Here is a 117,396-nt window from a genome sequence, read left to right as displayed (position 1 = left end):
GAAAATGTAATGCTAAATTTACAAATGAAATGATGTCATAGTCAAATAATAAAATTTTTAATAATAGAAAATACAAAGATTCACAAAAAGAAGAAAAAAAGATAGAGAAAATTTTGGGCACATGTCTAATGTTATATATTTATAAAAAATAAAATATTGGGCACATCTCTAATATTGTGCATTCATTATATTGAACAAAAATAAGTTTTATACATAAGAAATAATTTTATCAATGATGGAAATGTAATACAAAATTTAATGTCAACCTAAAAATCAAACAATTTTTATTTTTGGATGGTGGGTTAGTGGTTTGAGTTAAAAGATATCATAAACAAACAAAAATTAAGTGTGATAAGTAAAAAATATTTTATATAATGTAAATGAAATATATAATTTAAAGGGAAAATTATAATCAAATTCAGTTATACATTTAAAATTAGGTTGTAGGTTGGTCCAAAAACTAACAAAACTCTAACAACCGGCTCTATATTTCAAATTATAAAAACCCCTGCCATGTCATCAGAGGTTTACGTGATTGTTTCCAATGTGGGACTCTTAGTCCATATTAGACAGAACAAAAAAACTATATCGAAAATAGGTTTTAAGTTTCTCTCCTACTCCCTCTATCTCTCGATCTCCCTCCCTTCTCTCTTACTTTCACAATCATCTCTTGATCTCCCTCTCCCTTTATTTCTTCCACTCTCTTAGCTTCGGTCTATAGCCAAATCAAAATCTCTCTCTCTCTCTCTCTCTCTCTCTATATATATATATATATATTGTTCCCCCTCAATCTTTATCATTCTTCTCCCCCTCTCGGTCAATATCTCTTTCTCCCTCAATCTCTATCGGTCTCATGTTATTTTATACGATTTGATTAATATTATAAAACAAGAGAAAGAGTATGAGAGAAATTGAGGGAGAATGAGAGATCGATTAACAAAGAGAATGAGAGAGGTTGAGGGGGAACAATAGGTAAAGAGAGAGAATGAGAAAAATTGATATAAATGATGTATTTGCAAAAACCAAAAAACATTTTTATTTATTTTCAATCACATGGTCGTTGAGCCAATAAAGATGAATGTGAGTGAGAGAGTGTAAGGGATATTGAGAGATATAGAGAGAGAGACTAAAAACCTTTTTTTTTCAATCACCCAACATTAAAGGGTAATTTAAGTATAAGTTGTTTGTTGTGCCCAACATGGTTTAAGAGTCCCATGTTGGCAACAACCACATAAGCCTCTGATGACATGTCGAGGGTTTTTATAATTTGAAATGTAGAGTCGGTTGTCAGAATTTTGTTGGTTTATGGACCATCTTGTAGCCTAATTTTAAATGTATAGTCGGTTCCGACTATAATTTTCCCTAATTTAAAACTAATCCAAAAGCAAAGCTATTTTCTTATCTAGATGGTGGGTCAGTAATCCAACTTTTCAAAGAAACCCATGATGTCATAATTGAATAATAAATATTTAAGTTTATTTTTAATCATATTGTTACTTTTGTTAATTTTCAATTTCTATCTTAACTATGATATATCTAAAATTCAAGTAATTAATATAAAGAAAATTTTATCACGTACAACGCATGTGCTTAATTACTAGTACTACTACAAATGAAATTGAGTCGTAGCTTTTGACAAATGCCAAATTCATAATAAGCTTATCTTTAAACTGTTTTCTTTTTTCTGATAAAAAAAATTAGAGAAATTGAAAGTTAAGGGAATAAGAAGGATTTTAATGAAATTCCCTAAGAACTTTCCCTCAACTAAAGCTACAATCTATGTGGGCTTGGGTTGGTTTTTTTGTCATAATTTGGATGTGCCCGGCTCAAAAGCCTGAGCCCGAAACAGTGTAAAATACTAACTCAGGCCAACCCAAGTTGCAACCTTAACCTCATCTTTCTTTTTTCTCTTACTTTTTACCAAACCAAACATAGCGTTGGAGTTTGGATCATTCTCGGAGAAAGGGGGGGTTTCTTTGTCCATGAGGCAGCTGCTGCTTGTCTGGAACTTACCACATCGGAGAGGATGATGTGGCAACCACATGGAGCCCTTTCGATTCACAGGTTGTAAAATGAGTTACACCTCCGGGCTCTGGTTCCAGAATGATTGTTAGATGATGCAAACACTTAGGCTGTGTTTGATTTGAAAGAAAAGATAACACTCACATATTTCTCTCATCTTTCTTTCAGCAAAATTCATCTTGAGGACACTTTAACGATCACATCATCAATGCCTTGAGAACAATTTATGCTTTATAATGGTTAATTTCATTATTTGGATATTCACCGCATCACCCCAAAAGCCCATAGAATATCCAATAGACAATTTAGTAATTTTATCTGTATGTTTAAATATTAACCATCTTGTTTCGGCATTGTACAGAACTTTAAAATTATATATCTATCAGCAATAATAGAATGTCAAAACCTTTTTTACAATCTGATTTTTTGGCCAAGCTGCAAGCTGATCTTCTGAAAATGCCCCCTCTAACAGTGGGTTCTCATACTCTAAAGATGGATAGTTGGGAAATTGCGTTCCCAAACCCCACCTTTTCCCTTTGGTACGATGGTTTAAAGTATTGATATAATACGCGTATCTTTTGAAAAAGATATGCTCCTCGGAATCCCAACTTTTTTAATAATAAAAAACATGTTTTTAGTTTTTCAAAAAACCAAAATTTAAAAAAAAAATAGAGTTTCGGCCATTTTTAAGTATCGACACGATACTGCCGATATGCGTATCGTATCGATACTTTGAATCTGTATGTGTTTGATTCCGTGGGTGTTTATGGATAGGCCATTTATTTATACTTTTTTCATTTTAAACGTTTTCTATTTTTGTTATTTGGTTGGGCTTCACTTTAAATGTTTTTTACTCTCCACCTCAGATTAATACCCATTAAAGTGTATCACATCATCATTTAGTTTAAAAAAACGGTGGGGCATGCACAAAACAAGAATTTGAAAAGTAGTATGTCACATCAGCATTTGGTTTCCCCAAATGGCACATGCACAAAAATAATAATAATAGTAATTTATAGTTACTATTATTATAATTTATCTTTTGAAAAGTAAATTATTATAATTTAGAATTATTATTATTGTAGTAATTTATAATTTGTACTTTCCAAATTTTTTGAAAAAGTATGCTAAATTTATAATTTAGTTTCCAAAAAAAATGAAGTTGGAAAATTAATAGTAATTTATTCTAATCTAGTATTTGTGTAATTTTTGTGAAAATTAATTTAATCTAGTTTTCCAAATAATCTTCATTATTAATTGTAAAAAATAATTTTCAATTATTATTAGTATTATAGTATAATATTATTATAATAATAATATTCAATTAATATTATTATTATTGTTATTATTATGAATAAAAATCAACCTATGTATTACATGGTTCGGACGTATAAGTCCGAGTGGTTATTCAAAAACGGGTCGAGGAAACCCGTTTTCACGATCCTCTTCACCCGCACGTTAAAACGGGTCCTATGACAACCCAGTTTTTTCTATTTTTCACTTTTTTTTTTTTTTGTTTTTTTGGATTGTTGACTTCTAATGAATCGGTTTGGATGCCAAAAACAATTTTTTGTCAATTTTAGCACATAAAAACCTTATATATTGAAGAGATCGTACCTGATTTATTCCTGCTGCAACTTTAAGGCCAGAACCAAACTTTAACACCAAAATGTGCTTGAAGAAACAAACCCGCAATATTACTACTAAATCGAAAATGAGTTTGAAACTAACTCTGCAACCAACGAAGAAAACCTCTGCAAAAAAACAAACCTAGAATTGAGTTTGAAACCAACTCTGCAACCAACGAAGAAAACCTTTGGAAAAATATTGTCAAAACTAATTCTGCAAAAAAAATAATAATTGGTTTGAGAGTTGGAATATGGAGAAGAAAAACAAAACATAAATGAAGAAAGAAGATGATCTCATACATTTAGAACTATCTCTGCAACTATCTGGAACCATCTATGCAACAATCTAAGGAAAACATGAAGAACCAAAAAAAAAAGAAGATTATCTCAGACGTTTGGAATACGTAAGCCTTGAAAATTGAAAGTCGAAACCACAACCTGCAAGAGACGCTTCAGAATTCCAAACGTCTCCCGATCATGATTGGCTTTCCTACGTATCATGTCGATTTAAAAAACGAAAAATCAAAACTCTGAAAAATTAGTAAAGGAGTTTTCTGCAAGAGAGACGTGATACGTGCTGACATGGCACATTCGCTATTAGTATATATATTTCGCTTTTAGTATATATATATATATATGAAGTAATTGAGATAGACCATTTTGGGTTGGGATTGGGTTCCAAAGCATGAAAGCTATTTTCTTTGAACTGTGCTCTGTTATACATTTAATGATTTAATTACAACATTACCTCACTTACGAAAAACAGAAAAAAACAAATTCTTATCCCCTCTTTCAATTGGAACCTCTCTCTCTCTCTACTTCTTGCCTGATCTACCCCAGAGAGATTGCCAGAACACAGGCCAATTCTTCTGGGCTTCATTCCACCCCAACAGAGACCCCTCCCTCAATGGATCCCAACTGGACGACACAATCCCATAACTCACCCCCAACAGAGCCGAGCCAAAGAAGAAGAAGGACACTATAAAGGGAACCCAGGTGGGCACGTCGATCTTCAATACCACTTTGAGATAATAAAAGAAAGGGAAAAAGAGTAGTCCAATGAATAAAGGAATCCCCACTGAGAATGCCATCCTGCTCATCATCCGGTTGGTCACTACCTCCGGAATAATACCTTCGTCTGGGTCATAGTCATCATCTTCATCGTCACTGGCTGTCCCATCACCTTTCTTTGGCTTCTTCGTCTTGCTCTTCTTCGTGGAAGGTCCAAAGCCTCTCGGACTCTTCAAGGCTGCCAAGAGAGGAGCTGCTGGTGAAAAACGAGTATGTCTTTCAGAAAGCTTTGTTGGAGGGAAATGAGAGATTGATTTGGTTCGACTAGTTGAAGAAAGGGATCTGATGAGGGGTGGAGCTCGTAGTAACAGGCAGAATTCCATGGTGTTTTGTGTTTTCTGTGTGCAATTTGGCTTCCTCTGGATATTGAGATTTTAAGAGACTTATCTACTTCCAGTAAATCCCACTTGAATTTACAAAAGTAACCTCGGCGATTGGCTACACTTACATGATATAACCATTGTGGATCCTGCATAATCAAACCAGAATGGGAAAAACAAATTAAAAAAGTCTCCATATTAGGAAATAAATTCTCCAAGGAAAAAATAATGTCATGGCTGAACAATCAAGAACCAACAAGCAGAGAGAGAGAGAGAAAAGTATTGAAAATTTGCAACCATTGATGCCACTACTAAATACAAGGTTTTGCACTCTACAAGTCTACATATTTGTATTTGTACTCGTTCCAAACTGAGCTTAAAAGAAAATGAAAGGAGATTGGGAATAAAACTTTTTCTTAGTTTTTGAAACTAGGGTCGTTTTTGGTTCACTGCTCATTTTTTGCCTAAAATGAGATTCTAGAATGAACAAGGAGTACAATGGAAAAACTTTGTTGTGTACTAAACGCATTTTATGACAAGAATGAGAATGAATTTGTTCATTCCTTGCTTTTATCAACCAAAAATCATATTTTAGGCTACAAGCTTCACATATAAAATTATATTGTGAATTCTATATAAGACTTAATTTTCATATATAAAATTAAATTTTTGGATTCATATAAGAGTAAATATTACCTATTATCCAGGTAAAACTTCCCCAGATAAATGTAACTATCCGTGTTCCTTTGTCAGAAAATTTACCCAGGTAAATGAGTTGATTGTTTTTCCTCTGTTACCAGTTTTACCCCTGAACCAAAATGAGCAGTTTTGAACCTTTTGTTTTTCGGAAGACTGTTTAATGGACTAAACTCATTAGCAGCGGGCTATGAATCAATCCTATTCACAAGATAATATGCCCTCCCAGGATCCCTGAGCGTTTCAAAGTTTCAAACTTGAAATGGGAACTTGTGAAACCATAAAATCTCTAAAAGATTGGTTGGCTTCAGAAAGGCAGCTTGGATATCCAGTGCAATATGGCTTGAAGCAATCCTATTCACGAAACAATATGCCCACCCAAGATCCCTGAGCATTTCAAACTTGAAACGGATGAGAAATTTTAGAAACCTACATAATTGTCTCATCTCATAAACCTGCATAATTGGATCATCTCAAACCAAAATCTATTGAACATCATCTCATAAATCTTCATAATTGGATCATCTCAAACCAATATTTTTTGAACATCATCTCATGAACCTGCATAAAAAAGTCATGTTCATAAAAGTTTAGTCAAACCAAACAAACTACATAAACTGCAATCATATCTATTGATCCCTTTAACATGGTTAAACATCCATAGTTTCTCAACAAAAAAAAATCCATTGTAAGTTTTCTAAACACCAAATAAAAGATAAGTCACTGTGTTCTAATGAGTTATTGATCTGGGAGGAGCTGGGAGAGAATGTATGCCTGCCTAAAATCGGGCAGTAGGCTAAAAAAGTACTCAACCTCTCTCATGTCACTAGTCAACTTCTTAACCACTTTCATCCTCTCAGTAGTCGCTCAAGATTGAACAGACACTTAAGGAGAAGAAAAAAATAAGAAAAGAAGAGGGAGAAAAGAGAGAGAGAGAGAGAGAGAGAGAGAGAGATTTTGATAAAAGAGAGTTGGGTTGATGTATTTAAACAGCCGCCCCCCTCTTAAATTTATATATATATAGTATCATACTTGTAAAAGGGCTGAATTGCTTAAATGGCAAGATAAGATAAGATAACAAGATAATATAAGATAAGATAAAACTGAAAAAATACTAATCCTAATCTTATCATAAAGAACTAAACCTAATCATAACTTACTGCTGACATACGAACAGTGGGGTTCACATTAGTGTTCTCTACACTCCCCCTCAAGTAGGGAATAGATCTTTGTCATTCCCAACTTGCATAGATCTGCTTCTAACTTCTTCCTTGAAACCGCCTTGGAGAGAAGGTTTGCCAGATGCATTTCGGAGGTGATGTATGGAAGACATACTTCTTGAGATGTAACCCTTTCTCTGATAAAATATCGATCCACTTCAATATGCTTAATCATGTCGTGTTGTACCGAATTATGGGCTATATTGATGGCAGCTTGATTATCACAGTACAACATCAAGGGTTTCTCATAAACAACACCTAATTCCTCAAATAACGATCTCAACCATAGGATCAGCTACACCATTTGCCATGGACCTATATTCAGCTTCAGCACTGGAACAAGAAACAACATTTTGTTTCTTACTCCTCCAAGAGACAAGGTTACCTCCTACAAAAGCACAATATCCAGAGGTAGATCATCGATCATCAACACATAGCCCAATCAGCATCTGTGAAAACTTCTATCTTCATGTGATCATTATTCTTGAATAAAATGCCTCTGCCTAGGCACCTCTTCAAATATGCTAGTATCCTCTCAACTGCAAGGAGGTGAGTAGTCCTAGGAGAGTGCATATACTAACCACACTGACTGCATAACTGATGTCGGGTCAAGTGAGACAAAGATAGAGAAGTTTTCCAACTAACCGTTGGAACATAGCTTTATCTTCAAGGGGTTCTCCACCCTCTACACTGATCTTGTGATTTTGTTCAATGGGTGTGTCAGCAGGCTTAACACCCAACTTTCCTGTTTCTTCCAACAGGTCAAGAACATACTTTCTTTGAGAAACAAAAATCCCATGCTTGGATCTGGCTACCTCAATGCCCAAGAAATATCATAGTTCTCCCAGATCTTTTACCTCAAACTCTTGATGAAGGAGTTGCTTAAGGGACTCAATCTCAGTATTATCATTTCCTGTTACTACAATATCATCCACATATACAGCAAGCAAGGTTAAGGAAGAATCCACTCTCTTAATAAACAAGGTTTGGTCTGACTGGGCCTGTACATATCCGAACCTTTCAAGGGCTTGTCCAAATCTATCAAACCAAGCTCTGGGGGACTGTTTTAGTCCATACAAGGCTTTATTCAACCGGCAAACCTTCTTTCCTGTCTGTACCATAAAATCCAGGAGGCAACTGCATGTAAACCTCTTCTTGCAAATCTCTATTGAGGAAGGCATTTTTAACATCCATCTGATACAACGGCCAAGAGTAACTGGCTGCAAGAGATAATAAGACTCTGAGAGTGGTCATCTTTGCTACTAGTGCAAAAGTTTTCAAGTAGTCAATACCATATGTCTGAGTAAATCCTTTTGCAACTAACCGGGCTTTATACCTTTCAATAGAACCATCAGCATTATGTTTCACAGTGAATACCCATCTACATCCAACCGGTTTCTTACCTTTAGGCTGATCAACTATCTCCCAAGTATTGTTTTTGATGAGGGCATCCATTTCTACTTTTATTGCATCTTTCCATTCTGGTACTTCCAATGCTTCCTGTATTGTTCTGGGAATGGGAACATTGGCAATGAATGCGAGAAAAGACTTATAGGAGGGAGACAAATGATCGTAGGACAAGAACTGAGAAATGTTGTGAACTGTAGATGTGGTGCAACGACGCTTGCCCTTACGAAATACTATGGGAAAATCAAGATCATCTAATGAAGGTGAAGGCTCCATGGTGGGATGTCTTTCATCTGTAGTATCTATAGTACCTGGATCAGGCTCTACAGAAGGAACTGGGACTACTGTGGTACCGGGATCTTGATCTGCAAAGGAGATTGGGGCTGGCCTACACTGTTGATGTCCAAAATCAACCTATCTCCATCGTCTTGATAGACTCTCACATCCCTGCATCTCTGACAACCCCCCCCCCATTACATCCCTCTTCACTTAATGGGATAGGGTACATCTTCAAAGAAAGTGACATCCATTGAGACAAATCTTTTCCCAGAAGTAGGTTCATATCAGCAATATCCCTTAGGATCAAACTTGGAACGATGAGGGCCAAGAATCTGAACAAAGCATATACAACCAAAGGTTTTAAGGGGAATGGTAAATAACTCTTTATCAGAATATAAAAAGGTAAATGGAGATTTCATGTCAAGAACCCGTGAAGGAATCCTATTGATGAGATACACTGCTGTAAGAACAGCATCCCCCCAGAAACGTATAGGCACATTGGAGGTAAACATAATGCTTCTGGCTACCTCCAATATGTGTCTATTCTTTCTCTCAGCAACCCCATTTTGCTGTGGTGTATGAGGACAGGTACTCTGATGGATAATCCCATGTTCAAGCAAATAGGAGACTAATGGGCTTGCAAAATATTCTTTCGCATTATCAGATCTAAAAATTTTGATTTTGACCCTAAATTGGGTAAAATCATCTGATGAAATATTCGGGTTAATGCTACCTCATCTCGAGAACGCATGAGATAAATCCATGAAAAACGAGTATAATCATCAACAATAGTAGGAAATATCTGTACCCCCCCCATGGCAATGGTACGGTAAGGTCCCCAAACATCAGTATGCACAATTTCAAAGGGAATACTACTTCTATTATTACTTAATGAATAGGGTGTCCTGCAGTGTTTTGCAAGTTCACAACTCTCACATTTCAAACTAGACATCTGGATAGATTCAAATAAACTAGGAAACAAAATCTTCAAAGCCCGAAAAGATAAATGACCCATCCTATTATGCCAAAGCATAGCCTGATCAACAGACTGAGAAACACAAGACCTCTTAGTCTCACTATCTTCCCAATGAGGACTCCCTCCAAGAAGATAGACTCCATTTGCCTCACGGCCAGTCCCAATCACCTTCCTTGTCTCCAGATCCTAAAAAACACATCGATCCAAAAAAAAGGTTACTAAACAAATCTGGTTTTTTGTAATGCTACTAACTGAAAACAAGTTAGTACTAAGCTTAGGAACATGCAAAACCAAAGATAAGGAAATAGCATTAGACAACTTGATGTCTCCCTTGCCAGAAATAGGAACGAGGGAGTCATCAGCAATGGACACTTTGTCTCTGCCTGAAAATAAGTGATAGGTAGTAAATAGTGACGGCAAGCCAGTCATATGGTCAGATGCTCTAGAATCTATTATCCATGAATGTTCTGTATTACCTGTAACTGAGGCATGGTGAGCCGAGGCCCGATTACCTGAATGAGCAAAATATGAGGTAGGGGGTGCTGATGGTGTGTGAGGAGGTGGAGCTGAATTACCGACTTCATTTTCCAGCTGAACTAGAGCAGCTTGGGCAGTAGCTAAAGTATCTAGAGGATTGCCTCTTGTGCTAGATGAGGTTGTACTATCAGTGTTAACAGCCATATTTTCATTCCCCTTTTTATTTCTGAGTTTTGTTGGAACTAGATGTGGATGTAACTTCCAACAGGTCTCTTTAGTATGTTTAGGTTTCTTGCAATGCTCACATACTAGGTCCTTCTTAGCTTCCTTCTTCGCGACTCTTTCCTTATCACTCCCAGATTTGGACTTAACTGCTGCCCGAGCTGATTCAAAAGGCTATTGTTGTAGCATAACTTTTCTCCTAGTCTCTTCGCTGTGCAATAAGGAATAGGCCTGGGACAAAGTTACACCGTCTCTTGTCAACAGTTGCTGCCTCACAATACCATATTCCGAATTTAGACCAACCAGAAATTCAAACACTCTATTAGTTTCAATCTGCTTTCTATAAATCTGTGCATCCTTCTGACTTTCCCATTCAATTGATTCAAGGTGGTCAATTTCATGCCACAAGGATTTCAAGATTGAAAAATAAACAAAAACTTGTTTCTCACCTTGCTTGAGATTTTTAACCTCACATTTCAACTCATAAGCCCTAGCAACATTAAGGGGATGAGAGTAGGTATCTTTCACAACATCCCATATTTCTTTAGCTGTTTTTGCCCATAAGTAATTTCGGCTGATGTGTGGCTACATGGAATTACACAGCCATGTCATCACTAAATAATTTTCCTGAATCCACTTAGCATAAGTGGGACCCTCCTTATTTGGTTCCTTCACATCTCCCAACAAATAGTTCAATTTTCCTCTTCCCCCAATGGCCATCATGGCTAATTGGGCCCACTCTAAGTAGTTTGAACCATCAAACTTTATAGTTATAATCTGGAAGGTGTTTTCAGTTATGCCACCTGAACCAATCCCAAAAACACCCTCCCCTTGGTGCTTGAACTCCATTCTTGGTTAGGGGTTAAGCAAAAAACACCTATCTACTCTAACAATCAGTCTACTGGGTTTGAAAAAACTAACGATAGTAGGTCTAGAAGCAAAAATCAGATTCAGAGAAAGAAAAAAATTTCCAATTCATTGTATCACTGTGTCAATCAGCCTACTAAATCTGAGAACTAATAGCAGTTGGCCTGGGTACAGAACTCCAAAAACAAAGATCAAAGAACAGAAATCTGATAGCAGCCAAACTTAAAGACTTATTCAGACACAGTAACAGTCCTGGATTTCAGGGTTTTCTCTTAAAACCCTAGAAAAGAAAAAGAAAAAAAAAATCGTACCTCACAAATTAAGTTATCCTTGTTTCTGCCCTTAATAAGGAATAAGACCTTACCCAGGAATTTCTGAGAAAAAAAAAACTGATATTGATTCAAAAAATTCTTGCTGAAATTCTGATCGCCAACTTCAGTTTGCTCAAAACTGGTCTTGATTCTGATCGACCCGAGAAACTTCTGAAACAGAACTGATCTCGGAGAAAAATCTTCTTGATCGCCAACTTCAATCTTGATGAGAGAACCAAAAAATCTGATTGGCACCTCCAATCTTGACCAAAGACCTAACCTTGATCACTTAATTCTTCTCTAATTCTTCCTGATTACAAGGAGCACTTTCCAATCCTTGGACAGTTGCTGAAGACTTCTTGTAATCTCCAAGAATCATTTGAATGAAAAAACTCAGCCCTAAATAATTCTCATGTGGTCGGCTGAATTAATTCCACATGAGAAACCCTAGATCGAATGCTCTAATACCAAGTAGTCGCTCAAGATTGAACAGACACTTAAAAAGAGAAGAAAAAAAATAAGAAAAGAAGAGGGAGAAAAGAGAGAGAGAGAGAGAGAGAGAGAGATTTTGATAAAAGAGAATTGGGTTAATGTATTTAAACGGCCGCCCCCCTCTTAAATTTGTATACATAGTATCATACTTGTAAAAGGACTAAATTGCTTACATGGCAAGATAAGATGAGATAAAGCTGAAAAAAGACTAATCCTAATCTTATAAAAGACTAGTCCTAATCTTATCATAAAGAACTAATCCTAATCATAACTTATTGCTGACATACGAACAGTGGGGACCACCTTAGTGCGGTCCACATTAGTGTTCTCTACCTTCTCATTTGGGCATAAACCAGGAACCTTCAATACCTCTTCAAACACCTTCATTTTCATATTCCTACCCTCTCTATCTACATTTAATGCATTTGCCACCCGTGCAAGTCTATCCCCAACTACAGTAAAGTGTTGTTCCATCCTAGCCAACTTCTCTAAAAGCACTCTAATCAAGGGTCATCATCCCCGCTGCCCCTTAACCTCTTACTTGGTCTGTCGGGGTGAGAGGTTGACGAAGCACCTGATGGAGCTTGAGTGGTAGGGGATTGTCTGATAGACTGTGAGGCAATGGCATCCTCTTGAATAAGCTCCAATCCATCTTGTTGGGTTTCTCCTTCATTAATTGCTCCATCCTCCATGGGCCGGTGGTTAGATTGTTCCTCCCTCTCAATAGCCTCTGCAGCATCAGATAGAGCCTCTACATGCTCCCCACTACCTCTGTCTCTTCCAAATATGGTAGAAAGCTCATCAAAGAAAAGGAAGGGCTTGTTTCTTAATCCCTTGGCATACGGCTCTACATTTATTAAAACAAAAGTATGTTAACAAATTGGATGTCATGTAGGACAAATGCAAACATTTATTTAGAGAATTGAAGTACAAGAATTAACAATTACCTTAACTAACCCATTGAAGACATCTTCCTCACATGTAAAGCACTTCTTCATGTCATCCCACCCAAATTCCAAACAATTAGGGCCCAACATCTCATATATGGCTATATATAGACCTGTTCATGGGCCGGCCGGCCCCCGAACGGGCTTGAACAGGTATATGGGCCCGCGGGCTTAACCTCGGGCCAAAAAGCCCGACCCGCAAATAGCCCGACCCAGCCCAACCTATAATTAAACCTAAAAACCCTAGTCAAATACCCCTCTTTTTTTCACCTCTTTCCCTTATTTTTCCAACAGAACCCTTTTTCTCCACATCCTTTTTCCCTTCTTTATATTCTTTTTTAATGTAAATAAATTTTGAATTTATATTCTTTTTTTAATGTAAATAAATTCTAATTTATATTGATTATTGAATAGGGAAAAATTCTAATTTTTTTTATTAGATCGGGCTTCGGGCTTGGGCTCGGGCTCGGGCTCGGGCTCGGGCTCGGGCTCGGGCTCGGGCTCGGGCTCGGGCCTAACATATTTCCATTAATGAAGAGTAGAAGCCCGGCCCATGAACAGGTCTAGCTATATATTGTCTCTTCACAGGCTTTGCCTGATTTAATTCCAAGACCATATCCCTAAGGTTTAAAACCCTATTTGTTGACCTCTGCTCAAATGACTCTCTCATTCTCTTCCTCATCATCAGTACTCAATAATGACTCTCTCTCATTCTCTTTCTCATCATCACTACTCAATAATGACTCTCTCTCATTCTCTTCCTCATCATCACTACTCAATACCCTAGAGACTATCATCCTTCTCCTCCTAATTGCAATGACAGTAGTAACCAAAGTAAACAGATAAGCAAGTTGCATCAACATTGTATAATAAACAGAAATAGCAACCGCAACCAACTTTTTCTTTTTATTCATATTTAGTGGTGGTCGAGGCATGTTTCTGCAAAACATCATTGTAGTCATTCAATTATAACATTACAGAACAAATAAACTTGCAATGTGATCAAATAAAAATTTATCACATACACAGTACTTTGATTCAATTGCATAAAATATAGAAGAGAAAAGCCACACATAATTGTCATTTGTTAAAATAGAGTCCAAACGTGGTATATGTACCGCCCTCACACAAGTCAACTGCCAATAACCTAGCTCTTAGTCACTGTCAGCATAACGGCAATCTTCTTAGTCCTTGCGCCACAGTTCAAGTTCATTATCTCAATAGCAGTCCTCTTCCCTCTCCTTCTCTCCCACTCATTAATTGCTCTTTTTATGGCTTTTTTTTATCAATAACACAATTCAATTGCTCTTTTTATGGCTTCTCCAAAAGGTAACCCTTGAAAGCCTTTTGCAGACATGTAAAGGTTGTCTCCTTGCTTAGTGTCACTCGGTTTTGATGAGTAAGCTCTCCCAGTTATAGCCCAAGAAGTCTCAGCTCATTGGAGTGGTTAGTGACCTAGTGTTGTTGTCCATACCTATGAATTGTTACAAGTGAAAGTTGTTCAGTTGATTATTATTATTTTATATTATTATATACATCACCAATCTTTTATTAACCCAATGAGACTTCCAATATCACACCTTGAAATAGGAACAATAGTTCAGCCCGAACTAGTGTTCCTTTCCCAATTAGACACATATAAACTAGTAAGGTTTCAAGTTCTTGTTCTATAAATGCCTCTCCAATAACTCAACACTCAGAGTTGCCTAAGCTGCAATCATCAACAGTCAAACAGATTAATAACTAAGGCTTGATTACTATCATTAGTTAAATAGTTTTAGAAAAGGAAATGAATAGTACTTGAAACATTCAAAAGCACTTCAAAGAACTTTGAGAAAAAAATATTTTTTGTGCCAGTTTAAGATACATCTCAAACCTGAATATCCTTATAGATATCTGTCTATCTCTTCTAATATAGTTTTTTGGTTATTGGTTTAAAAAGAAAGGATACTGAGATACCTATGCATGGGTAGAGTGCTAGAGCCAACAAAATATGACAACTAGTTCGTATCATATAATAACATAAAAATAAACAACTAGACAAGATCACCCAATGATACAGAGTAATAAGTTGTTCACTCACAAGAGAGGATTATATTTTAGAAAGTTGATATAATAGTGATGGAACCTGTATCCATGTGCTATTTTGTAAGAACATAGTAGTGCCCCTTCCTGCATCCATATCTAGGAATTAAATTTAGAACGTAGTATGCTTAACTTTATTATTTAGTACCAAGCAGTACAATGTTGCCAATGTAAATCTAAAACCAAAACAAATCATACCCAAAACATGACAAACCTAAGGTGAACACACAAAAAAACAGGGGATTAGAGCACTTACCGTATAGATGATCGCTTGAGCTAGATTTGCTGGATCGGCCAAGGAAGGAGGTTCGGAGCAATGGCAACTAGTTCAAACAAGATGGGGAAGGAGAAGATGAGTTTGTGCCCTAATCTCTATTCTCGTAGGGGCATTTTAGTCTAACTAAATTTGGCCTCTTTCCCTCTCCAGTGGAAAAGTAATTTACACACTAGGAGAAGTTTAAGTCTTTCCCGAGTTAAGTGACCAAAAAAACTTATCCAAGGGGAAGTTTCCTTTATGTGGGTCCCACATGTATTTGTAAACAAACACAGGAAAGTTGGTCAACTTCCCCATTGACCACCCCCCCAATCTTACCAGCAAAAGAGCGGGCTCTTAAAGCTAATTGGAGATTTAAAACCTTTCTTGTCCTCTTGGTATTATCTTTTCCATCCCTAGATTGACTATATGACATATATTTAGCAAAACATGCTGGTAAATTCCATGTAGGTCGACCTTTTCCTCCCTTTTGAGCAAACATGCTCATAAATTTATCATCTTTATCTTCTTCTTTTTCCTATTAGCCTACATCAATTCTCCCCTGGTTCAAAAATTCATCTCTGAGTTCTCCAAGGAAGAGCCAACAAGTTCAATTGTTGAGATTCTACAACTTGATCCAAACAACTTGCACTTCTACAAGAACTTCTTTGGACTTATTCCTGCCATGCCTTTGGGCGAATAAACTTACTTCACCAGTGCAGGCTGCAATGTGGTATATCATATTTTTATATCAATTCTGGTACTAGGAAACAATAATCTATTAACAAAATAATATAGGATGGGAACGGAAAAGTTCTATAATGGTTGCATGTGATATTTAAGAATGGAAACCATCTGAGATAAGGTAAAAAAGGATGGGAAATCAATAGATTTAGAGGACTTCAAATCAGAGATATAAGGGAAAACTGGTATAATGTAATCAATTATTTACAGAAATTTTGAGATGGCAGTTAGGGAATCTAAAATTAGAGCAGGGAATAGATGTAGCCAATGTTTTAAAAGCGCAGGGGTCAATTTGCACCCGAGGTGCAAGGTGCACACCTTTTTGAAGCAAGGCGCAAAAATAAAATAAAAAGCTAAAAAATCAAAAAAATAAAAAAAATAAAAAATATTAATCATAATATTGATAAAAAAATATAAACTTTAAATTTTAAAATAAATGTTTTAAAAAACCTATTATTTAAAGTTAAAATACATAAACATAACATGTAAAGCATATTCAAATGTGAATTTAAAAATAAAATCAAACATATAAAACATTTTCAAGCATGTAAAACCCACAATCTCTTTTTTTCCTCAATCGCATTACTTAAAGTAGTTAATGTGATGTAAAACATACTAGATTCCTGATTCTACAAGCCGCCTTTGTGCCATGCTCCTCAAGGTAAGCCCAAACAAGTCCATGTTAGGGTCCTAAATTCTTAGTTCTCACATAAAAAATAATGATTTTATAATTGTAATTGCTTTTTAAGAAGATATTTTAGTAGGATGAATGAATGAACAACATTACCAAATAGGGGGTTCTCGAAGCTACGGTGAGCAAGCGAAGGCGGAAGACTACACCTTTAGGGTTTTACTCAAAACACATTTTATTTTTTATTTTTTTCGTTTTACCCAAAAAGGCTTAACTCTCTCCAGGCATGGTTTAAAGTATCAATACGATACATGTATCAGCAGTATCGTATCGGTACTTAGAAACACCTTTTTTTTTAGTTTTTTTTTCAAATTTTGGTTTTTAAGGAAGTTAAAAATATGTTTTTTAATTAAAAAAAGGTGGGGTTCCAAAACACCTATTTCGGGGCGTATCCTTTTCAAAAGGTACGATACGGTACACCCGATATGGGGCGTATCGTATCGATACTTTAAACCATGTCTCCAGGAGGACAACAAAGAAAAAATTACAAAACAGCCCAAAACATATGATCCCTTCCCACCCCTTGCTTTGCCAAGACATCAGCAAAAGCATTTGTTGTTCTCTTTAACCCACTAAAATTGGATTTCCAACCCTCTAGTTAGCCACTTAATCTCCCTCCTCTAGCAAATTCCCGAAGTCCACTCTTTTTCTATAGCCAGCTTTGAGTCCCCTTCAATGACTAACTTTTGTATATTCAGTTCCTTAATCTTCCTTATCCCCTCCAATACAGCATAGATCTCAACTTTAAGAGAGTTCCTAACCCCAATGGGACCTGAATACATTGCAAGCACCCTCCCATCCCCATCTTTGAAGACCCCTCCTACTCCTGATGGACCTGGATTTCCTTCACTACTACCATCAAAATTTAGCTTTGTAAAGCCACAGGCTGGTGGTGACCACACAGGACAAACAGAATAGCAAGCAGGAGAAGAATTTGCCACTTCCATCCAGCCATTCACCAACATGTCTGTAGAAACATAAACAAACAGGTCCAAGGATTTAAGCCAGTGCACCACCCTAGCTGTTATTACTTCAACAAGACTTTCTTTACTTCTTTCATTTTCAGAAAAAGTTTTGGCATTCCTTTCCTCCTATAGGGTCCAGCAAATAGGAGCCCTCACGGATCTCCACACAATCCTTCCCCTTTTGTTTGACCATTGAAGGAATGAAGAGCTAAACAAGCTTTGAATATTTGGCAGTGAGGTCCACCTACAACCAAATAAGGAAAGAAACAAGTCCCAAAGACCAGCACAATAAAGGGGTAAGAAATTAATAAGTGGTAGGAGCTTTCACCATTAGCCTTGCAAAGAATGCACCAATTAGGAGACAAATGCCAAAAAGGCATTTTTCTTTGGAGTAAGCCACAAGTACTACACCTTTCCAGGAAGGCTTCCAACAAAACGCTCCAATCCTTGGAGGAATCGGCTCACCCCAGACATCCTTAACTGGAAAATTTTGTGCAAAATTATTGGTCGAAGGCAAGAAGGACTTAAAGAAGGAAGAATAAGAAACCATTCCCAAACCACATTTTCTTCTTCATTTCATATCCAAATTCTCTAACTAACAAGTTAAAACTTCTATGGACCCCCACTAGACAACTAATCAACACTTCGTGAAATGTCTAGAGATCTTAAAATACCTAATTAACGAGATACATATTGACTATACACATAAGAGATAAAAATCAACCTAGATTTAAAATTTTCTAGAAATTATTAAGTTTCCCTTTGAGTGAAGATTTTGGGAGAAATTGAATATTACACCATATGTTCTCCCAAGCCCATGAGGGTAGCTGGGTCCAGGTCATTAAAATTCAGTGTTTGTATTTTTTTCCTATTTCAAATAAAATGTAGAAAGGAAAACTATTAGTTTTCTATTTTAGAAAAAAAAAAAAAAGAATTTTGAAAACTTCAACAAAATTTTGTAAACTGAATGGTATGCGTATTTTGTCTTAGTGGTAGTCAAAACCAAAATGGAATGTCAAAATTTTGAAACTTCAACAAAACTTAAAGCCCTAGCTAGGTAAGTTGACCCCACATCATTCAATTTACTGAATGAGATAGAACCCAAGAAAAGAGCTGGAACCAAGGTTTTAAAAATCAGTTATTCACTCAATCTTCAGTGAAAATGTTATCACTTAGAAATAGGCAATAAGCCAAACTTTTCACTGTGAAATGTTAGAAACAGTGTAAACTGTAAAGATTAAAAATTTGAAACATAGGTAAACACTTCTAATTTATTATACCATATAGACTGTCATATAAGGCTAAGAAAAGAAGGCATATAAACAAGGATACTTGTTATGGAGAGTTTGACATCAATTATTTGTAAATTATTTCTATAAGTAAATATTTGTAAATTATTTACTCAAGTTCTAGGACCACATTCTTATCAAAAACTTGATCTGCTACCATCCCTCCATTCTCTTTACAATCAACCACTGCATCTCCTAATAACCTTCAACAATTTTGTTTTTTGTCACCCCTAATCTTCTCATCTTCTCAACTCTCTTAACAAGAGACAATCTAGCTTTCACTCTCCCCTTGAAAGACCCCCAGACTTTTCTTCTGACTCCCTAAATGCTCTCCTTGTGCATTCCCCCCCCCCCCCCCGGCATAAAGAATAAACCCAATAGTTTACTCACCTCCACCTCTTTGTCCACCACCATCTCCAAGTGAGATCCTTCCTCACTCTCAGCTTCAACCTCTTTAGTTTCCTGCACTGCAGAGATTTCGTCCTATAACTCCTAATCCTTCTATAGGTTTTAGATTGAGAAGCCCCACCTTCTTCTTTCTCTTCACCATCCTTCCTCCCATCCTCATCAGACCCAGATTTCTTCCTACAATCTTTTCGTATTCCCTCAGCATCCTCTAAAATCTTCTGCCTTTCTTATAGTTGTTGCTGCACATCTCCTCCCTTAACAAACAACTTATTTCTGTCTCTGAACAGGAAAAACTCTTTTGAATATGAATTAGTTTCTTTCTTGATACTATGAAAATCTATTCTTTTGCATTTCTTCACCCAAATTGACTGCTGTCAAGACCTAGATCAATCAAAATCTGCAGAGAATGAAAGCATTAACATGGATAGTTGTCTCTTGACAACTATTTCAGCCATGTTGAGAGTCCATATAACCAATGAAGACCTTTCTTCAAATACTGACTCTCTGGGTTGTCCAGGAGTTAAACCTTCATTCCACATCAGCTCCATATTTGGCTTTTCATCAAATCATGTTAATAATTGAAATTTTTTATTTTAAATCTAAAGTCTGGTGGGGGGTGTCTGGACATGGACTATGAAAAAGAGAGAACACATGAAGCTCTGGCAACTATACTTCCCTGTATAAGTCCTGTGTTTTTAATGTCCTCTCTAAACAGCTTATTTAGCATCTAAAAGTTAGCACAATATTTAGTGATATGCTGTCTTAAGTCTTAACATAAAGTTTCTGCCATGCACCAAAATAAAGAAGGTATCACATAGGATGTAACAGAAGCTTAATCCAAGGAGCATCCCAAGACAAACTTAATAAGTATTGACTCAATAGTCAACCCATATCTTGAATCAACCTGAGTTAACCATGACAATCAGTTAACAAACAAATACTAATGTTGCAGAGTACTTCTTCAACACCCAAAGAACACAAGAAATGAATAGAAGAAGCTACTAAATGGAAGGACAGCCTGTCTCTGCTTGCTTGAGAAGTGATAGAAGAACAATATCGGATAGTCCATTGAAAAGCCGGAGACTGGAGAAAGTCTTATTTGCAATAAACAATTTCAACCACGCTCCAGATTAAGGAGTGAGGATGAATTACACCAAATCCCAAAGAATCATCCAAACATCACAAAATACAACAAGAGATGATCAGTGAGGCCTAGACAACTAAAGCAATAGAAGAAGTAACATCTCCATTCTTCAGAAAGCAAAACAAATCAAGAACACCAGCATGGCCTCAGATGTAGCCTGGGTACTTAGAAAAACAATTGTTTACTTCATTAAGCTTTAAAGACCAAAAAAAAAGCTTAAATACTTGGAATAAATGTAAATGGGACCTCTTTGGTTGTCATTGCTTATCAGAACGTAATGGCATCATCCCCTGTCCTTGATTTGGAGATATAGTCAATAAAAGGGTCCAAGAATGGTGAGAAGTCATCACTCTTCGTCAGACCCAGAAGACTCAAAGCTCCTCAAGATGCCTTTATGCCAATAAATTTTTAATTAAGATTCTATAGATGGAATGCAACGTTGGCGTGAAGCGAGGCATTCCACTAGCCTAAGGCGTAACCAGAAAAGCATGGATTTTAATTACTAAATAACTGAAAATAAATAAACAGAAAAAATTGTGAATATCCCAAAAATTGAGATATAGGGAGTTCACATTTTCAATTTCTAATTATAAAGCTATCACATTGCATCATAAAACTGAAGTATCATAAGCCGTATAAGTATAATCAGACATCAGTAGATCACTTGCAACTCACAATTCACAACTCACATAAATTGCATGACATTAACACATATAAGCGTCTCATCTCATATTCAGATGAACTTAAAACAATGGAAGCAACCAAAACAAGTAACCAAAAAGTTAAAACAATTACCAGCAAACATCTTTTACAATTTTACACGTACTAAATACTGACTATCAACTTTATTATTCAATACTTGCAAGTAAAGAGCTGAGGACGTAAATAACAGATTTCGCTAAAAAATAAATGCAAGAATAGGGCTGCTGATTTGCAAGGAGCAGAAGAAGGCCAAAGCCCCCAATTTCCTGTTCATACATCTTCAACAAAATAATAAGAAAAGGATGGTCGAAAGTCGAAACTCGAAACCCCCTGTTTGTCGTTAGAAGAAGAAGAAGAAGAAAATAAGGAGGAGAAAAGAGCAGCCGAAGCCGTGCAGCACAAACCGAAAAAGAAAAGGAAAAAACCATACCTGTGCCGATGCTCTACGAACTCGACTTCTCTACAAGTGTTCTTCGTCTTCTCCTCTCTTGTCTATATTAGCAAATTCTCATCAGACGGGACGGGATTTGGTGAAAGCAAAAACCGTGCAAACAGCTTCAGAGTACGGCATCCAGTGACATACGGGGAACTGCTCCTCACTAGGGCGCCTTTCACGCGCCGCACACGCACATCCTACCATGTATTCGGAGCATCTCCCGTACTTATAAGATTATTTACGGGAGATGTTCTCCATGCACGGTAAATGTCCCTGTGAGGCGCCCATATGGAGGAGCAGATGGGATAAGTACGGAAGATATTCGCGATGCATGGCTATATACAATGCTCTCACGGTATTCACACAATTTTTACTTTGAACGATCCGGGCTTTATAAGGGTAAATTGTAGGAATTCCGCTTCTATCAAGTTGGTGCTCGCACCGTTCGAGTAGTCCCTTACAATTGGAATATCTCCCATGAAATAAATCACATGGGTTCGGCTTCAATCGAAGCTTGATGGGTTCGAATACCATTTGAACATTATAAGAGAATGACATGCATCCATAAGCGAGTGTGCATTTTATATTTGTGCGGGGATGGTAAATGGGCGTTTATCATGAACGTCGTTAGCCATCATTCAAAGTGTTTTTGTGAAACCCATCCCCCTATTCTGCTATCCTCTCCAACCAGCGAAGACAAAAGGCATCACTAGTGGTGAAAGTTTCTTTCGATGACCGGTGACAGTGAGCAGGTAAATCTTTCTTCTTCTTTGCTTCTCTAAAACACAGTCTTCTTCCCATGAAAAGCCTAACCCTTACCGTTGATGGCAGTGATATTCCGCCGGCGACGAACAACTTTATCTGAAATTGATTCGTCATCAACCTACTGGCTAGAAGAAAAAGCCTACCCAATCTCTCAAAGCTCTGAGAGTCCAAAGTGCTACATGGGATCCCAAAATATTCCAAAACCATCAGATTGTTTTCATTTACAATTTTTGGATATGGGAACTCAATCTTATCATAGTCATTGAGCAGAGAGTATGTTATTTATGAATCTTGCTCAAGTGCTGGTGCAGTCAGAGATGTTTGTGGAGCAAAAATAGCCAAGACCTCCGATGAAGCGCCGCTGTAGGAGATATACAGTTGGACAAATCTTGCTGGAGAATGGAAGAGATCTGTCGAGGAGAGAGAAAACTCTTGTGCCAATTTTCTATTGCCAATAAGAATATCCGAAAGAGGCACCTATGAGAATCCAAGCAATTGGTCTTCAAGATAATTCTTGACCCTACTGAGCATCCATATCTCACATTTGAGGGAGGATTCTATAGTTCGAACATTGAGTCGAAGATTCTCGTTGAAGACTGGATTTCTTCCTCTGCCGTTAATGATCCGAGTTGAGAGGGTAGTTTTAGGATTGCTGGTCAAGCAAAGCTTGGCGTAGACATCTTGCTTATGGTGGCGGTCAGTTGCAGATGAAGCCATTCGTCGCCGGCGGAATATCACTGCCGTCAACAGTGAGGGTCAGGCTTTTCATGGGAGAAGACTATGTTTTAGATAAGCAAAGAAGAAGGAAGATTTACCTGCTCTCTGTCGCCGGTCGCCGGAAGAAGCTTTCACTGCTGGTGATGCCTTTTGTCTTCGCCAATTGGAGAGGATAGCAAAACAGGGGGATGGATTTTGCAAAAACACTTTGAATGAGGGATGGCTAACAGTGTTCGTGGTAAATGCCCGTTTACCATCCCCGCACGAATATAGAATGCACATGTGCTTATGGGCGTGTGTGTCATTCTCTCATAATGTTCCAATGGTGTTCGAACCCATCAAGCTTTGACTGAAGATGAACCCAAATCACATAACTACAGAGATATTCCCAACGCAAGACTGTAAAGACTGTTGGAACGGGCTTTGCCTAGACTACTAAAGTCGGACTCATTTTACAGCCTGAATTTTCAAATATGTCCATTTTAATACTTGATTTTTTTTAAATAAACATTTTAACCCCAACTTTCAAATGTATACATTTATAATGAGGGGTAATATTACAAAAATATCCATATTATGAGTTTCATTTTTTCACAGTCCATCATTCTAATATCTTTGGGCTTCAAGCAAACCAATGGTGGCAAAAGTTAAGCATCTGAAAGTGAAATTACCCCTAATGAACAAACGAAGGTGAACTTATTTCATTGGGTTGTGACTGAAGTTCAAAGGTAAAGAAAGATGAACAATAGAAAAAGAGAATTAGAATATGGGCATTTTTGTAATTTTACCTATTGCTATAATGTTTGTTTAGAGAGTTGGAATTAAATGTATATTTCTAGAAATTTCATAACTAAAGTGACACATTTCAATGTTCAAGCCCTAAAGTGAGATTACCCGAAAATATAGGGTACCTATATGCAATTTACCTTAATTTTGTATGATAGTGTGTAAGGAGAGCATGATAAAATGGTGTTCCACTTGTTTACATGTTGGGGAAAATATTTCCACTTGTCAACGTAGGTGGTAGGGGTGGCAATGAGCTGAGCTTTTCACGAGTTGCTTGAGCTTGGCTCGTGAAAAGCTCGATTCGGCTTTAGTTCAGCCGAGCTCGAGCCGAATTCAAGTCTTGATTATTAAACGAGCCGAGCTCGAGCCTACTAGAGCTCGACTCGTGAGGCTTGCAAGCCAGCTCAAATATATATATATATAAATTATAGAAAATAATATATATAATAAAAATATTATAATTATTAATTATTATAATTCTTAAATTTTTAAATATAAAATAAAAAAATTATATATAATTTTTATTTTTATAAAATATTTTTTTCTAAATATTTTTATAATAGAATATTTATAAAATATAAAACGAGCCAAGCCAAGCCAAGCCAAGCTCGAGCTCAAGGTTCTAGCTCGAACAAAGCTCGAGCTCAAGCTCGAGCCTTGTAAAAGTCTCAAGCCGAGCTCGAGCTCGAGCTTGGTACTATTCGGCTCGGCTCAGCTCAAATCCACCCCTAGTAGGTGGAAATAGCAAGACTCAAATCCATGTCTTTGCTAAGACTACCTGAACTCATTATATACATATATATAATGTAGTTAATTAGGCTAGAGACCTTCACTCAAACACGTACCTTCCTATTAATTCAAGAAATAGGAACTAAGAAATGGTTCTTCCCATTACCAGAAAAATGTGGAAATACAAAACTCTACTTTCTACTTTCATTCTAAAAAAAGAAGTGGTTAACTCTACTCTTTAAAAAAGGGATATGCAACGTGCCAACCAGTGGGTTGGTCATAGCGGAGACTTGGAATTGAATCCCACCTGCACCTAGGTTGGGGGATGGACTACCCCTTGTGTAGCCCTTCAAAAGAAATAAAAAAAGGGATGTATGGTTATTTATTAAATAGAAAAACTACACACTTAAGTGTTAATGAATCTCAAACAAAATTATATTTAGGTGTAATTTATACAGGAATACTGGGAAAACTAATTCATTTCCTGCTAAGGGATAAAGCACAGACCAGGATAAACAAAATTTCAAACAAATAAATAAGAATATCTTTCCATTTCTGGTAATCATATAAACCTCCCTATACTCTGACTATAACAAAAAACCTCCCCCTTAATTTTGAAGAAATTAAGAAGTCACCTCCTTTTGCAATCTTCCCAATAAAAATGGAAAGTTACGAAATTGCCCTTTTGTAATCTTCTATTCTTCAATGTTTTTATGGAATAGCCTTACCGAACTTAAAAAAACACCGTGAGCACCAGCAGGTGCGGCCCATACGGGGAGCGACAACATACCGTCGCTCTACCAACACACGTGAACACTTTGCTATTGTCCCACCCAAGGTTTTTAAAATCGATTCAGACAATAAATCGGTAAAGGGTCCAGTTTCTGGGTCGAACGGTTTAATTATTCGAATCGAACAGATGGCCCATTTTAACAAAAAAATAAAAATAAAATAAAAACCATTCAAACTGTTGAATGATTCGACTACTCGGGTAACTGATTTGCTGATTAAATATTTTAAATCAAATGAAAGTTCTTAGTTTTTTCGATTCGACCATCCAGTCCGGTCTAATTTTAAAAACCATGGTCCCATCCACCAGTTCTACCAATTTACTAATTGTGAACTTACCGAATGAGGCTACAAATCTGTAACAAAGACCGACGGAAAACTCCGATTGCCAGAATTACTTGCTGAATTCAAGTATGGTAGAAAACACTGGTTTCCATGGCCTAGGCTGTGCGTGCTCTACCGAGGGTTGAGCGTTGGGCCACATCAGCCACGGAGGTCAAGTTAAGAGGTATATTTAAAAAATAAAAATAAAAATAAATTAGTAAAATAGACAAAAATTGAAAAAAAAAGTGTATAATTAATAAAATAGGTCAGGCCATGGACGTGCCGCAGGCTGGGTCAGGCCCGTACTAACATAGCCTCCGTTATTATGCCACGTCGTACCAGCCTATGGGCCTGAAAACCTAAGCCCAGTACAGTCCATACTTCTGTATCATACCTTGGGATCTGTTTCTCACAAATGGGCGCCTCACAGACACATTGTGAATATCTCCCGTGAATAATAATTAATAAATACGGAAGATGTTCCCAATGCATGAGACATCTCATAAGGAGCAGATTCGGTCTCTCATACCCCGCACATGCAATCCGCCTGATGCCATGCTGAGCCACAAGTGGAGACGGGATCTACTCCTCACAAATGGGTGCCTTATATGCACATCCACCGTGCATTGAGAATATCTCCCATAAATAATAATTGATAAATAAGGGAGATGTTCTCAATGCATCATAAGATGTGCGTGTGAGGCACTAGGTGTTAAGAGCAGATCCGGTCTCCCACAGGTGGGACAACTTAATTATTTCTAGATGACAGGTGATCTTAAACTTCTACCATCAGTACAGATTGTTGAGATTTCAACTAATTATCCATTTAAATTGACCTAACCAGAGCCGCACTCAAGGCACACAAACAGGTCTAACAAATTTCTTTCATCTTTGTGTTTAAGTTGCGCAGAATAGCATTTGGTCCACAACTTCTCTCCTAATGACCTTTTGGGGAATGCTAATCATACAACAACCTTATGGTTGTATAGTTTATGAACACCCTTCACATAAATGCATGGTAGGTTTGCTCAAACAGTCAAACTAACCTGGTAAATCAGTTATTATTTAAAATTGAAATCTTAAAAAAATAAACAAAAAGTAAAAGCAGAAACAAATTCTAGAAAATTAATAACCAGAAAATTGGAAACCAAAAAAATCAGAATCCAAATTCCAATATTTTTCCAAATTAAAACAAAAAACTAGAAAAATTGAGCGCCCAAAATTCTTCTAGCTTTATCTCCCCAATTAGAACAAAGAGTTGATCTTAGTATTTTTGCCTTGCATATGAGAGAGAGCCTGGTTCATGAAGACACAGCAATCTGAAACATTTGAAGAAAACCCAAACCATGGTTCATGGACTGATGATCTGAAACATTTGAAGAAACTTATAATCCGTTTTTATGATGAACTCATAATATGAAGCATTTGTACTCCTTCCAAACTGAGCCCTAAAATTTGGTTCATGAAAAACTCAATCTGAAACATTTAAGAAATCTGAAATCTAGTTCATGTAACCAACTGGCCCAACCCCATATAGTTGGGACAACCTTAGTTGAGTTGAGTTGAAACCTAACTCATAAAAATTCATGAATAGATAGACTTGAAAAGCAGTTCAACTAATGTTAATATTGTTGAAAACCCAGAATTTGCCACCAAAGAAAGGTCATCCAAAGCCCCAATGTTAGTAAAACGGTCTTTATTTTTTCCTTTCTTTAGTTAGATTACTACAACAAAAAAAGATCCAAAAGTTTTATTTCTTTTTCCTTGTAAACTAATTTAAATAGGGTTCCTATTATTTTTTATCAATAACACAATTATATTCATTAAATAAGCAAAAAGGTGGGACAGTTTGTTAGCTTGTGTATTAATATGTACAAAACTGAAAAATCAAACCGAAAGTTTTGATATTAGTTTTTGGATTAAGAAATCAGTTAATTAAAAAAACCGAATTAACCAAACTTGTTATTTATAATATATACATAGATTAATTATATACTAATATATATGTTACATATCATATAGAATATCTATAATATATTATATTATACATTAGAACGTACAATATTATATATATTTTATAGTTTATATAATAACACATTAATGTATATTAATATATTAAATAAATTCAGTTTTAATCAAAATAATCAAAAACAGAACAAAAAATTTTAGTTTTTATTATTTCAAATTTTCATTAATTCGATTTAGATTTAGTTTTATATTTCAAATTTCGATTTTAAAAATTTTGATTAAAATTAAATAAACTGATTGCTCACCCCTAACTACGGAGTCCAACTAAAAATGCTCAAATTTTCAACATGGATTCCCATCTGCAACGACAGTGCTGCTGCTATTGGGAAATTGGAGGATGAACCCTCGTCCGACATTACCTGTGATTGGATGAGAAGAGCCATCGATGTAGAGTGTTGGAATAGGTATGTGTGATGGTGATTGGTGTAGTACTGGCATAATGTGTTGTGGTGGTCCCTTGGGAAAGTATGACAAGGCTTTTTGAAGCACTTCCGTGGCTTGGGATGAGAGTTTCGAAGATTTTTTGGTTTTTTTGCTTCCTAGAGGAAATAAGCTAAGTTGTGTTGCATTCTTCGTTTATTTTGATGATAACAACCAGTCTAAGAGGATGCCATGCAAATATAGGTTTTGGAGGAAATCTTTAGGTTCAGGTCTACTTGCGCTTCACACCAAATGACTCTAGCAAATGAGCATTTAATGAATAAGTGGAAGGGATCTCTTTTTCTTGTTGACAAAGGCAGCAGTAAGGTTTTTAAAACTGAACCAAACAACTAACCGGTTAGGTGTTTGGTTCCCAAGTCAAATGGTCCGATCGTTTGAATCGAACGAACGGCCCATTCTGATAAAAAAACTAAAAAAAATAAAAAACGGTTAAAATTGTTATATGATTCGAACGATTCAACCACTTGGATCAGTGGTTTGCTGACCAAATCAATATTTTTTTGACAAAATTCTGAATTTGGGGAAAAACAGAACTGGACAAACCGATTCCCAGTTTTTCAGTCTGACCGTCCAGTCCGGTCTGGCTTTAAAAACCATGATTAACGGTCCATCCCATAAAATCAGACTTGGAATCTAAATGAAAATTTGAGCTTGTAGAGTATTTTCCAATTGAAGTGGTTGCCGGAGCTAGCTAGACAATTGAAGAGTGAGGAATGAAGAATAAACAGATTTTACTGTATAAGAGCCTGAGTTAACTATTTCTTCTCCAAATGATCTTGTCATTGTTCATGTCAGATTGTGGCTCAATAGCCAAGATGTAGGAGATGATACTTTTAGAGATCTTGTCATGTTAGCAGATCTATGATCTGAGAACTATGAGTTGTTTGCAATGTAATTAAGGTATACCATCGGGTAGGGTTGGAACGCAAGGACCGAGGGCTGAAATGGAAGAACCACCTTTGGTGATCCATAATAGGTTTGGTTTTAGTGCTAGAATCAACGTGTGAGCTTGTTGCCACCTTTAGAACTCTTACATCCTTTTTTAACCTATAAAATATTGGAATGGGGGAAGTATTTTTCCTGTATTATTGTACACTATAAAGACTTTGACTATTTGTGAGAAGCCTCCGTTGTTGTCTACTAAACATTGCTTTATTCATAATGCCATTATTTTTAAAAATCAAGGTCACCTTGTGATTTAGGACAACACAGTTTTTCCCATGCTATATATATAGTATGTTTGGATGAATGATTCCCATCACTCTACCAAAATGTTTTAAAGACTTGATCCATTTGTAACAGCATGTTTGAGAGTAGTTTAGAACTCTAGGAGTTCACTCTAGAAATGGTTTGGTCTATAAATTCCTTGTAGCTAGGATGGTTGTTATTAAAGCTAATACTAGATTTCTCATAACTGATCCTTTGGCCTGAAATAGTCTCAAACATGTTTAGTATATGAACGAGGGTTATATGCAATCATCAACAAAGAGGAGATGAGTAATAGGGGTGCTTGTGCCACAGATCTTAACACCTTCAATCTCTCCATTCACTACTCCTTGTTGGAGTAACTGCGTAAGCATTTCAGTGCCAATGACAAAAGGGTAGGGATAGGGATCACCTTGTCTAAGACCTGACTTTAGCTGAAAATGTTCATGGGTTTTCCCCTCAATTTCGATAAAATAGATCGTTGGCTTGGACATGTCTAAGTTGTATGTACCGTTTGGTGGGAAAGCTTGGACATTAGTGAATTAAATTGCACCATTTGGTGGGAAAGCCCATCTTTTGTAAGACATGAAAAGGAACATATTTTGTCAAAAGCCTTGGACATGTTTAAGTTGTATGTACCGTGTGCCTTTCATTTGAATTCTCATGGTATGAGTGATTTCCCTTAGACTATATTTGGTTTGAAAGAAAAGGTAGGGAAAGGAAGAAAAAGGTAAGAAAACCTATACAAGTTTTATAAAAGTTTCCTTACCTTTCCCTACTTTTTCCTTCAAACCAAACATAGCTTTATTAGATGGAAGTTTGTCCAAAATTTTCCCTTACTCCACCTTGTAAGGGAACCCAACCTGTCATTTTAGTAAAGAGGTTTTCAAATCATTATCCCATATTATTGCCTTAAGCTGCGTTTGGAAGAGGTGTAAAAATACACTGATGACGTTTTACATTGAACCTTAAATATATATGACCATTGTATTTTGAAATCAATGTAAAAAGTGGTTTAAGTTTTATATCGACAAAATCGATGTAATTTTTATATCGATTATCATTGTAAAACTTTAAATGTGATGAGGTTTTACATCTATCATCGACGTAAAACTACACTCCATCCAAACGCACGTAAAACTGAACCAAAGTATAATTTTACGTCAATAATGATTACACTTGTTTACCAAAAGCGTACAAAAGCGAACCAATATAAATTTTATATCGGTTCTTGATTTACGTCACATCCAAATACAGCCTTAACTTCGTAAACACTTGCAACTTATAGAGGAGGGCACTCAATCTTATGGGCCGTCTGTCTCACTTCAGCCATTATCAAACCACCCGTCAATAATTCACTTTCTTATACAATTATGTTATACTTGGACTAAATTGGACCGGACGGCGGTTGAAATGGTGACCTCACGACAACATTTCCATTCATCCTATATAGTAAGAGAATGCAATGTATATTCTAGTCATTTTTAAAAATCTAATTGTATATATATATTTTTCTTTTTTAAAGGGATGTGAATAAAGATGCAAATGGATCAGGTCGGATTCGAATTCAATTTGGCATTGATATGAAGATCTGATCAGACTTGATAGGATTTAATTTGAATTCGAATCCTATCGATAAGTTGGATCTTTGGATTTGATCCGGTCTAACTTGTTTTCTAATTAATAAATTATTAAAAGAAAAGTAAAATATATTAATTTAAATAAAGTAAAAAACAAAAAATGCAAGTATTTTTTAATTATTTTCATCATATATATACATGTATTTTAAAAAATAATAATATAATAAATTTATAAATAAATAAATAAATAACACACACATATATATATATATATATATTTACATTTATAAATATATAAAATATATTGAATTGGATATGGGTGATGATGATATGATCAACCAAATAGGGTCAGATCTCATGTTGGACCATGATCCGATCCATTTACACCCCTAGATGTCACGGGTCTGAATTGACATGGATTTGCCTCAACCCTAACCTGACCCTCCAACGTCCCCACCCGTTGGAGGGTCAGGTTAAAAATTAATTTAAGTTAAAATCTGATTTAATTTAAATTAACTTAATGGATTTTAGGTTAAAATCTGATTTGGCAAAAAAAAAGTTAAAATTCTGATTTATAGATTCTAATTTTCACTCAAGAGGAAAAGTAAAATAAACATGAAACGAAAAATCTAAGTTTTAAGCATATGAATTAAAAGTCTTTTTACCAAAAAAATTACAAGAATACCCTATGTATAAATAGGGGTATCATGAGTCATGACCCATCGGAGCGGATCAACCAAACCCGAATCCGTTTGGGGCAAAAGAATAAATACGTTAACCCATGAACCTGACCCCAATCCGACCATACCGGATTTACCAATTAACCCGATCCAACGCCCAAATAAAAGGTGGAGTGTAAGACGTGAAGAAAACTTACACCGAGTACCCGACCAACCCACCCCAACCCGCCTTGGCCTCAGCTCGGCTGGATTATCCCAAAGTCTTCGGGTCTGGCTGACTTAAACTCGACCCGAGTTATAATTCCCGGAAAAGAAAAGAATCTATAGGCAATCAGCCACAAAAGCCCATAGTATGGAGATGATAACTGTCCATTGGTTTGTTTAGAGTAACTGGGCCCAACTTATCCTGGCCCGAGGCCCGTAGGAGAACAGTACAACTGTCCAAACTGCAAGTAGCTATCAGGGTGATCCATTACGTGAAGAAAAACACTAAAAAGAGCCTTTGAACACTGAACACTGAGGAAGAAGACGAAGAACGAGAAAGAAAGCAAAGAAGGAGGCCAAGGACAAGGGAGAATAGTAGAAAACCAGTTGATGTAGCGTCTTTCTGTCTGATGGTAAATGGAATACCGGTAATTGCTCTTACTTCGATCACGTGTTATTTCACAGCCCCAGCAATCTTTCCTTTGGATTCTATTTCTTAATATGCATTCTTTTTTTTTTTTTCTGTTGTTATTTTGCTTAATTATTTGATTATAGGGGTTTTCGATAATTCTCTGCAATTTTCTAGTTGTTTAGGCACAGAAATTGTGTATATTTGTTGAACTTTAGTTAAGGTTCCCTCTATTTTTTCTTTTATTTTTCTGATGCAGGTATGGTATTTTGATTTTGAGTGTGCTTTGGTTTCTTTTTTAAGTGTTTCTCCCTAGTAGCTCCATACATTCTTGCAATTAAATAGTAGAACTAGCCAAATTTCTATTAGTGTGATCCTTGTCGATTTTTATAATTGTAAAAGAAAAATCAAAACATCTTCTGATATCATGGACATATTCAAACTGTTTTAAGTTCTCTGGGTTCATGAATAATTAAGAGTTTTTTTTTTCTTCTTAAGCAAGGTTGAAAAGTAGGCAGGGCATGATGAATGTAAGTTTGTGTTTGGACAGAGATGTATTATCTAATGGATTTACTTTTCTGAAATAAATCTCCTTTCGAGGTGTTAAGAAAATGACATTACCCTTGCCCTCAAACTTGTTCCTGCTTACTTAGCTGAGCTAGTGTTGGGTTGCGTTGTAAACAATGTTTTCATATTTGTTGTTTTGAATTGTTTGGCTGGATGACTAGGTTTGTGCTTGTATTGTAAAATGCCGGATGATTTGGTTAATGAGATATCGAAAGGAAGCTGTTAGGGATTCTTTATCTTAATTAATGGTCCCCATGTATATACCGAAAGGATACTTTAGACCTTTTGACTGAGACTAGATGAGATTTTAGTTCATAAAAAGAGCACCAGTGGTGTTTGGGAGAACTTGGAATTTGGGGATGTGTTGATGATTATTAAGTATTAGGTTCTAGAGACTAGAGCAAAGAGCTAATCTTTTGTTCCAGGATGAGAACATTGAACTTGCCATGGCTTGGCATTAAAAAAAAATGCCATGGCTTCAGAATGTTTTTTTCCTACTGTACTCTCAATCGTGAGTGATATGGTGTATTTTCTTGTTGAATTCTCATGCATAATGACTTGAATTAAACAATATATATGGAATTTTTCTTGTTATTAATGAAGTCTGATCTTATGCTTATTGCAATTATGGGCTCTTAGGATATTCAACTTTGTTTTATTCAAGGATTGTGACACTGATTTTATCTGCAGCTGCAAATCCATATGATCATAAAAGCGTTATTTAGGAGGTACGGAAGATGGAATCCTGTGCACCCAATATCTGGAGCCTTTTGGGGCATGGGGATTGGCATAGGATGTGGTGTTGGATGGGGTCCCGGCTTTGGCCCTGGGGTGGTTGGCTATGTTGGAGCTGGCTGTGGGGTTGGATTTAGCATTGGCATCACATTGGCTGGTGTTGGAATTGGTCTTCCTGCAAACTTCCTTGTTGAAATTCCTTCTAATGGTACGCTTTTTCATATGATTCATATTAATACAATATTTTACAAATTCTCAAAAAAAAAAAAAAACTCACACGGTTCATGGTTTACTATTGGGCCTTTGGGACTCCTATGGAGATGTATTATTTCTAACATGCATTGAATGGATTATGCTGTTATTGGAATTTTACTTGGAGATGTATACCATTTTCCGATCTTTGTACCCATTGGAATTTTACTTGAAGATTCATAGTCAGGCATTTAATCTTCCTTTATTTTTATAAGACACACTTCTCTCCCACTATCCATCAGCCATCCAATCACCACTTTTGAGTCACCTTCAATGATTAGTTTGTTCATGTTCATATCTCTTACCTGTTGTATAACTTGGAGAACAGCGAAGAGTTCAGCTCTTGTGGAATCCAATTCCAAATGGACTTGAAAAGCTTTCTTTAGTATAGCCTTCTTTATCCCTGAAAACTCCTCCCACTCAAGACAGGACCCAGATTTCCAAAGCTCATTCCATCAAAATTGAACTTACTTAATGAAACCTGCCTTAGGTGGTTCTAGCACCTTTGAACTACTATATTTTTAGAGGACGTTGCTGCCACTTCCCTCCTTTTTATCCAGGTATTATCTACTGAGGATGAGAAAACATCCAAAGATTCGATCCAGTTTATCACCCTAATCATAATACACTCAATTAAATCCTCTCTACTCCTTTCTTGCTCCTTAAAAATTATTGTGCTCTTTTTCTCCCAAATTGCCCAAATGATTGCTGCTGTAGTGCACCTCCACATAATTCTTTCTCGTTTCTTTGGCCACGTGAAGGTTGCCAAGAAAAAAACAAGTCATGTCCACCATAAGAAGACTTTAAACCAAAATAATAAAATGGACTTGACTGTTATTTTATAACTATAGTTTATGATGCTCTTCCAAATTAACATATTTATTGTATCATATGTTAAATGGATCTGGAGGTATACAACATACTTAGTGTTTTCTTAAATATATAAAACCAACATTTTGAACACTATGTGGCACCTTCTTTAAGTGTCTGGATCAATAAACAAATAAAGAAGATAATGTTCACATATATGTAATATGTGTGTTTTATAGTTTGTACAGGTTTACTTGCACGAGACTTAAGCATTAGGTTTCATACCATAACTTCCTAGACCCTTTTAGATGTACTTTTTAAACAGCATTTAGCTTGGAATCCATACACCACACTTGTTTTTAAACAATAGTAAATTCAATCCCTCGTGGAAGTAAATCATCAGAAATTCTGGTTTAGAGCTATTTGATGGTGGACAGATAGGGTCATTTTGGATTTGGTGTTTGACTTTATATGGTGAAGTAATTTTAGTGATTAATGATGAAGAATATAGATGGGGAAAAGTAGACAGTTTTCTGTACACCAAAGAATGAGGAGGAGATTAAGAAGGGAACTCTTGCTGTTAGACCAGTTAGCAAGAAGATGGCAAGAAATAACTGATAAAAAAAAAAAAGATGGCAAGAAATAGATTTCTTAGAAGCTAAGATATTCACATTCCTGTAAGGGTGCTCTACCATGCCAAATACATCAACGTTTAGTGTAAAATTACCATCTGGCACCTTGTCCACATTTGTCATTACCATATCTGAGTAACATAGCTTACAAGAAGAAATTAGAGAGGAAAGAAAGAAATACCTGACTACAACCAGAATTCACTAAACCAAGCTTTTGTTTACCAAACCACATCTTCTAGTTTTCAATTACAACGAACTGTTTATAGACTCATAACTATTTTTTTTTTTTTTTAAGAAAAGGCAACTTGTATTCATACTTCAAAAAAGGGAAGGGCCATGTAAACAAAAAGGCAGGGGCCCAAACAATTAAAATAACAATGCATTTGCACTATATAAAATATCCCTTCCCAAACCAGATGTAGCTAAACTATCTGCCAACTGATTTAGCTCTCTTGGAATCCGTCTGAAGCTACAGTTCAAAGTGGAGGAGATGTCGTGGATTTCAAGAAGGTGAGATAGCTTCCAAGGGGTGGAGTCCCTATACTTGACCCATTTTATAGCATTCTTGGAGTCTAGGAGGGTTAGGAGGTGAATAACCAAGGTATAAATCTAGGAGGGCTAGGATGTTATTTTAGGACCATAGACAGGAATCAGTGAAGTTATAAAAGGTCTCAAGGCTTTAGTCACAAGAATTGCAGATTTGTCCTAGAATAGTGAAAAAGTCAAATTGGAGAAAATAGGATGATTGGAATTTTTCATTGAATTTTTGTATGGGTTTGTCCTAGATGGATGTAAAGGTTGACCAAGTTTGGTATGGTTTAGAGTACATTTTGCACAAAAGGACAACAAACTTTGGGAGGTGGAGAAAATTTGACAATCATGGAATCTAGGTCCCCAGGTGGAATTTTGGGATATTATTTGGAGGTATGAAAGTAACAGGGGGGGTGTGTATTTTTTAGTTTATGATGAAAATAAAAGGAAAAGTTACTTTGATGAAGAACTTGTGTCTATTAATGGCTGTAGTGAATTCTTGAAAGACTAAGAAAGAAAATAGATAGAAAAAGAAGAGAAAAAAAACCCGAAAACACTCAATGGGGTAAAATAGAATATGCTGTCAAATCTCAAATAAACTCATTCATTCATGAATCCACATTTTTTCAGTTCACACATACACATACATCGTAAGGCTGGTCGGTCCTACTAGAATTAGGAAAAACAAAAACTGCAGAGTTTCCACTATCATAAGAAAAGTAACTAACAACTACTTAACCAATGATTATGAAAATCACTCAATGGGGTACAAACAGAATATTCTGTAAAATCTCAATTAAACTCGTTCATTCATCAATCCACGTTTTTTCACTTCACACATACAAATACACTGTAAGGCTGGCTGGTCTTACTAGAATTAGGAAAAACAAAAACTACAGAGTTTCCACTATCATAAGAAAAGTAAATAACTCCTAAACTACTTAACTAATGTTTATGAAATTTTAAACACAAACAAACTATGAGTAGACAAATCAAGAAACTGGACTGGACCCTATAGTAATGCATAAAATGATCAAAATATCTGTACCATCTAAAAATACAAAAGATACATAAATTTTTCAAAGGATTCCAGTTTTATATTCTTTGCTCCTGCATCACATCAGCACATATTATATGGATGATGGACTTTTTCCTTTGTTGTGCTCCTGAACTTGACTCTCTCTCTCTCTCTCTTCCAGTTTTTGTGGCAACTAGAGCCTGTGCATTGGAGATTGCCAGATCCAACCTTCTTCTTTCCATGCGAAATGCTGTAGAGGATGGTTGGAACCATGTTGCTCCACATGTTTATGATTTGAAGAGGGGAGCCAGTGGAAAGCTGTCCGGCTTTAAGCATATAAATTCCATGGACCATGGTGCCAACTTCCCTGTAATGAACAATGAAATTTCTTGCCATGTTAGATCTATGTTGGACAATGTTGGAGCATTGAGAGATCGCTGCTTGAGCCCTCACAAAGGTATAGAAGTAAGCCCCTAATTTCTTTTTTCTTTTAGGAGATCAGTAATATCATTTATAGTGGAAAGTATTCTTTATGCCTTGGAATTTATCAAAAAAAAATCTTTATGCTTTGGATGGATCATAATTATGGATAAATCACAGAAGCCTTTTCATTTAATATCTAAACGTCTTTTTTAACTGTTCTACTTTTGAGTTGTCCAAATGAACACCAGAAGGTCCGGAACAGAAATCTTGAGGCTTAACCAAACCAGTTTCTTATCACTGCAACTCATCTATTTCAAAAATTAGTGTTTAGCAATGATCAATCTGATTTAATCACCTCAATTAAAACTTTAACTTTTAATAGTGGACATTGCACTGTATAGAGGGGGATCAATGATGGAAGGAGATTCATGTAGCTGACAGCCTAACACCATATAGTTGAGGCAAGGCTTTTTTGACTTGTTAAGTTGAATTGGAAGCTTTTTTTTTTTTTTTTTTTTGAGAGGCTAAATATCAAAATAAGTTTTGTGAAGTTTTTTATCTGATGGTTTTTATTTCATTTATTATTACTATTGTTGTCGTTGTCGTTGTTGTTGTTATTATTATTAGTAGTAGTAGTAGTAGTATTGTTATTATTATTTACTTTCTTTCTTTTCTTTGATCATTTCTAAGTTATTCATTTAGTGTTCTATATTAACTCTAAATTTATACGGATCTACTTGTAAGGCATAAGTCCTAGGAACTTGTGATGCACTTGGTTTGATTTCTGGATTAAAAATTGGGTTTATTGTAGTTTTGCCTTTAATCTCAGTATTGATAGCTAACAAACTATATGTAAGCTATAACACCCAAACGGTTATATGTGCCTATCATACTAATGTTTGATACAATATGTGCCTGATACAACAAAGGATACTGCATGGATACTTATTACAGTATGTTTTGTAGCATTAGTACTCTTAAAATATGTAAAATGATACATCTTAACAAATCATAGTACAAGTGTATAACTAATCTCTATAAATTATTAGTTTAACTAAATTTGGCAGGTGACAAATGGCACTTAACTTCAAATGATATTAGTATAATAGACAGCACACCTTTTTTTCGATAATTATAGACAGCATACCTTTTTATTTACTTTTCTTAAAAAAAAAACTTTTTACCACAAGATATAACCAAAATGTTCAGGATCTCATGTATATTAAACTAGTGTACATAATAAAAACATGTGGGAAAAACATGTATACTTTTTTCCTTTAGGTATGTTCTTTAAACTGCTTCTATATTCTCCTTTTTTTAGCGATAGAGTTCTTTTAATTGTGTTGGAAATCAAAGAAAATAAAATTAAGATTTGTGTGGTGTTGAGAGATATACTGTATTTGGTTGTATTTGTAATATTGATAAGTTATGGGGACCTATATGTATTTATGTTAGAAAAAGGGGCTTATGTGTAATTCTAATGTATTTTGGTCTTTTGCTTATTTAAGCAAGTGGTTGTGTGAGTGAGGAAGAGAGTAAGAGTGTGTGTGTGTGTGAGAGAGAGAGAGAGAGAGAGAGTTGTATCTCTTGTTCTCATAGTGGATATGTTTCCTCTCCTCCTGTGGATGTAGGATACCAAGTCGAACCACATTAAACCTTAGTGTTTCTCTATTTCTTCTTCTTGTTTCTTCCTTGAGTTGTTATTCTATTTTATGTTGGTTGACATGGTATCAGAGCTATTTTATGTTGTTTAACATGTGGGATACCATTTAGGACCAAAAAAAAAGACAGTCAAAATTTCTTGAACTTGAATGTATCTTACATTTGCCTAATTGTTGCACCTTTGAAGTTTGAACCTGGAAGAATGTAAATTTGACAGTCAGTTCTTGTTTGTTTGCAGCAGTCGGTACTTCTACTTGCTTTACTTATTGGAAATGACTGTTGAAATCTTATGCCTTTTACACTATTTCCTAAAATCAGCATCATAATCATTAAACAGCTAACCTGAGTTGGGCATTGCCCGGGTCTGTATTAGACATGTTGCATGACCGGCAGATTCAAGGAATAGCAGCTATTCCTTGGACAATCTGATGTGAAAGGAATAGCAGAATTTTCAAAGCTAAGGCAAAACCTCTAGAGGAACTCTTTAATATAGTTGTTGGCAGAGTTGGGTCCTGGGCCTCAGTCTCTAAGAACATCTCTCTGACCACCCCATTGCATTCTCTGTATCATGCTGACCTTGTACTGATGTGATGTTTGTTGTTTGTGTTGGGGGATCTTAAGTTTAGAGCTTTCTCCAGTGGTGTGTTGTATCATTACTTCTTTTCATCAATAAAATTTACTCATCTTTCTTAAAAAATAAAATAAAATCTAAGCCTTGTCCCAACTATACAGGGTCAGCTACATGAATCCCACCATTCCATCCTCTTCAGTACCATAGTCATTGCTAAATTGTGAGCCCTTAAATCATTTCTCAGTTCTCATTCCTTCAATCCATGTTGTTTTTTTCCCTGCTCCCCTAGCTCTTCTAGCCCCTTCAACATGTAATAGATTACTTCTTATTGGTGCTGTAGATGGTCTTCTTTGCACATGCCCAAACCATTTTAGTCTATTTTCTCTCATTTTATGACCTATTAGAGCTACTCCTAGGATGTAATTTGTGGTTTTTTAATAAATCTTTCTTTTATGTTACTATCAAAAAAAAAAAAAATAGAGTTACTCCTAGGTTCCTCCAAAGTTCATTTATGATCCTATCCTTTCTAGTTTTCCAGTTCATCCATCTCCACATTCATATCTCCACCACACTAATTTTATGCACACATTGTTTCTTGATTTCCCAACACTATGTACAACATTACAACACTGTATAACTGTTTTATATGGTTTTCCTTTTAGTCTGAGCGGTATTACCCTATCACATAAGACTCTGTATGCACCTCTCTATTTTGCCCATCCTGCTCTAATTTTTCACTCATCATTAATATTATCAGAGGCTTGACGTTATATGAAAGTACAAGGGTCTATCAGAAGAAATTTATCAAAAAAAAAAAGGGTCTATCACAAGAAATAGTACAGGGAAATTAAGTGTCATGCCCCCATGGTACAGAGGCGATCTTTGTAGTTTACCCAAGAAGAAAGATAGCAATATGGTATGATAGAAACAAATAAGAATATGTCAGACAGTGCTTTATAATGTTATATTCTCATGATCATCATTATGGGTCATGGCTTCTCTATTTAACAGGATGTAATCAAAATAGCGTTGGCTGCTAATTATAATAGAAAGTTGTCCAAAAGTTAGAGAAATTGGCTATTCATTGCCAAAGTCTTCAATGGAGATGTTGCCTATGCAAGTAAACATGCGTTGAATAGTTGATTTGCTTAGATGTTAATTTGGATATTGGACACTGGATGAACTGTGTTGGCTTAAAGTGTTTATATGTTAATTTGGCATGCATTGATTGGTTATGTAACTCTTGGTTCATAAAAGACTAACCGATGGCCTACTAGATGAGCAAATCAATTAGTCATCAGGCCATTTGTATATGATGGAAAATGATTGTAAACAAATAAAAAGGATATTACAAACTGTGTACAAATGTGAAGATCCTGCAGGAAAACCTGGATGATAATATATTTGAATTACTTTAACTGAATAAAACCTTAACCCAACTATCAGAATCAGCATTTGAATTACGATTATAAGAGTTCATTAATATGTTTGAATTACTATTAATTTGGTAAGGATGACTTCTCAAATGTGGGTTTTAAATTTTAAACAAAATAAAACAAATACATTAAATTTTGTACATAGAAAAATTGTGTGCCATACCCAGGGACCACATTGTAAAAGCCTTGCTGCAAGAGTTTATAATGAGCATGTAGAGTGTTGTCAGCTCAATGCTTTTATGTTGTCCCCTCCAATCCTATCTTTTGAATTTACATTTTTTTTTCTTTATTTTCACGATAATAAGGTTTTTCAATTATGTTAACTAGTGTAAGGGCATGCTGGCAAGTAAAGGGTAAAGATACTGAAGTTAACTTTTATAACCTGCACCAAAGCCAAGTATCCACTTTATATAGTATAGATGATATATTTTAGTGATGCTTTCTAAGTGTTAAGAGATGCTATATTATTAGTTTCAGTAGTCTTTTTTTCCCCTCTATCCTTCCCAAACAAATCCCTCCAACACCAGCCTGTTCATTTCACAGGTCGATGTTATTAAGGTTCTAAATTTATGTTTCTATCTATACCGACTAACAAGAAATTTTCTAATGCATCTCTTGGTGTTTTTGCAGGTTTGAAAGATTAGTGTCATGGAGGACTAATGTAACCATCAAACAAGTAGTAATTGTAAAAATTCTCTTTGGGCCAAGGTTTCGGCCCCTTGCTTCAATAAAATTTCCTTTTATCCAGAGTAAAAACTCTTACCCATTCACAAGAAAATTGATGAAATGGAAGATGCTTGTTATAAGGGTATATAATCCAAAAAAAAAAGATGATTGTTTTCTTTAGGATTTTTGGGAAGAAAATGGTACTGCTTGAAAGATTTCTAGAGTCGAATCATACCAAGAAAGTTGCTTGATTTATCATTTTTGTTTATGGGAAATGATCGACTGAGCTGATCGTTTGCGTTCATCCTTACATGTGCAAGTCAGAAACTAGGGGTGCCAATTGGACTTGATTTGGTCCAATTCGATGTCCAATATGAGTCCATTACATATGGACCACGTCCAATCCAATCTGATGAATACTCTGGACCATTTTGGACCAGTTCAATTCAATGTCTGTACCATCCAATCTGTTTAAATTGGTTTTAATTTAGTTTGGTCCCAACCCAAACCTGGTTCATTGACATATGTATTTTTATCTTCTATCAATGAATCAGATATTGGTTCAATCTGACCCTATGCAATATATATTCATTACTGATGGACCAGGTCCAATCCAATCAAATACTTTTGAACTCTTAAGTTTGGGCTGGTCCAATTCAATGTCTTATTGGTTCGTCCAATCTGTCCAAATTGATTTGATTTGGACAGAGTCCAACTCAAAACCATTGACACCCCTATCAGGAACCTAGTACCCAAAAGAATAGGCGAAACTTGAAAGGTTTTATTTTGCCTTTTCTTTTACAAAAAAAAAAAAATCTTTTAGGCTGTTCTTAGGTTTGATAAATTACTTAACAACTTTCCCTCTATTCTGTTTATCTCTTATTTTGAAATTCTGTAAGAACTTTGTCTCAACGTTAAGACCCTTTCTTTTCCTTTTTCTTCTTCCTAGTTGGTTTCTATGCTACTGGTTTTAGGTTGTTAAGATGTCTTTTTTTTGCTATTATTTTTGCACCCAACAAAACAGCTTGCCTACCATTATCAAATATCAATATAATGCAATGCACCAAACTAATTTGTCAAGATCTAGGTTATATTTGGTACCATTGCTGTTTCTTCATGAAACATTTGGGGTTAATCAATAGAAAGTGGTGTTAAAATATGAGTTGTCATGTCATATTATCGGAAACATTTTGGAAGTTTTTTGTGGAAATCCAAAAAGAAAGGAAGAAAGAAACTGAAATCAATAAAAAAACAATTCAAAAAAGGAGAAGCAATGGGGATTAAAAGAAACAGGGGAAGAGAGGAAACAATAAAAAAAGATGTATAGAAAGAGGCACTTTGAAAATAAAGAAAGGAACAATAATTGGAAATCTTTTTTGGGAGTGCAGATGCTTCAACAAGTACACAGAATAACTTGGAGTGGAGGTAAAAATCAGGAAAAAACAAAAAAAAAAAATTAAAGGTCAATTCAGATAGTTGTATTATAAGTTTTTCTCTATTTTCAAATAAGTGGGTTAGGGGTTTTGTCCCGCAACAGAACCCAAGGGCCAAATGAGGATTATGAGCTGAAACTATCAAGGATTAGGATCCTCTTTGACAGTTCGTGCCTTGAAAGAGATCAAAACAAAAGAAAAACCTGAAATACTTTTTTTGATGGAGACAAAGACAAAATTAATTGTAGAAAGAAATTAGATTTTCTTAAAATATGGGAATGTTGGGGAGTTGATGTTAGTGGGCTGAGTGGGGGTTTAGCCTTGTCTTGGACTATTGACATAAACTTAAAACTCTTTATGTGGACTGTAAATTTATTCATGTCAGAATCCATGATGGCAACAAAGGCAATTGGTATTGCTCCTTCATCTATGGGGAGCCAGAAAAAAAAAAAAGAAAAAAGAAAAAAGAAAAAATGGCTACTTTTTTTATTAAAATGGAAAAGTTTGGGAGAACTGACTTCAGAACCTTGGCTATACATGGGGGATTTAAATCTCACTTCCTAGATAAATAAAAAGGAAGGGGATAGAGCTAGTAGCATAAACTATCTTCAAAGAAATAGAGATTTCCTTTAACAATGTGGTTTACTGGAAATGGCTATTACAAGTCCTTGGTTTACTTGGTCAAATAAAAGAGAGGATCTCCATTTAATAAGAGCAAGATTGGATAGAGGTATTTGCAATAATAGTTGGAGGCAATTATTTGAAGAGGCCTTTGTCCAAACTGTTATAGCTTTAGGATCTGACGATTATCCAATTCTAGTAGAAACTGAAAAAGAAAATTTGGAAGAAAAGACATTTTAGGTTTGAAGAAATGTGGATGTCACATGAGCAATGTGAATCTGTAGTTAAAGATAATTGGAGTATGAAGCCCCATGGGTCAAAACAATTTAAACTTTGCCAGAAAGGTAAAGAAATTAGGAAAAACTTTCAGAAATGGAATAAGGAGGTTTTTGGTATTATTCAGAGGAAGATCCAAGAGTTGGAGTCTAAAATTGAAGATGAACAAAAGAAGCAGGGTAATCAATTTCAAGGAGAAATGATAAAAAAAATCTGGAAAAGGACCTAGCGGACTTTATGAAGAGGGAGGAAATCATGTGGCATCAAAAGGTTAGGGTGAATTGGCTGTCTTGTGGAGATGGGAACAATGAGTATTTCCATGCCTTAACTTTGAAAAAGTGCAAGAAACAAAATTCAGACCCTAAAAAACGAAGAAGGAATCTAGTGTGAGGATGAGAGGAGATTGAGGGCATCTTAAACCAGCATTTTCACTAAAATACTTAAAACCTCCAACCTCGATTGTCTAGAAGAATGTATAAATGGGCTCTAAAGAAAATTTGATGAATATGAGAGAATTCAACTAGAAAGGGAGATTATTCAGGAAGAGGTGAAAGAAGCAATGTTTCAAATGGTCTTGAGGAAGGCTCCAGGTCTGGATGGACTTCCATTTTTTTTTTCCAAAAGTATTAGGTGGTAGTTGGAGAGGATGTAACCAAAGCAGTTACCATGTTTTTTAATGAAGGATTTTTGCTGAAAGAAATAAATAATACCTTCATAGCCCTAATCCCTAAAGTCAAATGTATTGAGTCTCCCCCCACTTTAGACCTATAAGCCTGTGCAACACTACCTACAAGATAATAGCAAAAATAATGTTGATTAGGTTGGGAAAACTAAAGTGCCTTTATCCCAGGAAGGTTGATTTAGGACAACATACTCATTGCTCATGAAGTGATTCATTACATGAACCAGACAAAAGGAAAGAAGAATTGGATCGCCCTTAAGCTTGATATGAGTAAAGCATATGACAGAGTGGAATGGTTATTCCTCAAGGGTGTAATGCAAAAACTTGGTTTTGGGGAAATGTGGATTGCTTGGGTTATGGAGTGTGTAACAACAGTGACTTATAGAATCCTTGTGAATGGTACTCCAGGGGTTGTAATAAAACCTGAGAGGGGACTTACTTATTCCTTTTTGTCTCTAAAGCCTTATCAGCAAAATTAAATAAACTTGTTACAAAAAACCAAATCGATTGAGTTAAACTCAATCGAAACTGCCCTACCATCTCACATCTTTTTTTGCATACGTCAACTATCTGTTCATTAGAGTTGATCCTAAATAAGGGAATGCCATATTGGAGGCTATCCACAGTTATGAGAGGGCTTCTGGATAGAATGCAAACTTAGAAAAATTTGAGGGTTTTTTTTTTCAACAAAAATATGCATCCTAGGCTCAAAAAATTGAGGACAATTTTTTTAGGAATGAAAAAAGTTGACTATCCATCAATTTACTTGGGTTTGCCCACTAAAATTGGTAGATAAAAAAAAAACATCTATTCAATTTCATCGTGGAAAGAGCTGGGAAAAAAACTCAGAGTTGGGAGAGTCTACTCCTTTCTTGGGCAAGAAAAGAAGTTCTTTTGAAGTTGGTTAGAACAACAATCCCATCTTACACAATGTCTTACTTCCTCCTACCCTTGTTAGTGTGTGAACATTTGAAAAAAAAATCCAAAGAAAACTCTGGTGGAATACAAAAAAACTCAAAAGATAAAATTCATTGGCTGAATTGGAAGAAAATTTGCAGAAATAAATTAAGTAGAGAACTGTGCTTTAGAGACCCTCGCAGTTTTAACCTAGTCCTTCTGGCAAAGCAAGCCTGACGGTTGTGCACAAAAGAAATTTGTTTGTGGGCTACTAATGGTATTCTCCAACAAAGGTGTTGTTGGAATGTGAACTCAGGTGACAAGGTCAAAATTTGGAAGAATCCTTGGATCCCCTCAATTCTAGGTTATAAAATACAAGGTCCAACACCTCCAAACCAATCTAACTTAGTGGTTCAATATTTAATGTTAGAAGGAAGACGGGGCTGGGATGAACAAAAAATTCAAAATTTGTTTATTGAATTCTATGCTAAAAAATATTATCAATATTCCCTGGTAGTAGGAAGTTGGGAGGACATACTCATGTGGAAGTTTACAGAAAATGGTAAGTTCTCTATTAAATCAGCATACCAGGTGGCAATGAACAAAACCAAGAGCACGGGCTAAGAGAAAATGATAGAGATGGGAAGGGTCAAAGTGGAATGGGGAAAAAATAATTGGAGCTTAATCTAGAATCTAAATGTAGACCCCATAATTAAGTCCTTCAACTGGAAGTGTTGCTGTGAAACTATTGCAGTTAAAGAAAATTTAACAAAAAGAAAAGTGACAGACTCAAGTATTTGTCCAAATTGCCATACTGAAACTAAAACAATTATCCATGCCCTTTTCCTCTATCACCATGCAAAAGCACCTGGTTTGCAAGCCCCCTAAATCTGAAAAGCTCTGCTTTCTGTTCCTTTAGAGATTTCAGATCCTAGTTCATTTTCTAGGTGGAAGATGGTAATAGATGGGGGGAGAAAAAAATGAAAATCATTTTCCTATCAGCATGTTTGCTTTGGCTGATCTGGAAAAATATAAATAATTTTATTTTTAATAATGACACCCTTAATCCAAAATGGACTGTTGTTGTGGTCTACAGGAAGATGAGGGAGATGAGCCAGACTTCCCAACAAGATTGGTAGCATACTTACCCAACAACTGGACAAAGAATGTTGAAAGTTTTTTGGTCTCCCCAAACTTTGGTGTTCTCAAAGTTAATATAGATGGGAGTTTTTTGAAAGAAGGTTGTGTGGGTTTTGGGGTAGTGGTGAGAGACCACTTCGGTAAGCTTGTAGTTGTTCGGTTTGGTCAATCTACAGTCTCATCTCTGGTCTAAGTGGAGGCTACTGCAGTCTTGAAGGGGTTGGAGCTTTTGTATCGGTTGCAGAATCCCAAAGCCATAATAGAAAGCGATTGTGCCAACCTAATCAGAACCATACATTTGAGGGAAAGTGATTGTGTTAAGGATGCCTTCTTCACGTGCAAGGATATACTGGAAGTTGCCGACTCTCTTGATGTTTCTTTTAATTTTGTAAATAGGTATAGTAACACTTTGACCCATAAAATGGCAAAAAAATGACACTCTGAGTAGGTGTTTATTTAAAATTGCCCTCTTTGGGTTTAGGAGCTTGCTGCCCAAGATCTGCCAAGCTTTAGGGCATCTATGTAATCTGTTTTCTCATGTTTAGTACATTTCACTCTTTTTACCAAAAAAAAAAGAAAAAAAGAAAAAATCTCTAAACAGCAATGATCAGTCCTCACATGCATTTTTCATAGTTGAAATGATTCCCTTATGCAAGTGACAACCCATCTTGATCAACCCCAAAATGTTTCATGAAGAAACATCAGTGGTACCAAACACAACTCTAATAATTTCTTTCCACTTTTACCCATGACCAAACAAACATACATAGAACTAGTAAGAAATGATTTAAGCATGAATAATTTAATGATAGATATGATATTAAATAGATTGGAATGGTGAAACAGGATTAATGTAGCCAACCCCATATAGTTGGAACAAGGCTTGATGATGATTCTGGCTATTGAGCATGGTGACTTGGATAGCTGAGTGAGACCTTGATTTTTTTATGTTTTTGATCATATAACTAGGTAAACTGGTGGTTACCAAATCCACTAGGCCACTACCCAGCCAGCTTTTCACGTATCATTTAAGTATTGATACATATAAGAAAGACATCATATTTGAAAAACCTGTGACCAATCAATTAGTATCATAAATGTCTTAACCAATTAGATGGTATTTATCAAAAGGGGGATTGTCTAAAACTCACCACGAGTTTTTAACATTTCTCTTAAACTCATCACAACTTTTCAAAATATCTAAAATTCACCATGTCAGTAAGTTTTTATTTTCCAAAACTCACCTTCCGTTAGTGCATTGATAATGCCTCTTAATAGAAGTGTCAATGTCAGCATAAATAACAATTTTTATGACCAAATTACCCTTGAATGGCGAGTTAGAGGAAAAGGGTCTTTTTTAGTTTTCAATTATATTTTATTTTTTTGCTTTTTTAGTGTTTTGTTATAATTTCCAATGTTTTTTATAATTTCTATTTTTTTACATTTTCTGTTTTCTACGATCTATAAATTTTTCTGTATTTTTTGTTATTTATTTGCAATTTTTGTGTTTTTCTATAATTTTTGGCATTTCTTCTACAATTGTTATTTTCTGATTTTGTTTTTCAATTTCTATTGTTTCTATAATTTGAAAATATTTTTTTTATTTTTTTTTTCAATTTCTATAATTTTATATTTTTTTGTAGTTTCAGTGTTTTTATGCATTTTATATTTGAAAATATTTTTTTAACTTTTTTCCTTTTTTTCATGTCTAAATATTAAAATATATATATGTATATATTTTATATTTTTCTATGAAGGCTAAAATGATAATATATTAACACCGTTAGTCTGTTTAACGTCAAGTTAGTGACATGGTGAGTTTTAGACATTTTGAAAAGTTGTGGTGAGTTTAAGAGAAATGTTGAAATCTTATGGTGAGTTTTAGACAATTTCCCTTATCAAAATTCATTAGTAAGTTTTGCTTGGTCAAAGATCTTCCAATACCATGTCTTTTTGGCATGTATGTTTTCCCTGTACTGTATTGTATGGTATTTATTAGTTTCCAACATCACCGAAATGCTATATTACTAGGATTTAGGAGATTTCTAAATTTAAAATTAAAGCCCCTTCTAAGTCCTAATGTACTGCACTGAAAAAAAAAATATTGTTGTTTGAAAACTCATAAAAATGCAATTTTTTGATGCAATGAGTATTGATACATTGAGCCATGTTTCGGTGCAAGCGCAAAGTCTTGTATTATCTATATATTTATAATATTTATTTGTTATAATCTATTTATAATACATAATGCATTATATATTATATATTTATATATTATAAATACAAAAAACAAAAAAAATAAACAAAGAACCGGATTAGTCAAAACTGGAACTGGTCAACAGACTAATTGGTTGATCCGATTCTGTTTTGGGTCGAGGATGTTCAAAATCGATAATATTGGTTCAATTTCAAAAAATAGCCCACGATTTGGTTAATTGAACCATGAGCACTTGTGAAAGCTGTTCGGGTTATGGTTGAACTGGCTCCGGATGTTACGTGGCCGCTCTATTCCCTCAGCCACGTCAGCACCGCGTCGTCTCCGAGGCTCAGCTTAACTCTTCGGCCACGTCAGCACTGCATCACCTATGTAGCCCCACCTTATCCTTTCAATCACGTCAGTACCACGTCATGAAGAAAGGGGTACAATCACAATGTCCAATAAGCACAAAAGAACTCCAAATCAAAATGCAAAGTTGCAATTGACTTGTAATTGTACTGCAAACAAACAAATCCTAGAAGAAGGCATTCTAAATAGGGGCACACTCGAGAGTAATAACATTTCTATAGGTCTGCAAAGTAATTGTAAAAGATTGAATATAGGCAAGTCCAATTTTATTGTCAAAAAAAAACGTAGGTCCAAATTTGATTCATCTATATTCGAATTTGAATCAGGTCTCATCCATTAGATTTTATATTGGGTTCAAGTGGTTCAAGCCATATCCATATTGCACTTAGGCATTGAATAATAATAAATAAATAAAACAAAAAAAATCAAGATGAAGTATATTATTAATAAAATGAATTAAAATTAACTTTGATATCGTATTGAACAAAATGAATTAAAAATAGCTTCTATGAACTTAAACAATTTATTATATATTTTATATAAAACACATATTTGCCTTGGTTTTGATGCACATGTTGAATGATATAATATTAACTTATATCTATATAATGTTAATTGAATCAAATTGAATTATTTTGGATTTGGATAAGGGTGGGTTTATATTTCATCAAATTCGAATTTGAATTTGGACATATATCATTTGTAACTCTACCAATCTTCGCCTAAAAAGGACTGGGGTGTACGAATCATGTGTCTGGTTTGTTCATTGGTGTGTTAGCTGGTTTGTTCTAGCGTTGACACGGAATTGAATCCCACAACAAGAACTTTGGGGGGAAAGGGGATAAAGGGGAAATTATCAGTGGTGCATGGCACCAAATACCAAAGAAAAAAAAATAATGTGTCTGCATGCAACATCTCTTCAAAAGCATGGATGACATAACTTATAGGTCCAATGTGATTCGGTGAAACCCGACTCAGATTCAAGTTGGGGCTTGTAGTTGTAGATAGGGATGCCAATGGGTCAGGTTAGGATTAGGCATATTCAGCTTTAGGGTTGGATTAAGGGTTTAATTATTCGATCTGAGTTAGGTTTAGGTTTTGGCTGGCCCATCCTATTGGGTCATGATACCCTTGCATATATACAGAATATTCTTATACTTTTTGACTTTTAACTTTATAGCCTTAAAGTTTAAGATTTATTTATATGTTGATTTTGTTTTCTTTAAACGAGAAAATGACATGTTAAATTTATAAAATAATTTCGAAGAAATACTGACAGGCCCAATGCAGATTTCTGATTTCCATTGCAGAGCTATAAACAACATTCAAAGGTCAAAAACCCACACTCTATGCACCCCATACTCGCCCATTGGCATCAATTCCGAGCTGGCACCTACCCCAAATGTACTTTAAGCCTACAAATTCTGACCTTGGACTGAATTATCATTCTCCCAAATAATTTTCTAACTTAAATGATTGAATTTTAGGTCTTTAAAATGTATTAAAAAATTACAGTTAAAATTCTGGATTAGGTTGGATATCAAGTTAGACCTTATAGGATCGAGCCGGGATAAGATGCTAGAGGGTCGGATTAGGGTTGAGGCAAACCCGTGCCATGTTGACATCCTAGCTGTATATGGGTGACACGAAATACTTGCCACCTGTCTCATTTTCCCAAAAGAAGTCGGCTGCTACTAGTGATTACATCAAATAGATGCAGCGAATAAAAAGCCCATTAATACATATGACGGGATGGGCGCCTCCTGACATTAAGCGCCTCACAACGACCTCACAGACACATCCACCGTGCATTGGGAGCATCTACCGTAAATAATAACACATCTCCCGTAACAACCTCACAACGACCCCATCCACTCCCATCTGTTTTACTTTTGCCGTTCACGGTTTTTCACTTTTCGTGCCGCCAAACTCAAGTCTCAAGTCTCAACTATCAAAACAAGAAGAAGAGTAAAGAGAAAGGAAACCAGGGGATGGATGAAACGGAAGTAATACTAACATGAACAACTGTGAGTGAGTTCGAAGCAGTGAAGACTTAACGAAAGAAAATGGGGTGGGGATGGGTGATCTACGAAGGAGTGGTGGTGTTGGGGTCTCTTTCTTTGCTGGGATGGGCGGGGCTCTGGTTCCTGAACCGAAGACTGTACAAAGAGTATGAAGAGAAGAGGGTTCTGGTTCAGATCCTCTTCAGTGTCGTCTTCGCCTTCTCCTGTAACCTGCTCCAGCTCGTCCTCTTCGAGATCATACCATTCCTCTCTAAAGAGTGAGCTACCCCAATTCCTCTCGTTTCTCTCCGCTGCATTTCTATTTCAATTCTTGAATTTCTCCCAGTTTGGCACAATTTAGTTTCTGTTTCTGGTGTTCCACGGGTTCGATCTCGTTGTTGTTTCAGGCAGTAGCAGAGTATAGGTTTTTATTTTTGATCTAATGCTTTTTTTTTTTTTGTTTTGTAAAATGCCTCGAAGATGTTGGGCATTCTTGCTTATGCTATTTCATAATTTGAATTTTGTGAATTCGATCTGAATTATATTCGTACTTAATGTTTGGTTTAGTTCTTGCACGTGGCTGTAAATCTGTTCCGGATAGAACCAATCAAGGGAGAAAAAAAGGAAATTATACTTGGTAGTTAGGGTAACTGAGTTATAGGGAACTATTTTGGACGAAGGTTTGACATTTGTTTGAAATGCTTGGAAGATTAGAAAGTGCTGTCTCATGTCGCTTGGTATTCTGAATAACGTGATTTTTGACTCAAATTGTGGATTTTAGGAGGTCAATAGTCAGTTCTTTCAGTATGGTCCATGGCAGAGCTTTGCTTAGTATACAGTACTACTGTACTAGACTACTAGTGAAGTTTCAGATTCATATTCTGTGGGCTTGAAGAGGTTAAAATCAGGTAGATGATTAGTGATCACCAATGCATTGAACTGTAGACGGTTGGTTTGCTGGATGAACCAAAGTTTTTTTTTTTTTTTGATTGGTAAAGAAGTAGCTTTCTTTATTATGTGTAAAAAGAATTAAACAAGTACAAGTATGCTGTGCATCCCTCAAGTAGGCTACCGGAAATTATCTCACCACTTACCCCTTACAAGTTATAAAAGTGAAGGGATTATCATTGATCCATATGCATAGATAGAGGGTTTAGTGGTAATTCTCTAGTTAATACCATCTAAAGGGAAGATGGTCGGGTTCCGGCACGTAATTGATCTCTCTCACCAGATGATGGCATCAATGGGTTATCCTTTGGTTAGAGTCTTCAACTCTGTGATGATGATGATATAATCTGGACTGAAACTAGTGTTGGTTACTTGCGAGTTTCAATGTTATTCCCCTCTATAAGTGGATCACCAAATCTTGATACCCTTGCTAATCCTAATTCTTAGATTATTCATTATTGCATACAACTCTTCCTAATGAATTGCCCACTCCCATTGGCCCAGAAAATATCTCCATCATGATTTTTGAAAACACCTCCTATGCCTGACTGACCTGGGTTGCTAAGGCTACAAATGTCAAAATTCAGCTTTACCACACCTCCTAGTGTTATCTCCACTGGAAGAAGATGATGCCACTATTTTCTATCCCCTAAAATAAGCATAATAAATTTTCAAATGTCTTTATGCAGTGAATTACTCTGAGCCCAATAATTGATTCCTTGAATTGATATTTGTTAGAAAATGTCTTGAAATTACCTTCTTCCCTTATCCAGTTAGACCTTTTTTTTTTTTTTAAAATTTCCACAAGTATTAATATTTAGATGGTATACTTTTTAACAAAGAAAGCTCTAATTAGACCTGTTGTAATATTTGCTGGTTGTTATCTTAATGAATTTTCTTCTTTATTTATCTTCAAGAAGAAAAAAACCTTTTAACAAAGAAGCTCTAATCTTTGGAGTGGTCCCAACCGGATTGCTTTATCTAGAAACGCCAAAGGATACAGAGGAGAAGAGACAAAGGGCTTTGAAGAAAGAAGAACAAGAGAATTGTCCACAATTATCAACACTTCAACAGTTACAGTACTCTCTAATCCACCCCATTAGAATCCAGGAAGACACCCTCAAGAATCAGGAGATGATAGAAGCATGACTTTTAACATCTGTTGATCCCTGAGGCCTTTCCTAAAACTAAAATACCAAGAAAAGGAATTACCTGTAAAAGACACAAATGATGAGATTGGATGATTTTTATAGGTTGAATAACCTAGGGAAGCTCTGTTTCAAAGGAGATTCTCCCCACCAGAGATCTTCCCATAATGTAACCAATTCTCACTCACCTAGTCATTTCTAATGAATTTAAGAAAGACTTAAAATGTAGAATAAATAGTTTTCCATGGAGAGGCCAAGGTAGTTATTGGCACCAATTTTGCTTCCCATCCATTTGGCTGAACCATATGAATACTTTTAATAGATGTCATAGCTCGTTCTAGATTGAATCTCCAGAGCCACTTACCTAACAAAGATGTGTTTATCAACAATATTCTGCTTCCTCCACTGCCTCCATTACTCACTTGGTTTCTTTCCATTTACTGGTCAATCATTGAATCTAAAGACTTTGCATCCTCGTCAGTGTTCCCAGCTTTATTAAATTTCATCTGATGGTTGGTCCTGGGTTTGCACACCTTGTGCTTTTGCAGTGACAACATAATTGTTGGGCAGGCTTTTGCCTGACTTGTCAGAAAGATCCCTAACCTTTTGAGTTCTACAATTATCATGCATTAAATCCTGCTAGTTACTTGAATATTTTGGTTTTCATATTCTTTTCCCCTGCCACTTTTATGTCTAAGCATAAGAGTGCTCGAACACCCCTCAGGGTCATCACCCGCCATTCTTCCTGTAAATACTACCAGGTACATTTCAGAACAAGAACAGAATGTCTGAATAGGTTAATCAGTCTATTTCCTTTTATGCCCACCATTCTGTGATTAATACTTCCTTATGGATTAATGACAGCCCTAAAGTCTGATATTCTGAGTAAAATTGGCATATTTCCTACCAAACTGGTTGTATAGGTTAGATGCAAGGCTGCTGGCTGAATCCTCCTCCTTCAGTGTGGTCTTTTAATTGTGATAGGTCCTTGGTGGAAGACAGGTCCAAATATGGAGGCATAATTTGAGGGCATACTGGTGACTGATGATTGCTTGTGGTGGAGTATGGAAGGGAACGCTCATCCTTGAGGTGGAACTCTTGGTTCTGTAAAGAGTTTAGATTTCTCATAGCACAAGAACATCCAACCTTATAGATATGGACTGCCTCAATTTCCTTGATGTCTGGATTTGAGACCATAGACCATGGGGGGCCAGATTAAGCCTTTTGCAGAACACATTTTGAATATTCACTGTGCTAGGATTACTTCCAGGACAGAGAGGAAGGCCTATCTGCTGACTTATTAGCCTTCTTTTCTCCTGAGGACTCTTGGTTCATCTGTCTGCTTTGCCCTGGATTTCTATGTACTGTACAAATTGATATTGAGCAAGTTGCATACCAAATGATGTAAAGATCTCCTTCTAACATGGATGTTTCTTCTCTGAATTTCATTTTCAGTATTTTACAAATGGTTAAATTCCTATATTGATAGGAGGACATTTTTATAAGATATGAAGAAGTTTGACTACTTTCTGGCTGCAGGGCGAGATGGATAAACTGGAAGGTTGATTTGTTTTGCTTGATAATATTGCTGGTTTTCATGTTGCCATACTATCACTGCTATTTGATGCTCTGTAACAGTGGTATGTTGCATTTCTCTTTGCTTATTTGTTGCTTAACATGATTTTCTTTTGTGAAATGATTTAGTCAATGGAAAAAAATAGTATTGGTCTTTTCATTTTAGTTTAAACTTCTGTTAGTGCTTTCAGATAGACAAGTTGTTAAAAACTCTAGGTGGTGATATTCTTTTCAAATTCTATCCATATTTACTATATGATTTTGGGGAAAGTAATGTGTGTAATATTGCCATAGACAAAAGTGTACAAATAAAGAGACAACCTTCCAGGCAAAATGTTTGAAGGCAAAGTGCTATCATCACTCAAAAACATCCTTTGTACCCTAGATCTAGCTTTATCCGTTTTTACAATTTAGCCTGTAGACAATTTATTTCCCACCAATTGATGTGAATTATAGATTTATTCATGATGTAACATATGCTTGCATCTACTAGTGTCATAGACCTGGCATCATACTTTGGCAATCCACTAAATTTAGCAGCGCACAGGACTGAGTGTTAGGTTTTAGTTGTTTTGAGTACTAAATTTGAAGCAGGGAGACTGACATCAGTGATAATTTTCTGCTAGGAAGGTGCCATTGTCTTCAAGTTTTTCTTCTTACATTTATGGTGGGTTTTTTTGATCAATAATGAGAAAATTTCATTAATTAACGAAGAAGGTCGAATTATTTCCATGTATTCTGGTTCTATTGGATGGGGGGATTCTCTAAGGGCTGAAATATTGGCTGTTCTGGAAGGGGTATAAAGAGCCCATGAGCTGAATATCAGAAAACTGATGGTGGAAGGTGATTCTAAGCTGGTTATCAGTTGGCTACAGAAGGAAGAGTTCAGTTTGTGGAAGTACTTAAATGAGAAAAAGAAAGTTAAACAGTTTACTCAAAACATGGAAATCAAGTTTCAGTGGACTAAGAGGAGTGGGAAGAGTCAATCTATTCTGGGCAATATTGTAACTTGAAATGTACCTTTAGGGAGGGTTAAGAGATTTTACCCCTCCCTCCTCTTGTATCCTTTTCTCCTAATTTTTCTTAATAAAAGTTTCTGTTAATTATCAAAAAAAAAAGGAAACATCTCGGAGAGAGAAACTCTCTTAACTCTCTCCAAGTCCAAGATGACAAAAACATACAGCAATTACAGAACAGCCCAAAAGAGTTGATCCCTTCCCACCCCTTGCTTTGCCAAAACATCGGCAAAGGCATTTGCACTCCTTTTAACCCACTGCAACTTGATCTCTATATCTTGTGTTAAAAACTTAAACTTCCTCCTTTTATTGATAAGTTTCCACCAGCCAGTCCCATCTTTTTGCAGCCAGCTAACTACCAGCTTTGAATCCCCTTCTATGCTCAATCTTCTTATATTCATCTCATTGGTTTTTTGGATCCCTTCCATCACAACCAAGATTTCTGCCCTCAAGGAGTCTCCCACATCTATTGGCCCCGAGTAAAGGGCAATAACTCCTCCCTCCTCATTCCGAAAAGACATCCTTTACCTGAAGGGTCTGGATTCCCCTCATTACTACCATCAGAATACAGCTTAATAAACCCACTAGGAGGTAGGACCCAAACAGGCCTTATAACAGCTATTGGAAGAGAGGAATCAGCCACCTCCTTCCACTTTCTAAGCAAGTCATTTGTGGGAATGTCATCGAAACTTCTCAAGGATTTAACCCAATGGATCACTCTGATAGTAATGGCTTCAATGATTGCTTCTCTGCTCCTTTCCTTGTCTGAAAGAATTCTTTGATTTCTTTCTTCCCATATCATCCAGCATACTGCCACTCTTGTACTTCTCCAAAGGGTTCTCCCTTCCTCTTTTTCTAGTTAACAAAGGAAGAATGAAACAAGCCTTGAACATTTGACAGGGGTTCCACCTGCACCCAAATAGAGAGAAAAACCATTCCCAAATAGAAGGAGCAAAAGGGCAGGAAATTAATAAGTGGTAGCTAGTCTCACCATTAGCCTTGCAAAGGATGCACCAATTTGGGGAGAGACACCAATTTTGTCTCTTTCTTTGAAGAAGATCACAAGTATTAATTCTTCCCAAGAAAAAAACCACTTACCCTAGGGGGAATAGGCTTGTTCAAAACCTCCTTCATTGGAAAGGCCAACATTGAATTATCAGAAGGTTGGGTCAAAGCCGAAAAGAAGGAAGTACAAGAAAAGGAACCAGAAGAATCAATACACTAAATCCGACAATTTGACTCTGAAGGTTCAAGAATACCCCATCCAAATAATGAAGTAAGACTGAAACACTACTCAATTCAGCATCCTCGAGACTCCTAAACCCTAGGTTCCAGGCATAGCCTGAAATTGAGCTAGAAGGTAACAAAAAGGAAGACACAGGTTCATCCTTAAAGATAGAAAGTCTAAAAAGGGAGGGAAATTGTTCTGATCAGCAATGATTTTTTTGCTACTTCTCTTGGTCATACCCAAGTTTTAAAATATCGCAACGTATTGGGCCATATTGGCCGATACATATCATTTCGACAAGAACCCGATACACGGAACGTGAAGAAATTGTTTGTGCCGTTTCTTATCGTATGTATCACACAGATATGGGCCCATATCGGGCTGTTTCGGGTTTGTATTGGCTGATACGATCCCAAAATAGTCCGATATAGCCCGATACACTTGATTGGGCCCCCTTCTCAATCTATATTTAATACCGAATTGTCCCTCATTAATTTCGTTAATTACTCCTAGACTTAAGTCTAATCATTAATTAGTTAATTACTTCTAAGACAAATTTAAATTTTAAATTTGAATTTTAGCGCTTAAGTCAAATTCTCTCATTAATTCCATTAATTAATGATCCCCTCTCTCATTAATTTAGTTTTTTCTTGTACTTCATTAATTTCGTTTTGTTATTATAAAAACTTCAAACTTCAAGTGATGGCAAGATTTGAACCTTGGTCACTAGACTTTAACACCCATAAGTTCACCACTAGGCCACATCTACTTGCTTGTTATTAGTATATGCATTTTTATTTTTAAGTAAATGTTTTCTTTTCTTAGTGGGTGTTTATTAATAAATGCTGGAATTAATTATTAACTTTTACATATTAATAAATATTAAGATAAATTATATTGGTTATTTTAATATTGATGTATATACACTCATATTTTAATTTTTTTTTTGTTTTTTTTTCACATTTTTGTTATTCCATTATTTTTCAATGGTTTCTAATTGTGTCCTCGTTATCTCACACTTTATATAAATTATTAAACTATGGTTTTTTACATTTAAATGACTTATTTAGAATCATATAAAACTTGTAATTATTGTTGGTAATATATTTTTTAGGATTTATTTGAATTTCCTAACATATTTATGTGTATCTTAATTTTTCGTCTGTATCAATATGTATCCAAAGCGTATCCCAATATGTCTCTTAAAATTGTCTTTCCGATACACCTTGCGTTTTTGATACTTTGAACCTTTCTCATACCTGCTTTTTTTATCTAGCAAAATATGAGAAATTTCAAAGTTATCAAAAAAAAAGGTTTCAAATTACGAATATTTAGGAGGTTTCCAGCTTTTTGTATCTATGTGATGAGGCTCATCATTGAGGGAGACTCCCACATTGTCATTACTTACTAGTGGGGACTCGTGCAATGCACGGGATTTGTTAAGTTAAAGATAAATAATAGAAACATGTAAGAGTATATAATCGTTTTATATAATAATTAATAATCATTTATATTTTATATACTACTTTTAATAATTTTTTTACAATACAAAAATAACAATAATTAATTTTAGATAGGGTTGTTTATCAAACTTAGGAATGACAATTTTCCCCATTTCCTCAATCCCCGTGGGGATCTGCCACGAATGGAGTAGGGATGGGGATGATTTTCCCCCCACGGGGACGGAGATGGGGAGATTTTCATCCCCGTTGGCGAGGATGGCACAGGGACGGGGAGAGCACTCCCTACCCCATAGGGACCCTGATCCCCGTCCCATGGGATTCCCGCTAACATATATATATATATATATATACACACATACGTTTATATATGTATATATGTATACATACGTCTATATGTTAATATTTTTAAAAAATGGTTGAATATGTTTGAATCTTTTCTAATAGGATTGTAATTTTAATTATTTTATTTTTATTTTTTAAATAAAATAAAAAACAAAAACATAATGGTTGATATTATAAAGAATCACAGGGAGTGGGGATCCCCGTGGAGACAGGGATGGGGAGAGGCTCCTCATTCCCACCCCGTCCCATTGCCATTTCTAATCAAACTAATGAAACTGACCAACCCGATTTCTAGTATTTCCAGTTGGCTTTGGTTCAACAATTTCCTAACCCGAATGGGTTGAATTAGTTTCGCTTTGCCCATTTGTAAGTTGACTAAAATCGAATGACCCGACCATAAATATTTATTAATATTTTATATTTTAAATGTATTTTTAATACAGGAAAGTGGGAAAATTCCAATATTTCCTAGGCTAAAACATTTTATATCATAAATTTAATTTTTGAATTTATTTTTTAATAATTCCATTGTAATTTTTTTAAAATTTATATTTAATTTTTTAAGTTTAAATCTTTCAAACCAACCGACCAAACCGAAAATTGGCCCAAACCAATATAACCTGAGTGATCAACCCCCAACCTGACCAGGTCAATTTGGTTGGCCAAACAATTTACAACTAAACCGAACCAACCCGTGAACAATAGTTTAATCTCCAATAATTGTTATAAATTTATAGCAAAAATACACAATAAATTAAATTTAAAAAGCTAAATAACAGTAATTTAAACTCCAATAATTATTGAAAATTTTCTATTAAATAACAAAACAAAAATAAATTTATACATAATTATTGAAAATATATTTATCATAGAAAACAATAAATAATTATTGAAATACAATAAATATTATTTTTAGTATATTTAAATATATAATAAATATAGATTAAGTTTTAAAAATATTATTAATAAACATTAATTTTTTTGAAAGTTATTTTCTAGAATTATTAATTGGTATAAATGAAATTAGTTATTTACAATATTATTTATTTATTGAAGTAATATCATTATTTAAAATTTAAAATGTTAATTACTTGTTGAATTTAATAATCCATAAAATTATAGTACTATTAATACATAATTTTGTTATTTTAACTATTTAAAATTAGTTATGTTAAATATTTCATTATTTAAAATATGTGGTTATTTAACTAAATATTTGAAATCTTAATCTATGTATTATAATTGAAAGTTATTCAGTAACTATTTAAAATATATTATTAATTGATTTAATAAGTATTGAAAATTTTCTATAAAATAACAAAACAAAATAGATTTATACATAATTATTGAAAATATATTTCTCACAGAAAATAATAAATAATTAGTGAAATACAATAAATATTAATTTTAGTATATATAAATATATAATAAATATAGCTTATGTTTTTAAAATTATTATTAATAAACATTAATTTTTTGAAAGTTATTTTCTAGAATTATTAATTGGTATAAATGAAATTAGTTATTTACAATATTATTTATTTATTGAAATAATATCATGATTTAAATTTTAAAATATTAATTACTTGTTGAATTTAATAATCCATAAAATTATATTACTATTAATGTATACTTTTGTTATTTTAACTATTTAAAATCTAGTTATGTTAAATATTTCATTATTTAAAATATTTAGTTATTTAACTAAATATTTAAAATCTTAATCTATGTATTATAATTGAAAGTTGTTCAGTAAATATTTAAAATATATTATTAATTGATTTAAAATGTTAATTTTAATGTTTTGTTATTTAAAATATTTAGTTATTGAAATATTTAAATAATATTTCATTTTTAGTGTTAGATTTTAATTATTTGAATAACATTTAGATTGAACGATCCGAAAAGCATAATTTATATCGTTTGTACATAATTTTGTGACGAATTTTCTAAAAATATATAATTATTCTTAATATGAATATTATTAAATTGATTATAATTATTTTTTGTCTTTTTAATAAAGATTTTAAAGTTATTATATACTTTTGTTGGAATATTTAAATAATTCATAATTTTTTTTAATTCAAACTTTCTTTAGATAGATGTAGATAAAAAGTGGGGGAGAAGATAAATAAGAATTAGAGATAATTTTTAGGAGAGAAGCTCTCTACTAAATTAGAGATAATTTAGGAGAAAGTTGGGGATAGTGGGGGAGGGAGGGAGAGAGAGATTTTAGGAAGATTTTTTTGGGGAAAGTAGCTAATTGGTAGGTTAAAAAATGACATGGATTAAAAAAATTCAAAAACAGGAGAAAATTTCTAGACTTCCTTGTTTTAATATATATATATATATATATATATGAGAGAGTGGTTAAGAGGTGTTTTGTCCTTCACCTTTAGATTGAATCCCTCATTCTGATGGATGTCAATATCCACTACTTTGGTTTCTGACAGCCTAGCAAAAGGGAGTTTTATGAGGGTTCATTGTATTGTAGCACTGACTTGCCAGTTGCCAATCAACATAAATTAATAAACAAATAGATAATAAATAAATGAATGAAAGGATCAAACTATTCTGAAAAAAATGTAATTTCATACTATTGTGTTTTTGAACTTAAGAGGATTTGGAAATTTTACATGTGTAACCAATATCTTTGTTTTTCAATGAGTCACATAACAAAACCTTATTAAAGAAAAATCCTGAAATACAATGTATGAGGGTAGCAGTTCTGTGGGGTTGTGGTGTGAAAGGAATGCAAGACTTCTTGAGGAGAAATTTATGCCGGTTGAAGAGATGCTAGAGATTACAATGATAGGAGTGTCACATTGGGCACTAGGGACTGACGAATTTAGGGGAGTGTCTGTCAGTGATTTGTTAAGGGGTTGGCAAACAGTGGCTGGGTTTCAGGATAGCAAACAGCAAAGAGCAAAGATTGCTGGATTGGTCTCCTCCTGAAGCAGGTTTGATTAAGTTCAGCTTTGATGGGTGTTGCCTTGGGAACCCAGGGCCTTCTGGTGTGGGGGGTGTTGTAGGAGATCAGTGTGGCAGTATTATCCTCTGCTTTTCAGGTCCAGCAGGCCTGGGTAATTCATTAAGGGCAGAACTGTTAGCTTTAATTCAAAGTTTAGAACTGATGCAGTGGCAGGGGTTAAGGGATGTGATAGTGAGGGGGACTGTCAAACTGTGATTTTTTGGATGAGCACAAGATCATTTACCGTGGGAGTTTAAGCAGTTAGCAGAGGGTGGCAGTTGCAATAGGGACTTTTTGAATGCCTTATTCAATTGGGTTCCTAGAAGTGCAAATATGACAGTGGACTCTTTAGCAATAGCTGTGGTGGGGGAAGAGGTGTTAGATTGGGGTTGCCCAGGGCTGCGCTGTAATTTGTAAAGCTTTTGTAGTCTTTGGTTGTCCTCACAATGTACTTTGTATGCCGTCTGTTCTTTGTATGAGCAGTTGCCAGTTAGGCGTTTTTATTTGATGAAATTATTTCTGTTATCTATCAAAAAAAAAAAAAGGAAAAATCATGAAATACAAAGGACAGGTATCCCAGAGGTTGAGATAACCTGATCATAGAATATGGACATCAATGGGTACTACCATGCCCTTAAAATAGGTTCCTTCTCTCTTCCTCTTGATTTGTCAATCCATCAGCCAGCCCATTAGAAATACTAGATAATAATTTTAGAAATAAAAGGTAGGTAGTTTATCTTGGAAAATGTTTTCATGTAAATCTTTTAGAAATACTAGAGAATAATTTGAAATGCCCACAATGAGGATGCTTTGTTATATTGATTTCTATCATATAAATTGTCTAGGAAACTCCTTCAAATGTGTTTTAATCTTTAAAACCGGAACTTCATTATCTCATCTTAGGTTTGAGGAAGGAACGAGCTGCACTGGGGGCAATCCTATTCTTATTGGCATTTCTATATGCTTTTTGGCGCATGGGGATTCACTTTCCAATGCCTTCCCCTGATAAAGGTACTGCTCTACTTGTATTGCTTTACTTGGTTTTATTCTTTTCAAGAAACAAAGAGATGTTTGGGCTGTTTAGTTTTTATTTGATCTCCCATGTTTCACCCTTTCCCTGTGCCTTATTTCTAACTTCTAAGTAAAACAAGGAAACATTTATGTTTCCATTCTTTTGACATAAACTTTTAGTTAACGAAATCGGTTTTCATCAATTTTTTGTTTCCAGGTTTCTTCACCATGCCTCAGTTGGTCAGCAGGATTGGAGTGATAGGTGTAACTGTCATGGCTGTGCTCTCTGGTTTTGGTGCTGTCAATTTGCCATATAGTTATTTGTCTCTCTTCATTAGGTAAAGAACTAAGTTAACCTTGCTACTGTAAATGTGACTAGAAAGAAAACTTGAAGCCCAAGTTTCATTATTGGGCTCTTATCTTACATGCACTTTTTATATAATTCTCATTTCTCAACACTCATCCTACAAGGAACATGCAGTAGACAGCATAAGGATAAGGCCATTATTGGACCCTGGATCCAAGGGAATTTAAGTGAGAGTTCTTCCATTTTAAGGGGTATCAAAGGAATTTTGAATCTGGTGGGTTGAAGACTTGTAGTCATAGAAAAGGTAAGAGTCACGTTTGCCTTGAGCAGGTTAGCACATAAAACGCTGGGTTCCTTATTGATGATGGCATGTGAGGAGAGTGCCCCAATGATGGTGATGCTGCTGTTGGCAGTGGCTGAGAGGTGGTAATTACTAACTTGTGTCTTTCTCTGTGTTCCTTCTTGCAATTATGCACATAGTAATGAATTGAATTTATCCGTATCTTATGGCAATTGCATCCCATCATGTGTTCTAAGTTGGGGCCTTCCTCGAATATGTCACCACTTATTGGGAGCTGCAGTCTGTCTGTATTGGCAAGAACTGTTTGGTTATACATGATTTGAACTATGATTCTATGAGGCTGGGATGGGAGATGGGAATGGGGTTCTGGTGACAATAGTGCTTTGAGTGGGTTGGAGGCTATTTCTTATAGTGTAATAAGCATGAATTGATGACTTGATGTCTTTTCCATCTGTTGGGATGGTGGGTTGTATTGGTAGTGTTTCAGATTTTTCTGTTGTTGTCCTGGGAATTTTTTTTCCAACTGAGTTTTGGTCAGAGGGGTAAAAGGTCCTACTGCCCAAGGAAGAGTTGGGGAGCAGGATATGGTGTCTGATGCTATTGGTGATGTAGAAGATGTAGAGAGGAAGTCAGGAAAGAGGACAATTGTCCAAAGAAGCAGCCTGATTTGGCAAAGTTTGCCAAATTGAGATATCTTTGCCACTGGACTAGGTTGTCTGGTAGGAAGTTGTGAATATGACGAGAAGTGTAGGAGAGATCCTGCATAGAAGCCATGGGTTGTTCTTTTTAGGGCGAACATTTTATGAGGAAATCTGTAGAAAGTTGGGAATATGATGAGCAGTGTAGGAGAGATCCTGCATAGAAGACATTTCCTTTGTTTGATGGGGGTTGTGGTAATGATTGCGTAGGGCAGTGTTATGGGGGTTGTGGTGTGAAAGAAATGCAAGGATTTTTGAAGAAAATCTATAGAGGAAACATTTGAACTGATTAAGATTAAGGCTGCTCACTGGGCTGTGGTATGTGAACATTGTAGAGGTGTTTGTCTAAACTGTCTATTGAGAGGATGTCAAGTAGTAGAGGCTGCCTTTCAAGTGAGAAAACAACAGGGATTGACTGAATGGGCCCCTCATGTAGAAGGGATGATTAGATTAAACTTTGATGGGAGCTGTCTTGGAAATTCAGGGGCTTCCATAGTGGGTGGAGTTGTAAGGGATCATGGGGGGAATATAATCCTGAGTTATTCTGGGCCAGTTGGCAATGGGAACTCTCTGAGGGCAGAACTGCTAGCCTTGATTCATGGTTTGAAGCTGTTGGTGAGGCAGGACTGAGGAATGTGCAAGTGGAAGGTAATTGTCGAACAGTTTTAAGTTGGATGAGGACAAATGTTAAGATACCATGGGAGTTTAGAACTCTGGTGAGACAATCTTTCTCACTAGATGCCACTTTGAATGCCTCATTCACTTGGGTACCAAGGAGCAGGGGTGGGTAGGGAAGGTTTTGAATTGGGATGCCCAGGAATGGGTGCTAAACTGCTTGTGTAAAGTTATTTTTTCCTTTTTTTTCTCTTCAGGTGTAGACACCTGGTATGGTGTTCTGATGTACCCGTTTTTGGCCTCTGCTTGTTTTTTGAGCAGATTGTTTTCTTTTTTTTTTTTTTCAATGAAATATATCCATTACTGATAAAAAACCCAAACCTTCATGCATTTTTCTGTCTATATAACTTTCTTGTTTAAAACTTTTTGTCTACTTCAGTGAATAAAAGTACTGAAAATTTCCAAGCGATACTTTACATGCATGGGGCACAGAAGTTTTCAGGGCAATCGGAAATGCTGTTGGAAACTTTAGAAGTTTCGATTTTAGAAATAGGAGGTGGGAGAATATTCAGTTTGCAAGAATCTTAGTTGAGACAGAGGATGTGAGCTCAATAGCAGGGGAAGATCCACTTTTCCGTCTGAAAGACTAGAAGGCAGCAAGAGAGGCGCTAAAGGGAAATAGTTTGGAAAAACTGTTGGTAGTTTGCTCTGCGTTGTGAGAGTTGCAGAGCAAGGGTGTAGTCAAAGGTGAAAGGTCGGGGACCTTTGTGGCTCATTTTGTAAATTTAAAAAACTCTAGAGACCAGATCGAAAAGAGAGAAAACTTTAAATTTCGGGTTAAGTGGGGCTGGTCCAAGTAAACCATGGGTCAACCTGATCTAGCAATGGTCCATATCAAATCCTGTTCTGAACAATAATAATAACAGTGTTTTGAACGAAGGAACAGAAGCTTCAGTGGCTGTCAAAGGAAAGAGACACATCCAGGGGAAGACCATGAGTGTTTTTGGAAAAAAGGAGATTACAGGTGCTTTGTTATGAGATATACCCATGCTAATGGTGATTGTTCTGAGAAGGGACAAGACTCTGTCCAAGAGAACCAAAGATGCTTGGTGTCTTTGGAGGAGAAAAGTGAAGCACCAAGGAGTCTTGAAGGCATGAAGGTTGATTTTACTTTGTCTCAACCAGGGAAGCTGGAGGGCGACTCTGTTCTGGATTTTGGGGCAGAAAAGGAGTTGGTTGTATGCATTGCCTTAGGTCGCAGCATTTTGGAAGACAAGCCCTTCATGTTAGAGGTAGGTAGCTTTAATTCCTTTTTAACTTCTGAGTTTGATAAGGGGAAGAAGGTTGATAGTGAGGTTTCAAAGGATCTGGGGGCTGTTCCTCTCTCCATTGCGGGGACAGACCAGGTTCTAGAACCGACCTCTGATAGAGTCAAAGAAGGTCCTCCCTCTAGCTTGGTTATGACTGTTCTTTTGGAGGGGAAGGAGTTAGTGGAAGGGGGAAGAAACAAAGGTAAAGGCCAGGTCAGCTCATGACCTGAAGTGTATAATAGGAAGAGAGCATACAGGACAAGACTGCTGAAGAGTCTGACCTTGAAAATAATTAGGATGAAGTTCTTTCATCAGATGAGGATGGAATTATTAGCGAGGTAGGTGAGGAGGAAGCTTGTTTATATGAGACTCATCAGATTGATAAAACTATTGACTTAAATGAGGTTGCAGATACGGTAGTGGATGTAAAAGTCTTAGGTTTGTTTGTGTTAGGAGGTGAGTTGTTCACAAGGAAAATGTTCCAAGAATTGGAGGGGAATTACAAACTACCCACAAAGGAGATTCTTGCTTCTTAGAAAAAAAGAAAAAAGAAAAAAGAAAAGAGAATGAGAAAAAAGGAAAAGAAAATAGGAAATAAGAAACTTGCGTTGTTTCAGCTTCTTCTTCTTTCAGCACTATGTTGAGAATTGTCTTTTGGAATGATAGGGGGTTAAGGGATTTCTGAAGAAGAGAGGTAGTTAGGAATTAGGTCGGGGCCTTCCGAATAAAAAACAGATACGGATCTTATGTCGGAGTTGTGGGGATCTTCTAGTTTTGGGTGGGCTGATTGTGAAGCTGAGGGGTTGTCAGGGGTTTGGTGGTGATTTGGGTTTCTGAAATTTGGGCCAAGGTGGCTTTTTCTAGGGTATTCTTTCAGGCTTTTGGTGTCAATCGTGTATGGGCCATCAGGGGAGGGCAGTAAGGAGGAGTTGTGGGAGGAGCTAGAGGAAGCTCTCGGTGGTAGGGATTTTCCTGGGCGGGGGCGGGGGGGGAGGGGGTGATTTTATTGCTCATTTGAAGTTGAGTGAAAGGAAAGGGGGAAGGGGCAACAGGATCATCAGGGCTATGAGAAATTCTTGGGAGTTTGTAAGAAGGTATGGTCTTGATGGAAGGGCTGAGGAAGCAAAAGTCTGAAGGGGTTTCAAAAGGAGATCTTGGTGTTTGGATTTTGGAATTCTCTAGAGTTGGTTTAAAATTTTGTCCTTTTTTTGGCTTTAGTCTTGTCTTTTAATTTTAGTGCCCATCTCTGTACTGTTTTGTATTTCTGGTGATTTCTCATTGCCCTCAGTTGTACCTTTTTTTTTATTAATAAATTTTACTTTTTATTTATTACCAAAAAAAGGTAGTACCCATTAATCAGGGAGAAATAAAATTTCTATTCCATGTAGTTGATCATGGTCTCTATAAAAGGTGCTTTTTGGTATCTGCTGAAATAGGTGCTGAAGTGCAGTTTGGGAAGTTCCAAATTTAAAAATGGCTTAAACCTAGGGTTATTGATGGCATACGATAAAATTTTTAGCAGAAAAATAATCACCTCAGTGGCTGCGCTTCATTATTCTGCAAATAAGGAGGTTGGTGACTGAAATGTGGAGTGGGGGCATTTTAAATTTAGAAGCCTTTCTGCATTCTGCTTTCAGCCCCTATTCAGCAGTTAACAAAAACACCTGAAACAATTTTTGGAAGTAAAGCAATTGTTAGAACCTCTAAATGTACACTAAGCCCTCAGGGGTTGGGGGGAGCAAGTTCTTAGCTGAGAGGGAGGTGATGGTTTAGTCTGGTCTTGTATGCTCCCGAGACTTGATTCAAGCTGATATTTGGCTTTAGAGCAATTGTGCAAAGGCTCAGATTGATGTAGTATTTGGTTTTTGAACCAAGCTTTATTCCAACTGTATGGGGTTGGCTACATGAATCCTGTTTTTCCATTTGATTCTGTATAAAGCTATTATCCGTTGTTAAATTATTGACGCTTAAATCATTTCTTACTACTACATCCATGTTGTTCTTGGTCTACCCCTAGCTCTTCTAGCTCCTTCAACTTGCAACAAATCACTTCTTATTGGTGCTGTTGATGGTCTTCTATGCACACGACCAAACCATTTGAGTCTACCTCCTCTCATTTTATCACCTATTTGGAGCTACTCCTATGTTCCTATGAATGACTTCATTTCTGATCCTATCCTTTCTAGTTTTTCCATTCATCTATCTTAGCATATGCATTTTTGCCATACTCATTTTTGCAACATGTTTCTTGACTGTCCAATACCCATCCATCCTGAGTCCTGCCCATTTGCGTCTTGCATTTGGGAATACTTTTGTTCTCTTTTTGGTTGCAGATGGGTTCCCCCATGGGATGTGGTAGATTTGTTCAACTCTAGTTTCTTGAGGCAACAGAAAAAGAGAGGAAGAATTATGTGGAGGACAGTAAGAGCAGCAGTGGTGTGGATTCTTTGGGAAGAAAGAAATCAAAGGATCTTTAATGAGGAGAGTAAATCAAAGCAGGAAATGATTGAAGCCATAACAGTTAGGACAGCACATTGGGTAAAGACTTGGGACCTTTTCCGAAAATTCTAAACCAATGACATAATAAGGTCTTGGACTGAAGTGGTGCAAACAGTTAGACACATAGAAAATGTAAGGTTGGAATGGAAACCTCAAGCTTTAAATAAGCTGAAGTTGAACTTTGATGGCAGCTTGTTGGGAAATCCAGGAAGAGCAGGCATAGGGGGAGTGTTTAGAAACAATCACGGAGTGGTAGTGGCCTTGTTTTTGGGAGTCAGGACCAATTGGCTTTGGAGATTCGGTTCAGGCTGAAATATTGGCTTTCTAACAAGGACGGGACTTGTAGTACAGATTGGAGTTAGGGAACTGAAAATTGAAGGAGATTCACAATTAGCCTTTTCATGGACCAAGAAAATCAATTCAGTCCCTTGGAAATACAGACATGCTTTCAGGGAAATCGATCTCCTAGCAAAGATGTTTAATTCTAATTTCAGCTGGGTAAGAAGGACTACAAATGGGATGACAGATGTGTTAGCAAAACAAGGAGTTGACATGCCTCTTTTGTTTTGGGCAAAATTGTAATATGATGACTGATGTAATTTGGGATGGTGGATTGCTTTAATAACTGTACCAAGTTTCTGAATTATTAATGAAACCTTTTTGCTAATAAAAAAAATCATCCATCCTGAGGTAGTATATCATACTGTGTTGAGATGGTTCCTATTTGTATATGTTAGCCTTTTTATGGAGTGAGCTTTGTTTTTGGTCTTGCCGCTCCTTCCCTTGGAAGGATTTGGCAATTGCATTCTTTCCTCTTCCTTTTCATTTTAACAGTATAATCAAAGCATTGCATTGGAGTCAACTAGGCAACTGCCTAGGTGTTTTGGAGGTCTATTGCCTGGGTGATCGACTAGGTGGGTGGTATAGGTATAAAATAAATGTGTACTATGTGCACAATTTGATTTACTTATGAGAAGAAAGGGGGTTCCAGACCAAATAGGGGAATGAGAGGTTCTGTTGACTTTATGGGAAGATGGGAGCTGGTGGATTTGCCACTGCTGTGTGCTAAATTTACCTGGACAAACAATCAAGATGATGCAAACCTTAGTGAAACTGGACCGTTTTGTGATATCTTCAGATTGGGAAGAGAAATTCCCAAATCTCTGTCTAGAGGCCTTACGGCCCTTACCTAGACATTTTCAGAAAAAAGCTAAAAGCTCTAAAAGAGAAAAAAAAAGACTTGGAAGAATAAAGTGTTTAAGGGGCTAGAATAGAAGAAAAAGAAATGCCTGGAGGTAATACATGAATTAGACAGGAAGTAGCATATCAAGAAAATACAGGAAGTAGACAAAGCTGAAGAGGAGGGTTAAATTTCTCAAGGAGATAAAGAAGAAGATTAAATGCTAAGGCAGAATTTGATAAAGTAGCATATCAACAAGAGATAAAATGGAGACAAAGGGCCAAATGCTTGTGGTCAAAAGAAGGGGATAACAATACAAAATTCTTTCATAAGATGGCTTCAGCTAAGAGAAGGTAAAACTTCATAAAAAGGTTGGTAGTGACTGGGGAAGTGGTGGAAGAGGAAGATAGAATCAAAGCCTGTATAGTTGAGTACTATGAGAACTTATACAAAGAAAAATGGAGGTTTAGACCCAAACTTGATGGGCTAAACTTTGATGGGTTGTCTAATGAGCAAGCATGTGAGCTGGAAAAGGGATTTTCAAGAAGAGGAGGTGAGAGAGGCTATTATGGAAATGGAAGGCGACAAGGCCCAGGGACCAGATGGCTTCACTATGGCATTTTATAAGCATTGTTGGGATTTTTTGAAGGCGGACATTATGAACATCTTGGAGGAATTCCATGCAAATGCAGCACTGGAAAGGAGCCTAAATTCAACTTTCATAACTCTTGTTCTGAAGAAGAAAGGGACTGAGGACGTAAAAGATTATAGGCCTATCAGTTTGATTGGTAGTATGTATAAAATCATTGCAAAGATGCTAGCAAAGTGGATGTAGCCAGTTTTGGGGTGCATCATTTCAGAATGCCAAGGGGCATTTATGGAAGGAAGAAGTCGAAGGGATGGCTTGCTTTGCAAAGTGGACCTGGAAAAGGTGTATGATCATGTGAATTGGAGCTTCTTTGAATATGTGCTTAGGAGGATGAATTTTGGTTCCAAATGGAGAAACTGGATAGAGGTATGTGTTGGTACTCCTTCCTTCTTGGTTTTGGTAAATGGAAGAGCCCACAGAAATTTCAAAAGCTTGAGGGTAATTAGACAAGGGGGCCCAATCTCCCCTTTCCTTTTTATTTTGTGGTGTAAGCTTTCAGCAGATTGGTGAAAAGATCTGGTAAGGAGGATTTATAGAAGGCTTTTCAGTAGGCAATGAGAGGTTGGAGGTGAATTTACTGCAATATGCTGATGACACACTTATTTTTTGTGATGCATCTCAAGAACAGTTTTAATTTGTAATGGCTGTGCTGAAATGGTTTAAAATTGTCTCAGGGCTGCAAGTGAACATGAGTAAAAGTGAGGTAGTGGCTGTGGGAGAGGTGTAGGAGTTGGCTAGATGGGCAGCGATTTGGGGATGCAGAGTGGGAAAGCTACCCTTAAAATACTTGGGAATGCCTCTGGGTGCAAGGTGCAACTCCAAAACAGTTTGGGAGCCAAATGTAGAAAGACTTGAAAAAAGATTGGCCTCCTGGAAAGCCAAATACCTTTTCCTATGGAGGCAAAGTTACCTTGGTAAAACGTGTGTATCTTCCCTCCCTATGTATCTCCTGTCACCCAATTCCAGCAGCAATGGCAGCTGTTATCGAAAAGAAATCGAGGGATTTTCTTTGGAGAGGCTGGAAAGAGTAAAAGGAATACCACTTGGTGAACTGAAACAAAATTTGCAGGCCCAAATCCCAAGGGGCGCTGGGTGTTAAAAGGTTGAAGAATGTCAAAATTGCTCTGCTAGGGAAATGGTTTTGGAGGTTTGGGGAAAAATCAAGGAGGGCTGTGGAAAGGAGTGGTGCGGGCTAAATATGGTGAAAGGAATTTGCGGTGGGATCTGGGAGCTTCAAATCAATCCTACAGGTGCTCAGTTTGGAAAGGAATTGAAAACATGTATAATATGTTTGCAAAAGTAGTGAAATTCAGAATAGGAAATGGGGAACGGGTCAAATTTTGGAAGGATGTTTGGTGTGGAGAGAGTCCTTGATTGAGAGTTTCCCAGTTTTATTTCAAGTTGCAATGGACAAGGAAGTCAAAATTGCTGACTGCTTGCAGATTCAAGATGGTAATGTGGTCTGGGTCCCACAATTCAGGAGGAATTTAAATGATTGGGAAGTGGATGAGTTGCTACAGTAGTTGTATAATTTGCAGGTGGAGTCTGACAGGTCTGACAGAGGAGTTTGGAAGTGGGAGAAGACTGGAAGCTTCACAGTTAAGTCCTTTTACAAGGCTTTGGACATTGCAGAAGGACAATCAGTCCCAGTTCACATCATCTGGAGTAAAAACATGCCTTGAAAATCTTTCTTTGTATGGACTGCTTGCATTAACAGAATACTCACAAGGGACAACCCTTCACGGAAAGGCTTATTGCTATGTTCAGACGGCTGTGTATTGTGTGAAGGACAGCTGGAAATAGCAAATATTTTTCTGCACTGTAGTTTCTCTCATGGGATTTGGAGCAGAATTTCAGGTTTATTCGAAGTACAAAATTGCTGCCCAGGATCAATTGAGGACTTTGTAAGAGGTTGGAGGGGGAAGGGTTGAGTATAAGAGGAAAGCTGATCCGGAATATAACCCCAGTGGTGGGATTTTGGTGTCTTTGGCAAGAGAGGAATTCAAGGTCTTAAAAAAAAAGTCTAGTTCTGCTGATGCTATTTATCAGAAAATTTTGGGAAAGATGTTCTCATGGTTGGCTGGTCATAGGTTGTTTAAGGTTGTAGGTTTTGAGCCCTTTTTTGCACATGACAATTGTAGAGAACACTGATGTGGGCCCCACAGCTACGGTCCCACTGTGTTTGTAGGGCAGAAGGTGTTCTAGTCTGCCTAGGGTTAGCTATTGGTCATTTAGTTGTTTCAGTTGTTATTTATTTCAGTCTTATTTTTGCTCTATTTGTTATGTAAAGACTAACTGCATAACTGATATCTGGCTGAGTGAGGCATAGATATAGGAGCTTTCCCACTAACCGCTGGAACATAACTTTGTCTTCAAGCAGCTCCCCACTCTCTGCACTAATCCTGTGGTTCTGTTCAATGGGTGTATCTGCAGGTTTGACACCCAGCTTTCCAGTTTCAGCCAATAGATGTAGAACATATTTCCTCTGAGAGACAGAGATCCCCTGTTTAGATCTAGCAACCTCAATACCCAAAAAATATCGTAGTGTAACCAGATCTTTCACCTCAAACTCTTGATGAAGGAGCTGTTTGAGGGACTCAATCTCAGGGCTGTCATTTCCTGTCACCACAATATCATCAACATATACTGCAAGTAGTGTCAGTGAGGACTTCACCCTCTTGATGAACAGTGTATGATCTGACTGGGCCTGTACATAACCGAACTTCCCAAGGGCTAGTCTGAATCTGTCAAACCAAGTTCTAGGTGACTGCTTCAAACCATACAATGCCTTATTGAGCCGACAGACCTTCTTACCTGCCTCTGTATCATAGAATTCAGGAGGCAACTGCATGTAAACCTCTTCCTGCAAGTCTCCATTCAGGAAGGCATTTTTAACATCCATTTGCTACAAAGGCCAAGTGTAGTTTGCTGCAAGAGATAATAGAACCCGAATGGTGGTCATCTTGGCTACCGGGGCAAATGTCTCCAAGTAATCTATACCATAAGTCTGAGTGAATCCTTTTGCAACTAGCTGAGCTTTGTACCTCTCAATGGAACCATCCGCATTGTGCTTCACAGTAAATACCCATCTGCATTCAACTGGTTTCTTTCCTTTGGGCAAGTCATCTAGCTCCCAGGTATTATTTTTCAACAGGGCATCCATTTCAACTTGCATTGCACCTCTCCACTCCGAGACTGATAGGGCTTCTTGCACTGTTCTTGGAATAGGGACATTAGCAACGGAAGTGAGATAGGACAATGTAGGAGGGAGATAGGCGATCATAGGACAAAAACTGGGAGATGCAGTGGGCTGTAGATGTGGTGCAATGCCGTTTTCCTTTACAGATGGCAATGGGAAGGTCAAGGTCATCTGCAGGGGGTGAGGTAGCAACAATGGACGGAGTCTCTGTGGGCCTTGGGACTGTAATATCTGGACTTGGAGCCGCAGAAGAGGTTGGAGCTGGTCGGGACTGCTGATGACTGGGATCAACCTACCTGCATCACCTGTGATAACTCTCAACTCCCGATCCCCCTGACCACCTTCGTTACTGTAGCCCTCATCACCCACTGGAATAGGTAAGGGAACAACCCCAAAAGTATTAACCCTGCCCTCACTGCACTCCCCCTGAAGAAAAGGACCCAAATCTCCACGCTCACTACTAATATTAACCCTGCCCTCACTGCACTCCCCCTGAAGAAAAGGACCCAAAACTCCACGCTCACTACTCTCCCCCTGAGGAGAGACCCGAGAATATTAGGGTGTCTCCTCAAAGAAAGTGACATCCATGGATACAAACTTCTTCCCTGAGACAGGATCATAGCAGCAATAACCCTTTTGAGTTTGTGCATAACCAAGAAAGATGCATTTGGAGGCCTTGGGTTCGAACTTGGAGTGATGGGGACCGAGAAGCTGAACAAAACAGGTACAACCAAATGTTTTGAGGGGAACAGTGAACAACTCCTCATCTGGGTATAGAAGGGAAAAAGGAAATGACATATCAAGAACCCGAGAAGGAACCCAATTAATAAGATATACTGCCGTGAGGATAGCATCACCCCAGAAGCGAATAGGGACATTGGAAGTAAACATAATGCTTCTAGCCACCTCCAAGATGTGCCTATTCTTCCTTTCTGCAACCCCATTCTACTGAGGTGTATGAGGGCAAGTGCTCTGGTGAATAACCCCATGAGTAAGAAGGTAAGAAGCCAATGGCTTAGCAAAGTATTCATTTGCATTATCAGATCTAAGAACTTTGATCTTGGCATCAAACTGGGTTAGGATCATTTGGTGAAAGTTTTGGGTCAGGGTGGGAACCTCATCTCGTGAACGCATAAGATAAACCCAAGAAAATCGGGTATGGTCATCAAAAAATAACAGAAAATATCTGTACCCACCCATGGAAGGAATGTGATATGGCCCCCAAACATCCGTATGCACAAGATCAAAATGACGATTGCTCCTTTTATTGCTCAACGAATAAGAGTGTCTACAATGTTTAGCAAACTCACAGCTCTCACATTGCAACTGGGACAACTCAACAGACTCAAACAAATTAGGAAACAAACTCCTTAAGGACCGAAAAGATAAATGACCCAATTGGCATAACCGAACTCACACTCTGGGAAACAAGTGACTTCTTATCCCCCGACTCTTTCTGACGAGAACTCTCCCCGAGCAGATAGATCCCATTCGTCTCACGGCCAGTCCCAATCACCTTCTTCGTCTTCAGGTCCTAAAAAACACACCGGTCAGGGAAGAAGGTTACTGAGCAGTTCATGTGTTTGGTAATACTACTGACTGAAAGAAGATTAGTATCAAGCTTAGGGACATGTAAGACAGAAGACAAGGAGATGGTATCCGATAGCTTGATGTCTCCCTTGCCAGAAATGGGGACAAGAGAGCCATCAGCAATAGATACTTTATCCCTACCAGAAGATAAATGACAAGTGGTAAACAATGAAGGCAAGCTAGTCATATGGTCGGATGCACCTGAATCTATTACCCAACAGGGTTCAATGGTACCTGGAGCTGAGGCATGGCAGGCTGAGGCTCGAGTACCTGAATTTGCGGAATCTAATGTGGCGGGGGCTAATGGTGACTGCGGTGGCTGAGCTGAGTTCCCAACTTCCCCTTCCAACTGTATAAGAGCAGCCCGAAATGCGGCTAAGGTCTCTAAGAATGTGCCTCTTGTGCCAGACGAGGGTGCTGAATTAGTATGCACTGCCACATGAACGTTACCCTTCTTGCTTCTTAACTTTGCCGGGACCAAATAAGGTTGTAGCTTCCAACATGTTTCTTTTGTATGTTTGGGTTTCTTACAATGCCCACATACCACATAACTGTTGTTCCCAATACTGCCTTCTACCTGATTCTTAAACTCCATTTCGGTCAAGAACCAGAAGTCTCAAAAATAGGGTTACTACGGTCAAAACCAACACTTGGACTATCAACCACAATCACAAAATCAGTATAGAACCAATCTGTACTCACAGTAGATGTACATGAAACAGGTATAAACTGATCTGAAATCAGTAACCACACACAACAGCAACAGTCCGAACTGTTTTCACCCCCTTAGAAGAGTTCGAAACCCCAAAAGAAAACTGAAAAACAGTTTGAAGAACAATCTGATATGCTGGAGCCGAATTGGGGTTTTAATCAGTCCTAAAAGCAAATTCTCAGCTGTACACTCCAGACAGTACCGTACGGATAAGGCTTGTAGTAGGGTTAATATGAAACCCTAAAACTGATCAATGCTGAGGAGAGAACTATTAGGGTTTGCCGCAGTATTAGATCACAAGGTTCAGTCCAGTACTAGGGTTTGCCGCAGGATTAAGACAAAACCCTAGAGAATAGAAAGATAAACCCTAGAGTGGTTCGTCTGCCCTTGCTAGATAGGTCCAACCTATCTTCTCTGATAGTACTCTCAGAAAATAAAAAACTTACAATAGGATGTTGTTCGCTGCCTTCCAAGGTTACCCGAACCCTAGCCTTCGCTGATTCTTCCTGATCACCAACTCGCTGCAACTGTGGCAATTCTTCAAACAGCTGCTAATCCTCTGGAGATCTCCAAGAACCAGTCAATGAACTCTACTTTCTCAGCTTCCAGCCTTAGATGGTTCTCATGTGGTCGGCTGGACTAGACTCACATGAGAAACCCTAGTTCTGATACCAAGTAGAAGTTTAGGACTGTTATCAGTCTTGAACCCTAATGGATTTCAGGTTCGAAAATAAGAAGAAAGGTAAAGAGAAAAAGGAGGAAGAGGGAAGAGAAGTAGTAGAACACAAGAGTTGAAAAAGGAGGAGCAGAAGCTTAATGTTCTGCCGCCACCACTTTAATTAATATTTATAGGTTATGCTCATTACATGGAAAGGACAGATCTGCCCTTAGTCTTTACATAACAAATAGAGCAAAAATAAGACTGAAATAAATAACAACTGAAACAACTAAATGACCAATAGCTAACCCTAGGCAGATTAGAACACCTTCTGCCCTACGAACACAGTGGGACCGTAGCTGTGGGGCCCACATCAGTGTTCTCTACAACAATCTTCTTGTAAAACAGGATGGGGGATCAAGGTCAGAGGGGACATGTTTTTAGGGGTCCCTGTCTCCCTGAGTATATCATCTTTCTGTACTGTTTGTTCATATTACTACATTTATACTTCTCTAAAAAAAATAATCTTGTCATCTCTTTTCAAAATCAGGCACAAGTTGTCATTAAATCATTCACTGATTTTGTAGTTTAGTAATTTACAATTAACATGTAATTTTACATAATACTTGTGTAATATGTATATTTTTGTTTATTTATTTTATTTTGTCACCTAGATGTTGGCTTGCTTTTCCAGGTCAGTACATAGGATTGCCTAGTGGACTTAACTATATTGTTTAAATTTTCAGTTACTAATAACCAATGAAATTAGGACTTAATGTATTTAGCAAGAAGGAATCATTTTGTGCATGTTCTGTTTCATCAGAAATTGTCATAGTTCTGAGAGATACTAGAATCTCATCATTTGTTTTCTTAACTGTAGGGAGATTGAGGAAACAGAGATCAAAGCCTTGGAAAGACAACTAATGCAATCAATAGAAACTTGTATATCGAAGAAGAAGAGAATCATACTTTGTCAAATGGAGATGGAGCGTATTCAAGGGTCAGAAGAGGTAGAATTATCTTGTTACATGTTGCCTTTCAGCAGTTGTTATATCAACTGTTTTATCAAAGTTAATCAATGTCTATTGATTTCAAGGGTCAAGCTATTGCAACATGTTGGTGCATATTGTATGATACATATTGATTTTTGAAGCCACTGGAATACTATTTTGAGGGATTTAGGGAGTGTCTTCTGTTTAAACATAAGAATCCCTCCTAATATGCTTATCCTTGAAATGTCAGCCTGAAAAATGAAAAAGAGTATTGCCCTTAAGAAATGTGTCAATACTTTGAACCATGATTGATATTAATTTTGAATTGTCTGCTTCCTTAATTTGTTCGATGCCATGTAAATGTGCATATATCTTTCATGATTGTTCTTAGTGATTTCCTTTTTTTTTTGTTAACCTCTATTTATGGATCTTCTAAGCAGAAGGCCAATCTGGCTTCTCGCATTCTTGTTAGGCATACAGTGGACAATTTCAGACAGGATGATAGGCATACCTTAGAAGCAAATGGTTATTGTTTAATTATAGTGTTTGTGCAGGGTCATTTTAGTCTTTTTCCTCTTTTATTTATGGTTCTTATTGTATCTGTTCATAAGTCACATAATCAGGGGTATTTGTGTAATTTTCATCTTTTATGAATATAAGTTATAAGGGTGGCAGTTTGGTCTCTCGATACTGATTAAATCACAGATTAATTAATAAATCTCCTAGATTTCTACTTGGATTTTACTTGTTTAACTAATAAACCACAGATTAAATCACAGTTATGTACTGAGATTTCTGCTAAAAGAGTTCAGGATATGAAGATCACCTTAGAAAAAAGGAAAAAGAGACAAGAGGCACAAAGACAAGTCGGATAAAGGACGAACTTTGAAGAGGAGATGTTGGAAGGGGAAGTTGTTTTCTTGGTTGATCATTGGATTTTTGGTTGGAATGGTACTTTGAGTAGAGTTGTGTGCCACTTTGTTCAGAAAGTGGCAGTCTTAACTTTATTCTTGATGGCCTCTATATTTGAAGCCTTCTTTGCTGGCAGCATCCTTAGGGCTCAAAGTGGGGCCATGGTTTATGCTGAAGGAGTTTTGGTTTCTTTATGGTTTTTTCTTCACTTTATTGGATGCTTTGATGTTTTCTTCCTTTTTTTGAAGGTTGGAGGTAGACCTGTTCATGGGCCGGGCCGGGCTTTGTATATGTATTAACAGAATACACTCAAGCCCGAGCCCGAGCCTGGCCCGACTGTTAGGCCTAAGTCTTGAGCCCAAGCCCGAGCCCGAGCCCCACCAGAAATTTGAAGACAGAATTTTTTTCTTTTTTTTATTCAATAAAAAGGTGTTTTGTTTATATTAAAAACCTTCAAAACTCAAAAATAATAAAATCTCACTATTACTTGGAAAAAAAGAGAAGAACAAAGAAAAAATATTATATAAAATAATTTTTATTATTTAATATATAGTATCAAGTTGGGCTCGGGCTCGGGCTGGGCTTTTTTGAGAAAGACCGAGCCCTGCCCGACAAAAGTTGGGCCCAGTGCTTTAGGCCCGAGCCCGTGGGCCTAAAATTATGACCAAACCCGACTTAATAACGGGCCGGGCCGGGCCAGCCCGTTGGGCTATCCGACCCATAAACAGGTCTAGTTGGAGGTGTCAGAAGTTGGCATGGAGGGTGATTTGGTTTAATGAGGATTTACCATACTATGAGTATTTACACCCCAAGAAAGTACGAGTATTTCCTTTTTACTACGAGGATTTACCATACTATGAGCATTTCCTTTTTACTATAATAAAGTATTTACACCCCAAGAAAGTAGAACCAGTAAGCTTACATTATTGAGACAGAATGGATTTTGAGCATGCTTGGCTAATTTATTAAAGTTTCCATGTAAATTAAATGAATTGGATGTTATAAACTGGCAATTAGAATGATGTGATATCCTTGGGCATCTTATAATCATTAGATCCTCCCTCTGTTCTATTCACTTCAAGCTTGCAATTAGAATGATGCAATACCCTTGAATTTCTGCTTGTTGTTCAGTTTAAATTTCTAGGAAAACACTGAAGAAAGCTGTTGAATTTCTCTACTTAGTGTTTGAAAGAATTTAAAATTTCTATATTCATATTTAGCATTTATTCATTTACCTTAGGAGATTTGATATACAAGACTTTCTGTCATAAGAATTTCTCTACTGGTTTTTGAAATGCTGTTATAAGAATATCAATTTTACTTTCCCTATTCACTGGTTTTTGAATAAATGCTGTCGTAACCTGCATCCTACAGCCTTTTGTACTTCATTTTGTTTAATCTTTCATCATGCAATGGAGCAGTGAAAAAGTAGCTGATTTTAGATATTGGAAATGCTCCTATATGACTGCTTAAAATATTCTTGCAACAACAATTATGAAAGGATAACAGGTTATATATAATTTTTCAATATAAAAAGACAGTGGACTGGCCCTTTTTCATACATAGTTTATTGAGTATTGCTTGTTGCAGAATCTAAAGGCTCGATCCTTTCTAAGACGCATAGTTGGAACAGTTGTACGTTCTGTACAGGAGGACCAAAAAGAGCAAGGTAAGTTTTAGTTATACTTTCCCTATCATTTGTTCTGTTCATTTATCTTGTAAGAACTGGGGGTAACTTTGGTAAGGTTTTGTGATTTTTGGTTTAGATAATTTTCTTTCTTATACCAATTTATCATAAGAATATCAATTTTAAATCTGGTTTTAACTTTCAAAATAAGCATGGTTGAGTAACATTTTAGACGGAGATGCAGGTGGTTCTAGCAGTTTAGAATGGTCTCTTGTCTTTATGGGATAGGTCATAGATTCCACGATTATCCTATGGTTACAATGTGGAAGATAGGATAAAGATAAGGAATGGATGGGATATGATTATGAAAGATTATGAAGGTTTAGCAGGTTGGTTAGAACATGCACTTGGTTTGGTAGGTTCAGTAGTGTGGTGTAGGCGTTTGGATAACATTCGTGCAGTGTTGATCATTTAGTCTTCAGCAGAGATACTTCATATGACAAGATTGTTCTTGCAGTATATGTTGATGACATCATTATCACATGAAGTGATACTTGAGGAATAGATGAACAGAAGCAATTTCTGCAAACAAATTCCGAGCTAAGGACTTGGGTCGGCTGAAGTACTTCTTGGGGATTGTGGTGGCAAGTTCTAAGTATGGAATTTCTCTCACTCTCACAGCAAAAATATCTACTTGATTTGCTGGAAGAAACAGGGTTACTAGGGGCTAAGCCAGTTGAAATTCATATTGACCGAAATACTAAGGTAAATGATAGTGTGAGGGGGAGCTATTGGATGGTCCAGGAAGATACAGAAGGCTGGTAGAAAACTTATCTTTATTGGACGTCTCATGTAGTGTGGGAGTGCCCAGCCAATTTATGCAGAACCCATAAACCAGTCATTGGGAAAGTAACTAGTTTTGTTGTTTGTAGTAACAAATCAAATTTGAATTGAAAAAAGAAAAAAAGGAAAAATAAGAGAAACTAGAAAGTAATTGATATGAGAAGTAGAAGAGAACTGAGAACTTCAATAGTGTATTCCCTTTTCTATCAATCTTCCTATAGTTCTATACCCCTATTGCCAACAACTGGCATGCAAATGGGTGATGTATTCTTTTTCTTGAGCCCTTAGAAGGCTAGAATGCAGTGTCTTGTTGTACGATGTGGTGATTTGTATACTTTTTCTTCTTCAATACAATTCCTTACCATTTCAAATATCTTGTCTACCTTGTTTTCTTGAGATATGTTACTGAAATGGTATGAATGAACTAATTGTTGGAACTGGCCTCTTTGGGTTTAGCCATGAATCTGATCACTCTTCTAATCATGTTCAGCCTTTCTTGTGCTTAAAGATACAGCTCATCTTGCCTGTCATCTTTACCTGTAGCTACCAATGTTTTTATGGATGTGGGATGAGATTCTTATGATATCTCCCCTTTTTAGAATCCTAGACTCAGCCACAGATGAAATGTTCTCTTTTATCTCCTTATATTGCACCTTCCCTTTTGTGCACGGTGGATGATTTCTGTCTTCATTTTTTTGAAAAGTAAATAAGACTTCCATTAAAAAGAAGAGAATACACAAGGAAGGTGATAAGAGTGAAGGAGAAAAAAAAACTGAGATGCAACTTTCACAAATCAACAGCAAACTACAAAACTCTTAACAAAATATGAAAATAAAGATCAAACAACACCAGGATCAGATCCCCCAACAACCCCACATTCGTCCACCTGCATTGCAAGCAAACAGAATCTTGCAAAACCAAGACCCTAATCTTCCCCTTAAACACTTCCTCCTTCCCATCATATTCTTCATCCTCTCCTCCTTGTCCAGTTACACCTTTCCTCAACCTTTCTTCCTTCTTCCTCCTTTCAAACTCCTTAAAGGTATTCCTAGCAAACTCCTCACCACCCCAGAAGAAGAAGCCAAAGCTTTTGCCAATCACTACAGTTTTCTTTTCTCAGTAGGAATACTCAAGGTCGTTCCACCTTTTTTCAAGGCTCTTTATCAAGAGCTCTCGCAGTAGAATCAAATCCACTCTCACTAACTTTTTCTTGCTGAGAAATCCCCATCTGAGTACCCAGATTATAGAAAGACTGAGAGTCCTCATCACCAGCTACTTTGTTTGTTGACACAATAGTCTTCTTTCCTCTTTCGTTATACACCTTTTAGGGTATGCCCCCATCAACCCAAGTTTCAATTAAGAAAAAACTTTGGTAATGTGAACAGTATGTGAATATCTTACCCAGTAACTCCACGAGATTTTTGGAGGTCACCACTTCAGCTACAACCAAATCTTTCTCTACCTCCCCCCTCCTACCCAAATCCACACATATCCTTCCAATCACCACCTCCTCATTTAACCGGTGATCAGCATCAGAGCCCTCGGCTTGGGGAGGGGCACTACAATCCGCATCAATGTCAACACTTCCTCCTTTGCCAACTCCAAGCTCTCTTCTTGAATCGGCAGCAACTACCCCTCTTGTGTCCTCCTTCCTCTCCTTCAACCCAATCTTCTCTTCTTTAAGGATCTTGATAGAAACATTACCAAAATCTCTTTTGCATCAGAGATAGAATCCTGAGACAATACACCAACATTCTCCTTGTGGATCACAGCTTCATATTCTGCCATAGATTCATTCATCCCTATTTTGAATGTAGCATACCGGGGCATAATCGATATTGGCAAAGCTTCGGTCAACTTCATGATCATTATGCACGCAGCCTTCACAGTTACCTTCTTCTTACTTCTATCATACCTAAAAATTGCCCATTTCCATTGTTCTTCCTTTCCCCTTTGATCCTTGTCCAAAAAAGTTTTGCTCAATCTCCTATGGCTAATTACCTTTGGACATTCAAAAGTGACTAAGCTTCTATTCACCCTTAACCCAAATAACTTGATAGGCATCCTCACATTTTTAGGTTCAGGCTTTCAAGAGTGGGCCCTAGTCAAACCGGCATCCCACTTCCTAGCACGAGACACCTCTTCAAAATCCAGCATTGAAGGCTTTCCATCTTCCTTGTCAGATCCACCCCAACTCCTCTTAGCCAACAATGTGTCCCTCAGTCTCTTTCCCTCCAATATCACTAACCACTAAAGCAAGTGGGCCAGGCCTTTTCTTCTCTTTAATCAACTTAGAGTGGATCCCACTTCTTTCACCCTTTTTTGAACTCTTCTTGAAATCACAACTCTGCACCTTCCCAATGTCTTGAAATCACACTATCCGCACTGTCATAATCATCTTTTTTGTTCCAAAAATGCGTCTTCTTCAACCTCCAACCCTTCCTCTATTGAGAACCCTTTCAACTTCCACAGGTTCGAACTAGTTGATGAATGAAATATACTCCTCTCCTCCTTCCGCGAATCCATAGTATCGACCCACCTACCAAGATAAGTCCCTTCCACTACCACTCTTAGATCAAAACATTCTCTACCAAAATGAAGCAGCAAAGACATTGGAAAGAGATTAATTTCCTCCATCTCAATTAGAATACCCGCAGTGACTAGATTCTTCCACACATTGGTTCTTGAGTTGACGAACCAGAACCTCCCACATGCATCCCCAACAGCCCTAAATGTTTGAAAGCTCTAAGCATACAAAGGAATACCAAAAGACATTTGTTTATTTATTTATTTTGATCAGAAATGATAACTTTCATTAGAGATAAATTAAACTGAAATACAGAAGTCAACCCTTATTAGAAAAGGTTGATCCAATAAACATCAAACATTACAGCACTGCCCAATAAAGTCTCTCCCTTACAGTCCTTTGTTTTGCTAGGGCATCAGCAAAACCATTTGCTGATCTCCTTACCCACTTGAACCAAACACCCACCTCCCTTGTTATGCTAAGAATTTCCCTTATCAGCTGTCTATATTGCCAAATTCCCAGCTGCCCTGATTGCATCCACCCAATTACCAACTTGGAGTCTCCCTCTATCTCAATCTACTGTAGCCCCAATTGTTTGGCCAGTTTTACACCTTGATGTAGTGCCAAGTTTTCCGCTCTTAAGGAATCTCCAACTCCTACTGGACCTGAAAACAGAGCCATTATCTTGCCTTCATTATCTCTGAAACACCTCCTATACCAGATGGGCCCGGATTACCTATAGAGCTTCCATCAAAGTTCAGTTTCACCCTTTGTTGTGCCAGTGGGGACCAAACTTCCTGTATCATAGCTTTGGAAGTAGTAGTAGATGCCACAATACCCCAACTTCTATAAATGTCTTCAGCTGAGAAATCCTTAAAAAGATCACAGGATTCCAACCAAAGACATTTATCCAGATGAAGCTTGAAGGCTCCATGTTTCTCAAAGCCCCAACTAGGGGGTTCCATCTCCCCAACCTTAATTCGGGGCATCATAATTGATATTGTTCACATTTGAGGGTATCAAGAACTTCATCATCATTACTGAAAGAAAAAGAAAGAAATCCGCATCGAGTATCCTCACCTAAAAGGAGCTACTTGGATGCCATTCAGCCATTTCCCAAGTTCACACATCTTCCGCATCTGGTGCAGAGTTAACAAATCATCCAATCAAGCATCTATTGAGTAACTTAAGCCAATTGAACATGCCTCTAGTCGAACTAACAACCATCTCATTCATTTTCTCAGTTTTCTTGCATTTTTTCCATTGCTGACATTGAAGTATCTCTTGTTCCTAGCTCAAAACATACATGGTCCAACTAGAAAGGAGAAATAGCAGAGATCAAATTGGCAATTTTAATCTTTAGAAGCAATTATTTTACAAACCTTAACATAATGGCAGGACCAGTTTTACAAACCCTGAGATATTACAAAGAACAAATAACAATGCACTGTGAAGGCTGAAAGTTATTAGTGGTATTAAGTTTCAAAAATAACAATGCACTAAATATTCTTCTTACTTGGAGGAGTAGCTCAACCAATACACAACACCATGTCTTGTACTTTTCTTGGCTTAACTATCCTACCCCCATCCCTTGCCTTCCCAACTTATTGCCTTGAAGCTATTAGTAGTATTACCACCCTTAAACTTTCCTTTTAACAACTGCATGTATGGGAAGTAATCTTTTGCATTTCCACCAACCATCTACATCAAAGATTTTTATTTCTTGTGCAAAAGAAAAAAGAGGACTTTGAGGTGGACGCTGAACTATGTTTTTCATGCCCGGACTTGGGTTTTTTTTGGGTGGGGGCTGTTGCATGAGTGGCAAGAAAAGCGTGCATTATGCATTTTCTTTTTTTCTGTTTCCAATTGTATTGGTGTTGTTGATCTGTAAGCACAAAACTTTTTAGGCATTAGTAAGTGTCAATATTTTACTTCACTGCAATTTGCATAGTTTTGGTTTGTTCTTTGCAACATAATATGTTGTCCGTTTGGTTCCACTACATAGCCTTTGCTTTTCCCCCTCATTTTCCAGCTCTAATCTGTTGTTGATATTGTCAAGATATTAAAAGCATGGAAGCAGAGGTCCAGGCATTGGAGGAGCTTTCAAAGCAGCTATTCTTGGAGATATATGAGCTTCGTCAAGCTAAGGTTTAAGACTTTTAATTGCTCAGGTTTCCTGAGGCAAAATTTTTGTTTTATTTTTCCAAAGCAATGTCAAGTTATTGAATTTTCTTTTTATGGGATGAATTTATTATGTAAAGGGTTAGCTGATGGACTGGTCATTAATTATGTTCTTTGATTTTACTTGAGAACCAGTTGGTGTTTTCTATAATTTTTGCAGGAAGCAGCTGCTTATTCTCGAACATGGAGGGGTCACTTACAGAATCTCCTAGGTTATGCCTGTTCTGTCTATTGTGTATATAAGATGATAAAGGTATTTACCTTTTTTCTGGGTAATAATCACCTTGGTTCTTCTGTTAGTTCTGGTTACTCATTCATATCATTAAACTATTTAATAATGATGTGATGTTATCATAAACTTAAACTTTTTTTAAAACAGTTTTCCTATTAGTATAGTGGAAACTGCTTCTGGGAATTTCAAAATCATGTCTTGAATGGAAGCAGAAAGGCAAAGAAAGCATGGAGTTATGTTCCTTTTGCTATCTGTTGGGAATTATGGAAGGAGATAGATAGAAGTTTCTTTGAAGACCAACACAAGTGTCATAAATGTCTTGTCTCAATTATTGGGAAAAGAATTTCGGACTGGATCATGATTCTTCCAGAATTTGTGGATGATTATAGACTCCTTTTGGATAGGTTTTTGTTCAGTCTTAGAGGTGGAACTGGGGGGATGAAAGTTGTTGAGTGTTTTCTTTGTTTATGTATTTTTGTTTTTGTTTGTTGGATGACCTCTCATCACCCCCAGTTATACTTGTTTTCTATTTTTTCCTCTAATGAAATTTCTTTTTTATTTATTACCAAAAAATTTATTGGAAATTAGTTTGTAGTCTATGAATTGTCACTGGTAAATATTTCTGTGGAGATCACATATTTAGTTATCAACGATGAACAATTTGGTTAATGTTTGACAATAAAAGCCATGTTTAAAGCTTGAGTTAATTCCCAAGGTTTAATAGTTCTACATTTTTGTGAAAATACCTTGGCTTCTCCACATCAACATCAGTGATTTAAAAGGCGTGCCTAGGCACACAACAAGGTACACGCCTAGTGCGCCTGATGTGCCTTGTGCCACAGCCTAGGCATGCACCTTTTGAAAATTTGATGCTTTTTTCGAACCTAGCGGCTGGTTCGCTCGCTCACCAAAGCTCCGAGAACCCCCTATTTGGTAATATTGTTCATTCATTCATCCTAATAAAATATCTTTTTAAAAAGCAATTAAAATTATAAAATCATTATTTTTTGTGTGAGAACTAAGAATTTAAGACCCTAACATGAACTTGTTTGGGCTTGCCTCGAGGGGCGTGGCACAGAGGCAGCTTGTAGAATTAGGAATGTAACATGTTTTACATCACATTAGCTACTTGGAGTAATGCAATTGAGGAAAAAAAGAGATTGTGGGTTTTACATGCTTGAAAATGTTTTATATGTTTGATTTTATTTTTAAATTCTCATTTGAATATGCTTTACATGTTATGTTTATTTATTTTAATTTTAGATAGTAAGTTTTTTAAAACATTTATTTTAAAATTTAAGTTTATATTTTTTATTAATATTATGTTTAATATTTTTTGATTTTTTGGCATTTTTTTATTTTTAGCATTTTTTATTTTTGCACCTTGCTTCAAAAAGGCGCGTGCCTCGCCTTGTGCCTTGGGCGCAAATTGACCCATGTGCCTTTTTTGCGCCTTGTGCTTTTAAAACACTAATCAACATGTTACTAACCAACTGTATTTTTGTGAACATGAACGTGTGTTGGCAAGTGATGGTTTATGATCCAAAGAACCTGGAATCTCAAGCTTCCATAATAAACCCATTCATAACTTTTGAAATAGAAGGAAATTTTCTAGATAGCTATCTGAGATCATTTTGCTACATGATGCCCTTTAAGCTATGTGCAGGGGTGGTGTTGCTAATCCTGACTGCCTATTCAATAGATGATCCTTTGCACTGTCTGGCCTTGTGTTGAGTGCATAGTTTTGAAGGCACCAAGGCGAGGCTAGGCAACAGGGGAGCACCTTGTCGCCTAGGTGCCTGCCTAGGCGATGGATTTTTTTATGTAAAAAACATAGACCCTAGGTACCATAACCATATTTCCTTAATAATTTTTCATAATTTTCATGAGAAAAGTATAAAGTTCATGTTAAAGTATAGAAAATCAACATATTCATGAGAAGAAAAAGAAGAAGGAAAAGAAAATTAAAAAAATATAGGGGCTGAACCCTTATCATTGTTATAGGAAAAGTGTTGATTAGGCACTTTTAAGTTCTTCCTTACTTTGGTTCAGGTTTTGAAGTCTTTGAGGGTTCAATACAGCATTTAGCAATGTTTGTGTTGATTAAACCCTAACAAATAGGAAAATAATAAAAAGAAATTAGTATATAAACACACAAAATGAATATTTTAGTTTAATAATCTCTATTTTATAATTATAATCTCAAAAAAATAAAGAATAAAAAAGTATTTTATAATAGAAAGTACAAAACAGCTTGGCGATTAGGTGAGGCGAGCCTCAAAGGGCGCCTTGTCACCTAGGCGCCTGCCTAGGCGTTGCCTTGACAACTATGGTTGAGTGCCTTAATTGATGAAAGCTTTAATATGCCACATTGACCAATGGGATTTTGAAAAGGGGGGGGGGGTGGTCAATGGGATTTTGGTTCCCATTGACCAAGAAACCCATGTTTTTTTTTCAGGTTTATGTGGGGACCTGGAAAATTTATTTTCCTGGTTACCACCCATTTCCCAGGTGGGTAAATAACTTTTTCACCTGGGGGAAAGTTGCCAACACTTGGATGGGACAAATATGCCCCTTTTAATAATGGATTTTCATGGCTAAAATGGTCATTGTCTTATTTACCTGGGAAATAAAAGAACATGGAATCCCAGATTGGTAACTTACTGAAAAGCGAATAGGGCCAGAAATTTTCATCTTTTTTTTGGGTGAGCCAAGGATAGATAGATAAGAATGTATGAAGCCAAAGATACATCAAAAAGCCAATCCTTGACTGCTTACAAAAAGATTATCTAACAAGAAAAATGTACTATATCTTCTTCCTTCAAAAAGTTTATGGTTTGCCAACCTAGAGTTCATCATTCTAATGACTCTTCTAGAGTCTTCTTTCACTAAACTGGCTCTGTTATGAAACACACTTTCATTTGTTTCCTGCCAAATTGCCCAAAACATATCTTCTGGAGCTATATTCCATGCCACTCTTCCTTTCTTACTTGAGCCTTTGTAAACTCAATTCTCCAAGCATAAAGCATTCCAATACAGATGCTGGAAAGAATCCTAGTATTTTTGACCAAATCATGAATTAAAAGGAACAATGGAGAAGCAAATGATTCACTGATTCTAATAATCTTGCCCCAAGTAGCAGTCCAAAAAAAAGCTATTTTGGAAGGAACTGCTGCACCCCAAACCTTGCGGCGAGGAAACTGAACACCTGCAGGATCTGTGAGATGTTTGTAGAAGGATCTTATTGTGAAGGATCCAGAATTCTCCTCCCAGGTCCAAGTTCTTTCGTCCTCCCTGCTAGGATCCACCTGTTTATGTAAAGACTAATCTCAGCTTAGTGTTGACATAGTATAGCTATATGAGCAATTGATGTTTCTCGTATTGGTCACCATTCACCAAGTCTTAATATTTTAAATGACTTAGTCAAATGGGTTAGCTGACTCCCTTGCTAAACGAGGGGCAGCAAGGCAGCAATTGTTTTGGGCATCCCTTGTAACACAGTTATATTCATGGGGATGATGTCTTGGTCATAAAATTGCAATGTTCTCACATATAATTATTTAACATAATCAATTTTCTATTGATCGAAAAAAATTTTAAATGACTTAGTGGCACTGATGCTGTGCATATAGAAATTAAGTTCCATGCACTTGATAATTTTTTATCATGTTGAAGGATATATTTCTAGCCACATTTTGTCTTTATGTCATTTAATATATGCAGGCTTTACCACCATTACTTTCTCATTGTTTATTTATTTAGTTATTATGTTTAGTTAGTTTCTACCAGGCAAAGTTCCTGACTGATTTTGTTGTATTATGCAGTCTTTGCAGAGTGTTGTTTTCAAGCAGGTGTGTATATGTTATGAATTTCTTTTGATAAGTAGCAGCACTTAGTTTTATTAACATGTACATGACCTGATTCCCATGGGTAGGGTCATGAGAATCATTGTAACAGAAATGTCAAGGGCTGACCATGAAAAAGAGAAAGCAAAAGAGTGCTTGTGTCATGAATCATGTTACATTTGATTGCACTTGTCTGCTTTGTATTTAAGTTCTAATTTGTTTAACATACTGGTCTTGCCTTTTAATTATATTTATTATGTTAAATAAGCAGCAGCTGATGCAGTTAGTTTCCTACAATTCCTTTTTTTCCCCCTGACAGGCTGGTTCTGTTGATCCAGTGACAATGACAATCAGCATATTCTTGCAGTTCTTCGATATTGGTATTGATGCTGCACTGTTATCTCAGGTAGACATAACATCTATATTAATAAATTGCTGTTGAAATTTATTGGAACACCTTCATTTATGTTATCTCCAACTAACCTAACAAAGCATATAACAGAAAATACCACCTATATATTACTATATCATTTGATGTTTCTTTCTCCACTTTGAAAGTTTTTTGTTATTCCAGTTGTTTTCTTTCTGGTTATATATGCTAGATGAATGCAGAAATAAAAAAAAAAAGAATTGGTTGGGCATGCTTCCCAAGGAAGAGGTAAACAAGGGAGTTTGTGCTGCACCTTGAATGTTCAAACTCCATAGTTGCAAGGAAAACAAACTAAATTCATTTACTAACTTCAAGAAGAAAAGAAATCCTATCCTTGTTAATCAAACAACCAAATAAAATAAAATAAAACACACAAAATATGAGCCATGCTGAGAGGTCCATTGGCTTAAAATGAAGGGGTTGGCTCTAAAAGTGAAGTCCCATGGCATAAAAGGGATGTTTGGGAATGTCCAGCCAGGCCCAGCTTGGTTTCTTGACTGGGCCTGCATCAGCTCCCCCACTCCTTCTTGGTCTTTGAAGAATTTAACCTTGTTAAGAGATGGGCTACATATCTGATTGTTGAACTCCAAAATATCCTTCAGGACTGCTGTGTGGCATCATCTTTAGAGATTTTTGCACAGGGTATTCCAAGAGGGTTCTTACTTCTTAGGGCTTGTTTGTTTCAACTGAATGGACATCTGATATCTGAAAAGATGACTTTTCAAACTTTTCAGACATTCCAGACCATTTTCTACAACATCTGAGTCTGTACTGTTAAATTTAAAGATTCCTCTTAGTAGCTCAGATGCCCATCTTCCTCTTTGTAAGCTAAGAGGTTCTTTATATCTTTTTTTGTTCCAAAACTGACCTCACTCTATCAAAGAAATGCCCATGTCTTTTACTCTTACCTAAAGCCCTACCTCTCTCTCTCTCTCTCTCTCACCACTGTTTCTCCTTGGGAGGGGTGCACTGGATACAGTGGTGAGAGAGAGAGAGAGAGGATAAGAGGGGAGATAATGCGGATATGTACAAGAGCAAGCAAATTCAAAATAAAAGTTAAAGCAAACAAATGAACTCTTAAATTCTCCTTGTTGCATTACTTTAAGTAGCTAGTGTAATGTTAGATGTTTTGTATTCTTAATCTTAGGAGGTTGGGGCCTTTATACTGATATCTCTTCAAAGTCCCTTGAAGCAAGTCCAAACAAGACCATGTCAGGGGTTTGGAGACAATGCCACTTGTCCAAAATTTTGGCTGGAATTTTTAAGGGGGTTGGTTTTATGATTTTGGTTGCATTCATTCTATTCTAGGGTTAGGGATCAGAGATCAGTTGTATCATTGTTGCTTCTTCAGTGGAAATTTTTCTATTTGAGATCCTATTTGCAAAACTAGGGTTTCATGTATTCAAAAGGTCTTTGTTTTTTGTTTCTTTGTTAATAGACCATTACTAGTGCATAAGAATCAATAAAAAGTAATTCAAAAGTTAATAAGCCATTACAAAGGTTGAAATATATAAGAATGGTATTAAAAAATAACTAAACAAGCAAGCTTAAAGAAAGTTACATGCCTTAAAATGTGCCTCGTGCGCCTAGGTGCACTTAAGGAACGCCTTTTAAACCCTAACAAGTGTTGCATATTCACTAGTTTAAATAATCCTAAGAATGCATAAGATGGTTATAGTTCACAAGTTTGGGAAGCAAAATGTGGATATTTTTGTAGTTAGTTTGTCGAGAAAAGCAAATGAATGACATCACCACCTTTGGTATCCTTTTCTAGGTTATTTCTGAGTTTTAATTATTTCTTCCTATTACATATATTTTGATGTCTTGACATAGCTATGATGGCGTTTCTTTGTAATTCATGGGGTTGTTTCTTACATGCAGTATGTCTCTTTGATGTTCATTGGGATGTTGATTGTGATATCTGTCCGTGGCTTTTTAACAAATCTAATGAAGGTACCTTATCCTTGGGCTCCTTCCCTTTTGTTTTGCATATTCTGTTTTCAATATAAATTAAAATATCTTTGTGCTTCTTTCTTTTAGTTCTTTATGTTCTATTTTCAATATAAATTAGAACACTGCTTTTATGGTATTTGTAGAAAGTTTTGCTCTTTTAGTTTAATCTTAAGCATTTAAGTGATTTATATTAAGTGAACCAAGTCTATAAAGGTGAAGTATAAATAAACCAACTTCAATTATTTCTGATATCATCAAACAAAGTGGGTGATATCAGTGGTTGAATATATTTATGGGGAAAGTCAGAAATACATCCAATGAGGTACTGAAACATTTCAAAGAGTAGGTTGTAATTAAGCTGAAATAGGTAATAGTCAGGGGTCATTTTTATACTAACCAATGTCTTGTTTCTACATATAGTTCTTCTTTGCAGTTTCTAGAGTTGGAAGTGGCTCATCTACCAATGTTGTGCTTTTCCTCTCTGAGATCATGGGAATGTATTTTGTATCTTCAATCCTATTGATAAGAAAAAGCTTAGCAACTGAGTACAGGTATTTCTCATTATTGCTATCAGATGAACCTTTTGCCTATTTTGTATCTGCACAGAAGCAGCTTTAGTAATTTTTTATTCTTTAGTTTATTTTATAGACTTTAACTACTGTTGAAAATTCAATATGCTCAATAATGATTATGGAAAATTCCTTTACCCTTTCTTGGAACTGGAGAACATAAGTGGACAAATTCTATGTGAATATCCATGTTGTAAGAGTGTAGAGTTCTTCATAGCAAGAAACCTCAAGACAATTTTAGTTGTATGGTCTATATGAATTGGACATTGACACTTAGTGTGAAATAAAGATTGAAGATGTCTGACATGAACACTAAAAAACTTGAGATTCTTTTACATCATTATTTAGACTGTAGTTTGATTTGGAAGTGTTGTATAAGCTGGATCATTCACTATGATAATTGGATTTATCCCAAGACTCTGTTAGGACAATAAATGGATTCTCTTTCGCAATGCCAAATATTTATAGTGCAACGTCTAGCATTATATCATGTTTCTTCCACATTCTCTTCATTCTCCCCTTTCCTTGCTTGAGCCTTCATTTTTCACCAAATTACCACTTTCTGATGCCTTTTGTTGGTCTTCCCTGCGCATTTCCAAATCACTGAAAAATATCAAATATGATCTTCATTTACCATGTATTGAGGTTATTCACTACATTCTTTCAATTGTGATGATTTTTTATTTTTCTTTTCATTGTTGTTTCAATTTTCTATCTTAGTTCTTACCTCATTTTTGTGTTTCCAACTAGTAGCTATAAAAATTATATTACTATGAGAAAAAGAGAAGGTTTTAAAGGCCAGAGGCTTAAAAAATTTGAAGACAAGGTTTCTTCTAAAACCCAAATTACTTTAGGTTTTAAAGGCCAGGCGTACGCCTCCCACGCCTTTTAAAACACTGGATTCAAGAGAGCATGAACTTGGACTATTTCCAATTCCTTTAGGTTTCTTCTAAAACCCAAATTCCAGTCAAAACCAGAGGAAGAGAGGGAAGGTAAAACAAACTTAGAAACAATTGTGCCCTCAAGGGCGGAAACGGTAAAAAGTGAAGGTAAGAGATCTTTGAAAGGAGTCTCCCCCACCCAAAGGTCCTCCTAAAATTTAATTTTATTACCAGAAGAAAGATTATAATTGATATGAGAGAAAGATACTATAGATGGCTTCCAAGGTGAAGTATGGGTTGTCAACTTGTCTTTAAGCCCATGTATACTTGCCACCACCTTGTGCTACAATTTCTCACAGTAACCTCCACAACCATTTACCCAAGAGTGCCAGATTCTTCTTGCTCAGATTGCCTAAACCCAATCTCCCTTCTTTCATCCTCTTGCACATTATCTCTCACTTCACCAAATGATCCTTCTCTTCCCCAAGTTCCTAAAAGAAATCTGTCAAAATCTTCTCAATCCTATTCACAATGCATTTGGCATCCTAAAAGCAGAGAGAAAGTACACTGGAAGATTACCCCAAAGGAAATGGTCCTTTTTTCTTACTCTTCAAAAAAAAAAAAGGTGGTTTTGATCAAAGTAATTCTACCCCCAAGGGAAATGTAGCCCTTTTCCACATTGCCTACTCAGATTTTTCTAATACTAGATTCTACAAATTGCTAGCTCTAGGGTTGGCACCTAAGGGATGACCTAGGTAAGTCATCGGCCATTCATAAGACAAACACTCCAGTAACACCACAACATTTTCAAATTCACCCTCTTCCAAATTTAATCCAGCCACCATACTCTTACCCCAATTAACCTTCAAATTTAACATTTTCTCACATAGCCTCATTGCAAACTTCTAATTTTCAAATCATTTGTTTTCCCGATCACAAAAAATGATTATATCATCAGCAAATTGTATATCACCATGACTCCTCTTCTACATTCCACCTTCTAGTTAACTGCAGCCTATTAACTCTTGAAGTAACCCTACCAAGCACATCAACAATGAGGGTAAAAAGAAAAGGTGAAAGTGGGTCCCCCTGCCTAAATCCTCTAATAGGCCCAAATAAATCTTTCATACCATTCACAATGAAAAGTGACAAGTTTGTAGACAACCCCTTATCCATTTGCACCATTTCTCCCCAAAACCATGTTCCTCAGAACTTATATTAGAAAGTCCTAATCCACAAGATCATAAGCTTTCTCTAAATCTAATTTAAGCATGACATCTTTCCTCCCTACTTTCCTTAATTCCTCTTCACATTAATTTGCAATAAGAATATGGTCCATAATCTGTCTCTCTTGAACAAAAACTCCCTAGAAATGAGTGATAATCGAAAGGACTTTTTTAATCCTTAAGGAAAGTACTTTGGCAGTGATTTTATTCAAGCTAGAAACCAAACTGATGGGCCTAGGGTGACTAGCATTTGAATTCTTAGGGACTAAGGTGATAAAAGTAGCATTTATGCCTGAACGGACAAACCCTCGTGGTGGAACTAGTAGAAAAGTGCTGAAATAAAAAATCTGTAAAAGAAAAGAATCTTTCTTGAAGAAGAAGAGAAGAAAGGAGAAAGAAAAGAGAACAATAGTGCTGGCCACCCTCTTCACTATTATTTATAGTCTAAAATAATAAAGAGTGAAAAGACCAATATGCCCTTTATAGGGTGGCTAACACACAAAACAGCATATAACATTTAAAATAACTACTCAAAAAAGACCCAACAAGAGTGCTTTGGTCCCCACTTCCTATCTAAACAATAAATAATCAAAAGCTGCCACTATAGACTACACAATTTGTCTAAAACCTCAACAGAACTCATTAAACATTCTTTTTTTTTTTTATTTGTGAACCCATCTGGCCATAGAGCCTTGGAGACCTATCCGTATCCCCAAATCTCCTCCAATTCAATTTTCCTTTCCAACACTTCACAATGGTCCTTCCCCACTAGTGACCAATCTAAACCCTCAAGATTCCACCTCCCATCTAGTGACCTTCTATATATAGATTTAAAATGATCCACCAAAGCTTTAGTCATCTCCTCCATGATGATTCTTCCATCAACCTCCAACATAGAGATAATTTTTCCTCCATTTGTCATTAGCAGCATTATTTAAGAACTTGGTGTTTCCATCTCCCTCTTTGATCCTCTACGTCGACTGAGCCACATGTTCTCAAACTTGAAAGGATAAAGGCTTCCTACATCCCTCTCTTGAAAAATGCATATAGGCCAATGGCTTGAAGTGGCTCTAGGGAGGGTCTTTCCAAAGAGTCTATCCCAATGTTCTTCCCACTCCATGGACACTAGGAACCTATCCAATTTAGAACATATGGGATTCTCTTGAAGGTTAGACCATGATTATCTTGTTTGTTCAGAAGAAATTTCCTTAAGCTCCAAGTCTCAAAATAATTGTTGAACCTTCTCATGCTGGTAGTCACCCTTTGTCTTGGATTATTAGATTCATTTGAGAATCTGGTTACATTAAATTCTCTACCAACACACCATGAACCTTCCCACAAGCCTCCAAAGTTCTCTCTCTATAAGAATTGGATCTATAAAAAATTTGTTAAGACCCACACAAACTCATCATCCATGTTCTTGAGCTTTAAAGAGAGTAAAACTTCCTATTAACTCCTCTAGATATTTCTTCCCTCCACAAGGTGATTATTCCTCCAAATGCACCACAAGAGGGTGCTAAGGCCCATTTAATTTCTATTACACACACAAACTTCTAGCCCATCTCCTATCGAACTCATGCAACTTTGATTCCTAGATCATAAATATATCAGGTTTTCTTTCCTAAGTACTTCCTTTATTACCCTTCTTCTGGTAGTAATTCCAATCTCCTTACATTCCAGCTTACTATCTTCATTTTATTTCTGATAACTTCTGTCCCACCCTATTGACTCCCTTACTGGTTCAACCCTCTCTATCAGTCCTTCCACTAAGATCCTTATCTCCCTTCACATCCAACTTTAGTTTTTCCACTTCATTAATTTGTCTTCCTCTTCTCCTCTCCCCTATTTTTTTTCTTACATTGTATTTTTTGATCTTTTACAGTAAATATTAATACAATATCTTACCTATTTCTCAAAAAAAAAAAAAAGCTTACATAGGATTTAATTTCCTTAGGGGTGTTAATCTCTAGACCCAAGTACCCAACCTATTAGCTAGGTTTCATGGATTCTCCCTTCCCCAAAGCAGTAACATCTCCTGTGACCTCTAGACCCCCTCCTCTCTCTACAACCATCTTGACCATCCCCTACCCCAGATACAACCTCCTGTTCTGACCGAATTTTAGCTCCTTTCTCTTCTCTTCCAAATCCCCTTCTTTTTCTCCCTCTTGCTTCTCATCTTGCTGCTGTAACTATCCTCTCCCTCAGACTCTCTCTCCCCAAAATTCCAAAAATTACTTCCCAGAACAGTATCGCCTCCTATCTCACTCTCCCCTTCAATCAGAACACCTCTTATCTCACTTTCCTATTTCATACTGCTGGGGTATCTGCACAAGCTTCAGAGGAGGCCTTAGTAGCAAAACAGTACATTTACCTTCAGGGTTAGAGACCTGAACAAGTGGGCTAGGGGGAACTGAAGGAATTTGTTCATGCAATTCTTTTCCCAGGGTGTTTTCCTTGCCTCCCAAGATATCAACCTGCTGTGTATGGAGAAGTTTAATAGATGTATTTTCAAACTGTCCCACAATTGGCATCATGTCTCCTGGTACGTTAGTTCTTTTCTCTTGAATTGACTCTCTTCCCACTGTACATACACCCTGTGCTTGTCCCTGTCTTGGTAGCAGTTCACACTCAATTTGTGTACTCAGTATTCCCCCACTTTGCCTGGTCCAATTCATTAACCTCTGTTGAAATAATTTAGTTATTTGTGTTAGGGTCTGTTTGGCTAGTTAAATCCTTTTTTTATTTTTTGTTATTGTACTTCACTTACAGAAGGGGCACAGGAGTCTTTTCCCTTCTTATTTCTGTCGCCCTATATAATATAATAGAAGCTGGTGCCGCCAGCACTGTTCCATTGCTCCAAACCCTTTCTTCTCTTCTCTCTTCTTCCCTTCTCTTCTCTCCTTCCTCAGTTTTCAATCGGATTTATTGCCAAGATCGTATCAGAGCAAGGCTGTTGAATCCGGGCGACCAAGTTTTCTCTTCAAGTTGCTGAATCTGGGCGGAACAGAGGATTGAATCTGGGCTGATCAAATCAAATCTGCAACTGGTACAACCCTAAAGTTCTTTTTTCTTTTATTTCTCTCCTTGGTTATGTACCAAGTGGAGAACAAATGAATCCAAACCACTGAATGTCGGCAGACTTTTGTGAGGGTTATACCTCTTTTATTTGTTGGATCGTGTGATCCTGTACCTGTGAAAAGGTGACTGTAGGTCACAGATGACCTGTTTTCTCTGCTCGTTAGTCTGATTTCATGTGTGTTAGGATCTCTCTTATTGATTAATGCTGTGGAACTTAACTGGACAACCAGTAGGCTGGGACTGTTCTTCATGCAGATCTGAAAAATCAGTCTCGTCATAGTTCTTCTTTGGAAATTGGTGCTGTTTTTTGTGCTCAGATCAAGTCCACAACTGAATTGTTGTGTGGAGTTTTTGTTGATATAAGGAGGGATCTAAGTTGAGAGTTTAGATAAAAAAAAACTCTGTGTTTACCATGTTGTCTGAGAATTCTGCTACTTCAGAGATTTCAGGGAGCCACAACGGAGTGAGTGGGGGAATGGATATGAATTTCCCCATGGCTGTTATTCCCTTTGATGGTCTGAACTACCTTGAGTGGTCTAGGGGAATAAAACTCTACATCACTGCTAGGGGGAAAATATGATACATCAATGGGAGAGTGAAGGAATCGAAGAACGGAAGTGCTGAATATGATAGGTGGAACCAAGAGAATAGTATGGTGATGTCATGGCTCTTGGTTTCCATGCTGCCACAGGTAAGGAAGATATTTATGTGGGCTGAAACTGCTTGTGAGATATGGGAACAAGCAAAGTCCACCTATTCAGAGCAGAGACACTATGCCAAGATATACCAACTGCAAGCTAAATCCTCTACTTGCAAGCAGGGGGAGAGGAGTCTCTCGATGTACTATTCTGATTTGACATTGATATAGAAAGAACTTGATCGCTACCAGAATGTGAATTGGAAGTGTGATGAAGATGCAAAGGCATATAAGTCACTTGTATCTCAACAACGGGTCTTTGCCTTCCTCCTAGGGCTGAATCCTTTATATGAGTCCATCAGGGTGTAGATCTTGGGTAGTAAAGACTTGCCATCAGTTCAGGAGGTGTATGCCTTAGTGCAATCAGAAGAGAGTAGAAGAAGTGTGATGAATTGTGGAGAGGGGGAGTCAATTGCCCTAGCTGTCCGGGGAAATTCAGATACAAATGTCGGAAGTGCTTTTAAGAAAGGCAACTCTCAGAAGAGAACAAATGATAAGAGTAAACTTTGGTGCACTCACTGCTAGAAGACAAGACATACCAGAGATACATGTTGGGATCTCCATGGAAAACCTAAATGGGCACAAGATTTGGGTAAGAAGTCAACACCTGATCAGGGCAAGAAACCAGGTCAGCAGAATCAGAAAAAGTATAACTCTGCTAATATGGCATCTCAAGAGACTAGTCCATTGGTAACTCAGGGGAGGCATCCCAGTTTTGACCCTAAGGAAGAAATTATCAACTCCTTTCGTGACCATTTGGAATTGTATGGTAGGACTCTCCGCCAGATGGATCTGGTCCTACTCCCTCTACCTCTTCCGCGTCTACATCAGGTAACACTGCCACTGCCTTCCATGTGTCATCTCATACCACTGATTCTCCTTGGGTTATTGACTCCTGAGCCTTAAACCACATGACTGGTAAGTCAAATTTATTTCAGACATATAACATTCTCTCTGGGAGAGATCATGTGAGGCTAGCTGATGGTTCTTTCTCTACCATAGCTGGCCAAGGCACCATACCTCTCCCACTCGGCCTTACCCTTTCTAATGTACTTCATGTTCCGAAATTGCCTATAAATTTGCTGTCCATTAGTAGTATTACTCACTCCTTGAACTGTTCAGTCACTTTCTTTCCGTCTTCATGTGTGTTTCAGGATTTGGCCTTGGGAAAGACGATTGATAGAGGAAGCATGGTGGATGGTCTTTACGTGTTGGAGAATTTAAAGCTGGTCTTGTGACTACAGAGTCCATGAGTTTGTCCAGTGAGAGTCAAGCCTATTTATGGCATAGTTGTCTTGGTCATCTTTCTTTTGAGTCATTAAAAGTTATGTTCCCAAAGTTGTTTGAGTCCTTGTTAGTGAGTCAGTTACAGTGTCAGACATATCAATTGAGTAAACATTGTAGAAGTTCTTTTTCTTTGAGAAATAAAAGATCTGAATTTCCATTTCATATTGTTTATTTCATATCTTCACCAAAGGTCTTCATCATGTGCGGCATAATGATTTGTGTGACAAGTTGGGCATGATTGACATCTATGCTCCAACTTGAGGGGGAGTGTTGAAATAATTTAGTTATTTGTGTTAGGGTCTGTTTGGCTAGTTAAAGCCTTTTTTATTTTCTATTATTGTACTTCACTTACAGCAGGGGCACAAGAGTCTTTTCCCTTCTTATTTCTGTCGCCCTATATAATATAACAGAAGCTGGCGCCGCCAGCACTGTTCCATTGCTCCAAACCTTTTTTTCTTCCTTTCTTTCTTCTTCTCTTCTCTCTTCTTCCCTTCTCTTCTCTCCTTCCTCATTTTTCAATCGGATTTATTGCCAAGAACCTCCAATCTACTTTTTCTGGTTGTGTGGCTGTTGACTGCAAGTTCCAACCTTTCATCATCACAAACCTCCTGGTTGACACAGCTGAAAAAATCTGACAGGTTAAAGTCTTCATCATCACATACCTCTTGATTCACCACAATGTGCTGTGTCTCATCAACACTGCCTATGTTTCTTCATCAGAACTGTTGCCTCCTTCCTCTTCAAGATTGATTCACCCTATACGTGTTGTTTCCTCACTCTATTCCTTCCTGTGTCTAGAGTACCGGGGGTTGGGATGATCAGGTTCAGGGATTTTATGCTGGTTCCATTGCAGCACCACTCTGATTGCTGGCCTGAGGTTCTGGTCATCTTAAATTTTTCATCAAGGGGGATGATGATACACCATTGTAATTGTCTCCCAATAGCCCTCCTTCAACTCCCCTCACATGACTATTTAAGGTGTCACGTGATCCAGGTCTAAGAGATGGACCGGTTTTGATAATTAACCTGTTCAGCCCCATTTATCAGTCCTTTTGTCTCCGCTCAGTTCTGCCCCATTGTTCCAATTCCCAACCCCTGTTGTCCTTCCCTCTATATTCTCCACCAGGTTTGCTCTTTGCCACCTCCACATATGATGCTCCCCCCCACCACTGGATCATATTCAAAATCTTTTAAATTGCTTTCTCCATTTGGACACCCGCAGCCTTCCCATTTTCTCTTACCCCCCTTCCGCGTCTTTTCATTTACCTCCTTCCCCACCTCACCTTGTATTTTCTTCTCTTCCCATCTCCTTCCTTCACGTGGCACCCATGATCCATCATGCCACATCATCGAAGCTTCATCTTCCGATACCAGCCAAAGCCTTTCTCCACCTACCTTAAGCAAACACATCCAAGGTTCGAGGTTGTGTTCCCAAAATTTTAATCCTGGTGGCATGTGGATCCTGAGAGCTTCTGGCTTCAAGAATACCTCGACAGGCTGCACCTATTTTCTTGAACACATGCTCCAGCCAAAAATGAAAGGGGAGGCCAAAAATTTTAACAATTAAACTTCCCTCTTGGATTTTCCTCTCATTGCAGGAAGGGAATCTGTTTTTGACCGTTATGAGGCCCTTGTCCTTCTCAATGGTGACAAAGTCTGCTTGAAACTCCCCCCCCCCCAAGTCCAAAATTGTAAATTGCTTTCTTCTCCTCAAATGGTATTATAATAGTTGTTTCTTTAGTCTGAATCTTTTCCATTGCTGTTTCCAGTATTTCCTTCCAATCTTCCACCTTCATTCTGGTAGAAACCACCATCCTTCTGGTCCATTTTTCCTTATCACCTATCAATACCATCTTCGGTTTTAGCCCAATACATATTTCTCTGGCTTCTCCTCTTCTGCAGCCTTTTTTCTTCTTCACTGGCACATTCTGTTGCCTCCTCTCTATTTTTGTTATCTTTCTTACTCCAATGCCTAGCCAGAAATTCTTCCAGGGCCTCTGTCATGAGTATCGAGCTCTGTTTCCATTGCCCTTCAGGTAGACATGGAACCTGCTTCTGAGTTCTGCCTATCCCCAAAGCTTTCAGTTAGCATTACAAACCAACCCTTCTCGTTACATCTTTTCTCTACAGTGTACAGCTTCCCGTCCCTTCTCAGTTCATTTTTCCAACCAAGAGTTCTCACCGACTCAACTGCTCCATCCTAAAATCCCTTAAACCATTCAACCATTCAACCTCTCTAGTTTTCAATTTTACACAAACTTTAGCCTTGGTTTCCTCTAGAAGAAATCTTTTCTTCTCCACGATCACTTCCTTCTATCTCGCAGCTGGTACAAAGTTGTCCATCTTTTCTTCTCCCCACCAACATTATTACTTGGATCGCTTCACCCCATTAATACCATACCTTACCCATAAATTTCTTTGCAGTAATGGGTAGTTTGGTACAATATTGCACATCTATCAAGTTTATAGATAGGTAATGCCATAAAGCAATACTTCTCTCTATTGACCGTAATCTTCTGTACTATCCAGAATCTTGTAGAACAGGATAGTCAGCATAATCAAGTCCAGACTTTAATATCTGTATAAACTTCAGTCTCTAAGGCTTAGTTTGGAAGGAGTACAAATACAAATATGTACAGTGCAAATACATACAAAATACAAGGTTTTGCAATCTACATATTTGTATTTATACTAGACCTGGCAATTGGGTTGGGTGGGTCGGGTTCGGGTTGGGTCAATGTACTTTGGGTTGATTTCGGGTCGGGTTGAATTTCGGGTTGGGTTGACAAATGGTAGACCCTAACCCTAAATGTTCAGGTTAGGGTTGACCCATGGGTCAATTCGGGTCATCCCAAAAAATAATTGAAATTAAAAAAATAAAGAAAAATTACATGAAAAATGTCAAAATTAAAAGAATTAACCTTGAAATTCTAAATACGAAATAAAAAATTTGAACATTTAACAATTTAAAGAGTAAACAATAAAAAGTAAAGACTAAATAGAAAAAATTAAAGAGTGGAAACTTCTAACATTGCATAAATAATCCCAATTAGACTTGCCAATCGGGTCAGCGGGTTGACCCATGACCCAACCCAACCCAGTTTTTTCGGGTTGGGTCGGGTTGGGTCGGATCATTTCACATTCGGGTAGCTAAATATGAGACCCTAGCCCTGTTTTTTCGGGTTGGTTCGGGTCAGGTTCACGGGTTGGATCAACTTTTTGCCAGGTATAATTTATACTCCTTCCAAACTGAGCCTTTTGCACTATACATATTTGTATTTGTGCTCTTTCCAAACTGAGCCTAAGTGGAATTTAAAAAGTGCTTATGAATGGTTTAAAAAATATATATTCTTTTTCACTCAATGAAACTATGGGAATACTATGAAAATATTGTAATCTAGGAATGTATTACAAAGTAATTGTGTAACCTTCGACTTACACTTGATATATAACCAAAGCAGCCATTTAAAATAGCAAACATAGGATATATGAAGCAATCTCCATTGTTGAACATGTTTGTCAGTGTAAGAATCCAAAATATACATAAATTAATGGTTTGTATGAGCATAATGCAGTGTATCATCTACGCCATAGAAAAACAAGCATGCATTCATTTATGTTCATACTTGTTACAGAACATTAATATCCTTTGTCTAAACTTGTTCACTAAATGATCTTACTTATTGGGAATCTGGATCTGGATAATGATTTTCAGCACATTCTGTCACCTCCATGATCTAAGTAATTGTTCCTCAGCTATTTGCCAATGGATATTTTGATTGGATGTATTTGACAGGATTTGTGTCCTTTGTAGGATGATAATCACAGACGTTTTGGGAGGAGACATTCAGTTTGATTTCTATCATCGGTGGTTTGACGCTATTTTTGTGGCTAGTGCCTTTCTGTCTCTTCTTCTACTTTCTGCACATTACACGTCCCGACAGGCGGACAAGCACCCTATTGATTGATTTGTTTTCCTGTAATTTTGTGATAATAGTTTCAGTAAATATTTGTAGTTTTAGTGCTTCCCCCATCATTATTTGTTCTTCCATTCCTTGTCGTGGGGCCTCTGCCAAGGGTCGTATTGCTTCCATGTTCTCCTGGGGTGGACAGTGTAAAGTTACTGTAGCTCTTATAAAATGTGATAAAAAATTCCCATGTCATGGTGTTTGTACTTCATATGTTGACGTACAATCCCAAACAAGAAATTCAATGTAATGTATCAATCCCTTTAGTTGAAATTTGAAAAGTTCCAATTAAACTGTGTTTTGTCCTTTGATGGGTATCAAATTCAGTCCACGCAGAAACTCCTGGTTGGTATCATGTTTAGAAAACTCCACGGGACATTGAAATGCAATGGGTTCTTTTTTCCTGGTTCTACTGGGTGGTTTAGCCTAAAAAATATACACAAAACTGCTTCATTTTATTTATTTGGATTTTTTTCCTGCTTAAATTATTTCAGCCCAAGGTTCAAAGCATTAGTATCCATTGAGACATCGGCAAGGCAATTTTAGCTTTCTTGATCCGTGATACGCGTTGGATATGAATGGATATGTCAAATGATTAGAATATGCAAAAATATATTAAGAGTTAGAGAAGCCTGTATACATCCTGAAAATTCATCAATAATAACAACAATCTACTGTTTAAATAACTATAAATTAGATTGGATTACAAGGTGTTCCTATTTTAGTAGTTTATATGAAGTGTGAAACTGGAGTATGCAAGGTTGAAAATGGATAGGTGTTTTGGGTGAAAGAAAAAAAAAGAGGGAATTTTTTACTTATTTTTTTTATGTACCACCAAAACAACTTCATATAGCTACCCAAATAGATACCTTAACCCCAACACTTTCTTTACCAAAAAACACCCAAACTTTTTATTTGATTCAATGTGTGACTAAATCCATATTCAATCCAATGAGTAGTTTACAAATGGATGGGTTAAGTGGGTTTGGACAGAGAATGCCACCTCTACTTTCACCCTACTTAATACCTTTCTTAGCCTTTTGGCTAAGACCAAGTGTGGTACTTTAACGATTTAATCCTTGCTAATACCATAAAGTACTATATCTTATGTTTAAAATTTTTTAATAACCCATCATTATGCATAGCAGGTTTTGAAATTGACTCTTTAACGTGTATAACTAATGTTGTTGCAAATTGAACATTTAACTGAGTAGCTTCAGTTCTTAAAAAATAAATAAAGCTAATTGGAATTGTGGCAAATCATCCTACATAGATTGATTCGGGACTTGGATTCAGTCCTCACAATACCGTGCTCACACCGTCGTCCTTATAGCCACTTATAGGTGTGCATTGGCCCATGAATAAAAATATACAACTTACAAGTATGAAGATATTCCCAATATACGGTTGTAAGTGGCTGTGAGGATAGTGTGAACATGGCCTTGTAAGGACTGAATCCGATCTTAATTCATTGTTATATTAGTATATTCCATTCTTCATGGAGAGAATGGAATCCAGATCTGCTATGAACCATGTTAATCTAGGGAGTTGATTATGTAGGGACCCTATGGACCCTCCACATGTCAAGTCCATCAGACTAAGCACAACTCTGCCTTTATAGGTGTAAGGAGGGAGGCCTACACGATTTTTTTTATAAAGAAAAATTGAATAAAAAAGAATGAAATTTTGAAAATAAAACTTAACGTGTAGTGATGACCCAGCCCATTTTACACAAAATCAGATGTGATCCTCACAAAACCTCATTTAGAGTATCTTTCCATGAATAAAAATATACAAGTACAGAGATATTCTCAATGCACTGCTGCTAAAGACTGTGAGGATGGTGTGAGGATCAAATCCAAATGTATTGAAAGGCTGATTGAAGAGAACTTTGGCAGTTTGGCTCCAATTAAATTGGTACAATCACTTTTTCACAATGGATGTTAAACCTACCTATTGATTATTCAAAAATTTTGACAAAAACAAGGGGTGTGGGGTTATCATCCACGTTAAAAGATTGTACATAGAATTTAAAAGGACCGAAAGTTTTTTCGCTGTCATATGATATCATTAGTTGAGAAACGTGCATTTATATATGCAGGAGAGAGGGAATGAGGGATGATCCAAAGTGAACTCTAAACCTTTGCACGGCGGTTCAGTAGCAGTGGTAATCAAAAGCTTTCTGGAATGCGTCATGGAGCCTTCTTGTCGAACCAAAAATCAAACACTTTCTGTGAAAATGTTGCAGAAATGGTTTAGCCGTCCAAGAAAAACTTTTTAGGAGAAGGATTATTCAATCCTCTCTTTGTATGAGGTGTGAAAAGGACTCGGGATCAGTAACGCATGCTCTTTTTCATTGTGATAGAGCTAGGTGTGTTTGGTTTGGGGGTGGGCCTTGGAGCTAATAATATTGATACTAATATCTCTTTTGATATCTGAATAGAACCTTTGCTTCTACACAAGGAGTTTCATGTTGATGGTTTTGTGCAGAGTGTCATCGTAAGTCTTTGGAAATTATGGAAAGATCGAAATCCATTTTATTTTGAAGAAGTTATTTCAGATCCTTACAAGGGGATTTGTTCTATTAGCATGTCCATAGCAGAGATATCTCTGACATTGCAACAGGAATCAGGAAACTCTTCAAAATCTAAAAAGGAAGACAGTCCCTCTTTTTGCTAGGTTCCACCCAGAATTGGCTCTCTAAAGATCAATGTGGATGGTGGCTTTTTGTCTCCTAATAAAGGTTCTTTTGGTTTTTTTGCAAGAGATAATACTAGTTTGTGCTGATGAGTAGGCTGTGGCTCTTTTGTTGCATCCTCACCCTTAGGCCCTTTTCATTTTTCGATAAGTTACTTACCCGGGGAAATGTAATTATCTTGGTAAGTTTTTCTTGGGTACCACTTACCTAGGAAAGTGATATCCATCTCCTAAGTGGATAAATAACTTTCACACATAAGAAGAAAGTTGTCAACATTTGAATGAGACAAAAATACCTCTTTTAATAATGGATTTCTATCATTGCCTTATTTACCTGGGATATAAAAAAACATGGGTAAATGCACTTACCTGGGTAAGTGTTTCTTAGGAAAAATTTACCTAGGTAATTGCATTTTCATGGGTAAATAACTTACCGAAAAGCAAACAAGTCCCTAGGTGAAAAAGTTATTTACCCACCTATAAGATACCCAAGAAAATAAACTTCCCCTCATCCCTACATTAATCTGAAAAATGAACATGGGATTCTTGGTCAATGGGAACCAAAATCCCATTGACCAACTTTCCCCCCCTCAAAATCCAAAAAAAGAACGCCCTCTTAGTTGTAGAAGCTCTTGCTCTTTTTGAAGCTTTAAAAGCGTCAAAGAGGAAAGGTATGGAGAATTTGGAGGTGGAGCTTGATAGCTTGCAGCTGGTCAAACTTCTCTCAAGCCAGAAAAGTTCTCTCACCAAGATCTGGTTTTCATCACAAATGATATTTTGAGTTTAAACAAGGACCTCTCTGTCCGGTTTAGCTGGGTTCCTCGTGAAGCGAATGTGACTGCGCACAATTTAGCAAATTTGGGTTTTGTTCACTCATGCTGGATGGACTCAGATTTTCCAGCTTGGTTTTATTCTATTTTTCACCTTACTGTGTGTTAATTTGTTCTTTTTCCTGCTCTGTAGTTTTTCTGTTTGTTGTTTTTTTTTTTTCTGTCTGTTGTGCTTTTAGCCCTTGATGTATCTGTGTTGTTCGGTTGTAGTTCTCTTTGTTGTTTAATGAAATTCTTGGTTACCAGAAAAAAACTTTGCACGGTGGTCTGAATCACTGGATGTGAAGTAAATGCAAGTATTGGCGTCTATAACTTAACTATATTATACAGAGGAAAAACGGAGACAAGGAGTTCTATCACCACACCGTTCGCATGGATCTTCCTCTCTTCTTTTTCATGTATGTGGCTTATTTTATATTTGAATTAAAATATAAAAACACAAAAGGAATCTCAACCAAACACTTCTTTATTAATTAAATAGCAAATATGAAATCTTTTTTCCATGCCACATGACCTCTTCCCATTTTCTATTAAACCCCATTAATTTCATTGATTGCATGTGTTTACTTCTTTTGATAATTGCATGGGTTTACTTGGGACAGCCAATAGATGAGGTTATTTGATAAGTCTTTACAGGTAACCTTTCAAAGAAGACGCGTTGAACTTTTGGGGTCCGGTCCTGTAGACCGTTTGGTTGACATCATGGTCTACCAGGCAGTTGGGAGGCAATTTTCAGCGTGGAAAGATCAAGGTGATGTTTGGCATTGATGTTGGTTATTTCTTATTGATTTTTCAAAAATCAGTATTTCTTCAAAAATCGATAAATTTTGTTATTTGGCATATTTTTTTCCATGTAAGTTAATTTTTGAGAAATTGGCTTTGAGCCTGTTTGGTATTGATACTTAAGGGCTAATTATTTTTTGTGCTAGAACTATTATTCAATGCCATATCATCTTCTAAAAAAATTGGAATCAACTAAAAATCGGGAAATCACCAAAAAAGATGATCCTTAAAAATGGCTGATACCAATAATTGATTTCCAAAATTGGCCAACCAAATAGAAATTTCAGCACCAATTCCTCTAGCGCTGATGTGGCTCCTGACATGGCAGTGATTTTCAGAAAATCAGCATCATGCCAAATGGAAAAGACCCAAAAAGTTCATTTGAAACTTCCTTATTATAGTCTTTTTTAATCTTACATGTGCTCATCTTCACGTCTTTTGGTCTATGGAATACCAAATGGAAAAGACCATTTTTTGGTCTTTTGAGCTTTCTGCATGCCAAAAGACACACTGAAAATACGTGCCAAACACCACCTATGTCTTGGACTTTCAATTTGAAAATTGGATGGTATTGAATAAAATTTGGCTCTCTACATTATTTGACACCCTATGCTGTCCACAGGGCTCTACTTGCTTGACACGTTGGTCCATACAACAACTCCTTATTTAATACCATTACTATTGCGGCATGGAATTCATATGGGCTAAGCTAACATGAAACGTAGACAGCCAAAGTCCTCTCATGAAAAATAGCATGGTTTTTAAAATCGGACCGGACGGACAGATGGTCGGACTGGAAAAACCGGGAACCGGTTTTGTTTTTTTAGAAAACTAAATTTTTCTAAAAACTGTTGATTTTGGTCAGTAAACCGTCAACTCAGGTGGTTAATCGTTCAAACGGTTTTGTCCGTTTGTTATTTTTTTTAATTTTTAAATTTTTTTTGCCAGGATGGGTCGACCGTTCGACCCGAGAACGGGACCCCTGATCAGTTCGTTCTCCGGGTCGATTTTAAAAACCTTGAAAAATAGTATTCGATGTGGATCTACCTTCGTTTTGCAAAGCAAACTATGAATATCCTATACATCTTTAGCAAGTTTGTGGGTGTGAATTGAAGAATTATCTCAAACACCTCGGCATTTTCCTCCTACCCATCTATGTCCAGTCCAGCTCAAGGTTTAATTTATGCTGCATGTTCGTCTCCCGCCCCATACCCCTTATTACCATCTTCTATATCCAGCTTTTAGTCTCAAGCTAACCTAAAGGGTATCCTTCTGTTGAGCCCATCAATTCGATTTCCCCCTCTGGATTAATAAGGAGTAAGACACAGAGATAGATAGATGCTTCTCTATAGATCTTCTTGTCCATCAACTGTATCCTTTACCTTGACATTGGGTGTCTCAATAACTGAGAACCTTTTCTCAATAGACCTTCCATCCCAGCCCCAAGTAGTAGAAAGTATATATAACTGAAATTTTTAATAGTAATTATTGATCTCAGAACATTGATATATAATTAAAACAAAACTGCTTCAGTCGATCTTCAGTTAATACATTATATATCTCGATATATATGAGGGGGAGAGGGAGAGGGAGAGGGAGATGGCTAGCTAGCACATCCTTTATTAATTTGTTCATTAGTTATTTAAGATAGATCAGATAATTACTTAGACAAACCATACAAGGCGCGTATGCCCTGGACGTCATCCCCATGGAGGTTCCTCTTCACAGCTCCGTCAGGAATAGAAGGATACATTATGGCCTCCGGTACCGAGCTGTGGCCAAGACCCAAAAGGTGGCCAATTTCATGCACTGCAACAGACTCCAAGTCGAACATTCCAGGCTGGGGATTAGTGCTCCAGCTCTCGTCTGCATCATAATGGAACCGACCTACGGTTGGTGCAAAAGCATGAGCTAGAGTCCCCCCACGCCCATCAAAGGAATACCCATCCCCATGATCACCTCTGTGGAACCCAATCACAATATCTGAGGCCGCACCGTTCTGAACTTCCTCAAATGTGAAATGGCTCACTTGCTGCCACCTCGAGAAAGCCCTTGAGCAGATGGACCTCAGTTGCTGCAAGCCAACAACCGAGACACTGGACCTGAATCGGTAGGTTAGGTGAGTCTTGGAAGGCGGCCATCTTGGGTTGTTTGGAAAAAATGTGTAATGGGAGACTGTATGGAGAGAGCTGGGGCCATGGTGATGATGATGGTTCTTCTTTCCTGATCGCATTGAGGTCGTGCCATTGATAATATCTGGGATGCCGCATCTGGGCATCATCATCTGTTGCACCGTCTTGGAGTCAAGACTCCCGGTGACCTTGAGATGGTAATTGAGCTGGTATGTCTTCACTGCAGATTCTAGTAGCTCGTCAAACTCGTCGTCGTCGGCATGAGTGAGGCTTTTGTTTCCAGGTGGATAGTTCAGATATCCGAATTTTTCGAGGTATCGTTTAAGCTGGTGGACTCCTTTTAGGTCTTGACCCTTGTGGCATCCCTCCAGATGGTGCAGGAACTTGAAGGGCTGACCACTTGGTTTGGATTGAATTTTGTTGGGTAGCAAGAGAAGCAGGAGAAGAAGAAAAGATGACAGAAGCAGAAAGGAAACCCGAGGGGCCATCAGACTGCAACTGAAAAATACTCTCCTTCACTTAATCACTTTGGAGTTGTAATTAATGGAAGGAGCTGATCTCTGTTGATCTCTGTTGGTTTTGGCCTCCCATAACGTCTCCTATTTATAAGCATATCCAGGGACGTCGTTGCCACAGTTTGGGGGAAAAACGCACTCAGCGTAAAGGCGTAGGCGTGCTTGACATGCTAGATAGGTCATTCCGGTTCCAACTATTTGGTTGGTCCATTCTCATTTTCTGTATTCTCCCATTTGAAGGAATACCCGTTCCCTCCCCCTTTCCTTGAAAAGGAAGAAAATCTCATTCCATCTGATTTTAATTCTCGTTCCCATGATTCTTGTATGAATTAATCAAACAAACTATGCATGGGAATAGATCATTCAGATTCTGATTCTAATTATGAACCAAACAGACCCTTAAGACACCAAGATCAAGGCACTGAACGACTCTGAGTACCCCAGGTTGACAATGGAATTTCATAATCACATGCAATTTTCATACACTTCCCTGTTACGGGTCTATATTGTAGTATTATGGTAGGTCAAGCACGGTCTAATCTCTTATACGTCTTCTTGTTCGTTTTGGGTCTATAGAATGAAGCCTAGTCATTTTGGTCTAACCTTTGGCTGTGTCCACGTCAATCACGGCCTAAATTTTGGCTGTGTCCACGTTTGACGCCTACGTATTAAATAGGTAGGTTACAATTAGGTGGGTCAAGTGGGTTGATTTAGAAAATTAAAAGAAGTTGCCACCTCTACTTTAATGTAACATAGCTTGTTAATATAAATGGTCTAACCGATGGTTTTCAAAAACGGACTGGACCGGACAGTCGGACTGGAAAAACCGGGAATCAACCATTTTTCTCCAAAATATAATTTTTGTCAAAAAAACATTGATTTGGTCAATAAACCGCTGACCTGGGCGATTGAGTTGTAAGTGTGAATGCAAATATGTAGAGTGTAAAACGGTTCATATAAATTGCAAAATTATGTTAGTTTTGCACTAACAAATTTATCTTCTTACCAAACATATCTTAGTTGTAATGGATGCAAACATGAATTCCAATAAAGCATGTGCCTTTTTTTTTATCAAAAGCCCACTTGAATGCAAATTTACTTCTTTTTTATTATGTACTTTTACATCTTATTATCAATGTAAACTAGTGAATGACCCCGTACTAACTACGGGAAATCAATAATGTTAAATTTACATTATGGAATGAATAATGTTAAATTTACATTATGGAATCAATAATGTTAAATTTATATTTATTAATATTTTAAATAATTATTAAAATTTCAAAAAATAACTTTTCAATAATTATTAGAATATGAATAGTTTTCTTTTGTTATGATACGTAGAGGGTTAATGGTTAACTGAAAGTGGTGTGAATAACCAATTTTTCATTTTCTACAGTTTTTAGGAATGGATTGAAAATGGTGGTAGTGGGTTGTGGGCTTTAGCAGCATCTTTTTAGAAAATGCCACATATCTAACTTTTCAAATAAAATGAGAAGGGCATGTGTGGTGGGGGGCTATAGCCTGATAATGGGCTATGGGCTTTAGTAGGAATTTCTCAGAAATTGCCACACGTCTAGCATTTTAGAAAATGCCATGTGCCTAAATTTGAATGGTGACAATGGGTTGTGGATTTTAACAACTTCTCATAAAATGCCATGTGCCTAAATTTGAAAAAGTCAAAAGTCCAGATGGTGGAGGCTATAGCCTGAAAACCTTCCTTTAATATATATATATATATATATATATTATGCATTTGTCTATCATTTATCAATGCATAGATGTAATGTTGCCAAATACATGCAAAAATGAACCAGAGTGCAAATTTACTTTGAATCGAGAGTGTATAGGCGAGTCCTATGCATACTCACGTTTTGAAATTGAATATGCTTTCACTCTTTAATGTGTATATATATTTATATGTTGTTGCAATTTGAACATATAATTGTTTCATATCAAATTATCAATCATCCGAAAATGAATCAATGGATACAACATTTCTAAGAAAGCTTGGAATACAAATGATAGTCCATGTCATGTCATGTTGGACAAGACACAGCAAATGGAGCCAAAGAGTAGGCGGCTTGATCATGTCATGTCATGAATGTTGGACAAGAGACAGCCAAAGAGTGGGCGGCTTGATTAATATGGAGGACAATGAATAACCTTAATTTGCAATATGCAATAGTGGTTCTAATGCACCTCGGGACTTCTGTAGGATGTCCCAACTAAAGGATGGCCATCAAGATTTATATACGAGATACCAAGCTCGGCAGCAAATTGCATGTAAACCTAGACCCCGTTTGGTGTATCTTTCTGTATCATCTTTTGGCTGTTTATAAGTTAAGAAGACCGAAAATCAGTTTATTTCTGTTTGGTATGCAGAAGATTTCGCTGTCAAAAGATGGGGCGTCAAAAAGACATGAGAAGTCTATTTTGGGCTAATTTTGGGAAGCTTCAAATGAAGTTTCCCGTGTCTTCCACGTTTTAATCTCGCATGAAAAGACCCGAAATGATACACGGAAAGATGTATATTTACCAAACGATTTTCGAACTGCCCAGATCTTATGTCAAAAGCTCAATACATCTATTGACTGTCAAAACTATGAAAAGATCTTCTCAAAAAGACTTGCTAAACAGGCCCTTAACTTCTAGAAAAGCAAAAGCTTCAATAACTAAAGCACTGGAGGTAGACATCTGAAGAGGTCTAACTAGCATATACAAAACTACCAATAAGGTGATCTCCAAAATCTCAAACCAATGCTTGAGGAAGTAGGGCCATTGGCCCCATTCATCAACATTGAGCTTCAACATCCCCTCAATGAGGGCAACCATCTGGGCAAAGAATCATTGATATCAACAGTCGTAAAGGTCTGATGAAGAGCTTCAAGTGTAAGAAGAGGGATGCAATATATAATTGGCTCTATACAAGTATTTTAAAAACTGATTTGGAGGCCTAACCGTTTTTGCCTATCGGTTGCGGGTCACCGATTTGACTGACAAGGCACCATGACAAAGTGATGAATAGACCAGAAACGGTGCAACTAACCACCAATAGACCTTGATGGTTGAACATCTATTCGAATATTAAGTCCACTACCAAACCATGCTGCAAATTTGCAATTGGATAGAGCTTCAAGTAAAGTTATTTATTCATTTATTTCTGATAGAATGATAGATAGGATTTTTTTATAGTTATATATCACCATTTACTCACTTCTTTTATCTCATAATAATTAACTTAACTATAAAACAACAATAATGATATTTTATATGGTGATGATCCTCAAAACACTTTTTTTATTATTAAATGCTTAACATCTACAAAATCATTTTTTATTACAAATTGACCAAATTCCTATTCAATTCCACCCATTAATTTGGAAATTGGATGGTATTAGCCAAGGACTAGAAAGTTAAAGACCAAGACAACATTGTTATTATTATTTTTATTTAAATGCCACAAAGGCATTCTATATATGACCATGAGCTTTGGAAGTTTTACGAGTACTTCATGGTAGGTGAGGAATTCCTTTTTTATGAGATTTATTGTGTATGTCGGGTTTAACCTGCCATAATACACATACGCGGAATGTGCTCCCTCAACTTGGGAAATGTCCCACCAAATGGTTCAGTTGATAGGTTCTCTGATTTGTTGGAGTAGAAATTTGGAATCTGATCCCATTACCACCAAAGTTGGGGGTTAAGGGAGGGAAGGGCTACCTCTTGTGTATCTCCGTGAAGGACGTTATAGAAGTCCGATACCAAGAAGCTCCTTCCATTTACAACTAGATCCATATATATAAATAACAAAAGCCGCGCGACTTCCACAAAAGAGATAGACACTACTTATAATCCAAAAGCATAAACTATTGTGTTATGGGTCATTCTTGCATATAAGTTTTTTCGCACTTTTCATTTCTTTCTAATATAGGATTCTTTTCATTAATTCCATTATATATATATACACTATTTACATGTAAATCCTAAGAAATACTTATTAAAAAATATATTTTTTTTATATACAGCTTTTCTAAAACTATAATCCAGAATAAAGCTATGGTTAAAAAACAAAACAAAGATTTTTAAAACTTCCTTCAAACAACTGGCCACCCAAGAACAAAAGTAGATAATACTACAATACATGCAGAAAGACAACCCATGGTTAATTCTTTGTAATCTTGGAGACTAAGGGAGATTGCAAATTAGACCCTTTCTTAGAAGCAGACCAATATCTAAGACTACAATACATGCAGAAAGACAACCCATGGTTAATTCTTTGTAATCTTGGAGACTAAGGGAGATTGCAAATTAGACCCTTTCTTAGAAGCAGACCAAGCATAAGAACCAAGAGACCTAATGTGAGGCATTGGGTAGTGGAGGGTCTGCATGTAGACAGACAATAATGTTATTGCCACTCCAAGCGGAGAAGACGTTTAGTCCCGATCCATTTAAGGTTTTTCTTTCTCCCTTGTTTCCTTATCTTCTTGGGAAGAAGGTATTGAAGTTCTCTTTCTCCTCTTAATCATCAATGTGAAGGAAGCTATGTTTTCGTTGTTTAGATCAATCAAAAGAATAAAACGGAGTGTGGCTGCAATTCAAGGCGGGTAGAGAGTAGTGGGAAGGAAATTCAATTTATCACTATAAGAACTATTTCCTTTCAATAAATAATGGTAACTTGAAAAGCAGTCAACATTTATCAGCAAAATTATTGAGAAAATAAATGCTATTAAGTGTTATAACGAATTAAATTGACATTATTGCCTTCCTCCACAAATGGAAATATCTTAGAAGTAAAAAATATGGGCTGTTTCTCTCAAGAAAAAATCCACAATCTCGATAGCTCATTGGTACTATATAGATATATAGATTTTACATAAGAAGACATGTCAAGTTTGAGTTGGTCAGGTTGGCCAAAGTCTCAATCTTAACCAATCTGAAGTTAAATAAGGTTCATATTTTCCAATTCTAGTCTTAACCTGAACTTCAACCCAATTCTATTATATGTAAATGTATACATATCTATACTTGTTTTATGTGTGTGTTTGTTTTATGGGGTAGCTTACACATGACATGTTACCCACTTAGTTCTTTATTTGTCTTTTTAATAAAAAGAAAAATATTAGTTACATTTGCTGCTTTTTTTGGTAAAATTGCAATTATTCTTTTACCCCACACCCATGATGTAGTAATAATGTGTTGTGCACATGAAACTTCGAAACAGTTCAGGCTGTTTTTTCTCTAATTTGCTAAGCTTATTAGAGATACACTACAAGATATACGAATACAAGCATATCCTGTCAATCATTCATAATTCCACAAAAAATGCAAATGAGATGATTTGAACTCAATCACCTAACATGTTTAGAACTTGTTGCAATTCTAAACCACTAAGCCACACTTCATTTCATGATATAAATTGGAATAAAAAAAATATTAACTTTTTGTGTTTACATGCAATTTAAGTAAAAAAGCACATATTTATATTTGACAACTTAACTAAAAATTAAGAAATAATATTCAAAAATAGTATTTTATAAACTAATAGAATAAATAACATACCAAATCCACATTTATATAAAAAAGATGATTTTTAATATCAAGAAATTTATACAAATAGAATATTAATAATAAAATAATTATTTTAATACTTAAAATTTGTAAATTTGCATATGATATGAATCTTAAAATTTTTATATACTTTTACTAGTTATTAACTAATATTTTATTTTACATTAATAAGTAATAACAACATATTTATTATTTACAAAAAATAAAAATATTATATACAAAGTATTGATGAATATAATATTAAATTGAATCTATCAAATCCATTAATCTAAATTAAAAAAAAAAAAGTATTTCATAAAATTTATAGAAATAAAAATATTATTAATGGAATAATTACTTTAGTAATTAAAAAACTATGAATTTGTATATGATATATATCTTAGAAATTTTAACAAATTTGATATACTTCAAGTTAAGATTATATTTTTATGAATTATTAATTGATATTTTAATTTGCACTTGAAATTTTAATATTTAGTTGAATTTTTTTAACATTAAAAAATTAAAATAGTAAAATAAAAAATAATTGATATAGTAATTAGAATAGAATAGGTGCATATGTTTAGTGTCTTGGGATCTTGATTGATGCACTATAAATAAAATTATGCATCCTGGTATACTAATCATAATATATTTCTTCATATATATCTTTAATATTTACATTTTCTATGTATTTATATACTATTTTGTGGTCAGTTTGAACTTAAATTTAGTGTTATTATTGTATTTATAAAATTTGTATGTATTTCCCTAGCATATCCATGCGCTTCCATCTTTTTCATCCATACCCATACGTTTCCAAAAAGTATTTATATTTGTATCCATATCTGAGTTGTCTAATACGATACACAATACCGATACTTTAATCCTTGTCTATACTACTTATAAAGGTGGTTGCAAATGGGGTCTCTGTTTTTGAAATTTTTATTGAACATAAATTGTCCCTCATTTATAGATTTCAAAGAAATA

General features: G+C 36.6%; 3 protein-coding genes and 2 pseudogenes across 17 annotated transcripts; 3 read left to right on the top strand and 2 right to left on the bottom strand.

Annotated features, from left to right (window-relative positions):
• Positions 1 to 4,321: 4,321 nt before the first annotated feature.
• Positions 4,322 to 21,890, bottom strand: PAM68 (PAM68-like protein (DUF3464)). 11 transcript variants are annotated; one of them, XR_016084290.1, is made up of 3 exons: positions 21,647 to 21,890; positions 5,738 to 6,298; positions 4,322 to 5,190 (listed from the first exon to the last, which is right to left on the bottom strand). XR_016084290.1 is itself a non-coding variant. In XM_010280527.3 (3 exons), exon 3 carries the CDS (start codon positions 5,042 to 5,044, stop codon positions 4,466 to 4,468), a length of 579 nt encoding a protein of 192 aa, XP_010278829.1. In that variant the 5' UTR covers positions 5,045 to 5,190; positions 6,171 to 6,298; positions 21,647 to 21,814; the 3' UTR covers positions 4,322 to 4,465. The 11 variants fall into 11 exon arrangements, 10 of the variants coding, with proteins under 10 accessions (XP_010278829.1, XP_088757808.1, XP_088757805.1 ...); XM_010280527.3 differs by having other exon boundaries at positions 6,171 to 6,298; positions 21,647 to 21,814; XM_088901682.1 differs by having other exon boundaries at positions 6,193 to 6,298; positions 21,647 to 21,814.
• Positions 21,891 to 32,169: 10,279 nt separating this feature from the next.
• Positions 32,170 to 41,703, top strand: LOC104612893 (cadmium-induced protein AS8). Of its 5 annotated transcripts, none has more exons than XM_088902199.1 (5): positions 32,170 to 32,329; positions 33,568 to 33,820; positions 37,037 to 37,312; positions 37,661 to 37,739; positions 41,578 to 41,703. In XM_088902199.1, the coding sequence occupies exons 1-4, from the start codon at positions 32,312 to 32,314 to the stop codon at positions 37,714 to 37,716; spliced, it is 603 nt and encodes a 200-aa protein (XP_088758325.1). In that variant the 5' UTR covers positions 32,170 to 32,311; the 3' UTR covers positions 37,717 to 37,739; positions 41,578 to 41,703. The 5 variants fall into 5 exon arrangements, with proteins under 5 accessions (XP_088758325.1, XP_088758326.1, XP_088758327.1 ...); XM_088902200.1 differs by having other exon boundaries at positions 37,037 to 37,320; positions 37,680 to 37,739; XM_088902201.1 differs by having other exon boundaries at positions 32,171 to 32,329; positions 37,680 to 37,739.
• A 9,383-nt stretch (positions 41,704 to 51,086) lies between these two features.
• Positions 51,087 to 104,192, top strand: LOC104612894 (GPCR-type G protein 1). Its single transcript, XM_010280534.3, has 13 exons — positions 51,087 to 51,509; positions 54,867 to 54,967; positions 62,826 to 62,933; positions 63,151 to 63,271; positions 77,532 to 77,661; positions 80,146 to 80,224; positions 85,612 to 85,700; positions 85,894 to 85,986; positions 89,790 to 89,816; positions 90,130 to 90,216; positions 92,122 to 92,193; positions 92,614 to 92,744; positions 103,746 to 104,192. Exons 1-13 carry the CDS (start codon positions 51,295 to 51,297, stop codon positions 103,897 to 103,899), a joined length of 1,407 nt encoding a protein of 468 aa, XP_010278836.1. The 5' UTR covers positions 51,087 to 51,294; the 3' UTR covers positions 103,900 to 104,192.
• Positions 104,193 to 104,922: 730 nt separating this feature from the next.
• On the top strand, positions 104,923 to 105,033 carry LOC148801162 (U2 spliceosomal RNA; annotated as a pseudogene).
• A 4,714-nt stretch (positions 105,034 to 109,747) lies between these two features.
• On the bottom strand, positions 109,748 to 110,905 carry LOC104612895 (metalloendoproteinase 2-MMP pseudogene; annotated as a pseudogene).
• Positions 110,906 to 117,396: the final 6,491 nt, after the last annotated feature.

Source organism: Nelumbo nucifera, chromosome 3, assembly GCF_055504915.1.
Source record: "Nelumbo nucifera cultivar China Antique chromosome 3, China Antique-T2T, whole genome shotgun sequence".
NCBI classification, from domain to species: domain Eukaryota; kingdom Viridiplantae; phylum Streptophyta; class Magnoliopsida; order Proteales; family Nelumbonaceae; genus Nelumbo; species Nelumbo nucifera.
Note: the sequence above shows the minus strand (reverse complement) of the source record. Positions and strands in the feature narration are given on the sequence as shown.

Excerpts from the sequence above, each read along its gene's own strand:
- PAM68 (XM_010280527.3), bottom strand. The coding sequence starts at position 5,044 with ATGGAATTCTGCCTGTTACTACGAGCTCCACCCCTCATCAGATCCCTT.
- LOC104612893 (XM_088902199.1), top strand. Across the intron at positions 33,821-37,036 it reads TGTTGAAATTCCTTCTAATG|TTTTTGTGGCAACTAGAGCC; the intron begins GTACGCTTTTTC and ends TCTCTCTTCCAG. Across the intron at positions 37,313-37,660 it reads CTGCTTGAGCCCTCACAAAG|TGGACATTGCACTGTATAGA; the intron begins GTATAGAAGTAA and ends AACTTTTAATAG.
- LOC104612894 (XM_010280534.3), top strand. The coding sequence starts at position 51,295 with ATGGGGTGGGGATGGGTGATCTACGAAGGAGTGGTGGTGTTGGGGTCT. Across the intron at positions 54,968-62,825 it reads TTTGATGCTCTGTAACAGTG|GTTTGAGGAAGGAACGAGCT; the intron begins GTATGTTGCATT and ends ATCTCATCTTAG. Across the intron at positions 77,662-80,145 it reads GTATTCAAGGGTCAGAAGAG|AATCTAAAGGCTCGATCCTT; the intron begins GTAGAATTATCT and ends TGCTTGTTGCAG.